The 142,788-nt window shown below is 45.7% G+C and overlaps 3 protein-coding genes, 2 long non-coding RNA genes and 1 other non-coding gene across 11 annotated transcripts; 3 read left to right on the forward strand and 3 right to left on the reverse strand.

Moving 5' to 3' along the window:
* Positions 1-572: 572 nt before the first annotated feature.
* WHAMM (WASP homolog associated with actin, golgi membranes and microtubules) lies at positions 573-20,118 on the reverse strand. The gene is made up of 10 exons (XM_059912372.1): positions 19,390-20,118; positions 16,623-16,796; positions 14,139-14,289; positions 11,316-11,485; positions 10,152-10,317; positions 7,563-7,750; positions 6,211-6,297; positions 5,880-5,975; positions 3,170-3,659; positions 573-1,335 (listed from the first exon to the last, which is right to left on the reverse strand). The coding sequence occupies exons 1-10, from the start codon at positions 19,999-20,001 to the stop codon at positions 1,037-1,039; spliced, it is 2,433 nt and encodes an 810-aa protein (XP_059768355.1). The 5' UTR covers positions 20,002-20,118; the 3' UTR covers positions 573-1,036.
* Positions 20,119-24,850: 4,732 nt separating this feature from the next.
* FSD2 (fibronectin type III and SPRY domain containing 2) lies at positions 24,851-68,959 on the forward strand. Of its 6 annotated transcripts, XM_059912378.1 has the most exons (14): positions 24,851-24,989; positions 40,102-40,816; positions 40,967-41,062; positions 42,746-42,976; positions 44,329-44,351; positions 45,372-45,493; positions 47,503-47,658; positions 50,055-50,189; positions 50,931-51,081; positions 53,760-53,893; positions 56,635-56,767; positions 59,741-59,917; positions 60,685-60,729; positions 61,931-61,970. In XM_059912378.1, the coding sequence occupies exons 2-13, from the start codon at positions 40,172-40,174 to the stop codon at positions 60,701-60,703; spliced, it is 2,022 nt and encodes a 673-aa protein (XP_059768361.1). In that variant the 5' UTR covers positions 24,851-24,989; positions 40,102-40,171; the 3' UTR covers positions 60,704-60,729; positions 61,931-61,970. The 6 variants fall into 6 exon arrangements, with proteins under 6 accessions (XP_059768361.1, XP_059768359.1, XP_059768356.1 ...); XM_059912376.1 differs by lacking the exons at positions 60,685-60,729; positions 61,931-61,970 and adding an exon at positions 68,371-68,959; XM_059912373.1 differs by lacking the exon at positions 60,685-60,729 and having other exon boundaries at positions 61,931-64,971.
* On the reverse strand, positions 64,186-70,991 carry LOC132359094 (uncharacterized). Its single transcript, XR_009500728.1, has 3 exons — positions 70,824-70,991; positions 67,258-67,412; positions 64,186-64,528 (listed from the first exon to the last, which is right to left on the reverse strand). It is a non-coding gene; the product is annotated as an uncharacterized LOC132359094 (long non-coding RNA).
* On the reverse strand, positions 65,637-65,763 carry LOC132361453 (small Cajal body-specific RNA 15). The gene has a single exon (XR_009501741.1). It is a non-coding gene; the product is annotated as a small Cajal body-specific RNA 15 (non-coding RNA).
* Positions 70,992-71,501: 510 nt separating the features above from the next.
* LOC132360313 (uncharacterized) lies at positions 71,502-72,856 on the forward strand. The gene is made up of 3 exons (XR_009501075.1): positions 71,502-71,613; positions 71,719-71,779; positions 72,745-72,856. It is a non-coding gene; the product is annotated as an uncharacterized LOC132360313 (long non-coding RNA).
* Positions 72,857-104,735: 31,879 nt separating this feature from the next.
* On the forward strand, positions 104,736-136,293 carry AP3B2 (adaptor related protein complex 3 subunit beta 2). The gene is made up of 26 exons (XM_059915362.1): positions 104,736-104,848; positions 113,324-113,399; positions 113,536-113,610; positions 113,904-113,999; positions 119,331-119,491; positions 119,767-119,833; positions 119,936-120,118; positions 120,226-120,509; positions 120,750-120,804; positions 121,160-121,231; positions 122,670-122,732; positions 123,087-123,219; positions 123,498-123,607; positions 124,248-124,424; positions 127,647-127,833; positions 129,355-129,473; positions 129,954-130,062; positions 130,448-130,571; positions 130,949-131,132; positions 131,277-131,337; positions 131,670-131,776; positions 131,979-132,207; positions 132,625-132,709; positions 132,959-133,056; positions 135,709-135,847; positions 135,949-136,293. The coding sequence occupies exons 1-26, from the start codon at positions 104,736-104,738 to the stop codon at positions 136,097-136,099; spliced, it is 3,258 nt and encodes a 1,085-aa protein (XP_059771345.1). The 3' UTR covers positions 136,100-136,293.
* The last annotated feature ends 6,495 nt before the right edge of the window (positions 136,294-142,788 follow it).

Here is a 142,788-nt window from a genome sequence, read left to right on the forward strand (position 1 = left end):
GAAATGATTCCAGCATGAGTGCCTAAGGGGAACAACACTCTTCCCCGACCCTTAGTATTTGCTTAAATAAATGTTTAACGTTTTGGGGATTTTGTTGTTGTTGTTGTTGTTGTTTTGGCTGAGTTGGGTCTTCGTTGCTGCGTGCAGGCTTTCTCTAGTTGTGGCGAGCAGGGGCTACTCTTCATTGCGGTGCGCGGGCTTCTCACTGCAGTGGCTTGTCTTGTTGCAGAGCACGGGCTCTAGGCGCGCGGGCTTCAGTAGTTGCAGCTCACGGGCTCAGTAATTGCGGCACGCAGGCCCTAGAGTGCGCAGGCTTCAGTAGTTGTGGCTCGTGGGCTCTAGAGCACAGGCTCAGTAGTTGTGACGCACGGGCTTAGTTGCTCCGCGGCATGTGGGATCTTCCTGGACCAGGGCTCGAACCCGTGTCCCCTGCGTTGGCAGGCGGATTCTTAACTGCTGTGCCACCAGGGAAGTCCCGTTTAATGTTTTCAATAAGATTTCAGCTAAACCCAGCCAAGGGAGGGATGGTTGTGTTAAGATATTATGTTTCATTTCCTCATGAGTGACACTGATGCATTATAAATGGTTCTTTATTATGAGTTTATATACTGCCTGATACATGAAATACATTTCCTTTAAAATATTTAAAATAATTTCTGCTTATAAGCAACTTATTCGGATTATTGTTAAAATAACGTTCACATTCAAACCTTTCAATCTCAGGAAACCACTACACACACTCGGGAGGAACGGTCAGTAGTGCTGTTTACCATAGCAGTGTAAACGTTTTTCAGAATAAGGGAATGATTCTAGATTATCCGTGGTGAACAATAACTACCATTTTCTTATGCCAGTGGTGCTCACCGTGGGTTCTTAGATGCGTGAAAGGCACCACGTCTCTCCTTCCTTCCCTGACTTTAAGAGCTGCAGCGTCACACGCCCAGCCCTGCTGATCTTTCGGGGCGTTATGTGGCCAGTCTGCCAGCACCCCATTCACATGCTTTTCCAGAACAAGCCTTGGGCCTTGGCGGAGAGGCTAACGGTCCCACTCGCCAGGGTTCTGCTCATCACGATCGTCCTCCTCCTCCGAGTCAGCAGATACTCTCTTAATTCTCTGAAGCGCCGCCTTGATGCTCCTCTCCAGGTCGCTGGTGGGTTTATTGCTGGGGCTCGGGCCAAGGTCAGGGTGAACTTTCTTCAGTTTGACCCCTTGCCTTATGGCAGCCAGAATGTGCTCATTGACTGAGGCACAGGGAGGGGACAACGTGGGCGCTTGCACCTTCTGGAGAGGGGCCCTGTCATGCCTTAAGGAGGCCAGCACTTCGTCCATCGACCCTGAAATTGAGTAAACAGAGCAAGGAGTCACGAAATCAAACTCTTTCTCCCTGAGATGCCGAGACATTTTTGTACTCGTTAACAGGGTTAAGTCACCCATAAGTTAATGCCATGATGTAAACAAATCATCATCATTCCATTAAACAAATGCTTTATCTGCTAGAGAGGTCAACCATCAGCTCCCTTTCTGAATCCAGGATAGTCTAATTGCTAATATTTTACCTTGACCACTTATTTTCCAGTACTTCTTCAAATCCATAGCAACTCCCAGGCACAGTCAAAAGTCAACACACCTTCTGTTAGGGTGGCTGTTTCTCAAGACCCAGGTGTTATCATCCTTTTGTGTAACCCTGAAGATAGTTATGCACTCCTGGGGTGTTAAGTAATCTGACCCAATGTGCATTGACAGCTCTAAAATTGTATCTCCTCCATTTCCCTTCCCACTTAACAAAATTTTTTAACGTACCCCACTGTATTTCTCCAACTTCAGTCTTGGATATTAGTCAGTGATGACTCGTTCTGTGATAATGAAGCGAGTAGGTTTCCACACATGAAAAGGCTTAAAGCAAAACTTTAATCACTAGCTCAATGAACCCAGAGTGGGTGGCACTGGCACATTTCTCTGTATATAGTGTGTTTAATTCCACCTACATTACCCTGACGTAACTTACGTGCTCTACTTTTGAGGGTGTGAAATGCTGTCAAAACACAGATTAGATCAGAGTTTCAAGGCCTTGGTGAAGAGAAGCTATTTTTCACTCTGGCACCTTGAGACCCCTGCAGGGGTAAAATCTTTTACCACCTGCTGGAGACCGGGGCATGACTGTAGCCACTCATCTAGGGATCTTCCATGTGAGACTTCAAGGTGAATAGTCATTTCTAGTTCAGAATTGAAAGGCCATGCCGTGGCTAACAAAACACTTTGGATTTTAACCTATAACTTGTTATTACATTTCCCTTCTAGGAGTAACAAGACAGAGTTTCACCATCGAGGGCATTTTATTATTCTTTCCAGTGAACTGAGGCAGTGTGTGTGAGCTGATCAGGGCTTCCCACACTGTGTGGGCTACACCAGGCCGGGAACAGGGCTCCCCCCCGCAAAGCCCTGCCACGTCCCATCTCTCGTCTAGGCCCAGGCACGTGAGCTCTCGCTTTCATTTACACGATGTTGCCACAGACCCCATGGAAATGGGCCTCCGGTCTCTACCTAAGAGTGTGCACATTTTCATTTGTACCTGGCTCCAGGTGCAAAGAAACCTTGAACTCAGAATAACTAGATACGCATTACCAGAACCACAGTTTGGAACTGTTCTGTTTGTATAATTCACATCACCTTTCACAGTCCCCTTGTATGTTCTAGGCAGAGGTACTCAGGCGTAATCTTTAAAACAAGTGTACACAGCATTTCGATAGAATTTAAACACAGACACAAATACACTCCAGAGCAGTGGGCTCTGAGTCTGGGCAGATTTCAGCCCGTCTCCTCCATAATCAATGTCTAAATCATAATTAGAATAATGAGTAGAACTATAGCCCTCATTAGACAGAGAAATATTCAAGTGTATTCAGCATGCTATACTTGCAAATGCAAAAAGTGGTCTACTATTTTTTTGACCGCTTCATTTTAGAAAGATTTCCCACAGCATTTATCAAACTCAGATTTAGGCTATGCTAACTTTGCAATAAAAGAGTGATAAGGCAAAAAATACTGAAATATTTTAAGATTGTAGAGAGTTCTAAAAAAAGGTTTTGATTTGAAGATGAAGGCTCCTAAAGCTAGAACGCTCCAACCACCTAACCACCCCTGGTGAGCAGGGACACTTCGGCAGATTACCTGGGCAGGTAAAACTGTCTGAGGAACCACACGGGCTCTCAGCGGGCGATTCACACACTAGAGGATGCGGCTGATCATCTTTCGCTGAAGTCCTGAAGTGTAAATTCCGACGATTTGCAGATTGAGAAGAAAAGGGCGGAGCAGGGAGGGGCAGCGGTGGTGGTGGTGGTGGTGGTGGTGGTGGTGGTGGTGGTGGTGGAGGAGGAGGAGGGGGAGGCAGTGGCAACTCCTCACTTGATTTGGAGTGTGTTTGGGCACCAACTGGAACAAAAGTCTGAACAGGGATGTTTCTAGCACAGTCTTCATGCTCAGGGGTTATCACGTTACTAACTTCAGATAAGGGAGCGCTTCTGGTTTTCCTAGAGGACGGATGGATCACCGCCGTCATCTGAGAAGTCGGCGGGGATGTCTGCCGGGGAAGTCCACTCGGCCGGTGTGGAGCCACAGGTTGTGAGCGAGAGCTCTTTAGGACAGAGCGACTTGGACATCTCTGAAAATGAAAAACTGTTGTGAGAAACTTGCTACAAACGCAAACTGTCAAAAGGCTGAAGCTTTCTATAAGTGAACACTGAAGCATTTCTGTGCGTGGATTATTCTAATTCACAAAGTGGCTCCTTCTCACTTTGTACAGCCACCCTTGCTACAAATCTATATATTAAGAAATAAGCATTTATATCCTTTCATAGAATACTTTCTCTGTAATAAAGATATGAAAGGATATATACAGATGAAAACATTCATCACATTTTTAGTATGAAAAATCAGAAACTTAGTATCATCAACAATAGATAGTTGAAAAAATTATGGTGAATTTAAAGTATTAGGCAGCCATGAAAAATCATTAGTGCAAAGTCTGAAACATCCTTAAAAAATGCAGATGATCTGGTGTTGAATGTATAACCAGGTAAAAAACAGAGGTATGAAAAATACCAGCAGGGTGGACCTCAAAGTGACAGTTAAAACAGGAATTATGGATGTTTCTCTAATTTTTATGTTTAGAGTAAATTTTATAATTTAAAAATGTGAATTAAAGAAGTTCTGATTAACGCATATATGTGGAATCTAGACAAGCGGTATAGTTGACTTTATTTGCAAAGCAGAAATAGAGACACAGACAAAGCAGAAATAGAGAACAAATGTATGGATACCAAAGGGGAAGGGGGTGGGGTGGGAGGAATTGGGAGATTGGGACTGACACATATACCCTATTGATGCTATGTATAAAATAGACAGCTGATGGGAACATACTGTATAGCGCAGGGAACTCTTTAATTCACTGTGGTGACCTAAATGGGAGGGAAACCCAAAAGGAAGGGGATATATGTATATGTATGGCTGATTCATTTTGCTGTGCAGTGGAAGCTAACACAACATTGTAAAGCAACTATACTCCAATAAAAATTAATTAATAAAAATAAATAAAGAAGTTCTGGTCTCGCAGGTATAGTTTACTAAAGAAAAACCTAACCTTACAAAGACCTAATCTTGAGGGATGTATACCTCCATGGACCAAAAAAACTGCAACTTTTACCAATTTGAGGTCAACTCGTTCCAGTTTGTTGAGAGCTTAGGCAGTCTGATTCTGTCACCTTCATACCATCTTCACACTGTCTACATTTGAAAGTTCATCGCTGCTCTGACTAGTTCAGGGCGACGGAGCTGGACTTGCATCCCTGGAATCCCTTCCTCCACGCTGATCAATACCCTCGGGTGACAGCTGACCAGCAAGTTACTGTCCACCTGGCTCATCTGTGTTCATGTAGCCCCCCGCATTCATGCCCAGGCTCTCACCCAGGACAATCAGACTCTCTGGAGGTGGGGTCTGGGCATGAGTATGCTTTAGAAGCTCCAGAGGTGCTTCCGATGTGCTGCTCGGGTTGGAGAATCTCTGCTGTGGCTCTGACTCTGTATATCCCTGAGCTAAGTTGTGTAATCACCCTGAGCATCAGTTACTCATCTAAAAAGTGGTGATGATATCGCACAAGGTTGTTTTAAGAATTAAATAAGAATGAATGTAAGTGCCTAGCACATGCCTGGTATATGGCAGTGATCAGAGTAGAAAGCATATCAGGAAACAAGATGAAGTTGTAGGACGTGATTGATTCACTCCGGTGGCCCCTATTTTTCTTGTTGGTGTCACACAGTGCACCTTCAATACCTCATCCCAGACTTATGTCTGGGAGTGGGTGGTTTTCTCTTTTGGGTCATTATGAAGGTGTGTGTTGCAGGTGTGTGATGAGAACAGGTTTATGTTTTACATTCAACAAGTTTAATGTTACTTTAAAATAAGTATTTACTTTTTTTTTTTTTAACCTATTCACTTTTAATAGGGCACAAAATTATACTTATATCACAATGTTTCCTTGACCAAATTTTAAAGACTTCTTTATTACAAATGAGGAAACAACCAGCTAAATCTAAGGGCAATTTAACTATTTTCAGTTTTCCCTGCCAGCTGACACCATGGTGAGCAGAGTCACACCACCTGGTCGGGGGGAGAGCAGGAACCCTAGTGTGCGGCAAGGTCAAAAACATCTTGATATTTCTAATATTTTTGTTTTTTATTTATAGACTACAAATAATGGCATTTGGGAAACATTTTATGTCCCAAATTATCTGTTCCTAATACTTTATACTTTTCTCCTAGGATGGGTGATCTTCGTTTATTTCTCCAGACAATGCAGGCGAAGTGATTATTTCTAGAACTCACCTCTTTAAATGCTCTCAATCGTTGGAGTGTTTTTTGGCGTTCTTGGTTTATCCATTCTTTTTTCTTTTGCTCCTCCTCTTTTTTCTGGTCTCTTTTCTGTATTTAAACAAACACATATTTGTAAACTTCTCAGAAGTCCTGAGAAAGAGGGGGACCGTCACCTGACATTATTGCCTCCTCCGGCCCCCACGTCTGCTCCCCATGCTGCAGGGCCAGACTGCGCTGTCCCCTCAGGATCAAGGCTGACAGGGCAGTGGAGCTCCACTTTGTACAAACTTAAGCCCACGTGTCATGTTATGCAAATATAAAACATTTTTCTTCAACCACTCACCCTCTGAACGCTATGATGCTGATGCAAATATTTTATGCTTTCTTCAGCCTGTTGCAATCTGAGTCGATGATTTTCTTTGCAGTGATCCTGGGGGAATAATATAATTTCATAGATCTGTTTTTTACCTGGTTATAAATTGAACGCCACATGGTTTTTAATATTACCATGGGCTATAGCATAAAAGGTTAAAAGAAAAAAGCACTGCATTTGGGCTGCAGTATAAGGCATTTATTAATAGGAGTTATGGTGTGGCTCGGTGCTTCTGCCTTCTCCTCGGTCACGTGATACAGGGCGATGGGCTCCTTACGGGAATCCCTCCTTCCCGGTAGGAGGGCCATGGCTGGGATTTAGTGCTTTGAGAGATGAAAAAGCAAATCCTCCAACCAAGTGGAAATGAGAGGACATACAGGCAGTCCCACATTCCTAAGTGGGATGTGTCCTAAGGACCTGTTTCAGTGCAATTATTTTAAACACATTTCCCCATAATGTTCTAAGTAATATCTCCAAATATACCTACATAACACATCCAACCTACAATACCTGAAAATTAAAAACTACATTTCAATTATGCTTAGCCTTTCTTACTATGTTACATTTTTTAATTTTTTAATTAATTAATTTATTTATTTATTTTTGGCTGTGTTGGGTCTTCGTCTCTGTGTGCAGGCCCTCTCCAGTTGTGGCAAGCGGGGGCCACCCTTCATTGCGGTGCGCGGGCCTCCCACCATCGCGGCCTCTCCCGCTGCGGAGCACAGGCTCCAGACGCGCAGGCTCAGTAGTTGTGGCTCACGGGCTTAGTCGCTCCACGGCATGTGGGATCCCCCCAGACCAGGGCTCGAACCCGCGTCCCCCGCATTGGCAGGCAGTTTCTCAACCACTGCGCCACCAGGGAAGCCCCTATGTTACTTTTTTATGTAATCATGGAGTGTTTAAAAATTAAGAAAAAAAATCACTCACCACATATAAGGACTGAAATGAGCTGAATATTATCTGACATTTTATAATCAACAATTCACAATAAAATTAATTTTAGCATTTATTATAGCTGATTAGAAGTTTCTACCTTTTGTGGTTTTTAAAATACCTGTATAAGTAATAGGCATTCAATAAATAGTTGCTGAAAGACTTAATTAAAATCTAAAGATGATGGCAAATGCTTAAATCCAAAAGGAAAAAGAATCTTTTTAAGAAAAACATTTTAAATGTATTTTAATTGTAGCCACTGATAGCTACATAAACACACACAAAATTTATCACTGATAAAAGCCTTATTTTCAGTACCTCTTTATCTTTCGTAAAAGAAGAAACCCCCAGAAGGGGTAAGAAAAGAAGGCTGCCCTGGGCGCTCCTACCTTTCTGTTCCTGAGACGGGCTCTTCTGGCACAGATCCTGCCCCGTTTAGATTCCAGCTGCTGGCACTGCCGGCTGAGTTCCTTCACCTCCAAATTCTTATCATCCTGCAGCCCCATTACACGATCCATGACTTTAAGTTCCTCTGGATTTTCACATGGATCGTAATAGATAACTTCATCCTGTTTATCTAGAAACATATTAATGATTTTTTAAAAACATGTCTTATTATTAAAAATAATGCATACTTTTTTAATGTAAAGTTAAATATCCTTGTAATTATGATTAACATTTATGTATATATATGTCTATGTGTACACACATACACACACACACAACTTATATAGCTACACATATCAATAAACAGAATTCTTAGAGAAACTTTTCCATGTGATGGAAATATAATTTTAATGGCAACACAGTATTCTCAAATTTAAGCACTCTCTGTTGTTAGAATGTTCCAATGTTCTATTATTATCAATTTCACTGTGATGAACATCTGAATATAAATCTTTGTGTACATTTTTTATTACTTCCTTAGCAGATGAATATTTAAGGCTCTTGATGACTCCTGTCAAATCACCCTCCTCCAGAAAGGCAACTTACATTCTACCAGCAGTATATCATTAAGGTGCCTTAATGATATTTAATCTTAATTACATATTGATTTTTTAAAAATACATGCTAACTGTAACAAATTCAAGCCCTACAGAAGTACACAAAATAAAAAGTGAAATTTTCCTCTTCCTTCACCAACTCTTTGGCATCTTATTCCTGGAGGAAAACATGAACAGTTTGGCATGCATCCTTCCAGATTAACTTTTTTCTAGTAGAAGTTTTTCCTAAATATGTAAAGTGCTTATAACGTGAAGCTACTGTAAAGTTTTTTGAATACCTAGGATTAAATTAAATGTTCAGGATCTATATGAAGAAAATAACTAAACTTGGAGGAACTTTAGGAAAAAAAAGACTTAAGTAAATGGAGAGACATACCATGTTCTTGGATGGGAAGATTCAAAATTGAAAAGACGACAATTCTCCCCAAATTATCTCTAATGTTAAGTGCAATCCCAATAAAAATTCCGAGTTTTTTGGGTTTTTTTGTTTTGAACTTGCCAAAATGATTCTAAAGTTCATCTGGAAGAATAAAGGAGTGAGAAAAGTCAGAAAATTTTTGGAAAAGTAGAGTAATGAGGGAAGTACTTGCTTTACCTGATACTAAAATGTACCTCCAAGGTACAATAATAGGAACAGCATGGTACTGGCACCAGAAGCCACTCACAAATCAGTGAAAGAAAATAACAATTCATAAATAGATCAAAACAAATATGATAATTCTGGATATGAGACAGGTAAAAGTCAAAGCAACAGGGCAAAATGTTTTTAAAAACCAGTGATTGGGACTGCTAACAATTTGGGGGAAAAAGTTAGATTCCTACCCCACATCAAAATAAATTTCACCTGGATTAAAGAGCCAAAGGTTTTTAAAAACAAAATCATAAGAATACTGAAACAAAACATAAGTAAATACTGATATAATTTTGGGATAAGGAGGTATAACACCAAAGCAGAAGACTGATAGAGGTGACTTCATAAAAATTAAATATTCCTACAAGGCAAGAAAAAGCAAATGACAGAGAAATTATTTGCAACTTATGACAGATAATAGAATAACATCTCTAATATAGAAAGGGAATGTTCCAAAGAAAAATGGGCAAAGGCCATGAATAGGCCGTGAATAAAATAAATACAAATGGCCAGTAAACATACAAAATTGTGTGTTCAACATCACTTGTGATTAAATAAATGAAAATTAGAAGATGCCATTTTTTGCTCTCAAGTAGGCGAGAATTTAAGGAATAAGTATGGGGAAACAGCTATTTTCATAATCAGCTGATGGGAGCATCATTTTGTACAACCTATCTAGAGGGCCATTATGTAGAATGAAATTTAGAAATTTAGAAAATAATAGAGGTACAGAAAAATGCATATCAAATGATTCTTGTAGTGTTTTTTTTTAACAAGTATGTGTCAAAATGTAAAATATGCATTGTCCTTGACCTGATTCCATCTTTAGAAATTTATTCCAAGGAAATAATCTGTCATATACACAAAGACATGTGTAAAGGAAGGTTCTTCACTACAATGTTGTTCACAACAGTGAAAAACTGGTAATCCCGGCATGTCTATACAATGGAATACTATGCAGCCATTAAAATTTTTGATGGTTTTATTACTTACTGAAATGGAAGAATGATTATTATGTATTAAGTGAAAAAGAGGTTACTGAACAGGATACATAGTTTTGGTTTAAGAAACTGAAAGATATTTATAAACATCAGCATACAAAAAAGGCTACAAAGCTATAGAGCCTAAGTATCTCTAAATGATTTAACTGGGGTAATAATATTTTCCCTTTGTTTTGCTGTGTGTTTACCAATGAATATATTATTTGAATAATAAAGTACTAAAGGGAAACTTTGTTAGAAAATTTCAGATATATTAGACAATATACAAGAAATAATTGATAATATGATCTGTATTTCCTTGAATGTGTAATTTAAACATATACATTTAAATATATATTTTACCTTTTATAAGTCTTTTAATAGAGTCCAACTGTGTAACAAGCAGTATTTCTTCATATTTTAATATCTCAAATTTAACCTCGTATAGTTCTAACTGAACTTCATAATATTGTATTTCTAATTCATCTACAACATTTATTTTTTTTTCTTGTTCTGGAAGATCTTCCATCTTGTTTTCATGAAAAAAATAAGAGCAAGTTAAAATAATTAGTACATTAAAGGCAAACTTTACAAGCATTCAAGTTATTTTCTATTCCTTGCTCAATATCAAATATAAAAAAAGCAAATAGAGAAGAAACACTTTTGCATTTCATTTAATGGGATAAAAATGCCTTCTTCAATGTTTGTCACAAATACTTTATCGCATCCCTGAAACATATGAAAACATTTAGGTTTTGAGAAAAATAAATGGCAATGAGGTATTTACAAATGTTTTCTGCTTTAAAGTCATACTGTTACAGGAAAAAAATTAAGTGACTACGCTTCTAGGATGAAGCACCTCTTTGATTATTCTAACACTGTGCTGAAAACAGCTTGATTGATTTTAAAGTACTGAGTACTTGATTGATTTTAAAGTACTACATCAGTACTGAGCTTGATGTTATCATCAAGTGAATCCTACAATATAATATTTCACAAACAGGGACTTCCCTGGTGGTGCAGTGGTTAAGAATCCGCCTGCCAGTGCAGGGGACACAGGTTCGATCCTGGTCCAGGAAGATCCCACATGCCGCGGAGCAACTAAGCCCATGCCCCACAGCTACTGAGCCTGTGCTCTAGAGCCCGTGAGCCACAACTACTGAGCCCACGTGCCTAGAGCCCGTGCTCCGCAACAAGAGAAGCCACTGCAATGAGAAGCCCGTGCACCACAAGGAAGAGTAGCTCCCGCTTGCCACCACTAGAAAAAGCCCGCGTGCACCAACGAAGACCCAACAAAGCCCAAAACAAACAAATATATATATATTTAAAAAAAATAATATTTCACAAACATTTTGACCAAAGGGAAACTTCATGGTCAACCTTCCACAGTCTGCAAATTCTTATCTACTGGAAGATGGTGTTGGAATAAGCGAAGAAAGGAAGCTCTTTCACAATGCCTGGAAAGAAAGATTCTACCTAAAATAAAAGTGTATTTTTAAAACAAAGTTTCACTTATCTTTGTCTCACCTTTCCCTGAATTTCAGCTCTTTTGTGATTTAAACACAACTCTTTGGCTCTCATGAGTTGCAGAGTCTCCCGAGCTAACATCAGCTTGAGTTTTTCTAACCTGGGAGTTGCTGTGGCCCAGGCAGCCTGACCAAATCTCTTCTCATCCTGTGCCATTTGTTTCTGCATTCCTGTTGTATTGTAATTAATAAAATAAAACATAATTACAACTCATTAAAAACAGAAAAATTTATCCTGAACTAATTCTTTGTTTATTGCCTCCCATGTTACCTGCAAAACATCCCTTTTAAAAGAAAAATTCTTGTATTTTAGTGACTTTTTATTGTCACAAAAATAATGCATGGTTATTGGTATAAAATTTTAGATAACTTCATTTAAAAAAAGAAAATAATAAATCATGAATCTCACTTACTTAAAGCAATTGCTTCTTACATTTTGGTGCATATACTTCTAGACTATTTCTATGTTTAGCTAGACAGACAGGAAGATATAGTTTGACCAAAACAAACAAACAAAAAACCCCCCACAGGATCATCATTCTGCTTTATATCTTTTTTATTTCACTTAATATATCAGGAAACTCTTCCTATTCATAAAAATAGTTATAGAGAATCATGCTTACTGCTACACGGCGTTCCATTTTATAAATGTACTATAGTTTAACAAACTAACAGACAATAAGTTGTTGCTATTTGGGGCTACTATCAACAATGATTTAAGATAAAAGTCCTTCACCCAGCCCACAAGATCATATGGTCTCATCCTTGCCTGTCTTGCTGGCATTCTCTCACACCACATTGTCCATTCAGGCATACCTCAGAGATAATGCAGGTTCAGTTCCAGACCACCACAATAAAGCGAATATCACAATAAAGTGAATCACATGAATTTTTTGGTTTCCCATTGCATATAAAAGTTATGTTTACACTGTACTGTGGTTTATTAAGTGTACGGTAGCATTATGTCTAAAAAAACAATGTATATTTTGAGGCAGGAGATAGATGGGCCCAGGCTAAACAGTTTCTCCCCTGTGGACAGAAACTCTGTAATAGGAGAAACTCCATAAAAGCAGCATAATGGGGACTTCCCTGGTGGTGCAGTGGTTAAGAATCCACCTGCCAATGCAGGGGACACGGGTTCGATCCCTGGTCCGGGAAGATCCCACATGCCATGGAGCAACTAAGCCCGTGCGCCACAACTACTAAGCCCACGTGCCACAACTACTGAAGCCCGCATGCCTACAGCCCATGCTCCGCAACAAGAGAAGCCACTGCAATGAGAAGCCCGTGCACCACAACTAAGAGTAGCCCCTGTTCGCCGCAACTAGAGAAAGCCCGTGCATAGCAACAAAGGCCCAACACAGCCAAAAAAAAAAAAAAAAAAGAGCAGGATGATGGAGGAGGCTGGGCCCTGCCCAAATAAGAGATAAAAGACCACATATTCCTCATTCTCAAAGTCAAGGAGGACTTCCTGACTACACATGTGCAGAAAGGCTCCTTGGAGGTCAAAAAGGGAGGGGGCGCCACCTCATAGTAAGTGATGTCAACCTACCCTAGGCCTCTAGAATCCATCTTGGCTAAGAGATGCGCACACACACAGGAGGATCCTGAGATATACCAAATACAGACTCAGAACCAGGCAAAGCAAGATGATTGGTCAAAGGAAACCCGGAAGAAATGCCCCGTAAAAGTGATTCAGACTACCATGAGGGTGCGACTCTCTCTGAGCCCACCCGTGTGTCTATCTACAGTCACTGTACTCTTTTTCCTCCTAATAAACACTTTTACTTGCTTCACTACTTTCTGTCTCTATGTGGAAATTCATTTCTACACAGCTGACAGGCCAGGGCCTTGTCACTGGCCACTGGTCCCTGGTGGTCTTGTGGCTAGGATTCAGCGTCCTCACTGCCACGGCCTGATCTCAATCTCTGGCCGGGGAACCGAAATCCTGCTTCAAGCTGCTGCAGGCTGAGGCCATCCGAGATCACATACATACCTTAATTTAAAAATACTTTATTACTAAAAAATGCTAACCACCATCTAAGCCTTCAGTGAGTTGTAATCTTTTTGGAATAATAACATCAAAGATCACTAATCACAGATCACCATAAAAAATATAATAATAATGAAAAAGTTTGAGATATTAGGAGAATTACCAAAACGTGACAGAGACATGAAGCGAGCAACTGCTGTTGGGAAAATAGCACTTGCTGTTTTACAACAGACTTGCTCAATGCAGGACTGTCACAGACCTTCAATCTGTACAAAACATAATACCTGTGAAGTGCAGTAAAGTGCAGTGCAATGAAATGAGCTATGACATGAGGTGTGCCTGTACTGTGCTCCAGCCCATGGCTTCCTCGTACTTGGCATACTTCCCAAGTTCCTCAGACTTGTCAAGCTCCCAAAAACCAGAGGGCCTTTGCAAATGCTACTCCTGCCTGGAACACTCTTCTCTCACTTTTTTGCTTTCTCCACTTGCATTTACCCTTCAGATATCAGGGCAAGTGCCACTTCTCAGAAGCCTTCATTGGCCACTCTGATTGGGCCTAATTTCTCTCTCCTAAGCTCTCAGAGCCCCATGTTTCTCTTCTTCATGTGGCTTGTTGCCACTGCCGTTTTCCATGTGTTTGAATGAATATATAATTGATATAATTAAGATTTCTCTCCCTTCACCTGACTGTACAGTGGCTGTTTATGCTTATCCTTATATTGAATCCCCAGTACCTAAAAAATACAGAACCTGGTGCTTAAGAGGCACTCAAATGTTTTCCGAATAAAATGAAAATTACATGTATCTTAGTACAGCATTTTAAATTATTACCTGCTAATGCGTCTACTGTTTTTTCAAAATAATTCACTGTAATATCTTGAATCGAGACTATAGCTTCTTCAGCCCGTCTGGTCCATTCTTGGGCTTCCTTCTGCAGGGCAACTATCCTTTTAGGACCCAGACCATCCTCATCCAAGGACTTCTATAGAAAGAAGGGAAAGTTGTATTAGTAAAAGAGAATAGTAATGTAGAGCCATTAGGAAATCGAAAGGAAATTGGTCACATGGATTATTTCAGCTACTTTTATTACTACTACATAGTCAATTAAATTTCATTCATTCATCAGTTCCTTACTGAGTATGAATAAGGCTCTAAGTGGTGCATCCTTTGGATGACAAAGGGATACTCTGGAGTATAAAGGAAAAAAAACCCTACTTTTACTTTGTATTACTCGAATAACTTTTCTAGAAGGGAATGCTGTCAAGTTATGTTTCTCTATTAATAATAATACACGATTGTTTGAATGAGATCTGTATTGTTAAGCACTCAGCAAAGAGCCTGGTACATGACACTCAAGTGTTAGCTGTTGCTGTGGTTTCTTTTAGGGACATGGCAGGAAGCTTTTCAATAGTGTGATTCTTTTCTGAAGGGCAAAAGTAATACAATAACCTAAAACATGAATGATTGTGACATATACTATGTCATCTAGTATCTAATTCTTCTACCAAGCATGATTTAGTGACATAAGAAATATACCCAGGTTAGCCATCAGGGAAATGTAAATTAAAACCACAATGAGATACCACTTCACATCTACTAGGATGGCTATAATCAAAAAGACAGACAATAACAAGTGTTGGCGATGATGTGGTCAAATCGGAACTCTCATTTACTGCCGGTAGGAGTGTAAAATGGTGCATTTATGGAAAACAGTCTGGCAGTTCTTCAAAAGGTTAAACAGAGGTACTGTAGGGTCCAGCATATCCATATATCCAAGAAAAATGAATACATATGTCCACATAGAAACCTGTACACAAATATTCATAGCAACATTATTCATAATAGCCCCAAAGTGGAAAGTTCCAAATGTCCATCAATCACTAAGTGGATATGTAAATGTGCTATGTGCATATAATGAACATTATTTGGCAATGAAAAAAATGAAGTTCTAATACACACTACAACATGGATGGAACTGGAAAACCTGATGCTACATGAAAGGAGCCAGACACAAATCATTCCATACGATATGAAATGTCAAGAAAAGGGAGATCTAGAGGCAGAAAGCAGATGGGTGGTTGCCTGGAGTTGGGGGGGAATGGGGAATGCGTATGGGGTTTCTTTTCAGGGAGATGAAAATGTTCTGGAATTAGACAGTGCTGGTGGTTGCAAAACTGAATATACTAAAAACCACTGAATTGTACACTTTAAATAGGTGAATTATATGGTCTGTGAATTATATCCCAGTACAGCTGTTATTTAGAGAAAGAAAAAATATACACAGGAAGTAAGACAATCCAAGTAATAGATTTGCAAAATAAGGAACAGAACAACTTTCTCCACAGGTTAGGCTGGCATGAATTTCATCTAAACATGGTACCACTTTTACGGTAGCCCGGCAGTGGCCATGAGTGCATGTGTGGAAGGATGGCCCAGTGCAGGGGGCAGAGATCAAGAGATCTCTCTGTTGTCTTCTGATTCCAGCTGGTTTAGAACCAGAGAAAGCTATTGAACCTCCCCACCCGCCTTGGTTCCAGATTCATTTATAACACTGGAATGATAATGCTTATTCTAACTAGTGTTCCATGGCTCAATGAAATAAGAGCAGTGACAGCATTTACTAAAGTTTAATTTACTGAATTACAATCCAGGGCCTTGCTATTTAAATTTTCATCCTATTTCTCATAAGTCTGCATGTGTCCTTAGAGGCTGAAAATAAGCTAAAGTAAATAAGCAACACATCAAAAACACGTCATCACTTCCCTGGTGGCACAGTGGTTAAGAATCCACCTGCCAAGTGCAGGGGACACAGGTTCGATCCCTGGTCCAGGAAGATCCCACATGCCGCGGAGCAACTAAGCCCATGTGCCACAACTACTGAGCCCATGCGCCACAGCTACTGAAGCCCGCGTGCCTAGAGCCGGTGCTCCGCAACAAGAGGAGCCATTGCAATGAGAAGCCCACACACCACAACGAAGAGTAGCCCCTGCTTGCTGCAACTACAGAAAGCCTGCGTGCAGCAATGAAGACCCAACACAGCCAAAAAATTAAAATTAAAATTTAAAACAAAAGTCATCAGCAAAGAAAGTGTGTAACCCTTGAAAATATGCAGAAATCTTAATGTATTAAGACGACCGATGTAAAATGTCTTCAACTGAAATCAATTTAAAAAATAACAAATTCGATATATCTACAGTATATCTAAATATAGGGTAAACCCAAAGTGGAAACACAGATTGAATCTTAAATGCGACTGAAGAAATAGTATACGATAAAGAATAAATCTCATAAAGTAAAAATATAAAGAAAACGTACCAAAATAGCAAGCTTACATGAAGTTGCAAGTTCTCGCATATCCCTGAATGGCTGCAGTAAATACTGGAAGAACAGGGTTGCCGCAGTAACTAATTCCTGGTATGCTTCATCTTCCTCTCGATACACTTTCATTAATGCTACCATGGTGTTGGCTTTTTCATGCCCTTGAAGCACCTAGAAGGCAAAATGTAAATAAAGCTCACGTATGGACAGTATTTATAAGATCATACCAAACCAACAAAGCTAAAGAAACCTGAATGTTCTAAACTTTAATGCATCAATTTAAAATACTGATTAAACATGAAAATGCTATTGTTCTCCAACCAAAATGCCCAGTAAGAATGGTTAAATAAATCATGGTATATCCACAGTAGACTATTATTACTATAATCAATCATTCAGCACTGTGCTTTTGAAGACTGTTTAGTAACTGGGGACTTTTATAATAATAAATGGGAGGTGGAGGAGGACGCAGAGTTGAAAATTTTATCTCAACTATGTTTTCTCTAAGTACTCAGAGAAAAGGACCTGAAAAAGGCATCAAATAGGGTGTAGACTGAGGATATTTTTCATCACTTTTCCGACCATAAAGGTTTTGTGAGGATGTACTCCTTTTTTAAAAGCTCATAAGGACACAGAAATGCCTCCAAGTACTTCTCCAGCTTGTCAACTCTCTTAATTCCCCCAGGTTAATATTGCCACCAAACCCCCAGCAGACTCATTTAGCATCACAAATGTGGCTCTAGCCTCTGCAGAGCGCTTCTTCTGAGGCAGGATAGAAAATAAACTGAGCATTTATAATCTAGATAAACTCATTTGGTAAGAAATTACCTTACCCCCCAGGAGAAGAGAAATAAAATCAAGTAATAGTATAGACTTTTTTTTTCCCAGTCAATATCCTTAAATTCTTCTATTTCCTTCCCTCCACTTAAGGATAAAGTGATCTATGTTCAGCTGACATTTTATCCAGGTGATAATACTAGGATTAAAAAAAAGTTTCCCTGAAAAATATTAAAACACATGAAAAAGTAAACTTAAGACAACTGATACTCTTCAGTCTTATTGCTTAGACTATTCAGAATTCAAAACATTCAGCTTCACTTTACATATACTAGCAATCTTGGCAACTGGTCTAATTCTAGAATCAGTTGCTTTCCTGTTCTAAATATGAGCTGAGTATTAAGATGATCACATACACTTCCATGGATGCACTGTATTTTGTATTTAAGCCCTCCCCCGCCCACCTGTTCCACGTAAACAGGTGAACCACACAAGTGTCAATAGCTAGCCTAACAGTATGAACTATACTAGTGCCATAATACCTCTGAATGAACTTCAAATTGGGTAAAGTATAACTTTTACAATAGTAACATATATGTCAGTTTAAGGAAAAACCACTTCTGTCAGAAACCGGGTGTCTAAAAAATAAAAGTGTCTGATTCAAAATGATAAAGTTGGGCTTCCCTGGTGGCGCAGTGGTTAAGAATCTGCCTGCCAATGCAGCGGACACAGGTTCGAGCCCTGGTCCTGGAAGATCCCACATGCCACGGAGCAACTAAGCCCGTGTGCCACAACTACTGAGCCTGCGCTCTAGAGGCAGTGAGTCGCAACTCCTGAAGCCTGGGCGCTTAGAGCCTGTGCTCTGCAACAAGAGAAGCCACTGCAATGAGAGGCCCTCGCACCGCAGCGGAAGAGCAGCCCCGGCTCGCGGTAACTAGAGAAAGCCCGCGTGCAGCAACAAAGACCCAACGCAGTCAAAAATAAATTGAAAAAAGATAAAGTTGACTGACCTGAAACTGCCCTGTGGTTTCCTCACATTATAAAGTGAAATTGACCCATGAGAAGTGGGTGTATAAAAAGCTCATTCTATATTTAGCTTGAGAGGATAAAATTAAGATTTTGAAATGTACCTGGATTGTTCTCTTACACCTCCCCTTCCTCAAATGAAGGCAGAGAAAAATCACTCAGATTAAGTACGGCGTATAATGAGAAAGGGCAAGCAAGAGGCATGTCGGGGTGTGGGATAGAGCACTAAATCTAGACTCAGGAGAGTCAGCTGGTTGTGGATATATGAGCCATATTTTTCTCTTAAACCCTTTTGTGCATTTGTTAATCCCCTTCAGTTCTGTAAGCTTACCACTCAAAAAATGAATTGTTCCATCTCTCTAATTACCTCTTTCAAGCTTAAAATTGCACTCATGTTGCTGCTGTTCCACACTGATGAAGACAGCTCACATCCTGTCGGCTGTCCACTTGACCGAGTCTTTATCACCTAAGAAACCTGTGTCCTAGAAGCACCTTCATCCTCTAAAACATTTTGTCTCCATTATCGGTCTTCCCTCATACACATAACCTGTCACTGTTTACCTTCAGTCTGTGTTGTCATTTCCTACACGGATGGGATATTTCTAGTTTTGCTTTCAGTATTCTCTGGCACTTCCTGTCACAACAGCCAGCTCCACCAGCATCTTCAGGGGAAAGGTTTAAGGGCCTACCCTGGGTCCTAACTGCGATTAAACTTTGATTTAACTTAGTCCTCTCGCTATAGGCCCCGCGGGGCTTCCCCGGAATTCCCCTCGCTGCTCCCCGACAGGTGAAGAGCACCTGCGAGGCTGCGCGGCCCTTCCGCGCATCACGCTGTTAACCTGCTCCTTCCCCGCGCTGGTCTGCAGAAGGACCCCCCTCTTGCACTCGTCCCACCCTGGAAAAGGGCCCGAGGCTGAACCGAGAGGGAGAAGGACCGGGCGACGGCCCGGCGGGCGCGTACCTGGCGCAGCCGCGCCCCCGCCTCGTCCCGCCGCGCGCGCAGGGCCCGCTCCCGGAACTCGCGCGGGCTCTCGCAGTCGGCCGCGCAGCCCTCGGCAGGGAAGAGCGCGTCGCGCACCGCGGCGCCGCCGCAGCCGTCGGCCGCCTGGCCCAGGTAGCGCTCCAGCTGCCCGCACAGCTCCTGCAGCGCCGCCTCGCCGGGGTCCGTGCGCGCCGGCCATACCAGCGTCCACAGCCCGAGCCCCAGGCCCCAGGCCCCGCCGCCGCCCGTGTCCAGCTCCGGCGGCAGCCGCGGGAAGCAGCGCTCCAGCGGCGGCCACAGCGCCGCCAGCTGCTGGTGCGCGCCGCGGAGCCCGGCGGCCGAGAGCAGGCCTGCCCAGCTGGGCGGGGGCGCGGCGGCCTCGGACACGGGCTCGGACACCAGCTCGGGCCCGGGCTGGCTCCCCTCGCGCCGCTGCCGCTGCGCCGTGCGGTCGTGACAAGTCACAGCGAACTTGCCCTCCACGTCGTTCCAGGCCACGAGGAAGCGCAGCTGGTGCCGCTCGGGGTCGGCGAAGAGGTCCTCGCGGACCGGTACCCAGCCCTCCAAGCTGTCGGGTTGCTCGTCCTCCATGACCGCCGGCGGTCAGCGCCCGGAGGGCTCGGCTCGCCGGAGCCTGGTCTCCCTGCACCCCCAGCCACTGGACGGTCCGGGCCGCGTCATTTTTCGCTGAACTGAAATCGGCGTCAGCACCCCCGCTGCCACCACCCTCGGCACTTTTGATTGGCTGCCCACGGCCTGGGAGGTGTCCAGCACGCTTCCGGGATTGGTTGGGTGATAGAAGGGAGGGTTCGCGACAACCAATGAAAAGGTCAGAAGGTCGCCGCTCCGAATCAATCAATGTCTCAACCTCATCTGGAGCCGGGAATGATCACTCTTGCCTCACCTTTTCCACCTGTGTACACACTGACGTTAAAAAAAATATTTGTTAAATGAACGAGTTATTGTCTTAGCCTCCTACACTAAACTGTGAACCTCTTGAGAACGCAAACCCAGCTAGCTGACTTGGTCTTCTATTACCGGGGCCCTAGTGAATACATGGTTCCTGTGCTCAAGAATGGTGAGATCAAACATTAAATTAAACTTAATAATTATTTGTTGAGGGCCTCTAAGCGCCAAGCACTGGGTAGAAGCTTATTGGTATCAATTCAACAAGCTTTTATGGAATGTATGCTGTGTGCCTGTTTTGGGAGGCTGGGCGCGGAGGGGGCATACAAAAAACGTACAGTCCCTCCGTCTTCAAAGCATCCCAGCTCCCAACCAACATGTTTAAATACAATCTGTGTTCTAACACGTCATTTTGGAGATAAGGAAACTGAGACCCAGAAAAGAAACGTTTCTTAAGATACACAGACACGGGGCTTCCCTGGTGGCGCAGTGGTTGAGAATCTGCCTGCCAATGCAGGGGACACGGGTTCGAGCCCTGGTCTGGGAGGATCCCACATGCCGCGGAGCAACTAGGCCCGTGAGCCACAGCTACTGAGCCTGCGCGTCTGGAGCCTGTGCTCCGCAACAAGAGAGGCCGCGATAGTGAGAGGCCCGCGCACCGCGATGAAGAGTGGCCCCCACTTGCCGCAACTAGGGAAAGCCCTCGCACAGAAACGAAGACCCAACACAGCCATAAATAAATAAATAAATAATTAAAAAAAAAAAAGTAACGTAGTGAATGGGGCCAGAATCAGAATTATCTGGGGTTTAAAAAAAAAAAAAAAGAAGATACACAGACACTTAGGCAATTCAGACACTTCAGACCACCTGGCTATTGAAGACCTGTTTACGGAGATCAGGAGATGTAGTTAGCAGATAGGGATAGAGTGTGGGTTGGAGCTGAACCTGTTCATACAACAGGGTATAAGACAGCACTGGGCTCTACCCAGGAAATGTACAGTGTAGACTGAGAAATACAGTACATGTCAGCTCCCATCCTGTGAGAGCACTGCTAGAGGGGTAGTGGGGTTGGAGGACCGAGGGGGAGGAGCGAGAAGCCCAGGGAGCGGGGAAGGAGCCCTTCATCAAAACACGGTTTGTGAGGGCTTGATTCAGGAACTAGTGAAAGGGCTTTTGAAGTTTTTGAGCTGGGAACGCCAGGAATCAGATTTGTACTTGCTATTATGCCCAGGGTAAAACAACAACAACCCCCCTGGCTCCCCCCCAAAAGAAAAAAAACAGGGCCAGGCTAAAGCTTTGGTTAGGGGCATCTCCACCCCCCCCCCAAGATAATCCCAAGGCATCTAGTAGCCTCTATGGAATGTAGCTTGAAGGTCTAAAGGTGCCTCTATCTGAAGGTCCCTCCCTTTAATGTCGAGGAGAGGTGGGGCTATGGGTTCTTGGATTCCCAATAGCTACACCCAGTCCTCTTGGAGAGATAACCTTCTAGCTGAAGTGATTTATTTTTCCTCAAACTATTTTTTAATATATCATTTTATCTAATATGATTTCTTATAATTCTTTAATAGTTTATTTTAATACCTTTGAATATTCTTTACAGTATGTCTTTACTGGTTTTGTTTTATAATCTTATCATTTCTATTAGTCTTTCTAAATTATTTGCTTTTTCAAAATGAAACTAGCAGGCTTTCTAATTATAAAAGAAATTTTTATTTCTTGTGAAAGGGGAATAAATGTATATATTCTTAGAAAAAATATGGAAAAGTATACGCCAAACCTAATAATTGTTGTTACCAGGATACATGACTGGTTTACATTCACTTTATGGTTCTTTTGTAGTATTTGCTTTTTTCTAAGCCAAGTATTATATATTATTTTACAATAAAAAATAATTTTAAAAAGTAATAAAAAGTATATATAATTATTATAAAATGGACATATCAAAGATATAAAGATATAAGTAAAATAACTCAAAAAAGATAAACCCTGCTTTCATTTTGTGTGTGTGTGTGTATATATATATATATATAATTATACTGTAATAATATTTTGCATACTCTTTCTACTTACAAATATATTGTGGACATTTTCCACATTAAAAAAATAGGCATTGGGCTTCCCTGGTGGCGCAGTGGTTGAGAATCCGCCTGCCAATACAGGGGGCATGGGTTCGAGCCCTGGGCTGGGAAGATCCCACATGCTGCGGATCTTAGTTGCACAGCAACTAAGCCTGTGCGCCACAACTACTGAGCCTGCGCTCTAGAACCCCGGAGCCACAATTACTGAAGCCTGCGTGCCACAACTACTGAAGCCCACGCGTCTAGAGCCCATGCTCTGCAACAAGAGAAGCCACCGCAATGAGAAGCCCGCGTACCACAACAAAGAGTAGCCCCTGCTCACCACAACTGGAGAAAGCCCGCGCACAGCGACGAAGACCCAATGCAGCCAAAAATAAATTAATTAATTAATTTAAAAAATAAGTATCTACATCATTATTTTTAATACTTGCCAAAACTGAGCTGACAGTATTGTGATTTATTTAAAGAATTCTGTATTGGTAGGAATAGATTAATTTCAATTTTCTGCCAATATAGATAATGCTGTGGTGAACATTCTTGTACATATATCTTTGCATAATTTATTCTTTCAAATTGTTTGCTTTTGATATTTTATTTGGCTTCCAGTATGTTTATTGTATAGATACCTGGCAGTAACAGTATTTTAAAAATGAAATTTTGATTAAAGTTTCAAAAAGCAATAGATGTAAAATTCTGAGATCAAATCACCACATGCAGACTTTTAAAGGAAATGGTCCAGAACCCAATTCATGCCCTCCACCAGTGGAAGAAAATAAAAAGAGATCAGAGTGAAGAAAAGAGGGTGTTTGAGAGGGAGACTGGTGGAGCGATTTTTCTGGAGAGAGCTATTGTTGGACTGGGGGGGAGAGTTGGAAGCCCCACCCTCTATCCCCAAGCCCAGTGTGGGGTCTTCAAAGGGACCCTTCAGGTAGCTCGCTGTATTTCCTGCAAGTGGGCCAATGGTGGCCTGAGGAGAAAGGATTGGCTGCTTTGGTGGCAGAGCCAGGGGGAGTGGCTGCATTGGAATTGTCTGCACCCCAGAGTTTGCCAGGACCAAGGATGGAGCCTACATCCCAATATCCAGATGTGGGCCAGCAGGACAACAGAGCCAGCAAGGAGTCACCTAGATCCTGCCTGAGAGAACCAGCTGCAAGGGTGAGGAGACCTCATTTGAGAAATCTCGGAAGTGGCCCACCAGGGCCTGGAGGAGGAGTGCAAGGGACCCCCTGGAATAGAGGGGTTCTCAGCCTGGTCGTGGGAACTCCAGGGGAAAGGGCTCATCATGGTAAACCCCAGAGATATACAAAAGCTCAGAGAGACAGAGAGTGCTCTAAGCATCTGCCTGCCCCAGAGAGCCAGAAGCTAGCCCACCCTCTGTGGCATCAACTCAGATAGGAGCTGTCTTATCACCTTAGCGCCTCCTGCCCCTGGCAAACAAAACAGCAGCTCAGGGAGGAGGTGTGGGAACAAGAGGCCGACCTCATCCCCTCCTTTCCCAGGGCAGACTTCCAGCTACAGAGGCCTCAGCTGGGGAGGGGAGAAGATTTTGATGCTGGCTAAACTAAGTTTGACTTTGTTTTTAATTCATTCATTAATTAATTAACTTATTTTCGGCTGCGTTGGGTCTTCGTTGCTGTGCGTGCGCGCTTTCTCTAGTTGCGGCGAAGGGGGGCAACTCTTTGTTGCGGTGCGCGGGCTTCTCATTGCGGTGGCTTCTCTTGTTGCGGAGCACAGGGTCTAGGCGCGCGGGCTTCAGTAGTTGTGGTGCACGGGCCCAGTTGCTCCGCAGCATGTGGGATCTTCCTGGACCAGGGCTGGAACCCGTGTCCCCTGCATTGGCAGGCGTATTCTTAACCGCTGCACCACCAGGGAAGTCCCCTAAGTTTGATTTTTTAATTAACGTATTGGACTGTACATTCCCTTACTGAATGGAGACTATGCCTTCAAGTGACCCCAGGACTCTGTGTTACCTAAGAGGGAGCAGGAAGTCATGGGTGTGCTGGATTTTTATCCAGAGAGGGGAATAAATGAGTAAATGTTCAAGGAATAGTGGGAGAAAAAAAATTAAGTTGCATTTGATTACCTTCAGAGTTGTGCTTATTCAAAAGACTCTGGGAAAAGCCCCTCAGGCCAGGTGGAAGGTGCACAGCCTGGGGACTCTCAGAAGTCCTCCTTCTCTGCGTGGCCTGCAGCCACCCTCCTGCCCTTGCTGTGACAGCCCCCAGCCCTCTATTCATGACCATACATCAGGCCCTCGGTGGAGCCACCGGACTCCAATCCCCACAGTAAATGAAGTAACTCAGGGGACAGCATGTAACCTCTCCTGGTGACACTTGAGCAGTCAGCAGTGGGCAGGTCTATATTTGGGCTTTCACTCATGAAAGGCCTGTTGCTATTTGCAGCCGGAGCCAGCTCATGTTACCCTTGCCTTTGCTGCCCCACTTGTAGAACCCTGGGCTAAAACAGGCAGGGGTAGCCCGCGGGGCACACAGAGGTCACCGGGAGGGAAAGCCTGCTGAACGTGGATGCAGTTTTCTAGCAGTTATCCAGAGCCTCCGGGTTAAAAGAAGAATTTATGGATCCTTAAATTAACAGGCAAGTTTTTGGATAGGCATTCTTCGAATGCAAATTGTATGTTAGAAGCTCAGTAACTTAGTACCAGAGTGTCAATGCAGTATCTTTCCTTTAGGTGGGAAGAGATATCATCTTAAATTACAGATGTGTACATTGCAATAAAGAGTGTGAACATTTCCTGTGCCTTCTTGGAGCAAGGATTCAAGAATGTGGTGTTGGTACAGGACGTGAAAGCCTCAGATGCACATAGAGAGAGGCTGGTGATTCTTGCAGTGTGTCTTTAGGGTATTTTTAGTGCAGGGGTCCATTTGTTAGAACAGTTTGGAACCCTAAATGTTGATACCATTTGGCTATGGTATCGGGCTGATAAATACCTTTTATTTTAATCTGCGTGTGCATGCTGACAAATGATAATTTTATGCTTTGATTCAAATACTGAAAAACAGCTTTGTAATCATTTTTCATTTGTTATGCATACCCCCTCCTCCTATAGAAAGTTTTCAGGTGTGGGCTGTGCTGATTTGAACCATCTTGCAAAACTATACAGCTAATACTTTAAAGCAAGTTTCTTTAGCTGTGGCTCAGAAATTGCCAGGGGCTATATTGGTGAGCTTCTAAAATTGTAAGCAAAATTATGTTTGTGCCCTTATGGGCTCACTTTTGGGGAGAGAATTCACAGCTTTCAGTAGATTCTCAGGGATATCCATGACCCGTAAAAGGTTAAAAAACTTTTTTGGGGGGTGACTTTTCTAATTAAAGCACAGGAACACACCTCCCATATAAGACTTAGGCAAAAGTCTTTTTTTTTTAAAACTATGGATCAACTGCATAGAGTAGAATCTACCCAGCTAATATATTCGTTAGACTGTGATTTATTACTGTATTTCTCTAAGCCTTGGCTTTACATTTATAAAATGACAATTTATTGTTAATATTCCTTTCTCCCCCAATTGTGAACATTTTGTTAAGACATGGAAAGAGTCTGGATGTTGAGGGGAAAAGGGAGTGTCAACTGTGGGGTATGTTGCAATACTCCTCCTTTGCTACCCAGGTCCCAGACCAGTTTGTGTTGGTTTATTCACAGGGAAAATGCTGGCGTGGAAGAATTTGTTCTTATTAGCATCTGTGCTCAGTGGTTTCCAGTCTTGTTGCCTGTTTAACGCTTTGATTTAGTGTTTCACATTCCAGCAACAGGCTGAAAGAGTTTCTCAGGATGATTTACTGCTAACACAGAATTCTGGTTTTCTCCCTTTTGGAAGCACATGGAAATGTGAGTGTTATTTTTAGCTGGGCTGCTCCTCAGCCCATAGGTGGTATGGTTTTGTGGGAAAATTGGTCCAGATGCAACTCTTTACCTGCCTGTGTTGAGTCCAGCACTCAGAACGGCGCTGGATACTGAGGAGCCCCAGATCAATCCTTGTTAAATGACATCGGCCACAGTAAGCCATTTTTCCTCACAGGGACTCAGTTTTGACATCGTAAAGTCAGGAAATTGAGTTATATGCTTTCCAAGGGACCCTCCATCCTTAGAATTCACATCTCTGCCCAGGTCCCTTGGAAACTCTTGCTGTAAGAAGGGGTGATCTCATAGCCAGTGCCCGTGTCTGGATGTGAGGCTGCTCTGCTTTGGTGCCTTCTCGCATTTTCAGCTGTCTTCAAGGGACAGAATGATCCCACTGTGGCCACAGGTGATTCTACACTGCTCTGGTCGCTGTGAGTTTTCCCTTTCTGGCCCCAGCCCTCCCCCTCCATGAGTGACCAGGTGGGAGACTTCTAACCTAGCCCAGGTGGGAGACGCTGAGGTCCTAGTAATAATAGCAGTAATAGTAACAGTAACAACAATAACAGCAGCTAACGTTTATTGAAGACTTACTTTGAGCCATGTACTGTGCTGAGCATTGTACACACGTGTTATTTCCTCTGAATGCCAACTTTATGAGGTAGAAACTATTAATAAACTCATTTCACGGACTCATGAAAGTAAGGCCTAGAGAGAGGATTTTCCCAGGGTTACACTGCTAGGAAGTAGCAGAGACAATGCAAACACAGGACTTTCTGAATCCAGAGCAAAGTGACCTCAAGGAGAGGTAAGGGGAGGGGGTAGAGGGATGTTACCTGGAGATTGAGGAGACAGAACCAGAATCAGAGTTAACTGGACATTAGTTAGATTTCGGGATGTCAAGGATGAGCTCCCGGTCTCTGATTTGGGTGCTGACGGGAGTGGGTTACTAATGGATATTAGGAACGCAGTGGTCCTCGTGAGGCTGTGACAGGCATGGGCCATGGTGGATGGGCGGGGAGCTCTCAGCAGGAAGAACAGCCTGAGCCAGGGCCTTGTGTGGGACTTACATGAAAGGATACTGAGGGAGGTCAGAAGGAACAGCAATGTCCACTGGAGAAGGCCAGGCTGTGTGGGGAGGTAGAGCTAGGATATGAGGGGTGGGGGATAACTTCCCTGATACCCAGGGGAGTTGGGACTTGCCAGCAGTGGAGCCCTCAGAATGCAGGACGTGTAGACTTTCCACGTCCTCCTGAGCGAAGCAGCATGATGCTGTGCTTACACTGGGCAGGGACTCTCCTGAGGAGAGCCATGGGACGTACAGCCAGTGGACCATAGACACAAAATGGTTTCAAGGAGGATTCCTGCCTACAAGGTGACACTCAGGTGTGATACTGGAGCCACAGAGGGAAACTGTGTGATTTTGGCCCATGTGACCAGAGCCTGTGCTTTAAGAGGGGGAGGTATCCTGGGGTCCCAGGACAGAGGGAAGTGGTGTCTCTGAGAAGCTGTGCACCAGCCCAGATGGGTCAATCACTTATTCACTTGTCTGGGGCCTCTTTTCCACCAGGAATCATGTCTCGTTCATTGGACCCCCAGCACCCAGCAGTCCTGTTCTCTCTCTTTTTTAAAAAAAAGATTTATTTTATTATTTATTTAATTTATTTTTGGCTGCATCAGCTCTTAGGTGCGGCACACAGGATCTTTGTTGAGGCATGCAGGATCTTTTCTCTCTCTAGTTGTGGCACGCGGGCTCCAGAGCATGTGGGCTCTGTAGTTTGCTGCATGCGGGCTCTCTAGTTGAGGCGAGCAAGCTCAGTAGTTGTGGAGTGAGGGCTTAGTTGCTCCACGGCATGTGGGATCTTGGTTCCCTGACCAGGGATCGAACCCGCATCCCCTGCATTGGAAGGTGGATTCTTTACCATTGGACCACCAGGGAAGTTCCATTCCTGTTCTCTTGAATCCACCTGAATCCACACCCCTCCAGGCCCATGAATAGTCAGGGCCGGTGTCAAGGATGATGCCCAGCGCCACAGCCTCTGAACATGGTGGGGGTCACCTGTGATCTCTGTGTGGGTACAGACTCCCAGGTCACTCCGTGTTGCCCCACAGCGTGCTGGGGCAGGACTTCTGAGACTCTGGCCTGACAAGGTGGGGCCTGTAACACCCCTGGAGCAGAGAGAGCAGCCAGGAGCCAGGAGTGAATACAGGAGAAGTGCTCCTAAGCTCAGAAGACCTGCTGCTGCTGCAGGCCTGTAAGAAGCCCCTGGAAGCATGACCCTCTCATCCTCTCAGCTTCTATTTCCAGATCTAATTGCCCTCCACCTCATTCCCCTCCCCTGCCCCTATGATGCCGTGCCAGAGCTCAAAGCAAATGTTCGTGGTGAGACACTACTTCTATGCAATGGGGTTCTTCTTCCCCCACCCCCAGCTTTATTGAGATATAGTTGGCATATAACTTTAAGTAAGATTAAGGTGTACATGTGATGATGTGATGCACATATTTATTGCAAAATGATTATCACAATAAGGTTAGTTACAGCCTCCATCACCTCACATAATTACCTTTCTTTTATGTGTGTGGTGAGAACGTTTAAGATCTACTCTCTTAATAAACACATGGGACCTGATGAAACTTAAAAGCTTTTGCACAGCAAAGGAAACCATAAACAAGATGAAAAGACAACCCTCAGAATGGGAGAAAATATTTGCAAATGAAGCAACTGACAAAGGATTAATCTCCAAAATTTACAAGCAGCTCATGCAGCTCAATATCAAAAAAACAAACAACCCAATCCAAAAATGGGCAGAAGACCTAAATAGACATTTCTCCAAAGAAGATATACAGATTGACAGCAAACACATGAAAGGATGCTCAACATCACTAATCAATAGAGAAATGCAAATCAAAACTACAATGAGGTATCACCTCACACCAGTCAGAATGGCCATCATCAAAAAATCTACAAACAATAAACGCTGGAGAGGTTGTGGAGAAAAGGGAACCCTCTTGCACTGTTGGTGGGAATGTAAATTGATACAGCCACTATGGAGAACAGTATGGAGGTTCCTTAAAAAACTAAAAATAGAACTACCATACGACCCAGCAATCTCACTACTGGGCGTATACCCTGAGAAAACCATAATTCAAAAAGAGTCATGTACCACAATGTTCACTGCAGCTCTATTGACAATAGTCAGGACATGGAAGCAACCTAAGTGTCCATCGACAGATGAATGGATAAAGAAGATGTGGCACATATATACAATGGAATATTACTCAGCCATAAAAAGAAATGAAATGGAGTTATTTGTAGTGAGGTGGATGGACCTAGAGTCTGTCATACAGAGGGAAGTAAGTCAGAAAGAGAAAAACAAATACCGTATGCTAACACATATATATGGAATTAAAAAAAAAAGTTCTGAAGAACCTAGGGGCAGGACAAGAATAAAGACACAGATGTAGAGAATGGACTTGAGGACACAGGGAGGGGGAAGGGTAAGCTGGGACGAAGTGAGAGAGTGGCATGGACATATATCCACTACCCAATGTAAAACAGATATCTAGTGGGAAGCAGCCACATAGCACAGGGAGATCAGCTCGGTGCTTTGTGACCACCTACAGGGGTGGGATAGGGAGGGTGGGAGGGAGACGCAAGAGGGAGGAGATATGGGGATATATATATATGTATAGCAGATTCACTTTGTTATAAAGCAGAAACTAATACACCATTGTAAAACAATTATACTCCAATAAAGATGTTTAAAAAAAAAAAAAAGATCTACTCTCTTAGCAACTTTCGAGGATATAGTACAGTATTGTTAACTATAGTTACCATGCTGTATATTAGATCCCCAGAACTTATTCATCGTATAACTGGAAGTTTGTATCCTTTGGCCAATATCTCCCCATTCCCCCCACCGCCCAGATCCTGGCAACCACCAGTTTACTTTCTGTATCTATGAGTTCAGCTTTTTCAGTTTCCACACATAAGTGAGTTCATACGGTATTTGTCTTTCTCTGTCTGATTCATCTCACTTAGCATAGTGCCCTCAAAGTTCATCTATGTTGTTGGAAATGGCAGGATTGCCTTCTTTTTACGGCTGAATAATATTCCATTGCGTGTGTGTGTGTGTGTGTGTGTGTGTGTGTGTATTTCTTTACACGTTCATCCATTGATGGACATATCTTGACTATTGTGACTAAAGCTGCAATGAACATAGGAGTACAGATATCTCTTCAAGATAATGATTTCATTTCCTTCAGATATGTACCCAGAAGTGGGATTGCTGGATCATATGATAGTTCTATTTTTAATTTTTTGAGGAACCTCCATACTGTTTTCCATAGTGGCTGCACCAATGTACATTTAGACCAACAGTGAACAAGAGTTCCCCTTTCCACATCCTTATCCACACTTATCTCTTGTCTTTTTTATAATAGCCATGCTAACAGGTGTGAGATGATAGTTTTTGATTTGATTTGCATTTCCCAAATGATTAGTGATGTTGAGCATCTTTCTATGCACCTGTTGGCCATCTCAATCTCTTCTTTAGAAAAAAGAAGTCTATTCAGGTCCTCTGCCCATTTTAAAATCAGATTATTGGGGGTTTTTGCTATTGGGTTGTATGAGTTCCTTATATATTTTGGAGATTAATATCATATAGATAGGTTGCAAATAGGTTACCTTTTCATTTTATTGATTGTTTCTTTTGTTGTGCAAAAGCTTTTTAGTTTGGTGTAGTCCTGCTTGTTTATTTTTGCTTTTGTTGCTTGTGCTTTTGGTGTTATATGGAGTTTTCCCCTATGTTTTCTTCTAGGACTTTTACGGTTTCAGTTCTTACATTTAAGTCTTTAATCCATTTTGAGTTAATTTTGATGAGTGGCGTAAGATAGAGGTCCAAGATCATTCTTTTGCATGTGATTATCCAGTTTTCCCAGCACTATCTATTGAAGAGACTATCCTTTCCCACAATGGAGTAATTCTGATTAGTTACACAATCAGACACACAGGAGAGTAGAGACAGTATTCAGAGCCCCTTCGGACAGTAGGCTCTGATTGATCAATAAAGGATGTGGGGGCCTAGGATGGATCATAATCGGGGAGAAGGCAAAGTGGTGCTTCCACAGTTGTACCGCCCCTTTGGCCTTGGGAACCATTTAAGGGAGACCTTGGCTAAAGTAAGGGCAATGTACATGCTACCCAGGAAGAATTAAGGGTGCTTTGGGTCTGTTGTGTGTATTTGTGTGTTGTGTGTATTTGTGTGTATGTGTGTGTGTGTATAGAGGGGCTTCTTGGTCTAGCTCAGTATTAGTTTGTTTTTTTTGGATACAGACTCATAGTAAGGAGATGTGTCCTACTTCACTTGAAGCATCCCTAAAACAGGCTATGTTGGTGAGGATATTCCAGGACCGCCCAGCCAGGGTCTAATGGTGAGCAGGGTTCTTACCCGAAAGAACATCCAGGCTCTAGCCATCGTCATAAGTCCTGGATGCTGGGGGTAGGGGGCAAAGCACTAGTCCCAGAGCCTCTTGCTTTGTGATGCTGCCTCTGGGAGCAACCTTCATTCCTCCCTTCCCTCCTCCCAGGAAGTGGCCAGGTGTCCATGGACCTAGTGGTGGTCCAGGACACAGTGGAGCTAGTATCTTGTGCATCAGTCCTGCATCACCATCATACTCGGCCTCAGCAGACATGGCTGAAGCGATGTTTACCATTCTCTTCCATAGGAAGAGTTTGGGGGCATTAGAGAATGGGACTGAAGTTTTTCGGAACCCCAAGTGTGATGTGCCCGTCTTGGGGTTTCAGGAGTAAAGTTTCCTTATGGAGATCCAGACCCCAGAAACCAGTTTCAAGCAGGATGGGGTTAGGATAGCATCGTCTTTGTCCCCTAATAGCTGCTGGAAGTCTGCCTCTCTGTGTGGTGGTAATGGGGGAAATGGAAAAACAGCATCCTGTGGGAACTTCAGAGTGAAGGAGGGAAGAGATAAGATCCATGGGAGCTCAGCAGGGCCAGGTCCGTGTAGTCACTTGGCCACTGTCCCTGCCATGGTCAGAGAAAGCCATTCAGTTCTTGCGTTTTTGTCTTGTCATTGGCAAGAGCCAGGATGAGCCCACTGAGGGATGTGTGAGGGGCTTCCAAGGAGGGTCATGGCCATGATTAAATTGGGGGAGTGATATTTGGTGCAGAGCCCCAGAAGAAGAGATACGGCCGGGGACTCCTCCAAGTTAACGGCAGTGCAGGTCTCCACCACTGGGATCCAGAACCTCCTATTCTTGGGTTAAGCCTTCCTAAAATGGAGCCAGGTGTGGGACTGGTCAGTCCTCTGCTCTCCTCATCACCGCCCTTAGCCTTTCCTTGTGGCTCACAGGACAGAACTCGGAGTGCCTGGGGGCAGGCAGCAAGAGGAGCCTGGCTGGCTGTCTCCAGGAGTGAGGACGGAGGTCTGGGCCAACAGGGCAAAGTGTCGTTTCTGACCAGCCTTGGATGCACGGCCAAGTTCTTTTCCCTAAGGGCATGGGTAGAAAAGCTGAGTCTCTGCAGGCAGAGGCTGAGAAACAAGGATGAAACTGAAGGCCTATAGCAGGAATGTCCAAGGAGGGGACTGGGACCCAGAGAATCAGTTCAGGACTTCACAGACACTAAAGGCCAGTGTGCAGAGAGGCTGAAGAAAGTGGGCTCTCTGGACGTCTACCAAGGCAACGGGGTCTCCAGACATCTTCTAGAGTGGTCTATAGAGATGGTCACAGGTGTGTGGCTTGAGAGGGTGGATATCACACCGCACATCAAAGTAGAAAGAAGAGAACGTGACAGGCAACAACACCTGGGGGTGTCAAGTTTGAGGTGACGGGCTGTTCAGGAAGGCAGCTGCAGGACTTCCCTGACGGTCCAGTGGTTCAGGCTCCACGCTTCCAATACAGGGGGTGTAGGCTCGATCCCGGGTAGGGGACTAAGATCCCACATGCTGCACGCCGACCAACCCCCCCAAAAAAAGGAAGACAGCTGCTCCTCTAGAGCTCTGCCTCCACCTGGGGGGAGATGAGGGCCAGAGACAAGGGTTTGGAGCCATTTTCAGAGAAGGGGACGTGGAAGCTGTGAGCGTGGCTGAGATCACCCAGAGCAGGTGGAGAGTGAGAGGAGGAACTAGATGGAAGCCTGGGGAATATCAGCGTGTGAGGAGCAGCTGAGGGAGGGAGTCAGCAAAGATTCCAGCAGGCAGTGGCCTGGGAGGAGATCACAGCTGAGCCAGGGGAGAAGGGAGGGCAAATAGGATTGAATGACACAGAGCAGTCAAGAGAGCTCAGGGCAGTGTCCATGGATTTCACAATTAGGCTGTCAGAAAATGTTATATTGAAAAGGCAATCAGGACTATCATGGCGGTACAGTAGTTAAGACTCCACGCTTCCAGTGCAGGGGGCACAGGTTTGATCCCTGGTCGGGGAAATAAGATACATGCTGCACGGCATGGCCTAAATAAATAAATAAATAAAGCCCAGAACTTAGAAATAAATTAATTAATTAAAAGCAATCAAAAGTGGAAATAATGGAAAGAAAAATGAATGGCATTTTTTTTATTATATAGCTTTAGAATGGTTATTGAAAGGACAGTCTGTCAGCGAAGGTCACAAAGTCCCTCATTGCAGAAAGATAAGCAAAGTCGTTAGGGGCAGCCACTGAACCTGACTTCTGTGCACAACTGCAGAGCGAGTAGTTAGACAAACAACTGGCTGCTGGCTTTGACCCCAGAAATGGAAATTAAGAGAAGCTGTTTGGATCATAAAAGTTATGGCTAGGGAGAAAAAGTGCTGAACTGTAGCTTTAAAAATGTTTTTGCTGGGCTTCCCTGGTGGCACAGTGGTTAAGAATCCGCCTGCCAATGCAGGGGACACAGGTTCGATCCCTGGTCCGGGAAGATCCCACATGCCGCGGAGCAACTAAGCCCGTGGGCCACAACTACTAGAGCCTACGCAACTAGAGCCCATGCTCTGCAACAAGAGAAGCCACCACAGTGAGAAGCCCGCGAACCACAACGAAGAGTAGCCCCCGCTCTCTGCAACTAGAGAAAGACCGCAAGCAGCAACGAAGACCCAATGCAGCCAAAAATAAATAAATAAATAATTTTAAAATTTTATTTTATTGAAGTATAATTGATTTACAATGTTGTGTTAATGTCTACTGTACAGCAAAATGGTTCGTTATACATATATATTCTTTTTCATATTCATTTCCATTATGGTTTTTTTATAACATCTTTATTGGAGTATAATTGCTTTACAATGGTGTGTTTCTGCTTTATAACAAAGTGAATCAGATTCCTTTTAAAAAGAAGTTTTTTCTTTTGTTCTTTTCCTCAAAACCTTATTGCATATGTGTTATGTTGGAAGAATTTAGTAATATTAATGTTTGACCAAATATCTAGATATGGTGACTCAGCCAAGTTGACACATAAAATCACCCATCACAATGGACAATGGATTTAAATAGACATTTCTCCAAAGAAGATATACAAATGGCAGTATATGCATGAAAAATGCCCTACATGATTAGGCATCTGGGAAATGCAGATCAAAACCACAATGAGATACTACTTTATGTCTACTAGAATGGCGTAATCCAAAAGATAGACAAAACAAGTATTGATGAGGACATGGAGAAACTGAAACCCTCATACACTGGTGATAAGAATGCAAAAACGGTGCAGCCACTTTGGACAAGACTTTGGCAGTTTCTCAAAAGGTTAATCATAGAGTTACCATATTACCCAGCAATTCCACTCCTCAGAATATACCCAAGAGAAATGAAAACATATGTCCACACAAAAACTTGTACATGGATGTTAAGAGCAGCATTTTTCATAATAGCCAAAAAAGTGGAAACAACCCATGTATCCATCAATTGATGAATGGATAAACAAAATATGGTATATTCCTACAATGGAATACTATTCAGGTATTAAAAGAATATGTTCTACAACATGGATGAACCTGGAAAACATTAAACTCAATGAAAAAAGCCAGATACCAAAATCACATATTATAGGATTCCATTTATATGAAATGTCCAGAACAGGCAAATGCTGGAGACAAAAAGTAGATTACTAGTTATCAGGGGCTGAAGGAGTAGGTAATGGGGAGTGACTGCTGGTTATGGGGTTTCGTTTGGGGTGATGAAAGTGTTCTGGAATTAGTGGTGATGGATGCACAACTCTGTAAGTATACTAAAAATACTAAATTATAAACTTCAAAAGGGTGAACTCTATGGTAACTTAATTATGTCTTAATAAAGCTATTATTTTATAAAGTGTAAATGATTGCAAAAGATATCCTTTGTGGCATATTATAAATATTCACATATTCAAATAAAACTATTTTATAGCCTTTTTAAATTTATTCAGTGGAGTCTTAAATGCTATAGCAATTTGATATCCTTCCTCAACTATCTTTAAAAATGCAAGACCTCTTCTAAAACATTAGAAATTTTACATTGTTCTTTTTCCTCCTGAGCTAGTATTTCCATTTCACTTCTCAGAAGAATTTTGTCCTAATGTATTATTTCTCTATGCTTAGGAAGTCTTTTATTGATCATCTGTGATATTTCTCTACAAAAAAAATACACATCTATGACCTGAGATTTACATTTTTTTCCTTATTTTCCTAGAATTATAAGTCTCTAAATAGCAACCTCTTTTTTCTTCTGGATTAATTTATCAATACAACTTTTAGTTGTATGTAAGCAAAATAACATAATACATTACACATTTTGACAAATAATTATTAAACAAAAAAAAGTAAAATGGAAATGCATTTCTTGATGAAGCAGATGGGGCTTTTTCCTTTTTTTTTTTAAGTTAATTTGTGTATCCGTGGATGAAAATGGTATATTCTAAAATGCAACAGGAATTAGTGTCAATTGTCTTTCTATTTTTCATATTGTAGATGTAAGCACTGAGCAGACTTGCTCACCTACAGAAGTAGATGGAAAAGGAAACTGCTTTTTTATAGCAATGCCACTCAGTTCTTTGAAATCTTTCTGAAATGCATGCCAAAAATTACGTAGTAATATATCACGAAAAATCACTTTTAATCATGCATCAGCTGACACTTGATTAGATCGTCCTTCAATTTTGTTGAAAGCAAAGAACTGGAAACCACTCAGCTTAACAAAAAAATTTCTTACCCATTCGATAATGTCATTCACTCTCTCAACATTGATACCAATATTTCAAATTGTCCCTTCATTTAGCCCACTGGAGGTTTTAAAATTCCAAAGCAATGAAATCTTACAGTGTAATGTAATATTCAGGATGAGTGAGAGGTATAGTTTTACTTTTCTAATAAAAAGAAGGGCTATTGGGTGGCGCAGTGGTTAAGAAGCCGCCTGCCAATGCAAGGGACACGGGTTCCAGCCCTGGTCCAGGAAGATCCCACATGCCGCAGGGCAACTGAGCCTGTGCGCCACAACTACTGAGCCTGCGCTCTAGAGCCCGTGAGCCACAACTACTGAAGCCCGCGTGCCTCGAGCCCGTGCTCCGCAACAAGAGAAGCCACTGCAATGAGAAGCCTGCGCACCGCAATGAAGAGTAGCCCTCGCTCGCTGCAACTAGAGAAAGCGTGTGTGCAGCAACGAAGACCCAACGCAGCCAAAAATAACTAAATTTAAAAAATTATTAAAAAAAAAAAAAAGAAGGGCTATTGTGAAAAGATAACCAGCAGGAAGCCTCGACTGCTGGCTTATTTCCAGGCAGAGCAGCTCTGGGAAAGATTAAATGTTATGCTGGACATCTGGAAACTGATACTCTTAAAACTATCCATGTCCGTGTAACCCCTGGAAAGTTTTTATGTACAGATGCCATAGTCTGAAGATCAATAGTTTAACTGCTACCCTTTGGAGAAGCCCAAATGTGGGGAAAAAAAAAAAAAAAGGAGGGAGAGAATGGTATCAAGAGGGAAAAAAGGTTATTTTAGGCTGGGACAGTGTATTGGTTGTCTATTGCTGCATAACAATTTATTCCAAAATTTAGTAGCTTAAAACAATAAACATTTATTGTCTTGCATGGTTTCTGAGGGTCAAGAATCTGAGAGCAGCTCATCTGAATGATTCTGGCTGAGGGTCTCTCATGAGGCCTGGTGACCACTTTCTGCTGGTCCTCCTTATGCCTGCATAATGCTTCCAACTCTCTTTGCTCACCTGCTTGACAACCTGGCTCACCTGTGCCTTCACGATATAATAAAAAAAAAATCGATAATAAGTGTTGATAGGGATGTGGAGAAGTCAGAGCCTTCATACAATGCTGGTAGGAATGTAAAATGGTACAGCCGCTTTGGAAAACAGTTTGGCAATTCCTCAGAACGTTAAACAGAGTTACCGTTTGACCCAGCAATCCCACTCCTAGGTATATATCCAAGGGAGATGAAAACATATATGCACACAAAAACTTGTACACAAATATTTTAGCAGCATTATTTATAATAACCAAAAGGTGAAATCAACCCAAATGAAATGGGAAACAGTGCAAATCACCTGATGAATAAACAAAATATGATATATCCATACAGTAGAATATTATTCAGCCCTAAGAAGAAATGAAGTACTGACATATGCTACAACCTGGATGGACCCTGAAAACATTACGCTAAGAAAGAAGCTGGTCACAAAAGACCACATATCATACAATTCCATTTATATGAAATGTCCAAATAGGAAAATCAGTAGAGACAGAAAATAGATTCGTGGTTGCTTAGGGCTAGTGGAAATGAGGGAGTGTGGGTGGTGATAGCTAACGGATGCAGAGTTTCTTTTTGAGGTAATGAAAATGGTCTAAAATTGACTGTGGTGATCATTGCTCATTTTTGTGACTATACTAAAAAACCATTGATTTATACACTTTAAACAGGTGAGTTGTATGTTATGTGAGTTATGTATCAGTTGAACTATTACCAAAAAATAATATAACATAATGGCAGTTCTGTGCCGAGAAGCAAGCAAGGACTTTATAGTCCAACAGACAGTGTTCATCAAGGTCCTCCAAGAAGCAGGCACCAGATGAGATTAGATATACAATAATTTGATTAGGGGAAACTCTTGTATGAGATAAAAACGGGAGGAAGATGGGAAAGGCTGAGAGAGCTGTCAGACCATGATGCAAGTCTGACCCCGAGTGAAGGAGAGAAGGAAGGAGGGTTTTGAGGAATCATCCTAACCTGCCATGTCCTCTAAGAAAGGTTTGGCAAGACTGTCAAGGAGTCCTCCAGCCAAGATTTGCCTCCAGAGTAGTTTTGTGTCAATCAGAAATGGATCTGCCTTAGTGTCCCTGCTACACTTTGTCATTGGATGGAAGACGCCCACAGGAAGCATGTTCTCCGTGCAAATGTGACGATGGCTTTCAGAGTGTAGCCAAAGCCCCTGGTCAACTGGATATCTGTGGCCTCTATAGTTGGATATCTGCAAGGCACAGTCTTATGGCCGCCACACACACTAAGGTTCAAATCCCAGTTCAACAACTAACTAGCCATTGACCTTGCATAAGATACCCTCTCGGAGCCACTGTTTCCTCATCTGTAAAATGAGGATAACAGTAGTGCCTACCACATAGAAGAATGTATATAAACTGCCTAGCACAGGGACTTCCCTGGTGGTCCAGGGGTTAAATGCATGGGGTGCAGGTGCGAACCCTGGTCTGGGAACTAAGATCCCACATGCTGAGTGGCCAAAAAAAAAAAAAAAAAAAGCTAAAAAATAAAATAAAGTAAAATAAACTGCCTATCACAGAAAAAGCACACAGTAAGTGCTCAATATGTGGTAGCTACTACTAATATTGTATTTACTGCTACTATTATTATTTCTTTCTAGATTTTGTGTACCTCCATTAAAATAGTGGACCTCATAGTCTATACATAGAGTACTCTGTTTATTTTACTTAGTATCATATAGTAAGTCTTTTTCCAAGCTATCATTTGCTCTCCCTAGTATTTTAAAGGCTACATTATATTCTACAGGGTGTACATATCCTACTTTACTTAACCATTCTCCTAATCATTAGGGTTTTACAATTTTTTTTGGCTATTATAAAAAAAGGTTTTGGTGGACATTTTTATATAGAAATAATTTTTTCCGCTGTATTTGAGATTTTTTCCTTAGGGTCCTGGAAGAGGACTGTTAGGTTAAAGAGTGTGAACATTTTTAAGGCTCTTGATCCATGCTGTCACACTTGTTTTCCAGAAAGGTGGGGCCATGCATCTTCTAACCAACAACATGTAAGAGTACTCACTTCACTGGACCCTTACCCAGCCTTGGGTATCAAAAGGCAAAATGGCATCGACTTATTTGTTCTCTGTTACTCATAAGGACGAACTATTTTCCAAATGTTTTTGTACAAGTAATATTATATGCAAAAGAAATTATTTTGTAAATTCTCATTGCTCAGTAACCTACTGAGATTTTTTTTTTTTCAAGTATCACAATGTTTATTGATAGATACAAGTATATAAAATCAGGGCATGAACATGAGATTTTTCTTTTCAATTAATTCATATAATTTGTTTAATAATAATTGCCTGAAACACTTCCTATTATTTTGCCTTTTGAGATTTTTAGGTTTTTTCAATGTATAGAGGTCATTTGTTAGTCAAATCAATTTATGTTTGTTTTTCTTTTTTCATAATTTCTCCTGTCTCTTTTAAGCTTAGGAAGCCCATCCTCCTGTAGAAAGCAAACCTTTCTTTACAGATTGTTTAAAGTGAAACTACAACTGAGCTGCTCAGATGATTTTTTTTTTTTTAATTGTGAATAAGTTGAGCCCAATCTAATGACCATCTACTGCAACGACCTTCTCATAAATAGGGTTTTGTGTTCTAGGATCCAGGGTATCCACTAAGAACTGTCCAGGAAGAATCCTGCTTGTGCAGAAGTGCTGCCCAGAGCTACAATGGAGGGGGAGGCGGGGGAGGCACCAGGGCTGGGCAGGCCCGCTGCTGCCAAGGACTTCCACTTTCATCACACAGATCTGTACGACTCTGAAGACAGACTGCAGATCTTCCCAGAAGAAGACACTCAGATGAGAAGAGAAGTAGTTCAAGCCGAAACGACCAATGAGCCAAGAGAGCCCATGAAAGGGAAGGCTCAGAGAGACCTTGGAGAGGAAGTGGATGAACTTGTCCATCTGTATGGACTTGAAGATGATCACGAATTAGGGGATGAGTTTATTGACGAAAGCATGCCCAGAATAGAGGTTTCAGAATATCCTCCTTATATGATGATGGGGAGAGAGCCACTGAGGGAGCAGAGAGACTGGAGACTTAGTGGTGAGGCTGCTAAGGCTGAAGACCTGGGCTTCGGGGCATGGGGCTCGGCAGGCCAGTGCCAGGACTTGCGGGAAGCCTATAGGTACACCCACGGCCATGCCAGTGAGGAGTATGAGTGCTACGTTATCCCAGAGGAGGAGGACGAGGAAGAAGCTACCGATGTCTTCTGTGTCACTTGCAAAACTCCAATAAGAGCATCGGAGAAGGTTTTTGATGAGCACAAGGAGCACGAGGTGACCCCGCTCCGTAAAGCACTGGAAAGTGCCAAGGTAAATAGATTGCCTCAGTTCTCCTTTCTCTTGATATTGCATTTGAATCTCAAGTATGTAGGCAGGGAATAAATCTAAAATGCCTTCTACAAAAGAGAGAGAGAGAGAAAACATAGCATTAATGTCTTCTTGGGATCCTTTGTTTGATAGGATGAAATTCACAAAAACATGTACAAATTGGAAAAGCAGATTATTGAGATGGAAAATTTTGCAAGTCACTTGGAGGAGGTTTTCATCACTGTGGAGGTAAGAGCACGCTTGATGACCCAGTCAGATACTCATTGCTTCCATCAGCTGTGTCTGGTATGAGTTAGGGAATCTGTTTTCTTGGAACATATGGTGTCAGTACTGCTCCTCTTCCCTCACCCCTCTTTCTGCCCTCCTGTAGCACAGTGGGCACATACCTGTGGAACTGATTACCTGGCAGCATTCCCTACTGAACTATTAGCTCTCATGGGCTGGGTCTTCGGTGTCTTTATAGCTCTGGTCCTACGACAAGGTAGGACTCTTTCATGGGCCAGCCTGATAAGGCATTGCAAGACACCCATCCTGTCATTGATAAGTGTTCTTTTCCTCGGCTGTTACCTATTTCTCACAAAATCAATAAGTTTCTGTGCCTGTCGCCAAACATGTCATGGTCCCCTGGGTGTGCCTAGTAGGTGTGAAGTCTACTGCTGTGATGCCAGCATGCAACCTAGCCATCCAGATGAGGTAGCCCAGAAATAAGGACCAGAGGACTTCCGTGACCCCTCTCTTCATGTGGATGTTCTCATTCTATTAATGCAGCCTCAGATTGTATCAACAGGAGCAACTCATATGAATGAACTAAGCCCTGGGCCCCCTTCCCGTGAAGCTAGACTTTCCTCCCCACCCCCAATCTTAAAAGGGAGGGCAGCTATTCCACTAATTCCCTATGGAAGGCACAGAGAAGGGACAAGAAGCCCTTCCACATCTAAGCATAGGGTGGTGGGTGGTAGGAGGGCAAGTATACAACAGCCAGGACAGAACTCCCTACCCTCTGTACTGCCAGCTCACTCTCAGATCAGAGCAGCTTCACCCTCAGTGAGGACTCTAAGCTCTTCCTTTTACACTCAACACTGGTGGGGGTCACCTACTGCTTTTCCCTCTCTTTCACCATTCTGAGCAAGTCTTAGAATGTGTACACAGTAGGTGCTCAGTAAATACTCCCTGAATGATTGATAAGAGCCTCTTCTTTGGAAATGTCTCTGTTATCTAATAAGGATGGTATAAATCAGAACTCACAGAGCTCTCCTGGGCTTCCAATCTAATTTAGGGGGACCAGGATTTGATATGCTTTAATTAATGTTTCTCATCCACTGCATTCCAGGATTAAGTACTGGCACAACCCTCTCTCTTCCTTCCTGCCTTTCCTCATCTATTAGGCAGCACCACCCGGCTTATTCCCCTTCCCCTGCATCTTTTTCTTAGTTGATATGAGAATCTGTGTGATCCTGATGTTTGTATAATCCAAGCATCAGGGAGTGGAAGTGAGTGTCACAAGATGTTGAGAGCTCAGGAGGGAAAGACAGGTGGGATTCTCCCAGGGCAGACATCTCCATGTTAAGGTCCAAAGTTCCAGTGGCAGGCTGACTCATCACTGGCAATCTTCCTGGTCCATTGTCATGGTGATGGGAGGTGGCTATAACAGAAGTGGGTGGGGTATGGGGAAGAGGATTGCAAAATGCGGCCAGCAGAGAAAGCAGTAATTCTTGTTAAGATTATTGCTGGGGTTCTAGATACTCCTGGTCCTAGATATCCTTTTGTCCACCTCAGCACCCTGGCAAGCGATGTTAAGACAACAGGGAGGGACTAAAACATCTCTGGATAGATACATTTTCATGCCCCAAATAACTCTGTAGTCAACATACATGCAGTGAAATGATGGCTGAGATCAACTATTTCTTGCAGGAGAATTTTGGAAGACAAGAAAAAAACTTTGAGTCACATTACAATGAGATCTTGGAAACACTTGCTCAAAAATATGAAGAAAAAATACAAGCTCTAGGGGAGAAAAAAAAAGAGAAGCTGGAAGCCTTGTATGGACAGCTGGTCAGCTGTGGAGAAAATCTTGAAACCTGCAAAGAACTGATGGAAACAATAGAGGAGATGTGTCATGAAGAGAAAGTTGATTTCATTAAGGTCAGTAATGAAGTGAAATGAAATAATGAACTGAAATGACAATTATGATTAGAGTAGGTTAGATTGTCCCCTCTCTGCCTGGAGATGTTGGAACCAACTTTCACGGTCAGCATCCATTTGATTCCACTGGATGTATCACCATGATGATACATCCTTAGTCTCTCTGCACAGCTTCGCCATGAGTGGCTGAGCAGGCTCATACACAGCTGACCCTTCCCGCCACCATTGCTCAGCTAACACCAGAGTCTTTGTTCCTCTGTCCTGGTTACCCAAAGATTTGTGCCCTCATCGTGAAGTGGGGCAAAAACGGTGCTCTGAGGGGACTTCACCGGTGGTCCAGTGGTTAAGACTCCACCTTCCAATGCAGGGGGTACGGGCTCGATCCCTGGTTGGGGAACTAAGATCCCACATGCCGCAGCCAAAAATTAAAACAAACAAAAAACAGTGCTCTGAGACTTTTGTGGCCATCTCAGACAGCCTCCTGGAGGTCTGGGGAGAAAGATCTCTAGGCTAAAAAGGCACCTCCTGTTTCCCAGTTACAAGTGCAGCCATTATACATCTCACTTCATAAGCTCAGACATGCAAAAAAAAAAAAAAAGAAAAATCCATCTCTTGATACCCTTGAAATCCACTTCAATTTGACCCCAAGTCCCCATGTAGCCAGACTGTGGGAATTTCAAGCTCAGAGATGGGGTCTCCTTTCTTTACAAAGTCCCACAGGAATATGGGGCAGCAGTGGGGTCCAGGATGTGAGGGAGGGGCCCTCAGCCTCCAGAGCTTCCTAGTTACCAAATACGGCCTTTACATTGGCCACGCCACAGTGGTCCTTCCAAGCCCAACAGCGCCTCCTTCCTGCCGTACTTGGGGTGGCGAGGGAGCTGTGACCCAAGCTGGACAGCAGGTGGGCAGGCACCATCAGAGCCCTCAGTACTACTCAGACCTTTTGAACCAATGGTTCCTCAATATCACTGTAGCTCAGTGACATAATCCAGAATGTAGAGAAAGTGATATATATGAAGACATCGTCTCTGTTATTTATGACGGTGAGAAATTGGAAACAACCAAAATGTCCAACAGTAGAGTGAACGATGGAGTTCCTATTCAATGAACTGTTACACAGTCTTTCAAATTGATGATCCAGAAGACCATTTGTAACCTGGAAAGTGCTCACATAATGTTAATGGGAAGAAACTATACAGGTGTCATAAGAGTCATTTTTGTTAGGGCATGGGACATGGCTGATTTTTCTCTTTTACTCATTTCCGAGTTTTAACATATGTTTATATTATTATATTGTTTGAAAAAGAAATTTATTTCCAAATTCAATTCAATATTTTTTCTCTCCTTTTTAGGACGCTGTGGCTATGGCTGACAGGTAATACTTTTGTTCTGACATGTATTTTCTTTTTCGGTTTACCTCTAGATATCCAACTAGATATCAGTTCCACTTGGTTATATGCTCCCAGTTTCAGCTTTTGTGTCTGCCCCTACGAGTAAATAGCACTGGCTTTGGAAGGACAGTATGGGATCACAAGGACCCTCTAGTACCAAATCTTAGAATCTCAGAGCTGGAAGGGAGCATATGATGAGGCCTAGCCTGCAAGCCCAGGGTCAGATTTCCTCTCTGAGCCCCTCCTTTCACCAGGAGGAACAGAGATCATCCCCAGCATCCCCCAGCTGGGCCAGGACCCAGACTGTGTGCTGCGGAAAGCATGCACGTTATAGAGTCAGACTGGAGTTTAAATCCTGCTACCCCCATGACCTTGGGCAAGTCCAACCAGTCTAGGACCCACCTTCCTTACCTACAAACAGGGATAGCTTTATGGGAATAAAATCAGACAATGTCTGTAAAGCAACACGAACACTGAAGCTCAATAATATAAGGGTTAAGAGCATGAGTTTTGGCAAAAGACAGACATGGTTACAAATTGTGCCTCTGCTACTTACAAACCCTGTGATGGCCAGGAGCAGGCGCAGAAGACCCAGAGCCCCGGTCCATGGTCATCGACTTGAGGGCACTTGACCATGTGGAGAGGGAGCCCCAGAGAGGCTGTATGTCTTTGGGGCCTGGGGTGATGTGGGGTGGGAACTCCCAGGTCAGCATCGGAGGATCTTCCAGAAGGTGTGGATCAGGGGCTCGTAGGTGGACATCCTCCCACCCCCTACCCTCTGACATGACCCCACCCCTTCTCCTCTCCTCAAAGGCGTAAACCAACTCGCCCATCCCCGTGGGTGACCTCGTAGGTCAGTCACTGAAGCGATGCCAGAAGGCAGCCCGCAGCATGTTAAAATAAGGAAATAAAAGTTCAGCCAAGAAGCCCTCATTGCTTATCACTAGTGACCCCCGAGGAGAATGCCCCTCCATTCTCGTTAGTGCGTCTTTTTATACCCACAGACTCAGAAAATTCCTGAAAACAAAAACAGATGTGGAAATCTCGGCGCAGCCTGAATTTGAAGACCAGACCTTGGACTTCTCTGATGTGGAGGAGCTTATGGGCTCCATTAACACCATCCCAGGTGCGTATCTCACTTGTGTGCATACTTCACACTGGTTTCCCTGAGCTTTGAGTTAGAAACTTTGATGGCTAAAAAAAAAATCATAAAAATTTAGAAACAGGCATTTTCCCCCCACCAGCTGCATGAGCTTCATGTTTTTGTCCTTATGGCTTGTAAGGGTGAAAACAGAGGCTGACCTTCCTGGGGTAAATACCCACCCTCACTCTCCAGGGTGCCAACATCTGGTCCCAGAAAGCCTAATTTACTCCAAGCAAGTATCCCAAATTTTATTTCCTCGACTGTTGTATTTATGTTCCTCCCAGTTGGCTGTTTTTAGCATAGGGTTAAGAGATGGGCTTTGGAATCCTATGGAGCTGATGAGAATCCCAGCCCTGCTACTTCCCAGCTGTGTGACCCTGGACAACTTATCTAACCTCTCTGAGCCTTGGTTTCCTTGTCTGTAAAATGGACATAATCATGACTCATGGGGACATGGTGGGAAATAAATAAGGTAATGTATGTACAGCACATCACATGGTGCCAGGTAGCTCTTAAAAATCTTATTGTGATAACTTATTTTTAAGAATACTACAATTTAGCTTTTATTGATTGCTCACATTTCCTTTCTCACCAACACCCAGCAACATTCTGAACAATGTTTTGTATATCATTTTGGGTTTTTCCTTTATACAGATTTTTTAAAAATAAAAATGGAATTATTCTGTTTTGTAATCTGTTTTTTTTTAGCAAAACAATTGTGATGAATATTTTCTCACACTGATAAAGTCTTCTACAACATCACTCTGATGGCTATATACCTTAATCTGTTTACTTAATCCTCAACTGTTTGATGCCGAGACGTTTCTAGGTTTTTCACCATTATAAACCATACTGCAATGAATGTCCTTAATTATAAATCTTGGAGGCCATTCTTAGACTCACTGGGTCAAGGGGAGATTTCACTGAGCTATGAAGTCCTTTGGATGGTCTAGGGATGGTGTTGCCCAAGTAATCAGGCCCAGTCTTTTGGAAGGAAAGGCACTATCGCCCAAGTCAGCACTTGAGAAACATGGAGATTTTTCATCACCCTCCTGCGTCCAGGTCCCATGTAGACCATCACCCTCCTGCTTCCACCTGGAGCCATCCCTCTTCTTACTGCATCCCCTAACAGGGCTGTTCTCTGCAGGGTATAGAAGGGCATCTTCTGTGCATCCTGAACTCCATCATGTGGAGATACATGTTCTTTCTCTTCTCACCTTTGTCATGTTAGGGTCTTCCAGCCCCTAACCAGCAAGGAAAGGCTGAGTTCATTCCTTTAAGTCTTACCTGGACTGAACAATTTCAGAATTTGAAAATAAGGATGTTCTTGAAAGCTTGGGATGGAGGGAGGTGCTGCCATTGGAGAAGAATTATGGAAGAAAAACAAGGAGTGTTTCTTGGTTGTAGGTGAGCCTGTGTGGGGCTGGGGGAGGCAGAAATATTAACCTACAGAGAAGAAAAGAATTAACTCAGTAGATGGACTCTAAAGAAGTTGGTTCTGAAAAGCACAATTTGGCCAAACCCAATCTTCTCTCATCATAATGAAGGAGACGGTTGTTGGATGGGTCCCCCAGAAAAAGCAAGGCATCCCTGTTGAAGGCTTCTTTCACTCCTCTGTTCACTCCAGGGCTGAGGGCAGCAGTGCTGTGGTCCTGGCTGTCCTGCCTCTTTGGATGGCGTGGAAGGGTCAGAGGACCCATCCCTAGGTCAGGACTTACAAACCATACCCCAGCCTGAATCGCTGTCACCAACCCCACCTCCTCTAGCTTGTGTGGATTGGTCAAAGCAGGAATGGACATACCGGTTGCTTCAGGCTCACGGTTGGGGGGTTTGGCCTTCCCATCCCTGTCCACTCTGGGCTGCCTCTTCCACCTCCAAAGCCCAAGGATGCATTGAGGGATCGGTTGTCCTGTAAAAGGGGCCATTCCCAATCCATACCTCTACTTAAGTCTCCTCATTTGTTTTTGTTTTTCTCTGTTTTCCTTTTCTAGCTCCTTCTGCTCCAGTGATAAACCCACAGGCCCCCAACTCAGCCACAAGTTCCTCAGTCCGAGTGTGCTGGAGCTTATACTCTGATGACACCATAGAGAGCTATCAGCTATCCTACTGGCCAGTGCAGGACAGCTCGCCTGGGAAGGACGGAGCAGGTGAGGCTCTGCCAGGAACAGAACCACGCTCCAGAACAGCTAAGGCCCCTCAGAGGCCAGGGCCCTGCCTTCCTGGAGGTTGGGAAGGTAGAGATGGGATGAACCTGCACACCTGGCTCCTTGGAGCTGTCTCGATCTGGGAACTACACAGAGGATGGGATGCAGGCAGGTGAGCATGGCAGAAAGGAATAGGAAGGCAAGTTGGGGCCTGACTGGGGAGGATCACAAGGCCAGGCTAAGGTATGTGGAGTGTATCTACCGCTGTTGGGTCAGAGTTGTCCTTGGGATAAGTCTCTGGCTGCACTGTGTGCAAGAGGGGTGGGGACACCCCTCCTTGAAGAGGCCCAGCTGGACTGGCTGGGCTCTAGCCCGTCCTGGCATGTGAGTGCGGGCTGGCTCTCCTCAGAGCAACCCTGTGTTGGGAGAATCTGGAGGGTTAGTCTGCAGACTCCCATGGGGGCTGAGGGGGGTTCTGCAGCCTGGGAGGGCTGCTCCTGATCTGATCCACATTCCCAGGTGGAGCCAGCTGCTGGGAATGGCCCCCAGCCTCCACTGTGGGCAGCTCTTGGCCCATCCTCTTCCCAGGGAAATGGAGCTGGCAGGCCCGGGTTTAGGGCTGAGATATCTGCCTACCCACCATAGTAGATAAGCCAGTCTCCTATTGAGAAGGGAGAGTCAAGAGAGCAGAGGAGGGGACTTCCCTGGTGGTCCAGTGGTTAAGACTCCAGGCTCCCAATGCAGGGGGGCATGGGTTCGATCCCTGGTTGGGGAACTAAGATCCCACAGGCCGCATGGAGCAGCCAAAAAAAAAAAGAGAGAGAGAGCAGAGGAGCCCCAGTTGAGCATCTGAAGGAATCAGGGATTAGGGCCAGCCTGGCAGGGCCTGTTCTGTGTGCATGGGGTCAGAGTGAGATTGCTGGATCTCCATTTTATGGATGAGTAATCTGGGACCTAGAGAGAAATGAGCTGTCTGTGGGGACACTGTGAGTTACAGCAGAACCAGGATGAGAATCAAGTCCGCAGGCTCCCTGCCCAGAGCCTTTCTCCTTGTACCGGGTCATGCAGGTGGAGGGTTCTATGTGCCGAAGGTGAGGATGGTTTATCTGCCCAGGGATTTGTAAGGAAGGGGAATCCTTGAGAAAAGTAAGTTTAAGCAATGATGAGGGAGAGTGAGGGTGGTCAGAATAAGGATTAAAGAGGGCGTGAGGGGGGCCGGGGGAAGGGGAGATTTGAAAAGGGAGATTGAGGACCAAAAAGTCAGATCTGATCGATCAGTCAGTTTTTGCCACAAATCAACCCTGTTGGCACCCTCCGCAGAAGAGGCCATTGTGTTGGGGCTTTGTCCTGGGGATCAATAAAGATCTTTAATGGATCACTTTGTTATAAAGGAACTGATATCAGAGAGTGGATTAATGACTTATTACTGCCTTTCAAGAGTCTGGGGATGTTTGGACGTGTATCAGTTAGCTTTTGCTGTGTAACAACACCCCCAAACACACACATGTACACAATATATTGGCTAAAAATGACAAATATTTATATTCATTCATTTGTTGGGAGGGGCAGAACAGGGGTAGGAAATTCAGAGGTACAAACTACTATGTATAAAATAAATAAGCTACAAGGCTATATTGTACAGCACAGGAAATATAGCCAATATTTTATAATAACTTTAACTGGAGTATGATCTATAAAAGTATTGAATCATTATGTTGTACACCTGAAACTAATATTGTAAATCAAAGGTACTTCAATTTTTAAAATGACATTTATCTAAGAGTTTGCATGCCACAACTAAGAAGCCCGTGTGCCACAACGAAGATCCTGTGTGCTGCAGCTAAGACCCGCCACAGCCAAAATAAATAAATAAATAAAATTAAAAAATAATGGCATTTATGATTTATTATAATTCTATGAATTGGCTGGACAGTTCTTCTGGTCTGGGTCAGCTTGGTAGGGCTGGATGGGCTAGGATGGCCTTGCTTATATGTCTAGGGCCTCAGCTGCAACGGCTGAGGCCTCTGTCCATGTGATCTCATCCTCCAGGAGGCTGGCTGAAGGTTGTTCCCATGGAAGTGGAAGCATTCCTGGCAGGAAGAGGACAAGGCCCCTGTGCACCAGCACCTCCCAAATCTCTGTTTGTACCATGTTTGCTATAGTCCCATTGGTCAAAGCAAGTCACATGGTTAAGCCCAGCTTCAAGGCATAGTGGGAAAGACCAGACCTCTCAATGGAAGGATCAGCCGAGTCACGCTGCCGAGGGGCATGCATACACAGATGGGAGGAATTGGTGGCCAGTTCTGTATCCATTACAGGGGAAATAGATTACAGCGCAATGAACTTGGAGCCAGTTGGCCTATTTTAGGGTTGAATTCTTGTCTTTATTTTTTCCCCAGCGTTTACGATGACGGTCAAAGAAACATATTGCTCAGTGACAAACCTTGTGCCAAATACCCAGTATGAATTTTTGGTCACAGCTCAGAACAGGGCTGGCCTCAGCCCCGCCAGTGAGTGTGCAGTGTACATGACAGGTAAGGGGGCCATTTGTTTCTGTAGCAGGACCTTCACTGAAGGGGACACAGAGTCACGGCTTTCTTGACGTGGCAGGGCTCTTGATTTCACCTGGAAGGGCAGGAATAGCTTTGCATTTTTTTCTTTCATTTAATACACCAAATCTATATGCCTGATATGGCAGGGACAATTTCTCACAGCTGGTCTCAAAATATCAAAAAGTACTGCTCTTGGACACAGTACCATTTGAACCTTGCAACCATCCTCCATTCCAGGAACATCTGAAAGGGATTCCCTGGTGTCTCAGTCCATTTGGGCTGTTATAACAGAATACTACAGATTGGGTGGCTTATAAACAACAGAAATTTATTTCTCATGGTTCTGGAGGCTGGGAAGTCCAAGATCAAGGTGTCAGCAGATTCAGTGTCTGGTGAGGACCCTTCCTGGTTCAGAGGCAACTGTCTTTTTTGCTGTGTCCTCACATGGCAAAAAGGGGCAAGGGAGCTTACTGGGTTCTCTTGTATAATAAACCCCTTTGACCCTCATGACCTAATCACTTCTCAAAGACTCCAGATACCATCCACATTGGGGAATAGGTTTCAACATATGAATTTGGATGGGGACACAAATGTTCAGTCTATAGCTTTCTATTGCACTGAATCTCTTGTAGTAAGAGAGTGCTTGTGATGTCTGCCCATGCTCTGGACCACAGGGCTGGATGTGAACAGGTTTGTTCATCTCTCCCTTTCCCCTGCATTTAGCTCCTTGTCCCCCCATTATAAAAAGCAAAGAGATAAGGAGCTGTGAAGAGGCTGCGCTGATCTGCTGGGAGTCTGGGAACCTGAATCCTGTGGACTCATACACGGTGGAGTTGACCCAGGCAGAAACGCCGGGAGCCTCGGGCGTAACTGAGTGAGTCATGAGGGGCGTTGGCTGGGCACGAGAGGCCTTGACACGGTGACACAGCTTAGGAAATGTGTGGAGTCTGGAGAGAAGGTCAGAATTTGTGACACACAGGAACCCTAATTTTAGGTTGCTTAGTTTTGTGAGAAGTAGCTGGAATGCTACCATTGAAGGTGAATGATGGATGAGTGAATAAATGGTAAACGTCAGGTTTGCTTTCTTAGCCCAACCAAGGTTTACCATCATTCATTCAACAAGTATTGAGAGCATAGGTGGTGCCTGGGCGTTGGTGAACCAGACAGACAAATTCCCCACCCTTACAGAGCTGACAGCCGAGTTGGGGGAAATAAACCAAAACCAAGAAAACAAATGCTTAAAATACACAGTGCTATGAAGGGAAAAGAAACTCAATGAAATAGGGAATGCGGTGGAGGTGGGGGCTTACTTTGGATAGAGTAGACGTCTAAACTGAGACCTGATGCATGGGAAGGGCTGAGGCCTGAGACAGTGGATGGAGGCAGCACCTGGCCCCTGGGCAGGCGTGAGCTTCCTGTACTGGAGGAACCAGGAGACCCACCTGGCTGGAATTTAAGAAGTAGAGAGAACTGTGAGAGGCAGAAGTGAAAGAGATTAGATTTCAGTGTACAAAGAACATCGTGTCCATGGTAGAAGGCTGTCTGGAGGCTCACATTCCCCTTTGGTTGGCAGAGATCTGGAGAGGTTCACAGATAAAAGAGGGCTGGACTCAGTGACCACAAGGGCCTGCAGATCCTACGAATCTACAGCTGTGTACAGTGGAGGAAACATGGATGTACCTCTGGGTTACAATCAGGCAGTGCAGAAGCTTGTGGAAGGGGAATGAACCAGGCAGCCCGGTACCAGCCACCAAGTCCCAGGGGCTGCCCTGCTGTGTACCTACCCAGCTCTGGAGAAACGGAAGAGAGGGGTTTGGTGTCAACAGATTCTTCCATGCTAAATTCAGGGCTTGGGCCCTGGCCATCTATCCCACCCACCCATTTGCCCCAGGTAGAATCCATATGTCCACAAGCGCATCAGGGCTGCTGACCTTGGTGATCTACTTCTGGGGATCCTCAGAAGCAGGGCAGTGAGTCCAGTGGTCTGGCCACCTGAATGGTTTGGATTTCCTTTGCAACTTGTGCTGATACTTTAAGGGCGCCTGATACCTGGGACAAGCCCATTATGACTGGGGTCATCAGAAGGCTGGTCAGTGACCTAGGTGATCTGGGATGGTGCTGACTCTCCTAGTATAAAACTAATCATGGCATCCTGTTGCTCTGGAGAAAAGACAAAATTCCTTCACAGGCTCTGGCCCCTTCCTGCCTCTTCAGGTTAACCACACCAGCTCTCCCTCCTCCTCCGGTCCCAACCACATTGGTCATATTTTAGTTCCTCCTACTTTCCACGCTTCTTCCTGCCACAGGGCCTTTGCACATGCTTCTTCTATGTAGGAGACTCTTCTATTCTCTTTTTATCCAATTACCTCCTCGTCATTCTTCAGAGTTCAGCTCAAAAGTCACCTCTCCCCTACTATACCTTCTATAGTACACTGGCAACTTGTCATGGTTACCATCTTATGTTTCTTCCAGTGATGGCTTGAGAAATGCCTCTCTTCTAGACTGTAAGCTCTATGAGGGCAGGAACTACATTCATTTTCCCTAGGGCCTCCCTATACAGTCTCTGGAACCTAAGGTGTTTAGTTAATACTTATTGAATGAAGGGACTTCCTTGGTGGTGCAGTGGTTAAGACTCTGCACTCCCAATGCAGGGGCCAGGGTTCGACCCCTGGTCAGGGAACTAGATCCCACTTGCATGCCGCAATTCAGAGTTTGCATGCCACAACTAAGGAGCCCTTGAGCCGCAACTAAGGGGCCAGCGAGCTGCAACTAAGGAGCCCGCCTGCTGCAACTAAGACCCAGCGTAACCAAATAAATAAATAAAATAAAAAATACTTATGGAATGAATATGTAAAAGTGCCCCTCTGGCCAGAGCTATAGCCTCAGAGTGACCTGGACATCCTGGCCTCGCCAGGTGTGGGTATTGTATCTGTAAATGGGCATCACCCTGAAGGCTTCTCTTTCCCACTGAACTGAAATGGGGTTGGCAGCTGCAGGAGTACAGACAGTGGCAACCATGGGCTTGTAATCCTGTATTGTACCACTTACATAAATTGGATTATTCCCAGTAGGTAGCTGCCCTCAAAGAGGTTAATAGCAGTGGGCTTCTGTGGGCCTTTCAGCTCTAGCCAGATCATTTGTTCATAAACACAGACTGAGAGCCTGCTAGGGGCCCAGTGCTGTGCTTACGTAAGTGGTACTTGACCCCTGCCCTCAGAGAGGTTGTGGCCCTACCAGACAGACTGAGACACACTGGATTCAACTGCATGCATGCCCCCGCCATGCAGCGTTAGACAAGGTGCCTGGGACAAGGGGTGGGGAGCTTGGAGGGGAGAGAGCCACAGACAGAAGGGATACAAAGAAATGAGAAAAGTGGACCTGAGTGGGAGGGAGCACTGAGGGGGTCAACACTCCTGCCTGCACCGCTGCTGGAGGTCAGAGGACAGGGGCGGTGGTGGGGGGAGTTAAAAAATCCCTGCTTTGAAAGGGAGGTCTGGTGCTTGGGCCTGGCTGCCCCGGCCCCAGGGTGACTTCAGCTGCCTCCTTGCCCAGGTCTGTCGTGGGCATCCCCACCTGCGAGTGCCTGGTGCAGCTACAGCCCCGGCAGAGCTACACCATCTACGTGCGAGCCCTCAACGTGGGGGGCCCCAGCGCAAGGAGCGAGCCCGCTACAGTCCACACCACAGGTCTGTGACCCCCGCCGCATACTTTCTGGGAGCAAAGTGACCCCCTTGTGGCAGACCCAGGGCTGCTATGACTTCATTGTTAAATCGATAAATTTTCACTGATATGAGCACATGGCAAATCAGGCTGGGAAGGGGCTCAGGGGTGATCAAAGCTCTAGGGTCCCATTTTACAGAAGGGGAGACCAAAGGCCCAAGTCATACAGCAGTGGGGTGGCTGAGCAAGCATTAGAACTCAGGGTTTTTCTCCATGCCCTTCAGGTGGGCTAGAGGCTTGTCACACTGGACCTGGGTGGTCCAGAAACCACATTTCACACAGGCTGAACACCACCCCTGGGACGTGGTCTTTATGAAATTTCCAGGAAGAGCCATGGGCCATGGATTATCTCCCTGCTATCGGCCCAAACATCTCCTTACCCACAGGCCCAAAGTAGATCCAGATGCCTTAGTGGGTGCCCACATCCACATCCAGCTCACCCCCCCACCCCCGCACTTGCCATCAGCACATCATAGAATTGTCACATCTCATGTTCAAGTCCTGAGTCAGCAGAGATATCACTAGAAACATTCCATGCATCTCCTGCTATCCCAGCACTGCCACGGCTCTGGGTTCTGAGCTTTGCTAAGGTGCGCTAAAGCCAGGTGGCTCTTCCCACACCTCACAGAGCAAGCCCAGCTCAGGCCAGCTGCAGACTGGGTGACAAGCAGGTAAGAATCAGAAGGAGGGAGCCTGGGCCCAGGGCTCAGGGGACATCGTTCCTTTGGCTGGGATCTTTCACTGAGGGATGTAGGGTCATTTTGTCCTCATTTCCAATACCAGGAGGAAAGGTATGCGATTAGTCCCCACTTATGTTCCTTCCACAGAGATGCGAAAAACAAGTTACATGGCTGCCGAAGGCGGTAGGGGTTAGGGCTGGGATTAGGACTCAGGGTTTTCTTTTATATTGTGATGGAACTTTCCTTTGGTTGACTGGCATTTCTAATTTCTTGTGCTGACTTGGTGTTTTGAAATGTCAAATTCTGGCTGTTTCGATAAAAGAGAACAGAGCAAAAGGTACAGCCAGCCCTTGGTTATTGTTGTCTATGAATTCCTTTGTTCAAATAATTTGTTAAGAGTGTATTTACAAAAAACTTAAATAAACATGAATCGGCAAAAGACATATCTATCCGTTCAAAAAACGATCCTTGTTTGGGCCTAGAGAGCAGGCAGTAAGGGCCATGCCTGTCAGCTGCAAGGTGGGAACCTGCCTCCCCCTGGTCCGTCCGCTCAGGTAGCAAATGAAATTTCCAGCAACATCGAATTGTGGAAATAAATGTGGACAGCTTGGGGCTTCCCTGGTGGTGCAGTGGTTAAGAATCTGCCCACCAATGAAGGGGACACAGGTTTGATCCCTGATCCGGGAAGATCCCACATGCCACGGAGCAACTAAGCCCGTGCACCACAACTACTGAGCCTGCGCTCTAGAGCCCGTGAGCCACAACTACGGAAGCCCGCACGCCTAGAGCCCGTGCTCTGCAACAAGAGAAGGCACCACAATGAGAAGCCTGTGCACCACAACGAAGAGTAGCCCCCGCTCGTTGCAACTAGAGAAAGCCCGCACACAGCAACGAAGACCCAATGCAGCCAAAAAAGAAAAAAAAAAATGTGGACAGCTTGTGGCGAGGCTTGAAGTAGAATTTGAAGCAATGAACATGACAGAATGGGAGCTGAGGAGCTTGACTAAGAGACAATGATGGAGAATGAGTTACTATGTCCCTAAACAAAGGATTTTTTAAAAAAACTAATTTCTTATTAAACCCATTCGGTACCTTTTTTTTTTTTTTTAAATAAGCAGATATTCATTTTTATTTATTTATTTATTTATTTATTTATTTATTTATGACTACGTTGGGTCTTCGTTTCTGTGCAAGGGCTTTCTCCAGTTGTGGCAAGCGGGGCCACTCCTCATCGCGGTGCGCAGGCCTCTCACTATCGTGGCCTCTCTTGTTGCAGAGCACAGGCTCCAGACGCGCAGGCTCAGTAGTTGTGGCTCACGGTCCCAGTTGCTCCGCAGCATGTGGGATCTTCCCAGACCAGGGCTCGAACCTGTGTCCCCTGCATCGGCAGGCAGATTCTCAACCACTGCGCCACCAGGGAAGCCCGGTACCTTTTTTTTTGATGTGCTTTGTTTTAACCATGATTTGGAGAGGGTTACAATCTCCTTCCTCTCCCTAGCTGCCCTAATTGAAAGTTGAATGTGGAATTTTGCTAACCTTTGTCAAATTGATCGTTAAGAATTCCCTCAATTGCTATTCCCCTTGGCAAGTAGGTTAGAAATTCCTGTTCACCAGCGGGTATTTACAGCCTCCCATTTAAGGGCGCAGCCACTGGAATCAGAGGGGCTTGGGGTTCGAATTTGAGTTCTGTCATCTGCCAGCTGACTCCTCAACCACCCTGCACCTCAGTTTTCTACTCTACAGGATGGAAATACTAACCCCTGGGTACTCGTAAGGAGTGAATGAGATAAGAGTTACCGCTTAGCTCAGTACTAGACGCACAGTAACCCCCAACACATGTTAACCGCCACCATTATTAGCATGAGGGTCATTACCACGCAAAGTCCAGGCTCAAGTGTATCGTGCAGGAAGCTAAGCCGGCCACGCGTGGTGAAGCCTCGGCCCGCATGGAGCGCAATGTGGAGAAAGCAGAGGAGTGACTGGCTGTTGGTGGGGGGGATGTGTCTGTGTGCTTCCTCCCCTCGCAGGCAGCTACTTTCACCTGAACGAGCACACCCGCCATCCCTGGCTGACCGTTTCTGAAGATGGGCTTACAGTGGTACGGAGTGAGAGGAAAGCCCCCGCCGGGGAGCCGCTCCCCAGCGACACCCGCTTTACCAGGTACTGTAACAGCCCCTCACCCACCTGAACAGTCTGTGAACCACCCTAATACACGCTGTTATTCGGGTAAAGTTGGATTATGACAGATGCAACCTTGAAGGGGGCTTCAGGCTCTCACTCCTAGAAATGAGTGAGGGGGAGGGGATGGTGGGGAGGGGAGGCTGGGGAGAGGGGAGTAGGGGTCTGGCTGGTGCCGGCAGAGGAGGCGTGTTGTGGTCTCTGAGGTGGAGTCCTGGGCTCCCAGGGCTGGAGGGTCACACCGTCAGGCCGTGGGAGAACAGCAAGGGCCCAGGTCCCCCAGTGCTTGGCCCAGAGCTCTCTCTCCCACACTGTGACACTAACAAAAGCCCTGGTGAAAAACCAGCCCAAAGCCGGTGGAGGGAATGGTGGTCACGCTAGTGCACGACCGGAGAGAGAGCCGTCCATTAAAGATGTGCCTTGTCTGCCTGGATCTGCGCTATCTCCAGAGCTTAGTACTCAAGGTCAAAATGATGTATTTGTAACTCATTTCTTTCCAAATGCTTAAAGAAGACTTAAAATAGGGGGAAAGGGACTTCCCTGGCGGTCCAGTGGTTAAGAGTTCACCTTCCAGTGCAGGGGGTGCATGTTCGATCCCTGATTGGGGAGCTAAGATCCCACATGCCTCATGACCAAAAAAAAAACCGAAAGAAATAAAGAAAACAGAAAAAATATTGTAATGAATTCAATAAAGACTTTAAAAATGGTCTACATCAAAAAAAAATCTAAAAAAAAAAACAAAACAGGGCAAATATGCCCTACTGAAATAGAAAAATCACAGCAATGGATAAAAAAAAAACACAGCTTAACTTCAAGGGCTAATTTCTGTTTCCAAGATTAAACATTAAACACAGCTCTTAGCTTCCTGGTAATCAGGATGAAAAGAATTCTCGGTGGGTTGGTCTTAGAGTCAGGAGGATCTTATAAGGAAGAAAAGGACTCTCTTAGGGGGGCCAGAGGGGCCACCAATGGAAAACTGCATCCAGCCTCCCTGCCTGGGTCCTGGACTGTCCTGCAGCCGACACTTCCTCTGACACTCGCTCCCTGCTGGCCTTCTTACTGCATGTGTGTTACATACCTACTATATGTAAGTGTTAGCGTGTGACAGCAGAATAGCACAGAGTACAGTGGAACACAACTTTATCCTTTCCTGCCTCTGCCCACTCAACCCAGGGTTGGGGGGCACAGAGAGGATTAAGAAGCAATAAAGTCCTTACCTGCGTTAAAAAAACAGAATGCAACTGATCAAATCTTTAAGATCTTATTGGCTTTTTTTCAATAATTCGTGAGTTGGGCAGACTCTAATCTACAGCATTTCTATGGTGGGTCTCCTTCATACGTGGTCCTCTGAAAACGCACACCTTTGACCAGGCCACTGCTACTTCACTCTTTGTGTGGATTATAAGACAGCTCTCTGGGTAGACACAGCCTCAAGCATCTTCAGCTTCAACCCTTTGGTGTTGCACTAAAAGTTGCAAAACCAGTTTTTGGCCACGTCTTTTACAAGTCCTGTGTAGGTGGTCCAGCATCTCATATTGTAATATGGGAGTACTTACCACCTACTGTTCTGGTCTTGGCTTTTGGGGTTCCAGCCAAGCTGAGTTAGAGTCCCATTTTAATATCCTGTTACTAGTACATCTGTTGCCCCATGAAACAACGTGCTGTGTGCTGGGGGTAAAGAGACAAAGATAGTCCCTGGGCTTCCCTACTGGCGCAGTGGTTAGGAATCTGCCTGCTAATGCAGGGGACACGGGTTCGAGCCCTAGACCGGGAAGATCCCACATGCCACAGAGCAATGAAGCCCGTGCGCCACAACTACTGAGCCTGTGCTCTAGAGCCCAGGAGCCACAACTACTGAGCCCATGTGCCACTACTACTGAAGCCCATGCGCCTAGAGCCCATGCTCCACAAGAGAAGCCACCATAATAAGTAGCCCATGCACTGCAACGAAGAGTAGCCCCCGCTTGCTGCAACTAGAGAAAGCCCGCACACAGCAACTAAGATCCGACACAGCCGAAAATAAATTTATAAAAAAAAAAAAAAAGAAGCATGGACAAGGCATCGTAGGAGTCCCAAGGAGGGCTTCTGGGAGGGGCAAGGTCTTGAAGTATAAAGAGTTCTCCAGAACAACAAGGCAAAAAGTGCCTTGTACCTGTACCAATAATGGAAGCCAGAAAGATCACGTGTGGAGAACTACAAGCAGTTTAGTGTGTCTGCAATATGGGGTCCCTAATGGGAAGAGGTCAAAGATGAGGCAAGAAACATGCATATGGTCCAGTGCAAAAAAAAAAAAAAAAAAAAGTTTAGATTTTACCATTTAGGTGGTAGAAATTATTGGTAGAAAGATATGATCAGATTTATATTTCAAATTGAAGTATGAACTGGGAAGGGAGGGGGAGAGGCAGATGGGGAACAAGGAGACCAGAAGCAAGTGCTGGCCAGCTCATGAACCTCAAGCATATGGTTCCCTCAACCATGCTGTGTTGTTAGGTTTCAGTCCCTTTCTTTTTTTTTTTTTGGCCACGCCTTGTGGCATGCGGAATCTTAGTTCCCCAATCAGGAATTGAACCCACACCCCCTGCAGTGGAAGCTCAGAGTCTTAACCTCTGGACCACCAGGGAAGTCCTCAATCCCTTTCTTTCATCATGAACAAGTGAACCAAACCTTTTTGTTACTATGAAAGCCCAATCACTGAAAAAAGCAAACAGAGCCTTTTCTATTGGCTTTTCTCCTCCTCACCTATGACCAGCAGTGTAATAATCCTCTTCTAATCTTCAGCATCACTCAAGTGAGCTTTGAGAGTTAGGGCTGTGCTGCTTTACAAGTGGGTGTTCAAACATCTGCCTCCACACTTCTAGACCACCTACTGACTGACCCCAGCAGTTGGTGTCACTCACCTGCACAGCCGGGCTTGGGTCACCCCAAATCACAGATGCTTCCACTTTCTAAAACCAGGTGTGTTGCTGTCATGGGAAACCTAATTCCAGTTCGAGGGCGCCATTACTGGGAGGTGGAGGTGGACGAGTGTTTGGATTACACGGTGGGTGTGGCCTTTGAAGATGTCCCTAAACAGGAAGACCTGGGAGCAAACTGCCTCTCCTGGTGCATGAGGCACACATTTGCATCATCAAGGTAAGGTGAAATCTGGATACCCAAGATTAAAAGGTGCTTTGATAAGAATAGAGCGAGAGGTTTTCACTAGTAGTAACTAAGGCCCACGTTATGTTTTCTAAAATATGCTAAGATATTTCAGGACTCATTTCCAGCCCCCTTCCCTAAAGTCCAGATGGAAAGAGAAAGCAGCTCTGGGTACTTCCAATAAAATAGCTAAAATTCATGGAGTACTTATTCTGCGTTAAGCACTGTTCTACACTCTTGCACATACTATCTCGTTTACTTCCCATAATTGTATTATCCCATTTTAAAGATAAGAAAGCTATGCCCCACAGCAGTTCAATAATCCACCCAACAGGGATTCAGAGCTTGGATTCAAACCCAGGCAGTCTGGCTCCAAAGACAGCATTCTTCACCACTAAGTGATTGGTTTTGCATTTATGTTCAACTTCAGTGTTACTAAATGAATAGTTTGATTTGAAGCCCCAATTCCATCTTTTTTAGTAGATGTGGGCAGAGGCTTAATGGTTATGGTTAATTCCAGTTTGCTTCTGCCGCTAAGCATTCTGTCCTCTACTGGAGTAGTTCCATAAAGCTGGGAAAATCCATGAGGCCCAGGCCAGCAGACATTTCAGACTTAGAAGGCCATGGGTGCAACCACTCTCCATCTCAAAAATTGCAAAAATTTTTACCACACCAGTTACCCAGCACCGTGGGTACTATGGGGCCTCTGATCCTCGACTTGCTGAATCCTATTAACGTTTCATCCAATGTTTTGTGCCCAGGAGCCTCCATCGTGGTTAGTTAAATGTTGTCATGCCCAAGCAAAGGTGAGAAGAGCAACTTTCCTCCTGTAAGATATTAAGACTAAAATCGGCTCTGCTAAACCTCAGACCCAGTTTGAGGAATGAAAGAAATCCTGTTCACTGAGCCACGTACTGTTTTTGGATATTCTGCCTGAACTAAGACTAAAAAAATCAGTCTCCTCTCCTAGTCGGTTAAGAACAAGGGGCAGGGAAAAACTGAAGGAGCATAAAGGACGAGGAGGAGTCTGTGTGGAGTGGGAGAGGTGAGGTTAAAAGACAGAAGAAGGTGGGAACACAAGACAGAGTGAAAAAGGAAGAGCGAAAAGCAGAGTGCCAGAGCAGAAGTTTGTAGTCCCACCTTGGAAAGATGTCCGGGGAAGGGGGGGGTGGTGGTGGTGGTATGTGTGTGTGTCTCTTAACAGTGGAGGACTCGTATTTTTTGGTTCATAGTCTTAGACTCTATTGGTGGTGAGAGGGAAAGTAGAGGGAACGGCTCATTCAGTTTCTGTTGGCTGCTCAGTTAAGAAAAAAACAAGGTGAACTGGGATGGAAAGAGGCTGGTTTGTTCCGACACATGTGGATCATATTCTAAGCGTTCATCCCAGCCATGTGGACCAGCATGCTGGCACACAGAACTTCAAACATCCATAGGGGGCAGAGCTAGGAAATTCCTGTGTCCAGCTTTGGTTTCAGCCATTTTCAAAGCACAAAGGAGAAGCATCCTCCCTTCATGAGAGGCTGCTGGTGCTATACAATACTGAGTGGTGACAGGCCCCCAGGTGCCCCGCTTAGTTTGAAAGTTTAGGAAAGGGATGCCTCAGAGTACTTGTGCACAGATTATACCAAAAGGCCCAATTTATTACATGAAAGATTATGAGGTTTCCTGTTTCAAATGTCTTTATTACAAGGGATTTACAATCTGAACCTTGAAATCCACATTTTTAAACGTATTTCTATACAAATTTTGATGCAATATGAGTTTATGATACTGTATGTTAAGTTTCTGCAGTTAAGTGGCTGCTCAAAAACAGAGTTTTGAAATATAAGTTTCTTAGGACACGTTTTAGAAAAGAGATACATAGTTTGAGAACTGGCCTGTTACTTTGATAGTCATTTAATAAAAGAAAATGATATAATCATAGGAGTATTTGAAAATTGAAATGTTCTGTAAATAGCCCATCTACAGAATTTCTGAAGCTTTGTTATATCAACATTTAATCTTTAGGCATAAGTATGAATTTCTACACAAGACGACTCCCGATATAAGGATAACGGTTTCCCCAAGGAAGATTGGCATTCTATTAGACTATGAAAATTCAAAATTGTCATTTTTCAACGTGGACATTTCTCAGCATCTGTACACGTTCAGTTGTCAGCTTCCCCAATTTGTGCATCCCTGTTTTTCTTTGGAAAAGCCTGGATGTCTAAAGATACACAATGGCATTTCAATGCCAAAGTGCGTCACTTTCTATTAGACCATTCTGATGCCCAGCTTCCTGTCTCTCTTCCGTACCTACCCCTCTCCCAGCCACTCACGCCTCAGCTGCCTGAACTTAGCATTCAAGCACCATGCACCCAGCCCATCATTTATGGTTCATGTTATTATCTGCCAGACTGGTGTGCTGGCATTCATTTCACCTGACTTGGATCCTGTGTGCTGCCACCTGTGTGATGCTAGGTTAGTCAGTTCTGGCTGTAAAATGAAGGCTCAGACTAAATGAACTCAAAGGTCTTTCAGGTTGTCAAACTGTATTGGTCTATCTGTGTATGTGCAAAGTATCTGAGTCCCCAAGGCCTACAGAGCTTGGGGGAGAAGGAGGGAAGAGATATATAAGTGTTAGTGGCTCCAGCCACCCCAGCACTTGTGACATTTCATTAGTCAGCCAAGAACAGGTGTAAGAAGGCAGGAGGCCACCCACAAAGAGAACCAGGGAAGCCACGTGCCGTGCTCAGCAGCCTTCTCCTCTCCTGTTTTCCCAGCAGTCAGTGGCACTCCGGTGAGGTTTCTCCCACCGAACACTGCTTCTAAAAACCTGGTCCTCTCCCTCATGGTACTTACCCCCTTTAATTTTGAAATGATCTTTGTAACACCTAATTCCATGAAGGCAGGACAGTCTGTCTTGTTCATCACTCAATCCCCAAGGGCTAACACGTGCACACCAAATATTTGTTTCATCCAGCCACTGCTCTTCGGCCTCTCACTGCTCTCCATGTGAGGGATGGCAGGGCTTGTTCAAACTATAGCAGAAGACCTATTGCAGGAGAGGGACAAACCTGAGGGGAGGCAGTATGAAGGAAGAGAGGGGCAACTGTGGCTAGATGGCAAGACTGGTAAAAATGCAACATTACCTACTACTACGTGCTTCCTGGTGTCACACAGCAGCCTACACATAAATAATAATAAATGTGTTGCTTTCACTATGTGCACGTTTGGGGTAGGGGGGCTAAGGTCTGGTAAAAAATAGACAACATTAGTTGCAACTGATTCTAGGAACTGTCCTATAATGCAAAGAGAACCAGATTTGAAATTGGAAGACCTGAGTTTGATTGCTATTTTGTAGCGACTTTGCCTTACGACCACTGAAAAGTCACATTATCTCCCTGAGCTTCTGTTTCTCTTTAAACAAAGAGAAAAATAATACTTGTCTTATAGGATGGGAGATTTAATGACAAACATGAGAATGCATAACAGTGTATGACATATAGCAAATGCACAACAATCTTTCAAGAGAAAATATCAGTCCACCAAGTGCAAAGCTGAGCCCTGGTAGGAGAGGTGGTCTCCAGCCAGCACCTTTGGGCATCCTGCCTCACTGCTCTCATGCCATTTTGTGACCTCGATGCCCAGCTCCCTTGGCTGCATTTCTGGTTCTCCAGTTCAAGTTTCCAGTTGCCACTTAAAGCTCTGCATACACAGCATTTTCATGCTTACCAGTCAAGATGCAGAGTAAATGACTCCACCTGTAAAGCAATTCTCAGGGACAATTTAGTATCGTGCCCTGTGGATGCTTCTCTAAACATATATGCCCCTGATCTCATCACTTAAAGTTTTATGTTAACTGAAAAATCTTTCACTTTAAAGATTTTCACTTACATGTTTCCCAGTACACTCAAAGTCTGACACAAGGAGAACCTCTTGTCTCCTATCTCAAAACTCTGCCTATTGGTATAAACAGAAGTTCAGATTCTTGAATTCACAACTCAACTTGACAATCTTAAAGCTCGTTACAAACACACACACACACACACACACACATCCCTCTGCCCTGCCAACCTGGATCACTACCCTTATATAAGGAAGATACAACCAAAGCAAGCACAGAGATGGTTCAAGTTACAAACAATTAAAATATATATGTGTGTATTATCAAAAATGTTATCAGCTACTAAAAAAGAAACTACTGAGTAGGAAGTAGGACATCACAGATAAAGTAAGTTTGAATTCAGGAGTCTAACAGGCTTTATTTCACATGTAATGTAACATGGATAAAAACTAGGCATCTATAAGGTTCTAATAAAATTTTATTTGATCAAGAAAAAAATGGTGTAGAAATAGCTTTGATTTTTAAAATCCACTTAATTTAAATAAGGCAGATGACCAACTTCAAGCATCACAATTATTCAGCATAAAGAACCCTTCTTTAAACATGTTTCTCATCTTCCACAAGAAAAAAAAAGTCTAGAAAAGAACCACAACAAAACTTTTGTTTTTTGTAAAATATTCTAATTCCTTAAAATGCCAACAACAATCTGCTGGAACTAAATTTCAATAAGGGGCAGGATTTACCTCAAGGCCATGTTCACCTGCAACCTGCTGATAAATCTGTTAAAAAACAAAACAGAAAAAGATTTTTTTAAAAAAAATCAGACCATTGTAGCCACAATCCCTCATATTGGGCAAAAGATACCAAAATCTGTTCTTTTCTTAGCTTTACCTATATCACTTTATAACTCTTGAGCAAGTTATTAACATAATCTTTGGCCTCCCCACCTTAACAAAGGGGAAAGAGAATATGTAAAACCACCACAGACTCCTGGTGTAAACTAACATGGTTTAATAATTCAAAATACTCAGAATTTAAGGCACCTTTATTAGATGAGATTGTAAAGCTGGTTAGAGACTCGGGATACAAAATGACACTGGTTTCTGGTAAAATTAAACTGCCTTTTATTTGGAAAAGTGTATGTTTAATAATTGACTTCCTGCTGGTTCAAACAACAATATGCAATCACTTGTACACATGCAATAAAGTAATTTCTGAAGCACGTGCTTGGTCATCAGTTTGCTCTTCTCATCCTCCAAAATGTGTTAAAATCTTACGTGGCTCACACAGTGGCAGCTGCCCCCAGCACAATTCACCATGATGTGGCATTCTGTAAATGAGACTAGGTTGGTCTCTATCCAAGGTTTAGCTACCAGAAGACTTCCTGGGGCTTCCCTGGTGGCACAGTGGTTAAGAATCCGCCTGCCAATGCAGGGGACATGGGTTTGAGCCCTGGTCCGGGAAGATCCCACATGCCGCGGAGCAACTGAGCCCGTGTGCCACAATTACTGAAGCTCGCACACCTAGAGCCCATGCTCCTCAACAAGAGAACCCACCACAATGAGAAGCCCATGCACCACAACAAAGAGTAGCCCCCGCTCGCCGCAACTAGAGAAAGCCTGCACACAGCAATGAAGACCCAATGCGCCAATAATTAATTAATTAATTAATTAATTAATTTAAAAAAAAACTTCCTGGACCCTATGAAGACTGTATTACAGGAAAGGTCCTCTCCTCCACTTTCCTAACCAACTTCTCCAACTTCTAGTCACCTTCCTATCAATTAGAGTAAGATACTCATGGGTTCACTATGTCTTTCTTCACCCTGACTCATCTATAAATTCACTACTCCTATTTTCTATAGTAAGACAATGGAAAGTGTATAATTGCTGTTGGTAGATAAGTAGGTCTTGAATTCATTTTGCAAACAAGACCTGTTCTATCTACCTTTTCATTTAGGAGGCTAAAAGCAGAGTCAGCTTGACTTCAAGGACTCTATTTTCTTAGTCTCCAGAAGAACATGACAAGTCCAGCTTTTAAAACACTGTCCTCTAGCATGTCAAGATATTGAGGGAATGGTAATCTATTACTTTTATAACTTCAAGCTTTAAGAGATTTGAACTCTTACATATGCTTGCTTCATGGCAACCAACGCTTAATGAATCTAAATGCAAGATAACAGTTTGTGGGCTTCCCTGGTGGCGCAGTGGTTGAGACTCCGCCTGCCAATGCAGGGACACGGGTTCAAGCCCTGGTCTGGGAAGATCCCACATGCCGCGGAGCAACTAAGCCCGTGCACCACAACTACTGAGCCCGCGCTCTAGAGCCCGTGAGCCACAACTACTAAGACTGCGTGCCTAGAGCCCATTCTCTGCAGCAAGAGAAGCCACCACAATGAGAAGCCTGCGCACCGCAACAAAGAGTAGCCCCCGTTCGTTGCAACTAGAGAAAGCCTGCGCACAGCGAAGACCCAACGCAGCCAAAAAAAAAAAAAAAGATAACAGTTTGTGATTTGCAAAGATTGCACCCGGTCAGCATCTTTTCTGTCAGTTAGGAAGTCTCCCGGAAGGAGCGTAACCATGAGTTGGGCACAGCTATGCCCCAAGTTAGTAAAATGTCCCAAATATTTTAGAAATGCTACTGAACAGGGGCTAGTTCATGTCTTTCTACTTCAGGGCTTATTTTCTGCTATTCCCCAATCCCAGAAAAAAATTAAGCCCGACTAATTAATTGTTTTTTCTTCATTTTTCCCACACTTTGACAGATTCAGGTTTTTCTGCTCTATTTCCACCTCACTCAAATCCTGGTAGAATTAAACTATCATTTATTTGAGTTATGCAAATTCAACTAAACAGCTTGCAGCTGATTAAAACAACATGCAGTCACTCAGACATAACCGATAAAAATGTTTTTATAAAATGAACTTGGATTCTAACCTTGCTGTCTCCCCTGTGCTCATTCCTAAGCCTAAATGTGGGTCTCTTCTTTGAAAGCAGCTTACGAGATGTCCGTATATTCAAATAGACTGGACTGGAGACAAGAATATAATCCATTCACTGGGAAAGAATCCAACCAACAAAACTGAGATTTCCCAGCTATGCATTTAAACAAAGCAGGAACTTAGTTTTTACAAATGGATTTACTGAGTACATACATCACTTCTTGGTAAAGCCATCCTATTATTCGGCCACACAGAAAGATTTCTACCCTCTGACTTCCCTTCATATCCCAAATACCCATCCAATTAAGGGGGAGGGGGCAGTGACAGAGAAGGAAAACAAGAGAAGCACGATCCAAAAATAAGGATAGATCTCTGGAAAAGACACTTGATAGTGTCTTTTGTACAATTTATAATTTATAAACCAGCCACAGATTCCTGGGAACCCGGAACGGACGCCACCCCCCCACCCCCGGCTCCTTGCCCACCCAAGTAATGCCTGTATAAAAGTTACTTCTTAAAAGCATTGCCTAGTTCCTCCCTCTCCCAGGTTAAGTTCCACATACTCACCTCCTTCAGAATACTTAAGGGGCTATACTGCCACCATGACCTGTGTCTACTCCGCTTGACTGTAAGCAAATAAAAGGCAGGAACTGTGCCTTCATAATCTCTGAATGATCAGAACATGGAAACAACAGTGTTCTGCTTTCAAAGAGCTCATATATCTGAAAAGAAAAAGGAGACATCAAATTGTCTTCCAAATTAAAAGAAAAGCCTCTTTTTTTTTTTAAATTTTTTTTTAATTAATTAATTAATGTATTTATTTATTTATTTTTGGCTGTGTTGGGTCTTCGTTTCTGTGCGAGGGCCTTCTCTAGTTGTGGCAAGCGGGGGCCACTCCTCATCGCGGTGCGCGGGCCTCTCACTATCGCGGCCTCTCTTGTTGCGGAGCACAGGCTCCAGACGTGCAGGCTCAGCAACTGTGGCTCACGGGCCCAGCCGCTCCGCGGCATGTGGGATCCTCCCAGACCACGGCTCGAACCCGTGTCCCCCGCATCAGCAGGCAGACTCTCAACCACTGCGCCACCAGGGAAGCCCAGAAAAGCCTCTTTATTAGAAAGTAGCTTTCAAATATGTGTGTATTGGTAGGAGCAGGGGGAGTAATTCTCAACCTTTCTTCTGTTCCAATACACCTGAGGGATCTAATACATAATCCTATTAGTTAGCAGTGCTCCCCGGTGACTTCTAATATGGGCAGAGTGGGAGGGGCTTAGAAGAATCTAGGGGGTGGGGAAGATGTGTGTGGCCTAGAAAGCTCCTCCCCATCACTGCAAGAGACCTTTGACACATTTAATAATATAGTTTTGACTACTCTTAATTAAGAGAGCCCAAAGGTCTACAATATGTTTACTTAAAATGCTCTGAAACATAAATTTGGTTCATATCCTCTGGAGGCTGGTGAGTGGAAGTTACCCCCTTGGCCCTGAGCTTGACATACATTCTGATATCACAGAACAGGACTCTGGCTCTCTGCTGGTCTTAGAATCTAAGACTTTGATGGAGGAAGTTATATGCTGTTGAGGTAATGAAAAATTTAGGGACTTACAAAGATCACAGGCGATTCCTTCTCAAGTGTTGTGTCCTTTTTTTTTTTAATACTTTTTTTTTTTTTTGTCTATGCAGCGCGGCCTGTGACATCTTAGTTCCTCGGCCAGGGACCAAACCCGTGCCCCCTGCAGTGGAAGCATGGAGCCCTAACCACTGGACAGCCAGGGAATTCCTTCAAGTGTCTTTAAAAAAACATTTTATGGGAATAGATGTCCTCACAAGTGATACAAAGTAACAATTACAGTAGCTCAATGCCAAACAACAGCTCCACTCCCCGAGACAACCTTGGCTAAATTTATGTAATACCCGCCGGGTGAAAAATCAGAAGGAGGCACTCCTCATTACTGAAATCTCATCCTTTCCAAAAAGTTGATGGCTGGCTAGAATTTTCAGAGAGTGGGATCCTATGTTTCACTACTTTAAAGCAGAAAAATATGTTCCCAGCCCTTCAAAGAACTTCAAGCCAATTTCCCCAAAATAACCACATATAACTGTCAAAGATTTCTGCAAAAGAGAAGGCGTTTTAAACACCAATTACCTACTTATGTAATAACTATGAACTCAGTATAATTCCAGTAGAAATTATAGAAGTATAAGACTGTCCCTGTTATTCCATTTTTAAGGTGATACTTCTGCTCATGTCACAATCACTTGCTACAGCAATCATCTGTCTACATCATCTAAAATGTTTTTGAAACATTTGTATAGAGCAGTTATTCTTAAAAGTCTGGTCCCTGTGAGGGCCCCTGAGATCCTTTCACTCTAACAATAGAATGTGTGCTTGTATATTCTTGTGTTTAAAGACACCTCTCAGTTTTAATTTCTAATACCATAAATATTGATATATATAACACACATAAATGAGAGCTCTTTGGAATCCTCAATAATTTGTAAGGGAGTCCTGAGAGCAAAAAGTTTGAAAATAATTTATATAGAGTAACAGTGGGTCCCTCACAATGAACATCTAGTTGAATGAGTTCCTCAGTAGAAAGACTTCCCCTGTGTGATGCTAACAGTTTTCAATATTTGCTAATGTTCAGGTTGTTTTCTAGACCTCTTAGGCTTACCCACGTTCCTACAAGACATTTCCACCTAATAATATGGGAAAGATGAGAGAGATAATGCACAATACTTTTAAACAGCACGAGCACTAAGTGCAGTATTACTTACACAGACAGTTGAAGTGTGACTGCAATGCCCTCTACAGCATCTGCCCTGGACTTGCAGGCAACTTACGAGTTCTTTATAGCTAGTTTCTGATTCAGACAGTGTTTTGAGTAAACATTTCCACAGATTGTTACAGTAAATATTCATAGTAAGAACTCAAATAATAAATAGTTAGTGATAAGTCTTCCAAGGTGAGCATATATCTATGAACACCAGGCTTTTCTGTGTAAAGGTATGTAACAGGTACGCAGTTTCATCTTCATGTTTTGTTACTACACAAACGTTCCTGAATAGGAAATGATAGATGCATCTACATCTATAGAGTATCTAAAATGTAAATAAATGACAGTTCTAACTCCTAACACATAGTGACTTTGCCTCTGATGGATTCATACTGCACCTAAATGTACAACACCACCCTCTTCACTCCTGCTCACTTCCCCCCAAAAAGACTTGTTCAGCAATCCAAAGAGATGGTATGGTGTGGAGGAAAGAATTCTGGGTTGGAAATGAAGAAATCTCACTTCTAGTCCCATCTCTATCACTAACAACCTGTGTTACTTTCAGCCTGTCTCCTCTCAAAGACTGCGCTTCAATTTAAGATGAAAGGAGGGGGGACTTCCCTCGTGGTGCAGTGGTTGGGAATCAACCTGCCGGTGCCGGGGACGCGGGTTCAAGCCCTGGTCCGGGAAGATCCCACATGCCGCGGGGCAGTTGGGCCCGTGCGCCACAGCTACTAAGCCTGCTCTCCGGAGCCTGTGAGCCACAACTACTGAAGCCCGCGGGCCTGGAGCCCATGCTCCGCAGCAAGAGAGGCTGCCGCACTGAGTAGCCCACGCACCGCAGGGAGGAGTGGCCCCCGCTCGCGCAACTAGAGAGAGCCCGTGCACAGCAGGAAGGACCTAATGCAGCCAAAAACAAACAAACAAACAAAAAAAAGATGAAAGGAGGGGTATGACCTAGACGGTTCTGTTCCACCTCTAATACCAAATGACTCTGCTGGCCGATTCAGGAAGCTTAAAACTTACCAACTGTGAGTGTACTTTTTCAAATTAATGCAACAGGCGCTGCTGCCTCAAGCAGAAATCATCGATTATGAAAGTCTGGGTTTGTATAGACCTTCACGTTGCATACCTTATGCAACACAGGATAGCGCCCAAGGGAAATTTCACCTACTGAATTTTTTTCTTAAACTTTATTCTGAGTGTGGATTTCTCCCTTCCACATCTATCCCCACGACAGCTCCGTGAGCTACCAAGCTCGTTTTTCAGACGAAGTCCAGAAAGCGGAGAACAATGAGTTAGTAATGAGACCTAGGTCCCGGTGGCGCTGACACGGCGACAGATACACCGACCCCTCACCTCTACTCCGGTTCCCCTCCGCGTCCCCTGAAGCCCGACACTCCAGCCAGCCTGCCTACAAGGACGCTGTTGTCATCCGCCTCGCCGGGTGGCCGGAGATCGGCCTTACTTCACGCGACAGAAGACGCCTGCTCTCCAGTGTCCGATCTCGGGGGCAACTCCTTTCTTCTTCCGGCGGAAAAGAGCTCTTTCCGCTTTCCGGGGCGCCGGGAGGAAGTCCCGCCCCACGCAGTAGCGTGACGTGGAGGGTCGCGTCGAGGCGCCGCGCGCAGGCGCGAAGAGAATTAAGCGGTTGACGCTTTCTTGGAGGGCTGCTGTACGCCCGGTAGGGTAGTCTAGAAGAACTAGGGACGCGGGTTGGGGGAGGGGTGTGTTTGTTGCTGGGTCCACGGCCGGAGAGGCCTGGGAGTCGTTCAGTGGGGCTTGAGAGAGCGGCTTGGAGACTCCATCTATTCGGAAAACAACACACTCCTCCCACGGGGATCCTCCGGGGAATCCTGGCCCGCTACCCCCCCAGCTGCCCCTGTTTCTGGCCTTGCTCCACCTGCCCCTTGCTGTATTTAGTTTCTTACTGTCTTTCGTTTATCTGTGTAGCCCCATATCTTGCCGCAATAATGGCTACCATTTGCTGAGCGTTGGCTGTGCATCTCACAGCAGTAGCTCATAAGCGCCTGGTAATTCTTGATTAGTAGGACTGTTGAAGTTCACTCATTCCTTTACCACCGCCGGGATTGAGGGCCTACGTAGTCCTGGGCTGGTCTATGGATATGGCAATCTTTGGGTTGGAAAGGTAAATTAGAAATTAAAATTGCTGTTGCCTTAGTTTCCTAGGGCTGTCATAACGGAGTGACACACATTGGGTGCCTTAAAACAACAGGTATTTATTTTCTCACAGTTCTGGAGGCTGGAAGTCCGAAATAAAGGTGTCAGCAGGATCATGTTTCCTCTGAGACTAGGTAAAACCCTTCCTTGCCCCTTCTTAGTATGTGGTGCTGTCCAGCAATCCTTGGTGTTCTTTGGCTTGTACCTGCCTTCCTCCAGTCTCTTAACTCTGTTCTCATGTGGTGTTCTGTGTCTCATCTCTTAAAAGAACACTAGTCCCGTTGGATAAAGGGCCCATCCTACTCCAGTATGACCTGATCTTAACTAACTACATGTGCAATGACACTATTTCCAGATAAAGTCACATTCTAAGGTCCAGGAAGGACATGAATGGGGTGGGGGTGGGGGGAATGTGACACTGTACAACCCAGTATAGATGTCAAAGAGCTTAAGAAGTAGGCAAGCCAAACGCTGACAATAAATAGCTGTAGTACAAGTGAATTCAAATATAATTTCATTGGATCTGAGAAGTTTTCATGGACATTTGGGCTGTCCCCTTGATAGGTGGGTATGATTTGGATGTGCCATCATAGACCATCATAGGCAGCATGCTAGGCAGACAGACATCACAGACAAGCACAGGTTGGAATGTAAAAAGAAGTTAGGTTAAAGCAGGAGGGATCTTGAACGCAGGCTGGAGTTTGGAGTCTGTTCTGTATGTAAAATGAATAAATTGAGTGCAGGGGGGTTGTGCTTTGAAGATTAATTAGCAGCTTGGGCCAAACTTTCTTTGTGTTACTTATTCCAGTTTAAGAAGTCGTAAACCCTATCCCCTGAGCATATCCTGTGCTTTTTCATCCTGGTGTCCCTGATCATGCTGTCCTTTATTCCTGGAATGCTGCTTTCAAGCTGCATGATTTTTACTTGTTGATGTTTTTTTTGTCATGGAAATTGTGGTGTGAAATGAGGTGGTGGAGGAGAGTTGTTCAACTTACTTTAAAAACTTTTTTTAATTGAAGTATAGTTGATTTACAATGTTCTGTTAGTTTCAGGTGTACAGCAAAGTGATTAATATATATATTCATGTATTCTTTTTCAGATTCTTTTCCACTGTAGGGTATTACAAGATATTGAATATAGTTCTCTGTGCTATACAGTAGGTCCTTGTTGTTTACCTATTTTATATATAGTAGTAGTGTGTATCTGTTAATCCCAACCTCCTAATGTATCCTTTCCCCCCCCCCCTTTCCCCTTTGGTAATCATAAATTTGTTTTCTATGTCTGTGTCTATTTCTCTTTTGTAAATAAGTTCATTTGTATCAGTTTTTTAGATTCCACATATAAGTGATATCATATGATATTTGTCTTTCTCTGTCTGACTGACTTCACTTAGTATGATAATCTCTAAGTCTATCCATGTTGCTGCCACAAATGGCGTTATTTCATTCTTTTTTTGTGGCTGAGTAATATTCCATAGATATATATGTGTGTGTGTGTGTGTGTGTGTGTATATATATATATATATATATGCCACATTTCTTTATCCATTCATCTGTCAACGGGCATTTAGGTTGCTTCATGTCTTGGCTATTATAAATAGTGCTGCTGTGAACACTGGGGTGCATGTATCTTTTAGAATTGGAGTTTTTGACTTTTCTGGATATATGCCCAGGAGTGGGATTGCTGGATCATATGGTAACTCTATTTTTAGTGTTTTAAGGAACCTCCAGACTGTTCTCCGTAGTGGCTGCACCAATTTACATTCCCACCAACAGTATAGGAGGGTTCCCTTTTCTCCACACCCTCTACAGCATTTATTATTTGTAGACTTTTTAATGATGGCCATTCTGACCTGTGTGAAGTGATACCTCATTGTAGTTCAACTTATTTTGTATTGTTAGCATCCCCCTGATAGAAAAACCTGATAAATACAGCACAAGGGGAAGAAAAAAAAAAATGCTAGAGACCAAACTCACATAGATACACAGCTCTAAAGTAAAATATTAGCAAATTCAGTCCTGCACTTCATTTGGAACAAGAAAGCACTTATGAAATGATTTAATATTAGAAAATCTGGGACTTCCCTGGTGGTCCAGTGGTTAAGACTCTGCCCTCCAACGCAGGAGGCACGGGTTTGATCCCTGGTTGGGGAACTAAGATCCCACATGCTGCGGGGTGTGGCCAAAAACTGAAAAACAAAAAGAAAAAGAAAGAAAAGAAAATCTGTTGCTATAAATCATTTGTATAGTTTAGAGGTTTAAAAATTGTATGATCATCTCAACTGATAAAATGTTTTCCTGAAAAAATTCAGTATCTACTTAGAACACTTTCAGCAAAATGGGAATGGATAAATAACAGTTGACAAAAGGCACCATAAATCTATAGTAAATATTGTACAGAACGATGAAACATTAGAGAAATTCCCATTAAAGTCAGAGAAAAATGGATACCCACTTTCACTGCTAATTTCAACGTGGTGTTAGGTTTTCTAGCCAACACAACAAAACAAGAAAAAGATAAAAAAGATTAGGAAAGGGGGGCTTCCCTGGTGGCGCAGTGGTTGAGAATCTGCCTGCCAATGCAGGGGACACGGGTTCGAGCCCTGGCCTGGGAGGATCCCACATGCCGCGGAGCAACTAAGCCCGTGAGCCACAACTGCTGAGCCTGCGCGTCTGGAGCCTGTGCTCCACAACAAGAGAGGCCGCGATAGTGAGAGGCCCGCGCACCGCGATGAAGAGTGGCCCCCGCTCGCCACAACTAGAGAGAGCCCCCGCACAGAAACAAAGACCCAACACAGCCAAAAATAAATAAGTAAATAAATAAGTTTAAAAAAAAAAAAAAGGGATGAAAAGACTTTGCAAATATTTGAAAAAAAAAAAAGATTAGGAAAGGAAGAAGCAAAAATATTATTTTCAGATGATGTGATTTTCTCTCTAGAAAATGCAGGAGAATGAAATGACAAACTATTAGAACTAATTAAATGGTTCAGCAAAGTGGCTAAATCAACATATAAAAACTTAAAATTTTCTTATATACCAGTAATAAAATAGAAAAAAAAAGGAACCTATCAGAATACACTGAGCAAAAGATGTACAAGACTTTTATGGGAAATATGAAATATTATTGAAAGACATGAAAGACTTAAGTAAATGGAGATTTTCATGTTCCAGGATGAGAAAATTCAGTGTATTAAAGATAAAAGTTTATGACAAAAATTTTTGAAACAGTGCCTATCAAAATACTGATAGGCTCTTCAAATAACTTTATTTGGTCAAAGTATATTATTCTTTTGATACACTCCTAAGTGCCATTTATTGATATTTTATTTAGAATATATCTCTTATTAGTGAGATTGGTATGTAGGTTTTTTTGGTACTATGTTAATTGTATGTTGGTATTTAAAATTATATGAGATCCCTTAAAATAAATTAGGGAGCATTTCACATTTTTCTATGGTCTGAAATAATTTAAGTAACTTTAGAATTATCTGCTCTTTTAAGACTGAATAGAGAACTTGGTTGTGAAACTATGTTACATGAAGCATTGTTATATGTGAATTTTAAACAAGGTGTCTACTCTCTTCTATGATAATTGAATTACTCATCTTTTCTACTTTTTCTGGATCAATTATAATTTATACTTTGCTTGGAAGTCATCCATTTCCAGAAGGTTTTTCAAATTAGTTGTCATTGTGTTAGACATAGAGTTCTCTTATGATTTAAAAAATCTGTTCTGCACATGTGGTTTTTTACTTTTCTCATTCCTAACCTTACATAATTTTGCTTTCTTTTTTTCTAAGTCAGGCTCACAAGGGATTTGTCTATTTTGTTGAACTTGTCAAAGAACCAGCTTTGGAGTTTGTTTTTCTGCTATTCTGTTTTTCAATTTTAGTTTTTGTGATAATTCTTCTTCCTACTCTCTTTTGTTTTGTTGTTCTTTTCTAACTTCTAAATATGGATCTAAGATTCTTTATTTTTTTCTAAGTGCCTTCATTTTTAATCTTTTGTTTTTTGGTTTTGTTGTTGTTGTTTTTTATATGTATTTATTTATTTTGGCTGCTCTGGGTCTTAGTTGCAGCATGCTGACTCTTAGTTGTGTCATGCATGTGGGATCTAGTTCCCTGACCAGGGCTTGAACCCGGGCCCCCTGCATTGGGAGCGCGGAGTCTTACCCATTGGACCACCAGGGAAGTCCCTTTAATCTTTTGTTTTTAATGAAGACATCTTAAGGCCATAAATGTGCCTCTGAATACAGCTTGTGTTGTGTTCTATAGCTTTTAGTTTAAAGTATTCTCTTTTTCATTCCTCTTTACATATGTTTGTAATTTTGCTTGTAATTTTCTCTTTGATCCAAGGTTTATCCAGGACTTGGTATCATTAAAAAATTTTTTTTTTCAATCATCTTTTTATTTTTTCTAGTTTTGTTATGATCAGAGAATTAGGTTCTGTACCTTTTATTTTTTTTATTTTTTAAAATTTAATTTAATTTATTTATTTTTGGCTGCGTTGGGTCTTCATTGCTGTGCATGGGCTTCCTCTAGTTGCGGTGAGCGCGGGCTACTCTTTGTTGTGGTGTGCGGGCTTCTCATTGGAGTGGCTTCTCTTGTTGCCGAGCACGGGCTTTAGGCGCAGGGGCTTCAGTAGCTGTGGCTCGCGGGCTCTAGAGCGCAGGATCAGTAGTTGTGGGGCACGGGCTTAGTTGCTCCGCGGCATGTGGGATCTTCCCGGACCAGGGCTCGAAACCGTGTCCCCTGCATTGGCAGGCAGATTCTTAACCACTGCGCCACCAGGGAAGCCCAGTTCTGTATGTTTTAAATTAAGGTTTTCTTCTTTGTCAAGAACATAGTCAATGTTTACATATTCCATGGACATTTAAAATATGCATATTTTCTACTTATATTTGGAAAATTCTGTGTTTCTATTACATCAGGTGTATTGGTTTTAGTATTCAAATTTATTGATTGCAGAATTCAATTCTCTGATATATTTCCTAGATCAGTCTAATTCTAAAAGAGGTGTGATTGAAAATTCCAACTTAAATGTATTTTAAACTAGTTTTTCTTGCATTTCCAAAAGGTAGGTTTATGTATTCAATTGCTATGTCTTTGGTTTGTACAGGACTATGACTGCTCTATCCTTTCTGTAAATTGTGCCTTTCATAAATTAATTTTTATCCTATTTAGTGCTTTCAATTTATATCTAACCAATATACCCTTATCTGATGTTAATGTTACTGTTCCTTCTTTCTTCTCTTTACCTCTGTCTGATTTCTCATGGCTTACCTCTTTATTTTCAGTCTTTCATTTTACTTTGTTTCATTTCTAGTAAAAACAAAAATTATAGATATAACAAATGAGCAATCTGAATTTTTCTTTTTCACCTAGAGAGTTAAGCTACCATGCAGAAGCCAGCTATTGTGATGAGCAGATCATCAGATCCATGGTGGCTTAGAGTTGGGATACTTTGCTGTTGCAAAAAAAAATTTATATTAAGATAAACAGTAGTTTACAGTTTAGCTTGTGATATCACTATTGTAAAATATCATTAAGTACAAAAAATAGCCTAGAAATATAGCCATCAAAATCTTGACAACAGACTTCTCAGGCTGCTCAGTAATAAAAAACAAATGAACTATTGTTAGGATTATTTACATGCTATATGGAATTGACCAAGGACCAAAAGCCTGTCATCTCCTTAGCTAGAAACAGTGTACCAATGCTCACAACCCCCTCCCCTTTATCTCAATACATTTGGTAGCTTGATGCTATTAAAAAAAACACCCAGCTAACTCCTTTTAGATATATTTCTGAAAGGAAAAGGGGAGATGAAGAAAAGTCTCAAGTAGAACAGCCAAATCAAACAGAATTGCTAACCAGTCAGGACTTCCTTGTGACTCCAACAGCTGCACATGTGTGTCCTCTAGTGCCAGGTAAATGAGCAGGACTGCAGGAGCATAGATGCTCCTGATAAAGTGACTGGACATCTTTTTCTTCCTCTTCTTGAGTGGCTGTTGCCCACTATGAACTCTCATAGTAAACTAATCGGCCCCCTGCATTCTATTCCTTTCCAATTGTCCACATAAATGGAAACACCTAGACTCACTCACAGATACTATGACCCCTGAAGACAAAAATCTGGCTTTTTAAAAAAAACTCTGCACCCTCCATATCACTTAGCTTTGAAAAGCCATCACCCAGACATTGTTGCTGAATTTGAAGGGACAGAGAGTTATATGAAGAAAACTTCTTGAAAGTCCTGAAAAACAAAAAGGAAGGCTTAAATGATGGAAAGGTGCATCAAGGCCGTGAACATGAGGATTCAATACTATAAAGATGTGATTTCTCCCGAAGATACTGCAAAATTTTTTCTATCAATTACTCTCATTTTATCAATTACTCTCATTACGCTCATATCAATTTTCCAGGAGAACATTTCACTTTCCCCTCTCTCTTCAGAACTCTCCCCACCTCCTCGATTTCTTATTGATAATATAGAAGCAACCAGGAGATAACTTCACACTCTCAGTCCTCCCTCTGCCCCCATTTGCCTACCTTCCCAAATCTGTCCCATATAATCTCTCCCGTTAGTGTGGATCAGTCTGGGCTCTTATTTACACCCAGTCCCTCCATCTGCGAACTAGATTCCGTCTCTTCTCAACCACTCAAGGAGACTGTGATCCTGCCATTCTTCCTCTCTTCTCTGAATTGTCCACTTTTCCCTCTCTACAGGATGATTCCCGCTAGTTTACAGATAGATTATAATAACTGCTGTCATTTACTAAGATATCCCTCCCTTGACCCAATATCCTATTGCAGCCCCTACTCCATTTCTCTGCTTTCATTTACAGCAATACTCCTTGAAATTATAGTTCATTGTCTTTATTTTCTCATCTTCTATTGTCTTTAACCCCCTTCCATCTGATTTTCATCCCCACCATAGCAAACCATTCTTGTTATGGCTCCCATAATCTCTTTTTTTTGTTTTTTAATTATTTATTTATTTTTGGCTGCATTGGGTCTTCGTTGCTGCGCACGGGCTTTCTCTAGTTGCGGTGAGCGGGGGCTACTCTTCATTGTGGTGCACGGGCTTCTTACTGCGGTGGCTTCTCTTGTTGCGGAGCACGGGCTCTAGGCACGCGGACTTCAGTAGTTGTAGCACACGGGCTCAGTAGTTGTGGTGCATGAGCTTAGTTGCTCTGCGGCATATGGGGTCTTCCTAGACCAGGGCTTGAAGCCGTGTCCCCTGCATTGACAGGCAGATTCTTAACCACTGTGCCACCAGGGAAGTCCGGCTCCCATAATCTCTTAATCTTGACATTGAAAAATGTCACAGACAATTCATGGTCCTCATCTTATTCCTTTTCCCAGCAGCATTTGAAACAGCTAATCTCTCTCCCACTTCCTGATGTTCTCTTCAGTTGTTCCCAGGGCACCACACTCTCCTCGTTTTTCTCCTACCTTGCTGGCTGCCCTTTCCAAGTTTCCTTTGCTTAATTCTCCTCCTCCTTTTCATCCCAACCCTTAATCTTAGAATACCCCAGAGTACAGTCCTTTTTCCTTTCTACACTGACATTCCAGTTGGTTTCCTCCCATGTAATGACTTTAATCGTCTCTATTTTAGTGCACCTCAAATTAACTCTTTAGTCTTGGCAGTTCCCCAGAACTCCACACTCATACATCCAGACATTAACCTCACTTCTCCAATTGATGGGTTTTTAAAAAAATATTTATTTATTTATTTGGTCTTAGTTGCGGCTCGTGGGCTCCTTAGTTGAGGCAGGCAGGTTTCTTAGTTGTGGCTCGAGGGCTCCTTAGTTGCAGCACATGGACTCCTTAGTTGTGGCATGTGAACTCTTAGTTGCGGCATGCATGTGGGATCTAGTTCCCTGACCAGGGATTGAACCTGGGCCCCCTGCATTGGGAGTGTGGAGTCTTAACCACTGCACCACCAGGGAAGTCCCTCTGATTGATGTTTAATACATATCTCAAACTTAACAGGTCTAAAATTAAACTCTTGACTTCCACCACTCTCAAACCTGCTCTTCCCTTAGTATTCCTCATCTTATGATACCAGCATTCACCCAGTCACTCAGTCCAGAAACTTTGGAGTCATCTTTGATGCCTCTTTTTCAGACACATTCTACATCAAACCTATCAGCAAATGAGTTCTACTTTAAAATATATATACTGAATCTGATCACTTTTTTCCCCCAATATAATTACTAACCTAGTCCTAGCTACCAACATCTTTGCCTGGATTGCTGGCTGAGCATCCTAACTGGACTCTCTGTTTCTACCCTCATCTCTCTCTACCACACAGAAACCAGAATAATCCTATTGAATCACCAGTCGCTCTCCTGTCCCAAACTGCCCAGTGACTATTCATCACACTTTAAAATAAAATCCTATGTCCCTACCATGGGCTGCAAGGCCCAATGAGATCTCTGCCCCAGTCTGCCTCTCCAACTCATCTTCTACTACTGTCCCCTTTGCTCTCACCACTTCAGCCATTCTAGCTTTCTTATTCCTCAAATATGCCAACTGTGTTCCTACCTCAGTGCCTTTGTACTTGCTATTCTCTCTGCCTGGAACTACCACCCCCTAAAATGTATGTGTGACTTGCCGCCTCACTTCATTCTGAGGTAGGGTTACCAGATATAATGCAGGATGCTCAGTTACATTTGAATTTCAGATAAACAATAATTACTTAGTATGTATGTTTTGAATATTTGTTATCTGAAGTCCAAATCTAACTGGGTGTCTTGTATTTTTATTTGCTAAATCTGCCTTTTCTGGAGCTTTTATTGTTTTAGTTCATGGAAGGGGCTGCCCGTTCCTGGCTCCTCCCTCAGTCTCAGCTTTCCCACTGGCACAAGCCTGTGCCTCAGGTGTTAAAACCCAATCCCTAAGGCATATATTTGGTTCAGTTACTTTGTGGATCACAGGGCTTCAGTTCTCATTGTTGTAGCCACTTTATTTAGGGCACCTGAATATTCTCTCTGAGCAGGACCTTATGGGGCTTTCCCCCATAAGGGGGGACAGACACCCACCCCCATGTATTCCTGCTACCTCTTGTTTGTAGAAAAACTTTAGCCTCCTACGCCTTCCCCACATTCCAAAAAATAAAGTTAATCAGAGAAGTGAGAAAATGCAGAAACAAAAGAAAACAGTCAAGCAAGACAAAATAATAATAGTTTAGCCATTAAACAAAGTCAAGGACCTTTAGTTCTTCCTCGAGGTCTATAGATAATATTCTGAGCCAAATCCTTTGAGCTGTTTTGCAAATGCTGAAACCCCCACCAGGTGGAAGAAGTTAACTGTATGCTGAACACAAGCACATAGACCCCAGACCGGTTGGAACCAGAAAGTTTATGATGTTGACTCCCAATTACCTCACCATCAATCAATCAGAAGAATGTCCACAATTGATCATGCACCCCGCAACCCCCCTCCCTCACCCTGTCTTTAAAAACCTTTCCCTGAAAGCCATTGGGGAGTTTGGGTCTTTTGAGCATTAGCTACCAGGACACCTTGCTTGGTGCCCTGCAATAAATGCTGCATTTTTCCTTCATCGCAATCTGGTGTGATAGATTGGCTTTACTGCGTTCCGGCCAGCAGATCCAAGTTTGGTTTGGTAACATATACATTATATATACATACACATACACACATATACACATATGTTTTAATATATATTTATTTATATTTATATAAAATAGAAGCAGTTGGGATATATATATATATATATATATATGTATATATTGGAAGCAATCAGGACAGAGAGGGAGAGAGAGAACCACCTCTCTATATATATATATTTAAAGCCTTCTGCTTTCAGGCTGAACTATGTGTTTAGTTTTTGGGTTTTTTTTTTTTACTATATTACTTTTTAAAAAAATTATTTAGTTTATTTATTTTTGGCTGCGTTGGGTCTTCATTGCTGCGTGCGGGCTTCCTCTAGTTGCAGTGAGTGGGGGGCTACTCTTCCTTGCAGTGTGCAGGCTTCTCATTGTGGTGGCTTCTCTTGTTGCAGAGCACAGGCTCTAGGTGCGCAGGCTTCAGTAGTTGTGGCACGTGGGCTCAGTAGTTGTGGCATGCGGGCTCTAGAGCACAGGCTCAGTAGTTGTGGCACACGGGCTTAGTTGCTTCGCAGCATGTGGGATCTTCCAGGACCAGGGCTCGAACCCGTGTACCCTGCATTGGCAGGTGGATTCTTAACCACTGTGCCACCAGGGAAGCCCTGTTGTTGTTGTTTTTTTAATATTCATGTATTTATTTACTTATTTGGCTGCACTGGATCTTAGTTGCCACATGTGGGATCTTTTTAGTTGTGGCACGTGGGATCTTTAGTTGTGGCATGCAAGATCTTTAGTTGCGGCATGTGGTCTCTTAGTTGTGGCATGTGGGATCTAGTTCCCTGACCAGGGATCGAACCCGAGCCCCCTGCATTGAGAAAGTGGAGTCTTAGCCACTGGACCACCAGGGAAGTCCCTGGTTTTTAAAAAGTATTGTATCTAGCATTTTGGTATGTATGAAAAGGGAGATTTCATTTCCACATGAGTTCATCCTGCCATCTTGTCCCATAGTTGACAATTAATTGATAATACATCTCCCCACTGCCACTCATTCCATCTCTATTTCTGTGTCTATTTCTATGTCTGTCCTTCAAAGTTCATTGACCTTCAATGTGTGTCATCTGTCTCCATCTCTCTTCTGCATAACCTTGTTAAGATTACATATACTGATTAATGACACCGAGGTCTAAATGTACAGGCAGCCCCTCACATCATGTTTATGATTTCAGAGTTTACTTCGGCAAAAACAGTTTAGCATATAGCTGGAATTGTATTCTAAGGCGTCACAAGGAAATTTGCGTGGAGTCATGGATTTTCCAGTGGTAAAGATTATGTTCCTTCTTTATATATTTCAGGTGTCCTGGGAAAGAACTTTGTAATGATGAAATAAAATCCATATTTTATGGCAAGATGAGAATAATTTAAACATAAAATTTTTCTTTGCCCATTTGGGCATCCTCTCTTCCCTTTATTGTGTGTTGTGCATCTACATTAACCAGACCCCCTTAGGAGATAACATTCCTCCTTAATCTTGCAAGGGGTCACAATGACCCATGACCCACTGCTCACTTTATATGTGTACATCTGGATTGTGTAAACTGTAAATGATACATCATTTGATGTATAACCCCCTTTGTCTCAAAAACTTATATAACTGTGCTTTGACCTCTAACAGGTGGAACAGTCCTCAGAGATTTCTCAAAGACTCTCAGGTTATAATCTTCAAGTTGGCTGGAATAAAATTTTCCATTTCTTTCTTAGTTCGACTATTGACTTTTTTTTTTTTTTTTTTAAATTGACAGTAGGTTCCTAAAGCCCAGGTCCACTATCTCTTTGCTTTCCCTTTTTCCCTGCCAGAGATCACACCCGCCTCTTCACACCCTACCTGTAGGCTGCCCACCTAGTTCTGAGTTATCAGGAGTGGATGGGGTCAGAGGCCTTGCTAGGGCTCTTGCAGTGGAGGGGAGAAAGATGTCTCCTTTTACTCGAAATTAGGAAGCCGGAGGGTGAGCACAATAAGGTTTGAGAACAGGAAGCAAAATATTTCCATCCACCTTAGCTCTGGTCAGTCCCCCCAAGGATAGCCAATTGGAAGACAGGATTTCCAGGACCGGAAGCGCAAGGGCCAATCAGATCGCGGCCAGGCGGCCCTTGTCCTCTAAGGGCCTTCCCTCAATTTCCCCGGTAAAGAAGGTCCAGGTTAGAACCAGCACTGCTTAGCTCGCTCCCTGGGCTTTTCTTTCTCCACATCACTGCCTCCTTCCCTGATCAAGTGGTAAGTTTTGAGCTCCTCTGATACACCTCCCTTTCTTCCTCCTCTATAACTTATAGAAGTTCGGAATCGTGAAAGAAACCTTAGCATCAAGGTCGAAAGTCTTGCTTTACAGATAGCAAAACAGAAAAGCAGAGTGTTGTTATCTCTACTGTCTTACCTGCGTGAGCTTCGTGGAAACTCCCATCATTCGTTATCTGTACATTTTAATCGGTGTTTGGACTCTGATTTCTCTCGATGCTAAGCTAAATCTGAGAGCAAGAGCGACACCTTGACGGGAAGAGGAGGTGATAACAGGTTTCCCGTGTGACGAATACAGGGGACAACTCCTGGATGCTTGGTGTGTGATGGTTTTTAAATCAATTCAAGACACCTGTGTAAACATAAGGGCGTTAGGGAGACAAGAGAAAGGCGACCCACTTTGACAGCAGGTGCTGCCAGTACACTGGAAGAGCATTCTTGGGTGAATCACTTAAATGCGTCATGTTAAAGAAAGGGATGTACAATTCTTGGCAAGTGCCTCCTCCTGCCTCACCTCACCTGGATAGTAATAATGCTGCAGTGAACATTGGGGAACATATATCTTTTCTAATTAGTGTTTTCTTTTTCTTCAGATAAATACCCTGCTAGATCATATGGTAGTTCTCTTTTTAGTTTTTTTGAAGAACCTCCATACTGTTCTCCATAGTGGCTGCACCAATTTACATTCCCACCAACAGTGCATGAGGGTTCCCTTTTCTCCACATCCTCGCCAACACTTGTCTCTTGTCTTTTTGATAACAGCCATTCTAGCAGGCGTGAGGTGGTATCTCACTGTGGTCTTGATTTGCATTTCCATGGAGATTCGCGATGTTGAGCATCTTTTCATGTGTCTGTTGGACATCTGTATGTCATCTTTGGAAAAATGTCTATTCAGGTCCTCTGCCCATTTTTTAATCAGGTTGTTTGTTTTCTTGATTTGATGTGTATGAGTTCTTTGTATATTTTGGATATTAACCCCTTATCAGATATATCATTTGCAAATATCTTCTCCCATTCTACTGATTTAATTTCAGCACTAGTTTTAACTTTCAGGAGGTTTTGTCCTTTGTTACTCTTTCATAACATCCTGTTACTGTTTTAAGGGTGCAGTTTTCTCACTCCGTGTGTGTGTATGTGCATGTGTGTGCGCACATGCATGCATGTTCTCTCCCGTTCCCTGAATTGTTGTTTTCAGTCTTTATATTGGAAGCTTCTTCAGCTGTCTGGGGGAATCTTGACTGTGCGTATTTAAGAATGAGCTAGCTATGAGCTCTCTGTACTTCGGTGAGACGTGTCATTGGGCCAAGATGATGGGACAGGAATGCTGACAGTCTGAATGGAAGAAGGCAGGGTATTTTCTATGGAGCCATCAAATTTATTTAGTGAATAATGTTTCATTGTTACCATTAACAATGGTAAAATCTGAGAGGTAATATCCAAAATTATATGTTTTTATTTCTTTAGACATCTCTGTATTTTCTGAACATTTTAACAATTAGTGTGTGTTTAGTAACCAGAATATATATAAATTTATTTTTGAAGTAATGACTATCTGTATACATACAATTTTGTGTATGTCTTGACTTCTCTAAGCCAAGTGCCCATATTTAAATTATTTGTTCAGGAGAATATTTGAAGTTTTAAATCCATATTTTCAAATTTCCTCTCCAGAAAGAATGCAAATATATATTTACCAGCAGTATTTGACAGTACTAGTTTCCTAGACCCTATTGGAGCCAAGGGATGATAGGTCATCACTCACTTTTTCCTTGTTAGCCCATTAGATAGGTTATCACTTCTGGTGCTTTCTGCAAGGCACACCTCATATGAATAGCACTCAAGGAGTTAACCTTTTCAAACTGGTATTTGTACACTCTCCAAAGTTTTTCTTTGCTTTTAACTCTTTTTATGTCAACTTTTTTTTTTTTTTTTTTTTTTTTGGTCTGTCTGGTCTATTTTTTTATGAGTAGTTATCAAAAGAACCACTTAAATGTTTGGAGCCCTTCTCTACTGAGTCCATAAAAATCTGACAACTAAAACAAATTCCTGAATTTATCAGATTTCAAAATGATTTTTCCTCTGGTTCAGTCAGTATAGGGAGGGAATTAGGAGTTCAGGACTTCAAGTCAGACTGCCTGAGCTCAAATCCTAGCTCTACAACATCTGTAACCTTAGTCTAGTTAATGAACTAGACTCATTTCCCTCATATATGTAATAAGGACTATGTGAAGCTATCCATATAAGCATGTGACACAGTGCTGGTACATAAAAAGCTCTTAAGTTATGTTTATTACTATCATTGTGACAATTATAAGAAGGAATACTCCTGGATAGGTATAATGCTATGGACTGAATTGTGCCCCCCCCCAAATTTATATATGAAGCCTTAACCCCCAATATGATGGTATTTGGAGGTGGGGTCATTGGGAGATAATTAGGTTTAGATGAGATCATGAAAGTGGGGCCCTCATGATGGGATTAGTGCCCTTAGAAGAAGAGAAACCAAAGAGTTCTCCACCCACCCCCCTAATGTTATGAAATAGCAAGAAGACAGTCGTCTAAAAGCCAGGAAGAGAGCCCCCAGCAGGCCTCCACTGTGTTGGCACCCTGATCTCAGACTTCTAGCCTTAAATACTGAAAGAAAAAACTGTCAAGGTAGAATTCTTTACCAATTCTATACCTTCTTTCAAAACAAAAGGTATACCAATTCTATACCCTCTTTCAAAAGCAAAAGTGAAGTAAAGACTTTCTCAGACCTATTAAAGCTAAAAGAATTCAGCAGCAGCAGACCCTCCCTACAAGAAATATTAAAGGAAGCCATTCAGGCAGGAGGAAAATAACACCAGATGGAAACCTAGATCTACTCAAAGAAATGAAGCACATCAGCAATGATAATTACATGGATGGGTATATGTTTTCTCAAACAGAACAACCTCTTCCTAGGAAGAGCTATTCTGTTCTTATGACACTACGTAACTGAAACAAAGAAAGAGTTAAGATACTATATTTTTCCAGTTTCTGCTTGGAATTAGATATGGATCATTCCCTCCTGTGGTATAACTCCCTTGACTGAGCAAGAACATCTGGAAAGTCATTTCTGTGACTTTAGCCAACAGTTTGTTAGTCATTATCCATTTCTTCACTAACCTGGAGTGTACATAGCAGTAGGAGGCAGATTGTTTTCTTAATTTGTTTTCGATGTTTCACCTCATTTGTTTCTGTGGTTATGAAACGAACAAATTCTCTCTTCACTCTGAGATACAAAATTTAAAACTTTGGTTCACCAAAAGTTTTAAAAATAAAGGTGAATTTGTGAATTGTGTAAGTATCAGAATTAAAAGCAAAATTTTCTGCTTAAACTACCACTTAGGAGCAAATAAATTGTGTACGTGTACTATAAGCTCCTTTATTGATCCCAGGTTTGTCTTTTTTTGAGATTTTCATAGGCTTCTCCATTTCAGGCTCACATATGGCTTTATTGCTTACTTTCCAAACTTCAGTTTGGTCATTTCTCACCTATATGTGTCTTCATTGTATGTTTGAAACATTGAATGTTTCATTTATGGTTACATACAGATAGAAACTCATAACCTTTTGAAGAAACCAGTTTATGGCAATAATCTGTGATAAAACACTATTTTAGAGGAAAAGTGGTTCTTATTTGTTACAGCCTGTTTGTTGGTTGGGCAACCAACCAATTTAGCATTCCACTGCAGGCAGGAACCAGCTGTGGGGTGGGGAGAGTAACATAATCAAGAGCAAGGGATAAACAGGTCCACTATGCTTTTCCTAGGCTGTGGGAAGGGTCAGTTGGTGAAACACCACCATCTTGTCTGGATACTATGAGAGAAGTCCCACCTGGCCACTGGGGAAGATAGGTGATAGACAAGATAGACAAGAAAGACATTGGTGATGATTTTCCTGATGTGAAGACCTCTAAATGTATTCCCTCAGGATGACCCTGAATAAAGATGAGAGAAGGAGCTTTATCTGTAATAAAACAGGAGTGAAACCTTGTAAAGATGTATGTTCTGTTCTCTCAATAGCCTATCAGCCAAACAAACTGCAGTTCCTCAGTATTTTACTCATGGGGTTCAACTGTCAGAACATCAGGGGTCTGGTCTTGATTGTGCCTTTTGAACCTTGAAAAAGACCACTTAAAATCATTCTGTCTATAATGCTTATCTGTACTTGTTTTGAGAGCATCAAATAAATTGTTAGAGCATTTCGAAAGAGTATAAAGTGAACACGAATAAAGAACTAGGGTGGAAGAAACCTTAACTCTCAACCTACTTCAGTTAGGAAAGGAGAGTTGAAAGGATGCCTGGGGACAACCCAATTAAAAGGATTCTCAAGTATCAGTTACCTCGATCTCTTTTTATGTCCCCAACTTTTTATTCTGCCTGCTACCACCTTAGTTCATATTCAGCTCTTAATTATTCTTGTGCTCTCACCCAGCCACCCCAAAAAACCTGCTTACCCTGTCTCCATTATCCTTCACAGTGCTCACTAGTTATTCTCTAAAACTTACCTAATTACAAAGTTCCTATGGCTTAGAAACCTTCAGTAGCTCCTCAGGGGACTACAGGATGGATCAAATTCTTTCCACAGTATATGAGGTCTCTTGCAATCTACTTTTCAGGGTGTTTTTTGTTTTTTTTGTTTTTTTTGTTTTGGCTGTGTTGGGTCTTCGTTGCTGTGTGCGGGCTTTCTCTAGTTAAGGTGAGTGGGGGCTACTCTTCATTGCGGTGTGTGGGCTTCTCATTGGCGGTGGCTTCTCATGTTGCAGAGCACGGGCTCTAGAGCGCAGGCTCAGTAGTTGTGGCGCACGGGCCTAGTTGCCCTGCAGCATATGGGATCTTCCTGAACCAGGGCTCGAACCTGTGTTCCCTGCATTGGCAGGCGGATTCTTAACCACTGTGCCACCAGGGAAGCCCCTTCAGGGTTGTTTTAAACATTAAGTTTATATAATGTCTGACACATAGAATTCAATATATCTGGCATAGTGAAATAATAATAACAACAACAGTAGCTCTAGGCTAAAAATTCATTGAAACATTTCCTAGACTGAGGACCTTAGGTTTCAATATCTAAAATAAAATACCTACAGAGAAAGACCATTCTTATAAACCCGAGAAACCACTCTCTTGAAGGCAGCCTTGGTGAAGGGAGCAGGAGTCAAGATGCTTCTTTCACTTTGTTTCCTTCCCCTTTCTCCATGAAGTGCTGATACAGTCCCAGACTGTAACCTCCAAGGGAGGTTGGACCGTGCCTTTTATTTGTTTTGCCTTCTACTTCTTTTTCTTCTCCTACTGTACTAGTGAAGGAAACCAGACTATGTCACCTCAACACATGCCACTTTGGTATATTGATGATTTTGAATTAAAGGCAAGAAGAAATAGTAGGTGTAAGAAGGACACTCTGACCCTCCTTTGCTTTCTGAAAGCAGGAGCTAAAACTCCCATGTGAAAAGTACTTTCCCTGTACCAGAAGGAAGGAAGACATTCTTGTCACCAGAGATGGGGAATCTGGGGCTGAGAAATCTATACAAACAAACCTTGTTAAACTAACCCTTATCTTCCTAGTTACTTCTTGAATGGAAAAATTTGCTTTTCCTCCTGTGTGATTCTCCTTTACTCTCACACTAGTACCACGGTCACAAAACTTCTGACAAGAGATTGTGTGGGATTTTGCCCACACCAAGCAATTCTTTGAAACCAGCTGGGTATCCTACAATTTAACTCAATTCTGACACTATCTAACTGGAGATAGCTTCAGATCCCACAGGTTAAGGGCTTAGTCCCACAAGACTGCCCCCATGTTAGATGCCAACCTCAAGTACTAGGTCCCCAGGTTACCTACAACTTCTGTCTGATTTGGCTATAAATTGGAGCTTCCCATGACCTCCCCTATCTCCACCTTGGGTTCATTTAATTTTTAGAACGGCTCATAAAACTCAGGAAAACAGTTTACTTACTACTGTAAAAAATTAATAAACAGCAGGGGGAGCTCTCGTGCCCTGTAATGGAAGCTGAACCCAACAGGAAGAAAGCCGGCTTTTCTCTCCTGGCAAGGACTCAGCCAGTGAAAAGCCATGGACTCTGTTTACTATAGCCTTCCCAACTTCCTTTTCCTCCCTCCCAATAAAAGCATCCTTCTTCCCTTGCCTTTTGAGAACGTGCATGTGGCTCTCCCAGGATTGCAGACCTTGAAGTTCTCTGCGGATCCTAAATAAACCCATCTTTGCCTGAGAAATACCTATTTGCAGTCTATTTGTTTCAAGTCAACACCGTTTGTTATAAAAGGATATGATAAAAGATACAGATGAACATCCAGATGAAAAAGATGCATAGGGCAAGGTATATGGGAAGGGGTTCGGAGCTTCCACGCCATGTCTCTCTGGGCATGCCACTCTCTCAGCACCTCCATGTGTTCACCAACCTGTAAGCTCTCTGAACTGTATACTTTGAGGATTTTTAGGGAGGCTTCATCATGTAGGTATGATGTATCATTAACTCCATTTCCAGCCCCTCTCCCCTCTCTGGAGAATGGGAAGTGAGGCTGAAAATTTCAAGCTTCTAATCATGGCTTGATCTTTCTGGTAACCAGCCTCCATCCAGGAGCCCACCCAGAGTCACCTCAGAACAAAAGACACTGCCAGCACCCAAGAAATCCCAAGACATTTAGGAACTGGAGCCAAAGACCAAATATTAGAACAAAAGATGCTCCTAGTGCTCTTATTACATAGGAAATTACAAGGGTTTTAGGAGTTCTGTGCCAGGAACCAGGCGCGGAGATCAATTTATGTATTTACTATTATATCAGACTTCTTCACCATTTACTATCCTGAGCTCAAACCCCTTTGTCTTATCAATTTTTCACAAATTTATTGTTTCTTTGTCTAAAAGGTATAAAAGCTTCCTGCTCTGGTCACTTCTTTGGGTTTTCATTCTCTTGTGAAGGCTTCCATGTACATGTGAAGATTTAATAAAATGTGCACACTTTTCTCCTGTTAACCTGTCCTATGTCCGTTTAATTCTTAGGCCCAGCCAGGGACCCTAAAAGGGTAGAGAATTTTTTCCTCCCCTGTACTAGCTAATACCTTCAGTACAATGTTGAATAGAAACAGTAATAGCAGACGTCTTTGTCTTGTTCTAATTTTGAAAGCCAGCTGTATTAATTTCTGAAGGCTGCTAATAACAAAGTACCACAAACTGGGTGGCTTAAACAATAGAAATTTATTGCCACACAGTTTTGGAGGCTGGAAGTCTGAGATCAAGGTATCAGCAGGGTTGGTTCCTTCTGAGACTGTGAGGGGAAATCTGTCCCATGCCTCTTACCTAGCTTCTGGTGGTTTACTGGCAATCTTGGTGTTCCTAGCATTGTAGACACATCACCTTAGTCTCTGCCTTCATGTTCAGAGAGCATTCTTTCTGCGTCTGTATCTGCTTCTGTGTCCAAATTTCCTCTTTTTATAAGGACACCAGTTATATTGGATTAGGACTCACCCTAATGACCTATTATTAATTTAACTAATTACATCTGCAATGACCCTCTTTATATAAGGTCACATTCTGAAATACTGGTTAGGACTTCATCATATGAATTTTTGTGGGACACAATTCAACCTATAACTGAAGCTCTAACATTTTGCTATTAAATATATTTGCCATGATAACCTTTATTAAGTAAGTTCTCTTCCATTCCCAATTTGCTAAAGGTTTTTATCGTAAGCAGATGTTAAACTTCGTTCAATGTTTTTACATAATTAACAAGATTTAATATATGGCTTTTATTCTTTAATCTAGTAATGCAATGATTTATACTGATAGATTTCCTAATATTAACCCATGCCTGAATTTTGAGAATAAACCCAACTTGGTCATAATTTTTAATACATTTCTTGATTCAGTTTGCTAATGTTTTAGAAGATAGCTTTTCACATCTATGTTCATAGGAAAGATTGACCCATAAGGTTTTGTTTGTTTGTTTTTTGGGTTTTGGGGTTTTTTGGTACTGTCATTGTCTGCTTTATATATTGTTACAATAGCCTCATAAAATGAAGTGGAGACTGTGACAGATATTACTAGTTGTTTCAGTTTGGGGTGATAAAGTTCTGGAGATGGATGGTGATAATTGTCGCACAACACAAGTGTGAATATACTAAATGACACAGAACTATACACTTAAAAATGGTTAAAGTGGTAAATGTTATGTTATGTATAATTTACCCCCACACACACATACACACAAAACCAAACCCACAGCTAACATCATACTTAATGATGAAAGACTAAAATCTCTCTAAGATCAGAAACAGGACAAGGATGTATGATCTTGCCAACTCTATTTAACATAGTACTGGAGGTTCAGGCCAGGGCAGTTAGGAAAGAAAAATAAATAAAAAGCATCTAGATTGGAAAAGAAAAAGTAAAACTGTCCCTATTTAAAGGTAATGTGATCTTATATCTAGAAAATACTAAAGAATATCCACAAAAAACTAAATAGAGCTAATAAACAAGTTCAGCAAAGTTGCAGGATACAAGATCAATCCACAAAAATCAGTTGTATTTCTATACATTAACAATGAACAATCTTAGAATGAAATTCAAGAAACAATTCCATTTACAATAGTATCAAAAATAATACGTAGGATTCATTTTATACAGGGAAGTGCAAGAATTGTATACTGAAAACCACAAAACATTGTTGAAAGAAATTAAGAATTAAATAACTGGAAAGATATCCAATGTTCATGGATTGGAAAATTTAATATTAAGATGGTAGTTCTCCCTAAACTGATCTACAAGTTCAACACAATCCCTATCAAAATCCCAACTACCTTTTAAAAAAGAAACAGAAAAGCTGATCCTAATATTCATATGGAATTGCAAAGGACCTTAAATAGCCAAAACAATCTTATATAAGAAGAATAAAATTGAAAGATTCACACTTCCCAGTTTTAAACCTACTACAAATCTACAACATTTAAGACAATGTGGTGCTAGCATAAGGATAGACATATAGATCAATGGAATAGAATTGAGAGTCCAGAAATCAACCCATACAGCTATGGTCAATTGATTTTCAATAAGAGTCTAAGATCATTCAGTGGGAAAACGACTATTTTCACAAATGGTGCTAGGATGACTGGATATCCACATGCAAAAGAATGCAGTTGGACCTCTACCTCATACCATATACAAGAATTAACACAGGGCTTCCCTGGTGGCGCAGTGGTTGAGAATCTGCCTGCCAATGCAGGGGACACGGGTTCGAGCCCTGGCCTGGGAGGATCCCACATGCCGCGGAGCAACTAGGCCCGTAAGCCACAACTACTGAGCCTGCACATCTGGAGCTTGTGCTCCGCAACAAGAGAGGCCGCGATAGTGAGAGGCCCATGCACCGCAATGAAGAGTGGCCCCCGCTTGCTGCAACTAGAGAAAGCCCTTGCACAGAAACGAAGACCCAACACAGCCATAAATAAATAAATAAATAAATAAATAAATAATAAAAATAAAGGAATTCCTTTAAAAAAAAAAAAAACACAAAGTGAATAAGAGGCCTAAATGCAAAAGCTAAAACTAAAAACTCTTAGAAGAATACATAGATATAAATCTTTGTGACCTTGTATTAGGCAATAGTTTCTTAGATAAGACACCAAAAACACAAGCAACAAAAGAAAAAATAGATGAACTACATCAAAGCAAAAAACTTGTGTGTGTCAATGGATACTATCAAAAGAGTGAAAAGACAATCCACAGAATGGGAGAAAATATTTGTAAACCATATATTTGATAAAGGTCTAGTATCCGTAATATACAAAGAATTCTTACAACTTAATAATAAAAACACAACCTAATTAAAAATGCACAAAGGGGGCTTCCCTAGTGGTGCAGTGGTTGAGAATCTGCCTGCCAATGCAGGGGACACGGGTTCGAGCCCTGGTCTGGGAAGATCCCACATGCCGCGGAGCAGCTGGGCCCGTGAGCCACAATTACTGAGCCTGCGCGTCTGGAGCCTGTGCTCCGCAACAAGAGAGGCCGCGATAGTGAGAGGCCCACGCACCGCGATGAGGAGTGGCCCCCGCTTGCCGCAATTAGAGAAAGCCCTTGCACAGAAACAAAGACTCAACACAGCCATAAATAAATAAAAATAAATAAATAAAAATTTAAAAAAAATGCACAAAGGTATTGAAGACATTTGTCCAAAGATGGTATACAAATGACCAATAAGCACATGAAAAATGCTCACCATCATTAGTCATTAGAGAAGCAGATCAAAACCACAATGAGATACCACTTTACACCTATTAGGATGACTGTAATCAAAAAGACAACAAGGGTTGGCAAGAATGTGGAGAAACTGGAACAGTGCTGATAGGAATGTAAAATGGTGCATTTGCTTTGGAAAGCAGCTGGATAGTTCTTCAAAAAGTTAAACATGGAATTACCATATGACCCAGCAAGTCCACTCCTAGGTATATACCCAAGAGTAGTGAAAACATAAGTTCAAATAAAAACTGGTACATGAATGTTTATAGAAGCATTATTCATAATATTCAAACAGTGGGAACAACCCAAATGTCCATCAACTGATGAATGGATAAACAAAACATGGTATATTCAAACAATGGAATATTATTTGACCATAAAAATAAATGAAGTACTGATATATACTACAATATGGATGAATCTTCAAAACATTATGCTAAGTGAAAGAAGCCAGACACGAAAGGCCACAGAATATATAATTTCATTTATATGAAATGTCCAGGCTAGGCAAATCCAGAGACAAAAAGATTAGTGGTTACTAGGAGCTGGGGGAAGGTGGAGAGGAGAATGAGGAGTGACTGCTCGGTGGATATGGGATGTTTTTGGGGGGTGATGAAAATGTTCTGGAATTAGATAGTGGTGATGGTTGCACAAACTTATGAACATACTAAAAACCATTGAACTGTACACTTTTAAATGGTGAATTTTATTGTATGTGAATTCTATCTCAATAAAAAAGGTACAAGACTTGAACAAACACTTCACCAGAGGGATTATACAGAAAACAAGTAAGCACATGAAAATATGTTCAACATATTAAGGAAATGCAAATTAAAACTATTGTGACCAGAGAAGCCCAAGGAGATATGATATATATGTAATATGTAATTGGTAATATGTAATTTGGTATTTAGGATGGATGTATGTAATATGGCATCTAGCATGGAATCCTGGAACAGAAAAAGGGCCTCAGCAAAAACAAGTAAGGAAATCTGAATAAAGGATGGACTTTGATTAATAATAATGTATCAATATTGGTTCAGTAATTGTTCCATGTGGTTCATACTAATATGAGATGTTAAAAAGGGTTAGTTTTTTGGGATGGTGTAACTGTTCTATGTTGATTGTGATGAATCTACTAGTGTGTTAAAATTCATATAAATGTACAACAAAAATAGCCAATTCTACTAAATGTTAATTTTTTTAAAATAAATTTATCTATTTATTTATTTATTTTTGGCTGCATTGGGTTTCGTTGCTGCATGCGGGCTTTCTCTAGTTGTGGCGAGTGGGGCTACTCTTTGTTGTGGTGTGCAGGCTTCTCACTGCAGTGGCTTCTCTTGTTGCGCAGCATGGGCTCTAGGTGCACGGGCTTCAGTAGTTGTGGCACGTGGGCTCAGTAGTTTTGGCTCGTGGGCTCAGTAGTTGTGGCTCACGGGCTCTAGAGTGCAGGCTCAGTAGTTGTGGCACATGGGCTTGGTTGCTCTGTGGCATGTGGGATCTTTCCGGACCAGGGATCAAACCCATGTCCCCTGCATTGGCAGGCGGATTCTTAACCACTGCACCACCAGGGAAGTCCCTAAATGTTAATTTAAAAGATAAAATTAAAAATTATTTGGAGCAATCAAGAGCCAACAGAACCTGGAGTGAAGAGAACCACACTGGATGAGGTCTGTCTTTCCAAAGCTTTCCCCTTAGGGCCCTCCCCCATCTGTACAGTGTGGTGTGGCTAAACCTCATGCAGAAAGCCACAGAACTTCTTGGCTTAAGACATCAGTGGATAAATTTCAGGGTGGAGCAGCTGGAAACTGAGGGGGGAATACACCAGAAAGGAGGTATCTACAGAGAGGGGATCCCCTAAATCTGCACATAAAATTCCCACAAGGGACTCCCCTGGTGGCACAGTGGTTAAGAATCCGCCAGCCAATGCAGGGGACACGGGTTTGATCCCTGATCCAGGAAGATCCCACATGCCACGGAGCAACTAAGCCTGTGTGCCACAACTACTGAGTCCTCGTGCCACAACTACTGAAGCCCATGCGCCAAGAGCCCATGTTCTGCAACAAGAGAAGCCACCGCAATGAGAAGCATGCACACCACAATGAAGAGTAGCCCCCGCTCACCACAACTAGAGAAAGCCTGCACACAGCAACGAAGACCCAACACAGCGAAAAATAAATAAATTAAATAAATAAATTTATTTTTAAAAAAATTCCACAAATCCTTGGATAACTCCTTACTGCACATCCACTGGGTGAGACTCCAAGGAGCCCAGTGGAAAGCAACAGCTGAAAGGGAGATATTTCTGCTGCTGTGTACTGCAAGGGAGACAGAATTTGTAGTTTGATTTCCACAAATTTAAAGGGGCTTGGTAAATGCCTTTAGAATGCCCACTGAAATAACATAGGGGCTATGCCTTAGAAGACTATGGGGCAGGACTAAGGAATTCACCCTAATAATAATGGTGAAACTTAAACAGACTCACCATAACAAAGGGTTGAACCAGAACTCCACAAGCTTCAGGTCAAGTTCAAGCTATTAATTTGACTGCTTGCTAATACAAAAATCAATGTTCTTCAGGAGAAGATAAAAGAATCCATAATCTGTACAATGTATCATCTCCAATGTCCATTGTACAAATTTTAAAAATCCTAGACATGCAAAAAAGGAAAATGTGGGCTTCCCTAGTGGCTCAGTGGTTAAGAATCTGCCTGCCAATGCACGGGACACAGGTTCGAGCCCTGGTCTGGGAAGATCCCACATGACGCGGAGCAACTAAACCCGTGAGCTACAACTACTGAGCCTGCGCTCTAGAGCCCACGAGCCACAATTACTGAAACCTGTGCTCCTAGAGCCCGTGCTCCGTAACAAGAGAAGCCACCACAATGAGAAGGCCACGCACCGCAACAAAGAGTAGTCCCCACTCACAGCAACTAAAGAAAGCCCATGCACAGCAATGAAGACCCAATGCAGCCAAAAATAAATAAATAAATAAATTTATTAAAAAAAAAAAAAAAAAGGAAAATGTAGCTCAACATCATTAGAAAAGTCAGACAATGACTGTAGATACCTACACCACCCAAATGTTGGGGGGAGAAAAAAACCTTTAAGCATTTATTATAAATATCTACAAAAAACTTTAAACAAAAGATAGTCATAACAAATAAGTAGATGGAGAATCTTAAGAAAGAAAAGAAAATTATACTTAAAAATAGAAATTCTAAAACTGAAAATAAGTAAACAAATAAATGACTGATTTTAACAGCAAGTTGAAGTTGTCAGAAGAAAGGGTCAGTGAAAGTAAAGAAATACCAGGAGACATCTCAGTCAAAAGACTGAGAATAAAGACTGAAAAAAAAATGACATATCAAACAATATTAAGGTGATGGTATTAACTGGAGTTGGAGAATGAGAGGAGAGAGAAACCAAGGCAGAAAAATGTGAAGAAATAATGGCAAAAATCCCCGAATTTGGTAAAGACAAAAATGTATATATTCAAAATTCTCAGGGCACCACAATGAGATATACATGAAGACAACTGCTCCTAGGTACGTCATAGTCAAACTGCTGAAAACAAATATAAAATCTGAATAGTGAAGATAAACAATACATGACATACTGGAGAACAATAATTTGAGTTATCTTTGATTTTTCACCTGGAACTATGAAGGTCAGATGACAGTGGAGGAAAATCTTTAAACTGCTGAAAGAAAAAGATTGTTAATACAGAATTCTACATCCAATAGGATGAATGAAGTTGAAATAAAGTTATTTTCAGATAAAAGAATTCATCTAAGAGAATTCATCCACCAGCAGATCTGCACCACAAGAAATGCTGAAAGAAATTCTTCAGGGTAAAGGTGAATGATATCAGGGAAAATCTTAGACCTTCATGAATGAATGAAGAGGATCAGAAATGGTAACTATCTGGGTAAATATGAAAGACTCTTTTCTTCCTACTTTATTTAAAATGCAGGACAGTTTAAAGCAAAAATTATGACATCATCTTGTGGAGTTTCTAATGTGTGTAGATATGATACATATAACAAAGCATAAAGGATGGGGCAAGGATTGTAGTAAATGGACCTATTTGGTTACGAGACTTCTACATTTTATGTGACATCGTACAATATCATCAGTAAGTAGATTGTGAAAACTTAAGTACATAGTTACATTACAGTACTAGAGAAACTACTAAAATATATACAAAGAGGTACAGCTAACTGTCAATATGTAAAATGAAATTCTTTTTTTTTTAATTGGGTGAAATTCTTTAAAAAAAAAATTGAATATGCCCAAAGAAGACAGGAAAGGGAGAAGAAAGGAACAAAAGTCAGAAGGGAAAAAAAAAAATAGTAGCTCAAAATCCAACCATTATCAGTTATTACATTAAATATCTATGGAACAACAAATGGTTCACTTTAAAGGCAGACATTGCCAAAATGAATAAAAAAGCAAGACTCAACTATATTCTGTCTACAAGAGATGCACTTTAAATATAAAGACACAGATAGATCAAAAGTAAATGAATGGTAAAAGATATAGCTACAAATAGCATAATATCAGATAAAATAGACTTCAAAGCAAAAATTATTAGCAGAGATGAGGAGTGACATCCATAACCATAAAGGTTCAATTCATCAGAAAGACATATCAATAATCAAATGTTTATGTATCTAATAATAGAATTTCAAAATCCACAAGGCAAAATTTGACAGAATTGAAGGGAGAAATGGACAATTAATCCCTCTATTAATTCATTGAAAAACTACACAAGAAATCAGTAAAGACATAGATGATCTGAGCAACATTATCAACCACCTTGACCTAACTAATATTTATAGAATACTGCACCCTAAACATGCAAAATGAACATTTTCAAGTGCACATAGTATATTCACTAATATAGACCATAGGTTAGTCAATAAAATAAGTCTCAACAAATTAAAAGGAACTGAAATCATCAGAAGTTTGCTCTCTGACCACAATAGGGTGAAGATGGGGCATCTGTGTACCCTGGAGGCCAGTAAGGGGAGAAAGGTAGTTTCAGATTGCAGGCACAAGTGGCACTGCAAGCACAAGCGGGTATGGGGTAGGGACTGAACACCAGGAGGAGGGGAGAGGGGTGGGTGAGGGCACCAGTTACCCACCCCAGGCCCCAGCTTTACGGTCTCTGGCTGCCACCTGTCCCCAGAGCTGCCAGGAGGAGGGAGTGCTGCCATCAGAATGGCCCAGGTGGTGATGCTCGGAACAGGGCCCCTGGGCTTCCTGCTTGGCTCCTTTGTCTGCCTCAGGGGCGGACAGCTAGTCTTCCCTGCTCTGGCCACAGAAGGAGAGCACCTAGCGAGGTACGGAGGTGACGACTGCAAGATGAGCTGCTTGGGCTGGGGGCTAGGATTCAGGTGGGATCACTGGGCCAAGGTGGGGGTGGGGACCAAAGGTTTTGTAAGGGAAGGAAGGGCCAGCCCAGGGTGTGCTGGGGGCTCAAAGGAAGGGTCTGCTCTGTCCCAGTGGGGAGCCCCAACCCCTGTTCTGGCTGGAGATGGCCGGCTGAGAGCAGTGACCCCAAAACCTTGCTTCCCACAGAGGAACCCTCTGTCCAGGGCTAGACTGAAGGGGGACAGGAGGGGTTAGGCCATAGCCACACCACCAAGGGCCACCACAATGACCCCACAAGCCCTGTGCTCAGTGGTAGGACCCTACTGGGTGAGGTCCTTCGGGGATCTCTAGGGGAAGGGCAGGGCCCAGGGCCCCAAGGAGACTGCCTGTCACCCCACACCCAGTTGCAGGGCCACCCTCACCGCTGTTCCTCTAAAATTCTCCATCAGAGTGAAAGGAGAAAGAGATCAGGTCCCCAGTGAGGACCCCCAATGGGATGGGAAGCATTTCAGGCCAGGTGCCCAGAGAGTGGGATGCTCTGTCCCCTGGGCTCTTGCTCACAGCTCCAGGACCTCGCTCCTTCTCCTTTCTTACAAAGAAAACGGCAGCTCAGCTCAATGAAAGCCAAGGGGAAGGTCAGGAAGAATACAGGGGGTCAGTAATTCCTGGTGGTGGGGTCCGGGGAAGGGGGTGCTCGTGTGCCAGCAGCATGAGGGAGGCAGGTACTATACAGTGGTTAAGGTCATGGGCACTGGAACCAGACCGCCTGGCCTTGAATCCTGGTTCCCCCACTTACTAGTTTGTAACCTTGGCAACCTCTCCAAGCCTGTTTCCCTTTCTGTTAAATTGGAAGGATAACAACAGTATCTATTTCATGACATTACTGTTAGGGCTAAATGGGGTTTTAGCACAGTTTCTGGCAAGAAATATTATCATTATGGATGGAGCCCCACATGTAGGCCTACATCCCCTATCTGAAGGGTCATCTCCTCATCCAGACCCTGACTCAAAGTCCAGGGGCCCAACTGATGGTGGCCAAAGTGTTCACCACTGGGGAACTTTTCAGAGGGAGAGTCAGGGGTGGGGCCCTGCTCTCCAGAGCCTTTCCAGCTGCGTGATTTCCTAAGAGCTCTGGGGCAGGGCTCACAAGGAGGCAGCCAGTTTCTGAGGGCCCATTGTTTTTCTCCTCTGAGATGAGAAAGACACTTTCTCCCCACCCCTCCTCCCTTGACGCCCAGCTCTGCATGCTCAGGTGCAGGCCAAAGATAAACAAATGTTGCCGGTCTCTCCTTGTCTTGCTCACAAAGAGTTCTCAGTGCCTCCCAATGGTCCTGTGATGTCCAGCCTTCCAAGCTTATTATCCCCAATTCACAGATGAGGAAGTTGAGGCCCAGAGGGAAGAAGTGGCTTATTTGATGTCCCATACAGAGAAGTGGCACAGCTCGGACTTGGTCTCCCGGTCCTGTATCCAGTATTGCAACAGACTCATGGGCACGCCAAATGCATAGCCACACATTGACGCACAGACAGACAGTCCCACATGCACCGTGCACAGCCTGAGTGGGGAGAGGCCAGAGGGGCAGTGGTTTGGACCCTCACTCCTCAGGAGCCAGGTGGTGACAGCTGTTTGGTTTTTTTCCCCTCCCTAGATAAGCTTCACATCTCAGGTAACTGGAGCAGAAATCCTCAGCTTATCTTTTCTCCAGGTGGGGTTCCTGCTGCCCCAGTAGGGGCCAGGACAGTCCACTCTCTTCCACAGCTGTGACCTCTGCTTGGCCTAGTGGGTATGGGGGGAGTGGGAAGCAAGAGATGCTGCTGGTGAATTTCAGGAGAGTGTGACCAAAGTCCAAAGGGCTGTTCACATGACTGGGTCCTCCCTGTGGTCTCTTGAGGTCAAGAGAGATGGGAGAGGGGAGACCTGAGCCTAAGGTGACCAACTGTCCAAGTTTTCCTGGGTTCTTGGGATGTAGGGTTTTTTATTTTAAAACCTGGAAAGCCCCAGGCAAACTGGGATGAGTTGGTCCCCTGAGTCTTCCACAGCTCCCAGTTTGTGAAAATTGAGATTCACTCCGTAATATGTAGAGGATACTATGGACTGGGGCCAGGAGGGAAGGGAAGGGTCAGGGACAGGGGAGGCAGGCCCTACTTTCACCCCCTTTCCCAGGCTCTCTCTGAGACCAAAGCTCAGGCACAACCACACAGGCCATCCTCCCAGGTCCCAAAAGCCCTTTGTTCTCAGTAAAGATAGGAGAAACCTGAACTAAATGCATTTCTCACTTCCTTATAGAGGAAAAGGAGGTAAGGGAGGTGACTGATGTTTAGGTCAAAGGGCACACGAAAGAGTCATGCAGACATACATTAAGCTGTGTGCACTCCAGCAACGTGTAACTTTTGGAAACCTGTTTCTTTATCCTGAAAATGCAGTTATGTACCCATCTTGTGGGATTGTATTAAGCATCAATGAGCAGCAGCTTAATAGATGTTGGTGGCTGAGATTGTGGGAGGGTCTTTCTCCTCTCAGACTTGGCAGGAGATGCCTGTCTTGGGTCTAGATCTCACACAGGTTTCTGTTTCTTTCTTTCTTTTTTAAAAAATATTTATTTTATTTTATTTATTTTTATTTATTTTTTGGCTGCATCGGGTCTTAGTTGCAGCATGTGGGATCTTTCATTGTGGCAAGGGCTCTTCATTGTGGCACACGTGCTTCTCTCTAGTTGTGGCATGTGGGTTTTTCTCTCTCTAGTTGTGGCATGCGAGCTCCAGGGTGCATGGGCTCTGTAGTTGAGGCACGCGAGCTCAGTAGTTGTGGCGTGTGAGCTTAGCTGCCCCGTGGCATGTGGGATCTTAGTTCCCCAACCAGGGATCGAACCCGTGTCCCCTGCATTGGAAGGCAGATTCTTTACCACTGGACCACCAGGGAAGTCCCCCAGGTTGCTGTTTCTTCAGGACTTCTGCTCATCTCAGGTTCACATGCCCCTGGTGTTGCCTCCAGGGAATGGCAAGATGGGAGATGACTGGGAAAGGGGGTCCTAAAGGAGGAGGAGGGGAGGGGAATGGCGAGGCTGGAATTTGAGATGAGAAGAAAACGTTGGATAAGGAGGAGGTCTCAACTGCTGGAAACTGAAGGGTGGCTCAGGGCAGAATTTATCCATGATATCCAGGCCTCTGAAGTTCCTCAGCACAGGGAGGCATGTGTGAAGTAGCGAAGACATTCACCTCAGGCTTAGCCCCAAGCCAAGTCTCCCTGAGCCCTGGGTGGCCCATCTGACCCAATGATCAGTGGCTTCTCCCTCATCCCAGCCTGCAAACACACGGTGGTCTGGTCCATTTCTCCTCCCAGGCCCTGATTGGGGCAGTCAGCACCATTAAGTTCTTCCTGTCTGAGGCTTTCCTGGGTCAACACTTAGAGGCCATGGAGCACCTGAGCCAGGAGACCTCTTCCTGTTCAGGCTGATGTCACCCACTGGATGCTGGTGCAGGGCCCACGTGGGCATGTACTGCAGCCACAGAGAGATCATCCACTTTGAGGGTGAGTATCTCATCTGGAACGCAGGCCTTAGTCTTCGAACAGAGGCTGCCCATCAAGCCCAGCTCCACCAGTGGGTGGGCCTCACGGGGATGAAGACTGCAGGTCCCGAGCTCATGGTGTGAGTCTCTGAAGACAGGCACTTGGGCACCCAGGGTATGGGGCTCAGGGCTGCGGGATCTTGGGAGATAGGGGTGCAGGCTGGATCTTGGGGCTGGAGTCACAGGACCTAACCTGGCTCTGATCCGCACTTGTCTGGTGATCCTTGCATGCAAGAATCCTCGTGGCCGCGGCCCGCTCATGTTTCTCGGCTCCTGTGAAGGCGTTGTGTCCAAACAACGGCAGCGACTGCTGCTGTGCTCCCGCTCGCTTTGGAGGGTGCTGCGTAGACAGGGTGGCTGGAGCACCGCATACGCAAAGCCTTGGACGCTGACCCACCTCCCTATCACCCCACGTGCAGCAACTGCGTGCACTCTGCACTGCACTGCTCGGCCTAGAGCCCAACCTGGACCCCCTACAAATAGCCCGGAGTCCCATTAGTTCAGTGCACACGGCCCAGCTACCCACGCAGGACCCCACGTCACCTCCAGAGCCAGTTAACAAATGCAGCTAACCAATGCGTTCCTGGAAAATTCAGGCCCTCCCTCCCCACCCAGGCCACGTTCTTCAACCTCAAGATCCACTTTCCTCTGGCAGACCCAAAGCCCCTAGAAGCAAACTAGGCCTGCTAACTCATCAAGGTTCTACTCCTCTGAAACCCTTTTGGGCCCACTCCAGGAAGATCCCAGCTCACAGATACTGGGCACATCTATTTACTTCAGCCTACTTCAGCCAGGTGCTGCCGTGGTTCTGGTCAGTCCCTATTCCCATTTTCCAATGGAACCCACGTACGGAGCCAAATTCCACCTTTCCGGCCCCGCCCATTTCCACCCAGGCCCACCAATTCTGGTTCTGGAGACACCTGTGTCCTAGTCTATAGATCAAGACTCAGCCCTATGGACCCTTCCACACTCCGTATCCAGGCCTTCTCACCTTCTCCGTGAAGTCCAGCCAAAAGACCCCAGCCATTCAACCTGATGCCCCAAAGTCAACTAGAACCCACCCCTTCCCCCAATCCAGTCACCACTTTCCCTCTGGATCCAGGCCGTCTTTCCTTGGGGTACCTTGGGGGAGGAGCTGAAGGCCTCACATGATCCAAGAGTCTTGGCAGTCACACCAGACCCTAACCCACCCTCTTCCCTTCCCCTTCTTTCCTAGGTTTCGGTGGATGTGGACTTGACCGTGGACTAGTCATGACCTCAGGCACTCCTGGGTGGGCATGAGGGCTTCAGAAATGGTCATTAAACTATTTTCCAAAGCTGAATTCGGGGTTCACATTCCCCTCTAGTCTGTCCCCATCTCTCTACATCTGCATCTACATCTACAGCAGCATGCTGTAGGCTCCTTGGCGCTCTTGGACCAACCTTCCTTAAATTCCAACATCTCCAGGAAACCCTTGTGCACAGATTTCTCTTACCCCTCCCCCACCCCCGCCCTTTCTTTCCACAGCGTGGGTGAGCATCCGCGCTAGTATCTGGGATGAGTGGAGCCCCTAGAGGCCGTTCCACCGAGACCCGGTGGTCAGTGGTAGGTAAAGACGTTCTGCATCCCCAGAAGGCTGTCCCATAATCAGTCCAGCAACCTCCACCCACCCCCAGACCTGGAGCTGCATCAGTCCCTTTAAAGGGCAGGAACCTTCCTTACTGGGGGGTGGAGGGATTTCCGAGGGATTGGGGCGGGGCCAGACTGCTACACCTCCCCTCCTGCTCTCTCCGCGGACACGCCCTCCGCTCCGCAGGCGCCGGTACCTTTAAGAATCTTCACGCGAGCATCTCTGATTGATAAATCCGCGCGCAGCCTCCGCCACTGCAGGTTGCGGCCTCTGCGGAGCCCAGGCCGCGCAGCTGACCTCGCCTGTCCGGCCTGCGTTCCCTTCCTCGGTCCCTGCCGCATCCCGGAGGCGCCGCGACCTCCGCAGCGAAGCCCGCGACCTCCCCTGCCGCCCCATGTCGGCCGCCCCCGCCTACAGCGAAGACAAGGGCGGCTCTGCTGGCCCCGGGGAGCCCGAGTACGGCCACGACCCGGCGAGCGGCGGCATTTTCTCCTCCGACTACAAGCGGTGAGGGAGCCGGCCGAGAGGGTGGCTGTGCCCGGGCCGGCCTGGAAACATGCGGTCCGGTACCATGGACAGCGCCCAGGCCAGTCGGCAGCGCCCAGGCCGGGCCCCGGCCGCGCGCACCGGAAGCCTGCCCAGCCCCCTCCCGCCGCAGTCACGGGCCCTCGCGACGCCCGTCCCCCACGCCAGCATCCCGCCGTGAGGGGCCGGCCGGGGACCTGGGAAGGGGGTCGGAGGCTGGTGGGGGATGGGCCAGCCGTCTCTCTTTCTGGAGGACCAATCCTCCCGCCCCAGGTGTTTCTCCTGTTAGTAGGTTTGGATTACAGGTTCTCCGCCTTTTTTCGCGTGTGGCGAATTGACGCCAAAATAACGTGGGGGAGGGGTCAGAACCGGCGAGCTTGAGCCTGGGGCCTGTCCAGGAAGGCCCGTCCTGGAATAGACTCAGAACCTTAGGCCTGGCCCCTCCTACAAATCCATTTTCCCTCATTCTGGTCCCCATGTTCTCATCCCCATCTCCCATCTGGCGCTCACACTCTTGCTCCCCACATTGCCCCATAGTTCAGCCCTACCTTAACTTCCCACTCTTTCCTTTCGCCTTTGGCTCATTCGTTCGTTTATTCGTAAATTTTGAAACAAGCCTTTTTAAGGGCCTACTGTGTCGAGTCTCGTCCTAGTCACTGTGAATGCAGCCATGAACATGAGACAGTCCTTGTCCTCAAGTTGCTCTAGAGGGGGGCACAGGGAAGAAGCTGTCAGTGACAGTTCAGTGTAGCGGGGGCTGTCAGAGCGGTGAGAGGAGCTGGTCCCTGTGCCCGGAGAGAAGGGACAGGGGAGAGCCAGGGATGTTTCGGGCAGAGGAACGAGCTTTTAGCAAGGTGTGGACGTGAAGGAGAGCCAGATCACAGGTTTTGTAGGTGCTAATACGGTGAGGGCAGAATCTCTGTGCAAGCCACCGGAATGACCAGAAATGAAGGTGGGGAGATGCCAAGGTTCGGCGGGGGGGGGGGGGGGGGCACTGAAGGGTTCTAAGCAGGCAATAGCAGATTTGTATTTTAGAAGGATCCCAGGCTGGATTGTGGAGAAGAGATTGGAGGGGTGCTGGATTCAGCAGGAGACAAGTGAAGGGGGTTGAAGTTGGGGGGGAGGACATGATGGTGGCCTAGACTATCGGCGAGGCACAGGACTTGAGGGCTATTTTAGCTGGTAGAAGCCACAGACCTGATGATTAACTGGGGGGAAAGGTAAGAGGAAGGGGCTGGGAGAAGATAAGGATAATCTCAGGTTACTAGTTCTTATAACTGGATAGATGGTGGTGCCATACAGGGTAATTGGACATAAAGACATTACAAGCAAATATGTGGAAAATAATGGCTTTTGACATGCTGAGATTGTAAACTCTGAGGTATAATACATTTAAGTCTAGTAGGTAGCTGGATGTTAGGATTTGGAGTCCAGGAGATTATTATATATCCATCAAAGCCACAAAAGGAAGCCAAGAGAACCTAGGGAGCATGTAATATAAAATGAGTTCAGACAGGGCACAAGTAGGAACCCTGAAGACATGGAATTAAGAGTGACCAGAGAGCAGGGGGAAAGTGTTTCAAAGTAACTGAGAAAAAGTAAGCCAGGGGAAGGAGGAAAAATAAAATGTAGTTTCAGGAAGGAAGCGATCAGCAATGTCAATGCCCATTGAGGTCAACTCAAACAAGGAAAGCAATCATGACCATTGGCTTGACAAAGAGCAGGTCAACCCCTTTCTGCTTTACTCCCCACCTTCTGCCCTGGGAGAATAGTTCTGGCAAAGTCAGAAGAGGAGGGGCTAGATTATTTTTCCCCAACATTCTATGATGAACAATTTTAAACATACAGAAAAGTTGAGTGAATAATACAATGAATGTGTGCCCTCCCCATAGATTCAACCATTGTTGACATTCTGCCATATTTGCCTTATCTAACCATCTGTCTATATTTTTGGCTGAACCATATAATTTGTAGACATCATGGCTCCTCAGCCCTAAATTCTAATCAGCATGGGAAGCCAGATTAAAGTGAATAGAGGAGTGAAGAGGAGGTAAATAAATAAAACACAATGGATGGGAATTTTGCTTTCAAGAAGTGTGACTGTAAGGGGGAGAGAGGGAAAGAGTTGCCAGAGGAGAACATCAGTTCAAGAAGGTTTGTTTATTTTATTTTTGTTGTTATTTTTGTTTGTTTATTATTAGGATGGGAGAGCCCAGAGCAAGTTTAACTGCTGATGGGAAGGAGACAGCCGTGTGGGAGAGGCTGAAAGGAATTGAAGGAGAGAGGGGAGGGGAGGCTTACCGAGCTGGGTGGGAGGATTGGCCTGGCCTCAAGGAGGACCAGCTCTGCCCAGAGGGAGGAGGACAGGAGAAGAGAGAGTAGATGCAGATGCTTGGGAGCTGTGGGGATTTGATCTAAAGCCTTTATTTTCTGTAAGAAGCCAGTAGTGAAGCTGCAAAGGCAAGGCTGTGGGTGGGAATTTGAGGAGCATCAAGGGGGTTTGAAATACAGCAAATAAACTAACCACTCCTGGCAGGGTAGGGGTCGAGGGGACAAGAGGGCCAAGGATGTGAGTAAGGAGCAGATTGGAGGGGGGGACCTGGGGGGCCTAGGCCAAGTATGGAGGAAGTAGAGATAAGAGAGTGCTGATAGGAAGGAAAAAATCAAGGAAATGGCCCTGGAAAGACAGGTGAGGATCAAGATGGTTAGGGTCAGGGTGAGAAGGGGGTGTACAAGATTTCTGAGGAAGAGCTGTTCTGAGGAGGCAGAGGTCCAGTTGTGGCATGAGAGTGGAGGGGAGGGATGCCCCACCTCTGTCTGGATCAGCTCTCCTGCCCCCTAGTCCCCTGCCTGGAGATTGGGGGTTGGCCCTGTCCCCAGTCCCTGCCCTCCTCCCCCTCGTGAGTCCTTGTCTCTGAGCAGTGAAGAGGAAACCAGAGCCTCCCTCCCCGCCAGTGTCCAGTTTCTGAGTTTCGGGGCGGGCCGTCTGGTGACAGTGACAGGCATCCCCAGCTCCCTGGTCAGCTCAGTCCCATTTCGGAGCAGGACCTGGTGCCCAATGCAGCGATTCCTGCAGCTCCCAGGGGCCGTGGTGAGGCCAGGGGGCAGAGGGACTTGTGGGGCTGATCAGGAGGCTGCCAGCCCTGTGCTGGCCCCTGAAGGCGGGCCCCCACCCTGGTACCAGGCCCTGCAGCCGGAGGAGCTTCGGTGGCTGCAGGCGCCAGAGGAAGACACGACCCCAGAAGCATCCCTGGAAGGACCTTGCCTAGAGCCTGGCCAAGGCCACAGCCAGAGGCAGCCACTACGGTACAGAGGGGCCCCCAGAGACCCTCACCCAGACAGCCAGGAAGGCAAGGCGTGGGAAGCTGCCACTCTCAGCCAGGACCCATTTAAGTTCCACCTCCTCAGCAGGAGGACTGGGCCGGCATTTAGGGTCTAGGTGGGAAGGGGGGGCATCAGGGGTACTGTATGGGGGACTGAGAGTTTGAGTTGGGGGAGATAAGCCTAACTCCCTGGAAGCTCTGAGGGGAAGAGGATAGTAAAATATTTGAGGGTGGAGTGAAATATTTGACCTTTTCCTCCCCCCAGGTCCTAGGTATAGTGGGTTCTGGGTGAGGTTTGGAGACAGGATAAAGCGTTTGGCCACCTTCTCCTGTCTAGTGGGTTGGAACTTGGGTTGTGAGGGGAGGGAGGAGAGTGGATATCAGGCGAGATGAGTATGTCTGGCCTCAAATGCCATGTTTTACCCACCAGCTGGCTCCAGTGCCCCCCACCCCAGAGAGTCCCTCAGGCCAGGCCAGGGGTCAGGTCACAGTGAGAGCAGTATAAGGGGATCTGACTACGGGAGATTAATGTTTCATGGCCCTAGAGTGTTGCTGTGTATCTCTCCCTTCTTCTCCCTCTTGGGAACATAAGCTGGTGAGAGTGAAGATGAGGGGCCCAGGGTGGTTACACCCTAGGAGGGAGCTGCTGTCTGTCAGGGGGCAGCTGACAATCCTACCTGTGCTATGTCCGCTATGTCCCCGCAGTCCCTCCGCTCCCTCGATTCCCCTCACCTAGGGCCCTAGAGCCTTCAGGAGCCTGGAAGGTGTGCGCTAGGCTGGGTGGGTGGGAGAAGTGTGGGTGCCACAGCACACGCCCTGGGTGTGTGCATTGGACACGGGCCTGTGGCATGTGTCGGGGTGGTGAGGACACCCGGGTGCGAGGAAGCCTACTTTAGAGAACTCCCAGCGTTAAAGGGGCTGGGCAAACTCTGACAGGTCCCCGTGAAGTCACCCCAGGCTGACCAGTGAGGACGCCCACCTGACCCCTCAGAAGGCGGTCAGAGGATCTGTGAGGCTGGAGTATTTGATCTTAAAAGCCTGTATTTATCATGAAGAATCTCAAATGGGAGCCCACAGGCCATTTTGGCCAATGAGACTGGAGTAACTCAGTCTTGTCAAAAAGGTGTATGTGTATGTGGTGTGTGTGGTGTGTGTGTGTTTGTCGAGGGACGTGTGTGGGGTATGTGCATGTCTGGATCAGGGGGTGGGGGGAGTCGTGGTGGATATGTGTCTGTGGGCGTCTGTAGGGATTTGTAGGTGAGGTGTGTGCGTCCATAGGTGTGTGGGTTTATGTGTTGAGGGTGTGTTTTTGTGGGAAGTGTCTGTATGTGTGGTATATGTGTCTGTGACTGTGTGTATTTCTGTGGGGATTGTGGGTGTGTGTCTGCAGGGGGTTTTGTGGGTGTGTGTGGGTTTATGTATAGATTGTATGTGTCTGGGGGTTGTAGGTGTGTCTTTGGGGGTCTGGGTATGTGTATGGGGTGTAGGTATGTCTGCGGGGAGATGTGGGAGGGTATCGCTGGTACCAGTGTTTGGTGGGGATGGTTGGGTGTGTAGGTGTTTGTGAGGGTGAGTTGGCTGTGTGGGGGTATGTATGGAGGTTCCTGGGGGTGCAGTGGTGTGCATATATTGGGGAAGGTGGCACCCAGCTCTGTCATTCTTCCCACACCCTCAGTGCTGCCCAGGCCCAGGTGAATGGTCTGTATCTCTGTCTACAGCCATGTGTCCTGAGTTCAACACACCTAGGAATTGACCACCTGGTTTGTGTTTAGGAGGGTGACAAGGTGGTTGTCTTCTGACCCTGGCTTGGCCATAGGGAGTAGAAAATGTCCTCTGGTTTGGGGGGACATCTTCCTGAATGGAGGAGTTTCGATCGGTTTTTTTTTTTTTTTAATTGAAGTATAGTTGATTTACAATGTTGTGTTAGCTTCTGATGTACAGCAAAGTGATTCAGATATATATAGATATATATACATATATAATTTTCATATTCTTTTCCATTATGGTTCATGACAGGATATTGAATCTAGTTGCCTGTGCTATACAGTAGGACATTGTTGTCTATCTATTTTATATATAGTAGTTTATATCTGCTAATCCCATACTCCTAATTTATCCCTCCTCCACACCCTTTCCCCTTTGGTTACCATAAATTTGTTTTCTATGTCTGTGAGTCTGTTCCTGATTTGTAAATAAGTTCATTTGTGTCATATTTTAGTAATATCATATGGTATTTGTCTTTCTCTGTCTGACTTACTTCACTTAGTATGATAATCTGTAGGTTCATCCATGTTGCTGCAAATGGCACTATTTCATTCTTTTTTATGGCTGAGTAGTATTCCTGAATGGAGGAGTTTTAGATCAACTTGAGTGGGGCTGGACGTCTTCTCCTGCCCTCATCTGACAGCTAGCAAGTCCTCTGTGTTCTGTTAAGCACTCACACATTTCTGCAAAATGCAGCCCTATGACTAGGTGCGTGTTATGTCAGGTTCTTTTCTTCCTCTTAGCATTTATCACTTACTCATTTCTCAGCATCAGCACCAGTCACACTTGCCTCTTTATGACTATTATCATGCTCTTCCCCCTCCTAATATTGCTACCTCCAATTTCTGATTTTGTATTGCTTCTAAATGTTTCACTTCTGTGACTAACTTTGCGCACACTGCTTTTTAATTCCTACCATTGGTGATACCTCTCCCGGCTGGGTTCTCATGCCTGGGTCAAAGCTATGGATTATCTGAGTATCATCTGGGAGATTAGAGAATGTACAGTTCTCCATACACAACTGCTCATTACATTTTGGAATTGCCTGGGCAATATATGAGTGCATCAGTGGTCCCACTGCTCTATCAGCTGTGTGCAGACACAGTTTTCCATGGGGTTATTCACACTTCTCTGTTCACTTCTTTGACCACCAGCCCCTGGACCTCTGAGTATGGTTGGGCAGGTTGTTCACTGCTCAAGGGCACATGGCCTAGGAATACCAGACAATGCTCCACTCACTGAATGGGGAGCAGCAGCACAGGGCTGTGTCTACCTGGCGGGGCAAGCGGATGGCAGAAGGGCCCCTGACAGTGAATACTGAATATATACCCTAAATTTATATCAGTACTTTATCTATTTTGAATATTAAACTTTTATTCACCATATCCCAAATATTTTCCTTTCTGTTGCTATTATGGGCTGAATTGTGTCCCCCTCAAATTCATATGTTGAAGTCCTAACTCCCAATATCTCAGAATGTGACTGTGTTTGTAGATAGGGCCTTTAAAGAGATAATTAAGTTAGAATGAGGTCATTAGGGTGGGCGCTAATCGAATATAATTCACCTGTTATAAGAAGAGGAAATTTGGACACAGAGACCCACAGAGGGAAGACCATGTAATGATATAGGAAGACAGCCATCTACAAGCCAAGAAAAGAGGCCTCAGAAGAAACCAACCCGCTGACACCTTTATCTCAGAGTTCTAGCCTCCAGAATTGTGAGCAAATAAGTTTAGGTTGTTAAGCCACCCAGTCTGTGTTACTGTTATGGCAGCCCTAGCAAACAAACACAGTTGCCTTGGTTTTTTTTTTTTTTTTCTTAAATTTAGTTTACATACAAAAGTTAAAAAAAAACAAACCTAGTAATAATAATAAAAAATTATTATTACTGATAATTTTATGACCTTGAAAATTAAAATTTCCCCCTCTTCCATATATTGAAATAAGTTAACTATTAAACAAATATGGAATTAATTTTGGTGTGAAATATATGTACAAGTTATATTCTTTGCTACATAGCAGTTGTCCCGACAGCATTTATTTCAGAGGAGGAAAATTTCTTTCTCCCATTGGTGAGTTATTTGTTCCTAATGTATCAACTTAGATCCATTTGTGAAATTTCCCCCCTATGACTCTTGACTTTCTACTTTTAACCTGGTACCATAGGGCTTTTATCGTTGTCATGTTGTTTTGTGTTTTGAATTCTGGTAGGGGGAGTTGTCTGTCATTGTTCCATTGTTCTCTTGTTCTCCCCCCAAAATTCTCTGGAGTTCTTACCAATTGATTTTTGTTTCTGGATGAATTCTGTAGTCACTTCAGGAAGTTTGACAAAAGGCCTCCATTGAAATTTCAATGGCCATTGTATGAAATTTGTATATTGGCTTGGAGACTACCTTTATTCCCCTCTGTCATGTGCAAGGGGTTATTTATTTAAATCATCATTTACCTCTCCCATTAGGGTTTTATAACTTTCTTGAATGACTGTTGAATGTGACAGGTCTGGCCTTTGTGGTAAGACCACCTCAACAGACTCTGGAGAATCTGGGACGAGTCCAGTCCTTGGAATCAACTCAGTCTGTGGGGTCAGGGCCTGGGACCACACTCGGGGCGGGACAAGGGCATCTTGCTCTTGTTTTGACACCCACCTCCTTTCCACTGGCTCCAGGTCCTTCTCATCTATCCAACTGGCCATTTCCTGGGAAGGGTCCCTACCTTTCCCACCCCAAATCCATCCTATCATCTCCTGGCTGTATTAGTTTCCCAGGGCTGCTGTAACCACAAACTGGGTGACTTAATAGAAATTTATTATCTCACAGTTCTGGAAGCTAGAAGTCCAAAATCAAGGTGTCAGCAGTGCCATGCTCCATCTGAAACCTGTAGGGGAATCCTTCCTTGCCCCTTTCTAGCTTCTGGTAGTTTGGCAATCGTTGATGTTCACTGACTTGTAGATGGATCACTCCAATCCTCTGTCTTCACAAGACGTTCTCCCTGCATCTCTCTCTTCACAAGGCCATCTTCTTAAAGAACACCAGACATATTGAATTAGGGACCAACCCTACTCCAGTATTACCCCATCCTAATTACAGCTGAAACAATTCTATTTCCAGATAAGGTCACATTCTGGGTACTTGGGGTTAGGACTTCAACATATCTTTTATGAGGGGGACACAACTCAGCCCATAACACTGGCTGGCCCACATGCTCCTTGCGACCCTAAGTCCCCTGATGTGTATTTTACCACCTTCCCTTCTGGTCGAGTCCTGCTTTCCCTGCCCAGGTCCCTTCTTTCTGCCTGGATCCTACTGATTGATAGCCCCCCCCCCCCCCCCCACTGCTCTGCTCTCAGCTGACCTCTTGTGTCTCCCACCAGGCATGATGACCTGAAGGAGATGCTGGACACCAACAAGGATTCCCTCAAGCTGGAGGCCATGAAGAGGATTGTGGCGGTGAGGGGGGAAGGAGGGGCCTCCCTTGGGCGAGGGGCCTGGGGATCAAAGAGCAGCTCTCCTTGGCTCCTTGTGGACCTTCCCCTAATGACAGCTGGCATCCTTCTTCTCCCCCTACCTTGACCCCACCACCCAGATGATTGCCCGGGGAAAGAATGCCTCAGACCTGTTTCCTGCCGTGGTGAAGAACGTGGCCTGTAAGAACATAGAGGTGAGTGCTACACGGTGAGGGGGTCTCTCACGCCCACCTCCACAAGGAATAAACTGGAGCTGGTTGGGGGTGAGGAAGGGAACAATCCAGGCCTTGGCGGGGGGCCAATCTGCTCAGAATGTTCCTGGTCCAGGAAAAGACACCATCTAGATGTCCCTGAACTAGATGTGGATCAGAGCAAAGGAGCCAGGGAACACCCAGGATGCTTTCCCCATGGACCACAGCCAGCTGGGGTGATGACATCTCATGGGGTGGGGGCACCAGTCCCTGCTGAGAAGCCCACTCCCCCCCAGGTGAAGAAGCTTGTCTACGTGTACCTGGTGCGCTATGCTGAGGAGCAGCAAGACCTAGCCCTGCTGTCTATCTCCACCTTCCAACGCGGCCTAAAGGTCAGAGGTCTCCGTTTGCCTCCCTGGGGTCTGGGCCTTGTGGGTGCTGTATTGGAGGAGTGAACCCAGGGAGAGGTCTGAGCATGGGGGGACAGGCTCTGGAGGCCTTTTCCTACCTGCCTAAAGTTGGGAGAGTCAGAGGAGGCTGTGATGATGGCTGCCTCAACGTGAACCACTTGAGCCCCTGACATTGGCCCTCACCCCCATTGATGTAAAGGGATTGAGGCCCACAGCCAGGCAGAAGTCTGCCTTCTTAGGACAGGGTTGTGTGCGGGGAGCTGCTGACCTGGATTCCTCACCTCTGGGTGTCGGAGCCTTGGCACTGGCAGGTTCACCTGGTCTGGGTATCTATCTGTGGAGAACAATGGCTTTGGAACCTTTTCACCTGGAACTGGGTAAGGAGGACAAAAGGGTTTATTGAAAACAAATGAGCTCCATGGAGAGGAAAACCACAAAGTTCACCAAGCAGGAGAGCAGCCTCAGATGTGGAGACTGGGTTCCACGGTCAGCACAGAGAACATAAAGATAAGACCATTCCATTTTCAATAAGTTCATTACAGCCAATGATTCCTTGAGCATTGGAACAAATTGATTCCTCTGTTTAGCACCAGAAGAAGTAGTTGACTTGTCTCAGATGCCCCAGTGTATGTAAAATATCCACCTTTAAAGACCTAGATCACATTTGTTGTGGTGAAATGCTCTTTGAGGCAGGCAGAAATTGAAATCACCCAAGGGAAGGGACAGTGGGAAGATTCAAGTCCCTTAGAATTCAGTGGAGGGACTTCCCTGGTGGCGCAGTGGTTAAGAATCCACCTGACAGTGCAGGGGACATGGGTTCGATCCCTAGTCCAGGAGGATCCCACATGCCGCGGAGCAACTAAGCCTGTGCACCACAACTACTGAGCCCACGTGCCACAACTACTGAAGCCGGCATACCTAGAGCCCATGCTCCACAACAAGAGAAGCCACCGCAATGAGAAGCCCGCACACCGCAAGGAAGAGTAGCCCCCACTCGCCGCAACTAGAGAAAGCCCGCGCGCAGCGGCGAAGACCCAACGTAGCCATTAATTAATTAATTAAAAAATAATGCAGTGGAGGCTGAATCCCCCCCACACTATTTAGACTGAATATTCTCACCTTTTGTTTTGTGTATTAAATGCAGGCATGATAGTCTCCACTGGGTGGTTTTCTGGCTAGGATAAGATTTCTCCTGGGTAAAGAAGGCAACATCACTGCTGTTCTATTCTCTCTCCAATCAGACTCTGCAGCTCTGATTACAGCCATTAACTCCTCTAGTCTTTCCACACGTTTAGTTCAAATTCCTGTGAGAGGGACTCTGAAAGGTCCAGCTCATCTTTTCATGTTCAGCTGATGCTGTAGGCTGTTGAGCAGACTGAGAGTTGACTGCCAAAACCCGGGGCGCGCGTGCCCCTGGTTCAATCTGCTCTGGCCAGCAGGAGGGGATGACGGAGTCTGCTTCTCTGAGGTGGGGCAGAAAGCATGGGCACTTGCATATACCATTCTTTCATTCAGCAAACACTTGGGTATTTCTATGCCAAACACTGTGCTAGGTTATTTTTAAAAGTCAAAACCAGGACTTCCCTGGCGGTCCAGTGGTTAAGACTTCGCCGCGCTCCCAGTGTAGGGGGCACAGGTTCGATCCCTGGTTGCGGAAGATCCCACATGCCAGGTGGCATGGCCAAAAAGAAGTCAAAACCATACAATCTATCTCTCAGAGTGGCTTGACTCAGGGTTAAATCATTTTTTAAGAAACATTCTGGAAATTTTGCACAGATTTTTACATTGACCTGAGTTTCTACAGTCTGCCCCTTTTCCCTTTTTGGAAAACCAGAGCTCATTTAGTCCATCTCAATGCAATGATTTCTCTAGAACAGTGGTCAGCAAACTTTTCTGTATACTGCCAGGTGATAGTAGTTTAGGCTGTGCAAGCCATCCAGTCTCAACCACGCAACTGCTCGATTTTGCCCTTGTAGTATGAAAACAGCCATAAATGAGTGGGCATGGCTGGGTTTGCATACATTTTTATTTATAAAAAGGGCAGAAGACAGATTTGGCCTGGGGACTGTAGTGTGCCAACCTTTGCTCCAGGACATCTCTGACAGGTCATCTCCAGTGATACAGACCTCACTCCTTCATAAGGCAACTTGCTGCATCTTAAGATAACTATAACTGTTTTTTGTTTTTGTTTTTGTTTTATTGAAGTATAGTTGATTTATAATGTTATATTAGCTTCAGGTGTACAACATATTAATTCGATATTTTTGTGGATTATACTCCATTTAAAGTTATTATAAAATATTAGCTATATTCCCTGGGCTGTACAATATATCCTTTCAGCTTATTTAGTTTATACATAGTAGTTTGTACCTCTTAATCCCCTACCCCCTCTTGATTCTCTCATCCCCCTCCCCCCGGTAATGACTAGTTTGTTCTCTGTATCTATGAGCTGTTTCTGTTCTGTCATACTCGTTTGTTTTATGTTTTAGATTCCACATGTAAATGAAAACATACCCAGGATATATACCCAGGAGTGGGATTGCTGGATCATATGAAAGTTATATTTAAAAATTTTTGAGGAACCCGCATACTGTTCTCCATAGTGGCTGCAGCAATGTACATTCCCACCAACAGTGCACGAGGGCTCCCTTTTCTCCACACCCTCTCCAGCATTTGTTATTTGTTGTCTTTTTGATGATAGGCATTCTGACAGGTGTGGAGTGATTACAACTTTTTAAAAACCATTATATTGTGTTGAAACCTCCATCGCCATAATTTTTAAAAATTTATTTCAGGCTCACAGAAGGCATAAAGAATAATATAATGAATATATACCCAGCATAAGAAATGAAAGATTTATCAAACAGCCAAAATCCCCTGTATCTTCTCCTACTTATTATTCATATACATGTATTTATTCTTTTATTACTTACTAATGTATTCCTAAATAATGTATAATATTGTTTTGTAAGCAGTATCTTATATGTGTTCCTCTAAAACTCACTTTCTTTTTGTTATTACTACTGTTAGGGGGGGCTTTCCTGCACATTAGAACCAGCCTTTTCTGTCAGCCCAGGCTGAGGCTGTGTTTGCTTTGCAGCCCACTAATGTTGGCTCAATTCAGACAAGCCTCCAGTTGGCAAACAGATAATCTAGGTCTCCCTATGTCCTGTCTTTATGCAATTGGTTCCTTGAATCTCCTATGAAACCCTACTATATTTCATTTTATAAGTTTAGCACAGGATCCAAGCCAGGGTGGGTGATTCTGAATATTAATTTTGTCCGCCTGATTTTGTGTCTTCCTCCAAGATGCTGATAAGCTATTCAGACCAGGGCAACAGACCATGAGTCCCATATATCATGCTTCCAGGATAACACTCATCTGTTAGTAAATCTTCCCCAAGGACCGCATTTTACCAAATTGTGGATCCACCTAACTGCAATCAGCTGGTATTTTCCCATCTTGTTAGGAAGGATTTTAACAGCAAAAAAGTTTCTTAACACCTTTCATGTGCAAAGGGCTGTGGTTATCCAGAGATAAAATAGACATGAATTCTGCTCTTAAAATGCTTACGTATTAAATGAAACAAAAGGCCTACATCAAAAATGGTAATCCAGGAAATGCCATGAGAGACTCCCACAAATGCTTTGCTGAAATCAAGATACATAGTGTTAATAGCTACCAGCCTAGTTACCCTAGCAAAAAGGAAAAGGGATTTTGGGGGATAACTTCCTGTGAATCCATAATCATTTCCAAATAAAATGTTAAATAAAAAAGGAAAATAGGTTTTAGCAGTGGATGTGATATGATTTGACTCACAGACTCCTGCTTTTAAAATAAGTGCTTTGAAACCATCTGTTTAAAAATTAATTCCAGAATTAAAAAAATCCAGGGAAATCCAGGGATTACCATGATTTTCACCTGTAATTTTGTGGCTCTTCTCTTTTATTTTTTTTTAGAAATTCACGTTCTTATTGATTGATTGATTGATTGATTGATTGCTGTGTTGGGTCTTCGTTTCTGTGCGAGGGCTTTCTCTAGTTGTGGCAAGCGGGGACCATTCTTCATCGCGTTGCGCGGGCCTCTCACTATCGCGGCCTCTCTTGTTGCAGAGCACAGGCTCCAGACGCGCAGGCTCAGTAATTGTGGCTCACGGGCCTAGTTGCTCCGCGGCATGTGGGATCCTCCCAGACCAGGGCTCGAACCCGTGTCCCCTGCATTGGCAGGCAGACTCTCAACCACTGCACCACCAGGAAAGCCCTGTGGCTCTTCTCTTTCTCCATTTTAGAAAATCAGGGTAGCATCTACCCTTTAGTGTCCCAGCACCTCTCCCACTGTCCACCGTCCTCCAAGATTAACGGTAATTTACAGCTGCTGCTGCTTTTGTAATCTCCTGATTACAATACACTGTATCTAAGGCTCTTCTCAGGTGTCTATAGGATGCAATAAGAGCAAAGAGGAGGGGCTTACACACCTATTCTCTCTTTTTTTTTAAAGCAATTAATAATGGTGTAATACCATTTTTGTTTCTTATTTAATTTTTAGCTGCATTGGGTCTTCGTTGCTGTGTGCGGGCTTTCTCTAGTTGCGACAAGCAGGGGCTACTCTTTCGTTGTGGTGCACGGGCTTGTTGCGGTGGCTTCTTCTGTTGTGGAGCTCGGGCTCTAGGCGCGCGGGCTTCAGTGGTTGTGGCTCACGGGCTCTAGAGCGCAGGCTCAGTAGTTGTGGCGCACAGGCTTAGTTGCTCCGCGGCATGTGGGATCTTCCCGGACCAGGGCTCGAACCCGTGTCCCCTGCATTGGCAGGCGGATTCTTAACCACAGCGCCACCAGGGAAGCCCCACACCTATTCTCTTTTAAACACTGTGGAGGAAGAGGAAGAAGAGCAGGTTTGAGAGGTTGCTGGGAGAGAGGACTGTGAGGATGAACTCTCAGAAAGGGAGACCAGTTTGCATTTGCTGGCAGTCCCCTCCAGCTTAAACACAAAGACACCCTCCCCCTCCACACACTCCCCTAAGGAACAGGAGGTGTTTCAAGAACTTTAGGTGTTCTGAAAGTTTGCCATTCTTCCTGAGAGTGAAGCAGCCAATGCCACATACGTTCAGGTGTCAGATTTCTGCAGCAGGGCCAAGAGTCGCGCCTTCAGGCAGCTACCCCCCAGGTACCCAGCACTAGCACATCATCCAAGCTCAAGAGAGGAGGCAGGGAAGCAAGAGCTGGTGGTGACTAGGGACAGTGAGTTCCACAGGTGTGGCCTCTGCCCTCAGGCCACCTGCTGCCCTTTCATGGCTCTGCCTCCACCTCTGCCCTTAGGACCCCAACCAGCTGATTCGTGCCAGCGCCCTCCGCGTCCTGTCTAGCATCCGTGTGCCCATCATTGTGCCCATCATGATGCTAGCCATCAAGGAAGCTGCCTCGGATATGTCGCCCTATGTGAGGAAGACAGCTGCCCACGCCATCCCCAAGCTCTACAGGTATACCCCAAGCCCCCACCCACCCCTGGCCTCTCCCAAGTCTTGCAGGCTGCTTTTGGTTTTTTTCTGGTTTTTTTGTTTTGTTTTGTTTTGTTTTTCTCTTCAGATGGTTCAGGGCAGTTTGGGGAACTGACAGAGATGGAGGACATTGAAGGCAGTGGCTCACACCTCTTTATGAATAGGGTTGGGGTGAGGGAGGTTAGCACAGCTTGGGCGGATATTGGGAAGGCTGGAGATGGGGGAGGGGCAATCCCTCTCAACAGTTTCTCTCTCAGTTTGGATTCTGACCAGAAGGACCAGCTGATAGAGGTCATTGAGAAGCTTCTGGCGGACAAGACCACGGTGCGTATGTGGACACACAGGGGGGACGGGTGGTGAAAAGGAGCCAGGCAGAGGCCCCTCTGTCCTTCTGTTCATGTGCTCTTGCCTCTGTCGGTTCCCCAGCTGGTGGCGGGCAGCGTGGTGATGGCCTTCGAGGAGGTGTGCCCAGAGCGCATCGACCTGATCCACAAGAACTACCGGAAACTCTGTAACCTGCTCATCGACGTGGAGGAGTGGGGCCAGGTGGTCATCATCAGCATGCTCACCCGCTACGCCCGCACGCAGTTCCTGAGCCCCACCCAGAACGTGAGTGGCCCAGACCCCCAGGCGGGACCCCAACCCTCGCCCTAGCAGAGTGGATAGGCGGGTCTCCGGGAGGAGGTGCCCACTGTCCCGCCTGTCTCCCCCTCCAGGAGTCTCTGCTGGAGGAGAACCCCGAGAAAGCCTTCTACGGCTCCGAGGAGGACGAAGCCAAGGGCCCGGGGTCGGAGGCGGCGGCCTCCACGGCGCTGCCGGCCCGAAAGCCCTACGTCATGGACCCCGACCACCGGCTGCTGCTGCGCAACACAAAGCCGCTCCTGCAGAGCCGCAGCGCCGCCGTGGTCATGGCGGTGGCGCAGCTCTACTTCCACCTGGCGCCCAAGGCGGAGGTGGGCGTCATCGCCAAGGCCCTCGTGCGCCTGCTGCGCAGCCACAGGTGTGCGCCCGCCCCGCCCACGCCTGGGGGCCGGCTCGTCCCGCTTCCCCCCGGCCCAGAGCGCCTGACACCCTCCGCCCCAGCCCACCTGCTCCCCGCCCAGACCCCAGTCCTGCCCTCCTCCCGCTGGTGCCCTCTCCACACCGGTCCTCTCCTCCCTCCTATTCTGCCCACCTCCCTTCTCCCGACCTGCTGCCCCAGCCGAGGGGCCCAGGTACCTCTGACCCCTCCTCTCCGCAGCGAGGTGCAGTACGTGGTGCTCCAGAACGTGGCCACCATGTCCATCAAGCGCCGGGTGAGCAAGTGACCAAGGCCTGCCCTCGCAGTCCGAGGAGTGGCTTCTGCGGGGCTAGGGGTACTGGGGAAAGGCAGGATGGGGGGAATGCCCTGGCTGTGCAGAGTGTGGGAAGGAGAGACCCCAAATGCAGGTGGAGAAGCAGGGCCTGGATCCCGAGGGCCGCTGAGGGAGGAAAGCCTGATGCAGAAAGACCGGGTTAGATCTGAGGAGGAGGGAAGAATCAAGGACTAGAGGACAGTGAGGGGCAGGAAGGATGCTGGGTCCTGGGTCAGGAGAGGAGGAGGGGCGCTCTGGAGGAGAAGCAGGTCTCAGGCTGAGGTGGAGCTCCCTGGGGCTGCCTCTCTCGTGCCAGGGTATGTTTGAGCCGTACCTGAAGAGCTTCTACATCAGGTCCACCGACCCCACCCAGATCAAGATCCTGAAGGTGAGTGATGGACAGACGTGCCCGTGGACTTTCTGTCCCCCACCCCCATGACCCACTTGAATATCCACAGTGGCCACCTTGGTGCCTGCCTGTTTCAGGGGCTGAGCCCACTGTTGCTCCCGCCAGAAGTGTTTGCTCAGGAAGCCAGGCTAATGAGAGTGGGGGGACAGGGCGAAGGGAGCTGCCCTTTGCCCAGTACCTGTTATACACCTGCCACTTTTCACATATGAAGTAATTTGATTTTCATAATCACCTCAGGAAGTGTACATTATCTCTATTTTATAAAAATGTATACTTAGGGAGGTGAGGTAACTACCGAAGGTCAGGTCCGCTGACTCCCAATTCATACTTTCCCTTGGGACTTCCTTGGCGGTCCAGTGGTTAAGACTCCGTGCTTCCAATTCAGGGGGCTCGGGTTCAATCTCTGGTCGGGGGACTAAGATCCCACATGCTGCGTGGTGCAGGCAAAAAAAAAAAAAAAAAAAAATTTCATACTTTCCCCGCTGCAGTCTCTGTCTTCTACCTACAGTGTAATTACCCTCACACACCTACACCCTCAGGCTGTCGTGCAGACATACCCCCACAGAAAAGGCTGCAGGAGCCCATACCCACGTTCCATCCCTGCTCTGCCTCATTATTGAGTAACTTCCTTCAGCAACAGTTAATCCTCCTAACCCTTCTGAACACCTATTGTGTGTCTCACGGCTGGATCTAGGGGTATCTAGGGGTACAACAGAGAACAAACCAATTAGGCACCCTGCCCTTGGGGAGCTTACAATCTAGCTGGGGTAAGGAGGAGACATTGGGCAGCTAATCACACAGCACAGGTAAAAATCCATTTGCGAAATAGGATGTAAAAGGAAAGTGCAGAGAGCTGTACGAGCATAAACAGGTGTACCTGATCTAGTCTGGTGTCAGGGAAGTTTTCCTTCAGGAGGGGAGGCTTGAGCGGAGGACTGAGACATGAACATGAATTCTCTAGGTAAATGCAGGGACAGGAATGGGAAGAGGTGCTCCACACAGAGGAAACAGCATATGCAAAGGCCAGCAGGAGGGTTGTGACTAAAGACCTGTGTGACTGGGGCATAGAGGGTAAAGGGGAGAATGGTGGGAGATCAAGGACTTATAGACCATGGAAAGGATGTTGGTCTTTATCCTAAAAGCAACTGGAGGCTTTAAGTTTTCCTTGAAGGTAGAGAGGTGACATGATTATACTACAGGCATACTCTGTCAGGGAGTCCATTTAAGAAGCAAACTGGTCCTCCTGCATTTTGGATAAGTTTCATGATCTGTCAGTTCTCTCATCAATCTAAGGATGATGCAGGGCTGTCCTTCCTGAGGATTGTTTTCTGGTTGGTGAAGTGTGTGTTTGGAGCGAAGGTTTATGAAAGCACAGAAAGCCCACTGGCCACCCTGCCCATTTTCTGACTCCCTGCAGCTGGAAGTGTTGACTAACCTCGCCAATGAGACCAACATCCCTACTGTCCTACGGGAATTCCAGGTACGGGCCAGGGGCCAGCTTATAGTCAGAGAGGCCCACGAGACTTGTCCTGCAGCTCCTTGTGCTTAGTGAGAATCGACCTGGTGGGGCAAACCTTCTCTTAAAAGCCCAAAGTGGAGAAACTGTTATTTTACGTCCCCTCCCAATGCCTTCTACTGGCTTTGGGTTAGGGAATCACTGGGTGACGGGTGAGGCTGTCATTCCTTTTCCCAGAGTTTAGTCTCTGACATGATGAGTCATTGAATGAGGGGTAACAGCTTTCTGGAAGGTCACCCTCAAGCCTGCAGAGTCACTGCCGAGTCAAGTCTGAGGGATCACTACCTTCCGGGGGTCACTCTGTCGTGGTGTCCACAGACCTACATTCGCAGCATGGACAAGGACTTTGTGGCAGCCACGATCCAGGCCATTGGGCGCTGTGCAACTAACATAGGCCGAGTCCGTGACACCTGCCTCAACGGCCTGGTGCAGCTGCTGTCCAACCGTGATGGTCAGTGTTTGTCTGCATGTCCAACTTTGATGACTAGTGGGTGCTGCCTGCATGTCTGACTCTGATGGCCAGTGGGTATCCACCTGTCTGTCCAGGAACAATGTGTGTTCATCTGTCTGTCTGCCTCAATTAGTATCCAAGTGCTCCCACGTTTCTGAGGGCCACTGGAGAAGTACAGGGGGTTGAGGAACAGAACCAAGGGGCTGGGGGCATTGCAGGCGTGCCTGTTCATTGTGTGTGGCCATCTGACTGTCCTGGGCTCTTTTCCTGTCCCACAGAGCTCGTGGTCGCAGAGTCAGTGGTCGTCATTAAGAAGCTGCTGCAGATGCAGCCAGCACAGCACGGAGAGATCATCAAACACTTGGCAAAGCTCACAGACAACATCCAGGTCAGGGAGTGACCCCGTTTCCTTTCCCAACCCAATGTCCTCCCCATGATTTTAAGACCCTATAATTAAACACTAGCCTTAATAAAAAATCAACTTCCAAACCTTCCCTACTGGCTCGAAAGGTCTTCAGGTGGGAGGAGGGGAAAGATGAGACCATGTGACCCTGGTTCGCCTTCCCTTTGGGGATCCCTTGCTGAGCTCCAGCCTGTACCACCACTCAGGTTTTCTCTAAAGTTCTGGCCGAGGGTGGCCAATTGACTAGTCCTGTATTTTTGTGTCACACTGCCAAGTTGAAACATTCAAGCAAAGACATTCCTGAAGATTCAGGGAGAATAACAAGGCAGTAAAGCATTGAGAGTACAATGGATCCAGAAAATCAGTCTTTTATACTAAACTGTGACTGAATTTGGGGCTTGAAGGCTCTGCCCATGCTAATGAAACCCTAGGGAAGAGGGGAGATGCTGCCCGGGAAATACCCAACCTTTAATCTCTCTCCCATCACCTCCCACTCCCATTTCCAGAGAAGCCCACGATACAACAGGCCAGCACAGATGGGAGGAGTGCCGATTCCTTGGCAGACCAGGTGCCCACCCACATTCCCACGTTTACCCCAGAGCTGACTCCTCTCCCACACCCACAGGTGCCCATGGCCCGAGCCAGCATCCTGTGGCTCATTGGCGAGTACTGTGAGCACGTCCCCAGGATTGCACCCGACGTCCTGAGAAAAATGGCCAAGTCCTTCACAGCCGAGGAGGACATCGTCAAGCTGCAGGTCATCAACCTGGCAGCCAAGCTCTACCTGACCAACTCTAAGCAGGTACAGATTGAGAGATGCCTCCTAAAACACTCTGGGCCCCAGAAACAGCCCAGACAGTATTCTGTGGGCCCTCACCAGGTAGGCATGAACTTCAGCACCTCTTTTTTTTTTTGTCACTTTTTTTTCTTTTTCGTATTTTATTTTATTTCTATTAATTTTTATTGGAGTATAGTTGATTTACAATGTTGTGTTAGTTTCTGCTGTACAGCACGGTGATTCAGTTATACATATATCAGCACCTTTTTCTGAAGAGGGAGTTCAGGACAGGTGTCTGGTCTGCCCAGGTGACCAGTGTTCCCCCAGTGTCCACAGCTACTCCAGGGCCCCAAGGGCCTAGTAGGGATGGTGACCACTGTTGAAGAGGCTCTTCTATGGGGCTGTGACTTCCAGTCTGGCAGTGGGTGTGTCCCTACCTGCTGCCTTTGGAACACTGGGACCAGGGGGAGGGCCCAGCAGTGATAGGCACTGATGGGAGAATATGTGTCCCAGGAGATGTGGTCTCTGCTTCCTCCCAAAGCTTGGTGATGCTTCACCAGTCTATGCCGGGGATGAGAGGGCAAGTCTCTGCACAGGCTTGGGTGGTATTGGCAGCCATTGCCATTCCTAAGGTGAAAGGTTATGAGAGGCACCATAGCCAAGGACATGGCTCAACTAAGCTGGAATATCAGGATATTAAAAACCTCTTGAGTGTCCAGCATCCTCTGAGATGGTCCCACGAGATTCTGCTAAAAACAAAGTGTAATGTGCAGAGCTTCTCAAGGTACTGGGGACACCAAGCACCCTGACAGTTCCCACACTCAGTTAAGTGAGGCAGGGGTTGGCAAACTACCGCCCATGGGCCAAGTCTGGCCTGCTGCCTGTTGTTGTAGATACAATTTTATTGGGACGCAGCCACGTTCATTCATTTGTTTATTGTCCGTGGATGTTGTCACTGTGATAGAGTCCATATGGCCTGCAAAGCCTGAAATAGTTACTCACGCCCTTTATAGATAGAGCTTGCCAACCCTTGGAGCAAAGCATCTGGGCCATACCCTGTAGATTGTGACATCCCTGCTGGCCTGAAGGTGGCCTCTTTGCCATCCCATGGAGTCTTTGGATGGTGGCACTTGTGCGTCTTCTGTGGCTCCTTTGATCCACGGTGGCTAGAGTGGGCCCCAGGGCTGCAAGCTGGGGAGGCAGGGCCATCACATGCTGGGACTCTTGTCAGGAGCTGGAAAGGACAGCAGTTGTGTAGAAGCAATGAGGGGCTGGATCTGTGGGTGTCAGTATTGTGGGAGAAGCAGATTGGAGACAGAGAAGTTACAGGGAACACCACTGGAAGCCTTCAAACAAATATTTGTGTGCCTCCTTTATTCAAATGGGAGGAAGGAGCAGGTGGGAGGAACATTTGAATAGATGAAGCAGCCTGGGTGGGTAGCCACCCGGGTAGAGGGGGCGTCTGAAAGGCTCAGGACTGAGCCAGAGTGGTGCTGTTGGCATGTTTTCATTAGCCTGGGTGTGCTCACGTGGCATTTCCCCAAGTTGTCACTGTTAGCTACATGCACATTTATTCATGAATTTATTTAACATGCATTTCCCGAGTACCCACTATGCCTGGCACTGAGCTATGTCCTGGGGTGATGACAATGAACAAGACATGTTTACTGGCCTGCAAGTGCTCATAGCCAAGTAGAGGAAACAGCACAAAACGCAGAGCAATAAGGGCTGTAGTCAGGGTTGTCACAGAGAGCAGTGGGTGTATATATAGCTGAACGCCTCTCCTAGGCTGGACACAGGGGTCCCAGCCCCCATCAGGCCACCCAGAGTAGGCTGTTCAGGCAAATGGAACCTCCAGGCACCCTTTACCCTAAGGCCAGTTCTTCCAGGCATAGGCCCCTTAGAATGGTTCTTTGACTCAATAAAGGGAGCTTTCCTCCTTTCTACCCTCCCTATCTTTCTCTCTTCTTTCTTCTCAGCCTGTTCTGGGAGTGGTGGAGGAAGGGGAATTCTTGGCACACTAAGAGGGAGGTGGCCTGGATGTGTCCATGTCCATCCTGGCAAAACAGCAATGATACTTCCCCCATCCCAGTACCAAGGGTGACATTCTGGACCTGCCACAAGGCCACAACAATCCCAGCCATCCCTCCCATCTGCTGAGCCATCCATTGCATGCCAGATTCCGGCCCAGGCTGAGGCCAAGGAGATGAGGGTCCAGGCCTGGATGCAGCACTGACTGGCTCCTTAACCTGGGAAAAGTCACTTAATGACTCTGATTCTCCTCTGTAGATGGGGGCAGTAGCGCCCACCTCTCAGAAGGGTTATGGAGGTTACATGAGGTAGTGAAGCACCTAGCACAGTATTTGGCACCAGAAGGCACTCCATAAATGGTGGCTACCACTGTCATTTTGTGACAGGTTAGACTAGGTCAGGATCAGGGCAGAAATTGAGATTTGGGGTCCTGGGATATGGCTACCTTGACTGCAGGCTGTGAACCCCATATGACTTCAGCAAACCCATAGGCAGCTGCAGTTTGCTCTGATCTCATTAGGACCTTCCAGGGAGGATTATGGCCTCTGAGACCCCTGGGCTGCTCAAAATCTACTCAGAATCTACTATGTGGGTCAATGGGGCATGAGGGCAGCCCCTGCCAGGGGGATTCCTATGTGTTCCCCCTTTCTCTTTTTATCACCTAGTTCCCCCCAGGTGATGGAGCCTAGAAACTGTGAGGTCTAGCAGAATGTTCCAGACCTTCACTCACTCTGGCACCTCAGGGTGGAGAGATTGGCCCAGCCTGGACTAGGTGGGGTAGGAGTGGGCCTAGGGCAGTGGGGACCACACACCTGAGGAAGAATGGCACCCAGGGCCAACAGGGAGGTTTCCAAAAGGGCAGGCTCTTTTGCTGGCCAAGTCAGTTGTCAGAGTTGGCGTTGGGAGTCAGGGCTGGGGAGGTGGGAGAAAATGCAGGGTTTGGCGCAATGACAGGTTGGGAGGGAAAGTCATGTGGAGGCAGCAGTGCTTGGAGCTGTTGGCCAAAAGAATCTGGTTCATGGACTTCCCTGGCGGTCCAATGGTTAAGGCTACGCACTTCCACTGCAGGGGACACAGGTTCGATCCCTGGTCGGGGAGCCAAGATCCCACAAGCCACGAGGCATGGCAAAAAAAAAAAAAAAAAAGAATCTGGTTCAGAGACCTCCTGTGTCCCCACCCTCTGTGATGGCTGCTGACCCACTTCTTGTCCCCCAGACCAAGCTGCTGACCCAGTATGTGCTGAGTCTGGCCAAGTATGACCAGAATTACGATATCCGAGACCGAGCACGCTTCACCCGGCAGCTCATCGTCCCTTCGGAGCAGGGTGGGGCCCTCAGCCGTCATGCCAAGAAGCTCTTCCTGGCACCCAAACCAGCCCCAGTCTTGGAGTCATCCTTCAAAGGTGGGAGCTGAAATCAAGAGTAACCTTCCTGGGGGAAGGGGAGAATTGGCCAGCAACCCGGTCCCAGCCCTTCCCTCTGAGGTCTCAGTTTCAGCCAGGTACCAGCCTTCGGTGGGCAGGACTTCTGGAGAAACGCCAGTCCTGTGCCCCTGGCCCAACCCTTTGCCCATCCTGCAGCATCCAGGGCTTGCTCTTTCACCCGCTCACAACCACCACCAGCATCAACTCACCTGAGTCTCTGCCCTCCCAGGCAGGACGGGCTTCTGGTTTCTCTCCTCTCGGGCTCCCCTTTCCATCCTACTCCCTGAGCAGGCACTATATGTATCAAGATTTTACCTACCAAGGGCCCAGGAAGGCAGGAAGTAGAACTCCATACAAAGGAGAGCTGTAGGGACTTCCCTGGCGGTCCAATGGTTAAGACTTTGCCGTCCAATGCAGGGGGTACAGGTTCGATCCCTGGTTGGGGAGCTAAGATCCCACATGCCTCGCGGCCAAAAAACCAAAACATAAAACAGAAACAATGTTGTAACAAATTCAATAAAGACTTTAAAAGTGGTCCACGTCAAAAAAATCTTAAAAAAACAAAAACAAAGGAGAGGTGTATGTTTGTAAGTGTCCTGAGAAAGCGGCTGCCAGCACTCACTGGGCTGTCACTGGAGGTCAGCCCAAACCCCCAGCCCCAGGCCCGCTGCCTTGCCTCTTCTCTCGGTCTGGTCTCCCGTCTGGTCTCCCGTGACAAGGACTCTGAGAGACGCAGGAAGGGGAGGGTCCCCCAGCTGACTCTCTGGACCCAGGAACCTACTCAGGAGGGGAACTTCCTTCACAAAGCTTGGTTCTCCTGCGTGTCTTTTTGTTCTGCTTTATCTTTCCCTGGACCACAGGAGCAAGGAGATTCTGAGGGATGGGGCAGATGTGAAAACCTCCCAGGAAGAAGGGGAACGGTCCCTTTCTCCTCCCTAACACCATCCCCACTTACAAGTCTCTGGGTTGCCCTCCTCTGGCTCTGACTCCCTCCTGCTCGCATTTGGACTCACCCCCTCTCCACGGAGTCCCCAGCCTGACCAGACACACCTCCCTGCCCTTTGACCCAGCCTGGCCAGCCTCTTACTCATAGTTGCTACCCTCGCCCCAAGCAGGCCTCCTTCCTGAGCCTGGCTGTGCAGCAGCACCACCCCCGTTACCCTGGGAGAGAAGCCACACCCGCATCTCTGCTTCCCCAGCAGGCACCAGGGCAAACAGGCAGCAGCAGCTCTGGGCCCAGAAGCCCCTCCTGCCCTCCTCTGTGGTCCCAGCTCCCCCCACCCCTCAGCCCTTGCTCTAGTCAGCCATACAGTCTTTTTTCCAGCATGTGGGCCTGGAGATTCAGTCAGGGCAGAAGAGCCATTAGGGGACACGTCCACCCCTCTCTTCTGTCTAGCTAGGGAGTTCCCACCGGAATCGCCACCCAGCCCCACCTAGGAAACAACTCCCAGGGCATTTCCTCACTGCCACTACTGACTTGACCTCTCACCCCGTCCCCAGACCGGGACCACTTCCAGCTGGGCTCACTGTCCCACCTGCTCAATGCCAAGGCCACGGGCTACCAGGAGCTCCCAGACTGGCCAGAAGAAGCCCCGGACCCATCTGTGCGCAATGTGGAGGTCAGCAGGGTTGGAGGGTGGAGCTGTGTGTGGGGAAGGACAGACAGCAGGGAGCCCTGGGAGTGCCAGCCCGGCCCTCCTGACACTCTCCCCGCACGCAGGAAGAAGATCTCTCCCTTGTTGAGACCCATGTGGGCCTGTTGGGCGAATACACCAAGGTCCCCCCGCCCTGTGTGCTGTGTGCCCTCTGCTCCGTGTGCAGTGCTCTCGCCCAGCCTGCGCTGCCCCCTCCCCTCCCCCTTGTATGCTGCACCCCTGTGCCTTCCCTACACTCTGTTCCTTCCTGCTGGCAGTGCCACTCTGTGAGTGCCTCCCCTCCATGGACAGGGTCCCTTCCCTCCCCCCATTATTCCCTCTTGGGGACAGGACCAGGCGGGGCCCCGAGAAGAGCTAGGGTGAAAGATAAGAGGGGCTTGTGCTTTCCTTCCCCCTCCCCATCCATGATTTAATGACTCCCCGCCCCCACCCCACAATCTCCAGGTACCTGAATGGACCAAGTGCTCAAACAGGGAGAAGAGGAAGGAGAAGGAGAAACCTTTCTACTCAGACTCTGAGGGAGAGTCAGGGCCCACAGAGTCCGCAGACAGCGGTGAGGAGATGGGCAGAGCTGGGGCCCTGTGCTCCTGCCTGTGTGTGTGCCTTGTGGCTGACTATCTGGTGCACGTGTGTGCTCCTGTATTAGATGGTCACGTGTCCAAGGGGGTGTGCACCTCCTTGTGTGCACCTGTATGTGTGCTTATGCACTTGAGGATTGCACGTCCCAGATGTGTGTGTGCTTGTGTAGGTCTTCTATCCGTACGGGTCCATCTGTGTTCCAGTTGGTCTGGTTGGCGTCTGGGGCCGGGAGCAGGTCGGGGGGTTGCGGGGAGAAGAGGTGAGTTTGCTGCTTCAGTGCAGAGTCTGAAGCTGGGTGCCCAGGGCTCCCCGGGAGGCTTGCACACAAGGGAGGGAAGCCTGAGACAGTCCTTCCACAGACCCTGAGTCCGAGAGTGAATCGGACAGTAAGAGCAGCAGTGAGAGCGGCTCTGGGGAGTCCAGCAGTGAGTCTGACAACAAAGGCCAGGATGAGGACGAGGAGAAAGGGAGGAGCAGTGAGAGGTAAGATGACTGGGCGTCTTCAGGGCTCCCCCTTGGAAACGAAGGGCTAACCCTCAGCCTTAGCCAGTCTCCTAAGAGCCTCTGAGCCTCCTCATGAGCCGGTGGGGCCTACAGACCCCCTGGTCTGCTCACGTGATGGCTGCAGGAGATCTCTGCGTGGGGCGCAGCATGAAGAAGCAGTCAGGGAAGGGGCCCGAGCTGGCACAGGCCGGTCTAAAGCTCTCACTGCGACCCAGGCATAGGAGCTCAGGTGTGGAGTCCACTGGCCCAGGCTGCCCACCCTCACCCCCAGTGTTCAAGGCTTTCCCTGCTCTTCTGTGAGGCAAGAAGGGGTCATCCAGGCTGGGCCCAAGCCCTGTTTGCCCCCTTTCCTCCAGTGAGCATAGTGAGGAGGAAGGTAAGAAGAGGAAGATGAAGAAGAGGAAGAAGGTGCCAGAGGGACAAGAAGGCGGCTCGTCCTCAGATGAGGGCAGTGATTCCAGCAGCAGCTCGTCAGAGTCTGAGATGACATCAGAGACAGAGGAGGAGCAGGTGGAACCTGCCTCCTGGAGAAAAAAAACAGTGAGCGCCTTGGGGCAGAAAGGGGATGGGCGTATGGACCGGGGCCCTCCCCACCCTCTGGGCCAGGCCCAGGCATCTCCCCATAACCCAACCCCGGGCCAGGGTACTCCCCTTCCTCACTCACATCCCACTTTTCTCTTCCAGCCTCCCAGCAGCAAAAGTGCCCCTGCAGCCAAGGAGATCTCTCTGCTTGATCTAGAGGACTGTGAGTTTGGGTGGTAGAAGTCACAGGGGGAAGGAGGCCTGGGGAGTATGACTTAGGAAGGGCCATGGGCGCTCTGGGCTAGGTTCCTCGGGGGTTTGGGGTGGGAGGAGCAGACAGAATACATCTTTGGGCCTGAGAGGGCCGCAGGACATCCTCTCCAGGTGTGGGGCTGGGGTCAAGGATGGCTGTCTCCGCGGAGCCGCCAGGCTGCCACGTGCCTCACTGTCCGTGGTGCTGAGCCGTCTGCTCCCTAAGCCTTGGGCTCCTGCTCGATCCAAGCCAATTCCACTTTGCCTCTTCCTCGTCATAATGTTTCCCATATACTCCCACAGTCACCCCTCCCAGTGTCCAGCCTGTGTCTCCCCCCACGGTTGTGTCCACCAGCCTGGCTGCTGACCTGGAGGGCCTGACGCTCACAGACCCCCCCCTGGTGCCCTCGGTGAGTGGGATGGGGAGGGACAGGGCTGGGGCAGGGACACATCTCTGTGCTGCATCCTATGGTATGGATTTGTGTGAAGGGGGTGTGATGGAGGGGATGGCTTTGAGCCTCCGTTGCTGTGACCACAAGTAGGGACAAGGCTGGGATGGGCTCTCGCCTTGTTGTTCATTTCCATACTTCCTCTCCTCCTCCTCCCCTCCAGCTGCTGAGTCCAGTATTGGGTGTCGGGAGACAGGAGCTGCTGCACCGCGTAGCTGGAGAGGGGCTGGCTGTGGACTACACCTTCAGCCGCCAACCTTTCTCTGGGGACCCCCACATGGTGGCTGTGCACATCCACTTCTCCAACAGCTCTGATACCCCCATCAAGGGCCTACATGTGGGCACCCCCAAACTGCCCGCTGGCATCAGCATCCAGGAATTTCCTGAAATCGGTGCGGAAGGGCCTGGGACGTGGTGGAGAAGGAGGCTCCTGGGTGGAGTTGGTCTTTCTGTGGTTTCTGAAGCCCCCCTCTGTGCCAGGCCAGGGTCTAGGCTATGGGGGTATGGAGATGGCATCGAACACAATCCATGGACAAGACAGACTAGGAAATGAGCAAGTCAGTATCAGGGCAAGAGGTGCTTGAGCCTTGGTGGTTTCAACACTGACTTAAATGGGGTGAGGGTGAGTGGGGGAAGGGTGTTTACATTTCAGGAGAAACTCAGGAACAGTCTCTCCAGGGGCTCAGAAAGCCAGGATTCCATAGAGGAATGCTCAGCTCTGGAAGTGGAGGGGAGAAGGGGTCAGGGTTCCAGACCTGTCAGGTGATGCTGTCTTTCTCTCCCCCTTTCCCTGCCTCACACTGCTGCAGAGTCCCTGGCACCCGGAGAATCTGCCACTGCTGTCATGGGCATTAATTTCTGTGACTCGACCCAGGCGGCCAACTTCCAGCTGTGGTATGTTTCCAACTCATGGAGGAGTAGGAGGATGGCTAGGGAGAGGTGGGGTCAAAATAAACTGGAGGTGGAGGTGCTGTTAGGTGGGGCTACATCATGGTCTGGTGTGTCTGGAAGGCATCCCAAGACCTCAGGTCTCTTACCTCCCTCTCCTGCTGCCTCCAAGCCCTCCCTTCAGACGCAGTGCGAGGTGAGGGGAGAGATGCTGGCCTCACTCCCTCTCCCTCTGTCTCCTCCTACCCTTCCCAGCACCCAAACCCGACAGTTCTACGTCTCCATTCAGCCACCTGTTGGGGAGCTGATGGCCCCTGTGTTCATGAGCGAAAATGAGTTCAAGAAGGAACAGGGTGAGTGTTCCCTGGAGGTGGGCAGGGAGGGTGCTCAGGACCATCCACCGGGGCTCATTCAGCTCCACCATACAGTCACGCTGAGGGAGCCTCAGCTCCTGCAGATGGAGGGAGGCCTCACAGCTTGTGGCTCCAGCAGAGGCTTCACAGAGCCTGGGACACTTCAGTGAGGCTCTGGAGACAGTCTCAACTCAGCCAGGCAGAAAATTCTAGGCCAGAATTCCAGCTGGGGGAAACATTATGAGTAGGTGTTAGTGAAAATTTACAGGAAGAAAGGAGGGGAGCAGTTTGCTTTAGGGCATAGGAGTCCTTAGCAATGGTGAGTAGTGAAAACAAAGCTGAAAATATGTTTGGTCTAGTTTCTGGAAGCCTTGAACGCGATGCTAAAGGATTTTGGTCCTAAAATTTCAGAGCTGGAAGGGGTCACAGAGGTTATTGGGTCCAACTCCATTGTTAGAGAGGTAAGGACTGTAGATTTCGTTTTCCTAGCAGTAGAGGAGCCATTGAAGTTTTTTGAGCAAAGACGGGGCCAGTTTCCGACTTCTGCTTCAGAAGGAGAAATCTGGCAACATATACAGCTAGGACTGGAATTGAGAGAATCTGCAGCAGGAAAAAGAGGCAGAACAGCGTAAGTGGGAGGCAACATGGGGCTCCATGAATCCTGGCTTTAAGTTCTGAACCTGCCACTTGCTTGGCATGTGACCTTGGACTAAATTGTGTGCCTAGTTATAAGGCTATTGCAATAGATCTAATGAGAGATGGTGAGGACCAGGATTAGAACTACAGCAAAAAGAATGAAAGGCTGAGGTGGGGGAGAGGGAAGCCATGGGCATTTGCCCTAAGAAAGCGGAGAGGGAGACATATAAGCTGGCTCTAGAATGTCTGGCTTAGATAGTAGGGAGAATGGCAGTGCCGTTCACCTAGACCAGGGGTTGGCCAACTTTTTCTGTAATGGGTCATAAAGCAGATGTTTTAGGCTTTCTGGGTCATGTGATCTCTGCTGCAATTTGCCGTTGTAACCCAAGAACAGCCACGGATAATACATAAATGAATGAGTGTGGCTGCATTCCAATAAAATTCTATTTATGGACACAAATTTGAATTTCATATAATCTTCATGTGTCATGAAATATCTATCTTTGATTTTTCCCCCAGCACTTACAAAATATTAAAAAAAAAACCAAACCATTGTGGGCCATGCAGGTGGTAGGTTGTATTTGGCCTTCAGGCTGTAATTTGCCAAACCCCTGATCTGGAAGAAAGAAGAATGGATTGGGCAAGGGAAAGGGGGGACGATCTTGGACAGTTTTGGAGAGGCTGCTTTTGAAATACATTTGGGAAATTCAGGAAGAGGTGTTTAATATGCAACTGAAAATATGGGTCTGTGCCCAGGAAACACTTCTAGGCCGGAGTCAGAAGCATAGAGGTGATAATTGAAGTGAATATGAATGAGATCACCCTGGGAGAGAGATGGGTGGGAAGATAAGAAGGTCAAAGACCTTGCTTGAGGAAAACCTGCTTTCTTCAGGAGAAAAAGGAGGGGAGGGAAAAGAGAAGGAAGAGTGAGAGGTGGGAGGAGAACCACGAGAGATGAGGAGGTTGAAGAGTGCCTTGGATGGTCTGCAGGCCAAGATGACCAAAGACCTTCAGATCCAGCAGATAGGAAGCTGCTGCCAACATCAGAGAGAGCGGGTCATCGCAAAAGGGGGGCAGAGGCCAATTGCAGTGGGTTGAGGGAGACCAGGGCTTGGGGAAATGGAGTCCTCTTTGGAGGACCTTGGCGGTCACTGGGGAGGGAGACACAGCACTAGCATGATGACATATCTTGTTTCTAGAGAGGACTTCTTAGGAACGAGGAGACTTGATATGGAGAGACTAAAGGTACAGGGACAAGAAAATGTCACTAGTTAGGAACGGAGGGCATGAAAGCGACAGGAGAGGGATGTCCGTTCTGAAAAGGAGGAGAAGAATGGCGGAAGTAACAGAAGGAGGAGAGAGAGGCTGAGGAGAAGGTGGGCAGGAGGGCAGACGGAGGAGCTCACGTGGCTGGGAAGAGCGTGTGAGTGGAGAGGAGAGGTCAGACCCGTAGAGTGAGGGTTTCTTGGGACGCTGTGAGTGCTTGGGGATGCGACGAGTCCTGGACAGGTTTGGAGCTGTTGCCACATGTGAAATTAGGGGTCCACCTGTGAGGGCTGCATGTGACAACTGGACTCTGGCCTGTCGGGTGAGTACCAGCAGCAGCCACCAGTGATCTCTTTGTGAGGACGCAGCCTCCAGGAGCTGGGAGAGAGCTGCACCTGGGTTGGAGGGCCAACCAGGAAAGACTAAAAGGTGGAGGAAACCCCTCTGAGTACTGACTGGCCACCAAGTCCACTGGCCACTCCCAAGGGGCTGGTGGCCCAGATGTCTGACCGTGGGGAAGCACCCAGTCAGTCTCTGCTCAGCAGTATGGATAGAGCCCTGGGTGGGGTGGGAGGCTGACCAAGGCTCCCTGAGGGAGGGCCAGGTCCGAGAGGGAAGGAGCCCCTCCTCAAGACTGGTGAGGGAGATTCAGACCTGCCCCACCTGAGTAGAACCTGGTGAGGGTGCTCAGTGGGCGGACCCAGTGGTACCCACCGTGACCTTTGCCCTCATCATATCCTCTGCCCCCAGGAAAGCTGACGGGCATGAATGAGATCACAGAGAAGCTCACGCTGCCAGACACCTGTCGGAGTGACCACGTTGTGGTGCAGAAAGTGACTGCCACTGCCAACCTGGGTCGTGTCCCTTGTGGGACATCTGATGAGTATAGGTACTGACCACCAGCAGGGGGACGAGATGGGCTCTTGGTCCTGATTTGAAGGAGGGGCCCCATGCCTCAGGGTTGAGCTTATTCCTCTACCCCCACCTCAGGTTTGCAGGGAGGACGCTGACCAGCGGGAGCCTGGTCCTGCTGACCCTGGACGCCCAGCCCACTGGAGCTGCCCAGCTGACAGTCAACAGTGAGAAGATGGTGATCGGCACCATGCTGGTGAAGGACGTGGTACAGGCTCTGACCCAGTGAGCCTAAGTGCTGTGACCTCTTTGACCGTCACTTGTCCCTCCCTCGTGACATCTAGGCTGTTAGCCTCTCTGTCTCTTTCTTTCTCTCTCTCATATCAGACTCCTCATTCCAGATAGCATCCGGGGGTCCTCTCTCTCTCTGGTCATGACCAGGCTCCCTCCCAATTCTCCTCCCCGTGGGTTCCTTAGTGACGTGTGCAGAGGGAGATGGCAGGGCTCCATTCAGTCCTCCCAGCTTTGTGTAGCTATTTATGTGGCAAAATCTCAATAAAATGTCTTCTCCCTAGATGCTGGCTCACCTTTCCTTTCTTCTGGGTTCTGCCTAAGGGGGTTGGCGGGGGGGGCGGGGGAAGAGCTCCGAAGAGTGACTGTGTTTGACCCTTGTGAATGATCACCACTGACCTTCTAGGGGAGGCTGTGACTGACTCTCAGAGGTGACTCTGGTTGGACCCCCAAGATGACCATCTTCAAGTCTTCAGGCATCTCTGTGTAAGAGACATCTGATCGGGGATGGGGAGGTCAAGCTGGAAGAACTCCCTGGTCCTTTTTTATGAACCTCTGCAAAGATGCCTCTTCGACATCTGGCAGTCCCTTTTGGTTCCCCTCATGGGCCCTTGGGAAGGAGAACTCATAATGTGGGGAATTCCCAAACGTAGGTGCAAGGTTCAAAATATGTCAACTACATCTAGATATGGGGCCTAGAGCCCCACCTAGCTGGGGAGATGACCCACCTGGCCATCTTGGAGAAGGAAGAACAGGAGATGGAGACCCGTGCTTCTCAAACTGCCGTTCATCAGATCACCTGGGGGTTTGTTATGCAGATTCAGATGGGTAGGTCTGAGGTGGGGCCTGAGATTCTGCATTTCTAACAAGATGTCAGCAACCGATGCTGTTGCTCCATGGACACACGTGAGTGGTGAGGATGTAGAGCCTCCACACCTGGGACAAGCCTTCTAGGGGTGGCAGTGAGGGTCAGGGCCCCTCCCTGATACCTTTCCTGGTGAGGAAAGAGGCTGAGCAGCAGTGGTTCCTAAAGGCATAAAAGGTGTTCCATTAGCATGTGTTGTGCCAAAAGAAAAAAGTTTGTAATCATGTAAATTCAGGAACCGTGGATTGGAGTACAGGAAGTTTATTTCCCACGGGCCTTCTCAGAGCCTTTATTATGCTAATGTGCATTGTGACCCCCACCCCCACCCCACCACTCCTTCTAAGAAGGGCTACAGCTCACAGTGTTACCCCTACTTGGTTTTGACCTTGGGATGCCTTTGTCCCAGGACACCTTGATTGACTGTGTTACAGGATGCACACTCCAGTGATAGTTTTGAGACGTGGTGCCTCAGCCCTGATCCTCCGTAACCAAGACTCTAGTTTCTTGACCACACCTCCCCACAGCCCTGTCACTGAGCAAGTCTGTTTAGAGAAAGACAGGGTGAAGCAGGTGTGGCCCTCTTCTCAGGGAAGGAGAACAAAGGCAGTGCCAGGGGACAGCCCTGCCTCCGACTCCGGGGACTTGCTGGGCTCTGTGGCACCAGACAGCAGCTGGGGCCGCTGCTTCACTGAGAGCCTTGGGGCCCCAAAGTCTCCCTGGGATCACTGTTTTTGTCACTGCAGGTTCTGAGATGGGACTGATCCACCAGTCATGGGTCACTCGAACGGTGGACTTGTTCTCACTTGTGTCTCTTAACCAGTACTGCCTGCAACAGAAGAAAGAAGGTGGGAGCGATTTTCTAAGGAATCAGAACAAGGACCATCAGAGAATTCTATTTTTAAAATATTTATTTATTTATTTATTTTTGGCTGCGTTGGGTCTTCGTTGCCGCGCGCGGGCTTTCTCTAGTGGCGGCGAGCGGGGGCTACTCTTCGTTGTGGTGTGCGGGCTTCTTATTGCAGTGGCTTCCCTTGTTGCGGAGCACGGGCTCTAGGTGCGTGAGCTTCAGTAGTTGTGGCGTGCGGGCTAATCAGTTGTGGCTCACGGGCTCTAGAGCGCAGGCTCAGTACTTGTGGCGCACGGGCTTAGTTGCTCTGCGGCATGTGGGATCTTCCAGGACCAGGGCTCGAACCCGTGTCCCCTGCTTTGGCAGGCAGATTCTTAACCACTGCGCCACGAGGGAAATCCATCATCAGAGAATTCCTTACCAACCTGGACTTTGCAGCAAAGGCCCCAGAGTGGATTCTGTAGGAACCAGAAGTATATACGGCATGAACTCTAACATCCCTCAAGGAGCTTACAGCCCAGTTTCCCAGAACCTCTTGGAAAGGGCACCAGGATCTCCAACCCTGAGTGAGAGTCCAGAGCACGGGAACCTTAGTCACAGCCCTGTGTTGGTTTCGCTGGAACGTGTCCCAGGCTGTGGGGTTAGCAATAACAACCCTTCTTAAGAAAATGATTCTCGTGCGTGGGATTGTCTCAGGGGAGAGGCAGGAGGCAGGAGAGCGAGGTGTAAGCAGGGAGAGTCTGAGTCAGCAGCTGGTCGGGAGAAGGAGCCCAGCTGGGAAGCCTGGAACTGCGGAAGCAGGCAGAAGTAGCAATCTTCAACCCAGGACGGGGAAGGGACCCCATTCTCTTCTAGGGAATGGTCTGCGGGGAGAAAACCTCAGTCAGAGGGGAAGGGAGAGTAGCTGCCCCAGCCTCAGCCCAGCCCAGCCCATATCTTCCTGGACTCTAGGTCCATGGCCGAACTTTCCACAGCCCTGCCACGTCGGCATCCCCAAGTGAGTCTCTGCAGGGATAAGACAGGGCCTGCCCGGAACACACTGGTGGAAACAGATCAGACATACAGGACCTGAGGGGGACCTCACTTCTCTCCAGAACATTCTTCTTTCCAACCCATATCATAGCCTGTGTTTTCTCACTGATCCAAGTCTCTGCCACTGTGGTCACAGGCCTCCTGGATCTTAATGTGTCCCATGAGGAGCATTGAGGGGCAACCATGGAGCTGTGGGATTCATGTGGGGCCCAGGACCTCAGAGCAGACTAGGAAGGGCTCTTAGGGCTCTGCTGGTGCACAGGGAGGGTTCGGGGGAGGGGGCCAGAAATGGACAGAAGCACGGGGACTGGCACTGAGGCAGAATGTGCCCCCGGCAAGGGTCAGGTCGAGCATTAGTGAGGACCCAGGAGGTCCAGGTGTGGTCTGAGCCTGACCACAGGCCTGGACAGGTCAGAGGACAAGGAACACAGCGAGGGGCTGAGAACAGGAGCCCAGTCCAGGACAGCTTCAAGGTGGTGCTCCGGCAAATGGCTAAAAGGAATGGCTTCAGTTTTTGGCCAGGTTGCTGTAGCTGGCTAGCTGCAATGACTGGGGAACAGATCCATCTAGGGATACTAAGGAAGCCACTACAAGGACCTTGAGTGGGCGGCATTAGCTGTGCCCGTGCCTGAACCCCCCAGCCTGTCAGGCCCAGGGCAAGCCCCTGGCCTAGTTCAGTACCTTCTGCTGGGCATCTTGAAGGTCACCTCTCAGCATACCCTGCAGATCAAAGGGATGGGTGTTGGGTATGTAACTTGCTGTGACAGGATTTTCCCTGGCCTTACTGGGCAAAGAAGGAAAAATAGGAAAGTTCTGGACCCTCCCCCTGCCCCCCCACCAAGGCCTGGCTCCTGGACAGCCAGGATCCTCACCACCAATTTCTTCCCTGCCTCCTCAGCACATTCACGTCCCTCTCGGTCACTCTAATTCCTACCATGGCTCCACATGCTGGGGGTAGGGGTGGGGAAAGGCCTGCCTTAGGCCCCTCCTTCCTCATCAAGCATTTGTGCAGCCAACAAGTGCTGGGCACTGTGGTGGCAAAGAAGCTATGGGCTGATGACCAACCAGGACTGGGGTGTGAACCGTGGAGGGACTGCTCAGCCCAGTAGGTCCCGTCTCATTCCACCAGCCTGCAACTGGCTGCAGAGCCTGCTGGATTGGGAAAGCCCCCGCTCAGGGGTGGGGCAGGAGAGCTGCTGAGGGAGGGTGTGCATGGACCTGGGTCCTCAAGGAGGTGAGCTGGGTCTTCCTTCTATGATGGCCTGATCACTGTTGTCTCCCAGGGTCAGGAGAAAGATGGTGAACCAGTGCCTAAAAGGGTGAAGCCCAGGATGGGGTTTGGAGAACAGGGGGTAAAGTGGGGCACATCCAAAGGAAAAGCAGTGAGCACCTTCTTGGGCCTTCTACTTGATGGTGCTGCCTGATCCCGTTGTCTCCTGCCCCACTGTCTCTCCCCCATCCCACTGACCTGTCCACTAAGAAAAAGCACTTAGGGCCGCACTGTTTGATCCTGACCATGAGGAACCCCACCCCCATCCTGATTGCCCCATTACAGCTGAGGATGCTTTGGGGTCACTGAGGCTTGGGACAGTGCTGAGGAAGGTAAGCAATGCTGGGGATTACTTCTTATCTGAATGTCACTTTCACCCCGAACGTTACTTCTTATCTTGCTGCCAAGGACCCTCTAACTTTAGCCCCTTTTCAGATCTTCCACCCATGAGTCCACCTGAGTGGAGCTTCCCAGTGGTGCCTGGAGAATAAAGGTTGCCAACAGCTCAGAAAAATTCTTCTGTCTGGGATCTTCCCAGACAAATATGTCCCTGTCTTTGGGACTGTTTTTTTTAAAAAACTTTTAAGTCTACTATTCATACAGTAAATTGTACAAATCACAAGCGTGCAATCTGATGAGTTTTCATAGACTGAACAACCCGTGTAAACAGCATCCAGGTCAAGAAACAGAGTGTAATAGCACACCTCCCTTGTACCTCCTTCCCGTTTGGGGCCGTGTTGTATTTCACTCAAAGATCGATCACAGAGCTCTGAAATGGTTCCACAGCAGTCTGCAAATGGCAGTGGGATCCCAGAAGGCCAGCACAGACTTGTGTCTGGCAGTGCCAACACGGTGGCATATGCTGCTCTCTGGGGCTACTGGGGATGTGTTACCAACAACCCCTGTGGCAGGGGCAGGGTGTGTGGAAATAAGTGGGGTTGTTTTCTTGTTTTGACTGAAGGAAAATGTTAGGAAACCGCTCTGGGGAAGAAGGAACTCTTGAGGGCTTGGGCAAGGTGACCTTGATCGAAGTCTTGATGTGCCAGATCCCCAGCATCTGCACCTGCAGAGGAAAGGCAGGAGGCTGGGAGAGGGTGAGGCTGGGAGAAGGTGAGGCGTGGTCCTTCTCACTCGGACCAAGGCAAGACTGAGACCCCGGGCTCCTGACAAGAGTGGCTGCATACTCTCCAGTAAATCCCTAAACTTCAGCTTCCTCAGCTGCAAAACAAAGGGGAGGGAGTCTCAGGCTCCCACGTCCCTCGCGCTGAGACCCTAGGCATCCTCTAACTCCTTTACAAGCATTTCAGGACAACAGGCACTCACCTTCAACTGCCATCAGTGAGGCAGCCGACCTCCAATGATCACTGCTTCCTGGCATTTGCACCCTGGTGTCATCCCCTCCTACATCTTATCAGGGCTGGTGTGTGTAAACAATAGGATACTGTAGACGGGAGAGTATGTCATTTCTGAGATTAGCTTATGAAAGTCACTGCACCTCCATCTCAGTCTCTGTCTCTCTGGTCATTTGCTCTGGAGAAAGCCAGCAGCCCTCCGGAGAGGTCCGTGTGACAAGGAACTGAGTGAGCTCGAGGTGGAGCTAGGAGGCAGATCCAGGTCCAGGCAAAGCTTCAAATGACTGCGGTTCTGGCTGAGAGCTTGACTGCAACCTCAGGAGACAGCCTGAGCCAGAACTGCCCAGCTAAGTCAATCTTGGAGTCCTGACTCTCAGAAATTGTGTGAGAGAATAAATATTTGTTGTTTTAGCCTGCTTAGTTTTGGGGTAACTTAACAGCGTAAATTAATACAATCCAGCCCTCGACCCATGTCCTAGGGTATTGAAAAAGTCCTCAGAGGGAGCCTGGGCCCCCAGCTCTGGCCTTCAGAGCAGTTTGCGCCCACATCCAGTGTCAGTGGCGTGCTGGAGCTGGCTCATGCTGGCTCGTGAGCATCGACTGGTATCGTACTGGTGGTGTGAAATCAGCCAGGGCAGAAGTATTTATGCCACAGAAATAGATGAATACTGCAAATGACTCCTCTCTTGCAGCCAATTGTCAAACATTTATCCGCACACCACTGCCCTTAATTGTCTCCATCCCTATATCTCTTTAAATGATTATGATATATTTCAAGTTTAAAGAATAAAATAACAACCTCTTGTGTACTGATCACCCATTTTAAGAACTAAAGCACTCATCAGTTCAGCAGACACCCCCTGTATCCCTAGTTTCACAAGCTCTTCCCTCCCCACGTGAAGTAAATCACTATTCTGAATTTTATGTTTATCAAGGCCATGCATTTTTTGGTACTTTTACTACATACAGATGTGTTCCTAAACAATACATTATATTGTCCTTTGTGGTAGTGATGTACTGCATGTTTTAAAATTTTATATAAATGGCATTGTAGAGTATGTGTTCTCTGACATCCTACTTCTTTCACTCAATGTTGTTTATGAGTCATCCATGTTGATATGATTAGCTTTATTTCATTTACTTTCACTTATATACAGTATATTCCATTGTATGACTAGACCACAATTTATCAATCCACTCTCCTGTCGGTAGGCATTTAAGGTATTTTATTGGCTTGGCCAAAAAGTTCGTTCAGGTTTTTCCATAAGATATTATGGAAAAACCCAAAAGAACCTTTTGGCCAACACAATATTTTATTTTT

Source organism: Balaenoptera ricei, chromosome 2 (assembly GCF_028023285.1).
Source record: "Balaenoptera ricei isolate mBalRic1 chromosome 2, mBalRic1.hap2, whole genome shotgun sequence".
In the NCBI taxonomy this organism is placed as follows: domain Eukaryota; kingdom Metazoa; phylum Chordata; class Mammalia; order Artiodactyla; family Balaenopteridae; genus Balaenoptera; species Balaenoptera ricei.

Excerpts from the sequence above, each read along its gene's own strand:
- WHAMM (XM_059912372.1), bottom strand. The coding sequence starts at position 20,001 with ATGGAGGACGAGCAACCCGACAGCTTGGAGGGCTGGGTACCGGTCCGC. Across the intron at positions 11,486-14,138 it reads AACAGTAGACGCATTAGCAG|GAATGCAGAAACAAATGGCA; the intron begins GTAATAATTTAA and ends ACAATACAACAG. Across the intron at positions 7,751-10,151 it reads TATTAAAAGACTTATAAAAG|ATAAACAGGATGAAGTTATC; the intron begins GTAAAATATATA and ends ATATGTTTCTAG.
- FSD2 (XM_059912373.1), top strand. The coding sequence starts at position 40,172 with ATGGAGGGGGAGGCGGGGGAGGCACCAGGGCTGGGCAGGCCCGCTGCT. Across the intron at positions 44,352-45,371 it reads GCTGTGGCTATGGCTGACAG|ACTCAGAAAATTCCTGAAAA; the intron begins GTAATACTTTTG and ends TTATACCCACAG. Across the intron at positions 51,082-53,759 it reads GGAGCCTCGGGCGTAACTGA|GTCTGTCGTGGGCATCCCCA; the intron begins GTGAGTCATGAG and ends CTCCTTGCCCAG.
- AP3B2 (XM_059915362.1), top strand. The coding sequence starts at position 104,736 with ATGTCGGCCGCCCCCGCCTACAGCGAAGACAAGGGCGGCTCTGCTGGC. Across the intron at positions 114,000-119,330 it reads CCTTCCAACGCGGCCTAAAG|GACCCCAACCAGCTGATTCG; the intron begins GTCAGAGGTCTC and ends CTCTGCCCTTAG. Across the intron at positions 119,492-119,766 it reads GCCATCCCCAAGCTCTACAG|TTTGGATTCTGACCAGAAGG; the intron begins GTATACCCCAAG and ends TTTCTCTCTCAG.